The sequence below is a fragment of the Theropithecus gelada genome, chromosome 20 (assembly GCF_003255815.1).
Source record: "Theropithecus gelada isolate Dixy chromosome 20, Tgel_1.0, whole genome shotgun sequence".
In the NCBI taxonomy this organism is placed as follows: Eukaryota; Metazoa; Chordata; class Mammalia; order Primates; family Cercopithecidae; genus Theropithecus; species Theropithecus gelada.
This window is the reverse complement of record NC_037688.1, coordinates 23,982,369-24,126,547: the sequence shown is the minus strand read 5'-3', so window position 1 is coordinate 24,126,547 and position 144,179 is coordinate 23,982,369.

Genomic DNA, 144,179 nt, shown 5'->3' with positions numbered 1-144,179 from the left:
CACAGAAGCCTTCTCAGGGGAACAACCCCTGAGCCAGAGTCTGCAAGCTGAATAGCTTTTTCCCAGCAGAAGTGCCTTGTAAAGAGAGGAAAGCCTGCGTGTAAACGTCTGGAGTGGTGACAGTGGACAGTGTCGCAGGGAAGGGCACATTGGCCGGCATGACTAGTGGGTGGAGGGGTGCAGGGTGGAGGTGAGCTTGGGGAGGCTGAGAAGGTGAGATCATAAGACGCCCGGTATGTTGGGTCAGAAACTTGGGTTTTATCCTGAAAGCAAGAGGAGCTTTAGGAGGACTTGAGGATGGGGAGGGCATGGTATTAAGTGCTCAGAACCCACCTGTGGCAGTTGTTAAGAGGGTGGATGAGGGTGGGCTTCTTTAGAATGAGGCCTGTGGGGTGCTCTTCCAGTAGTAGCTGGTCCGGGCCTTACCCAAGGCAGGCGGAGGGTGTGGCAAAGAGGGGCTGTCTGCATCTCCTCCCTCACCCAGGGCAGCTGCTGAGAGATTACCAGCCATGAGTAAGAACACAGTGATAGTCACGATCACCATCTGCACGGGGCAAACTGGTGAGCTTCATGGAGAGAGACGTTGTGCCCTTCAGATGGCAACAAGTGGGACCCATGTCTGATGGAACAGATGTGGTTGTGCATTGGCTGTGGTGAGTGGCTTTGGGATGAACCAGGGGCAACGCTGGTGAGATTGGAGGTAGAAGAGTGGACACTGCCTCTTTGGCACCTGGGAGTTATGTGTGGTCAGATAGATGTAGGTTTGCTTCTGCCTCTGCAACTTCACTCTTCGAAAAAATTCCTTAATGTCTCCATGCCACGGTCTCCTCATCTCTCACATAGGGTTCCTAAAAGCCTCTGTCACTGGAGTTTTGGGGGGCTTCAATGCCACAATGCATGTAAAGGAAGTGCTTGGCATGCAGTCATGTCCCATGAACTCGGGATTATGGGCCATGTACCGAATCACCTCTAAAGCTTCTCATTGCTACTGCTGGCCTGGCCTTGCCCCTGGAAGCAGCCCAGCTGTTGGGCCCCCAGTTAGTGCAAGGCACAGATGTGGGAGATATTTCCCAGCAAAACCCATCACCAGTGCCTGGGCGCCTCTTGCCTCAATCTGCAGCAGCAGCAGCAGCAGCAGCAGGGTCCTGAGAAGGGCCTTGGTGAGGGTTATTTGTGCCTCCTCAGCAAAAGCCTTCCTGTTGCTGCTCTAGTTCAATGAAGATCACCCTTTGGCAGGTTTTCTGGGCTGTGCACAGGCAGTTAAGGAGCTGAAACTCCAAAGGCAATTTCTCCCCAAGGAGCTGTTTTGTGGGTGGTTCACTCTGCACCACTGCCATGGAGATGTTCCCTGCCCCAGTCCTGCACAATTCACTGAGCCCAGGGCTCACTGGGCTGCCCAGGGAGCTCCTCAACCAGGAAGGAGTGGGCCTGGCTCCGGCAGAGAGAATGGGGCAGGGTCCTGACTATATTTCCCTTCCTGCCTGCAGGGACTTGGGGGAAATTCAAGGGAGACTCAGGTCCTTGAATAGCAGTACCAAAATTGCCTCCAGAAACAGTTTCTAGGTTGGGCGTGGTGGCTCACGCCTGTAATCCCAGCACTTTGTGAGGCCAAGGTGGGCGGACCACAAGGTCAAGAGATTGAGACTATCCTGGTGAACACAGTGAAACCCCATCTCTACTAAAAATACAAAAATTATCTGGGCGTGGTTGAGTGCGCCTGTAATCCCATCTATTAGGGAGGCTGAGGCAGGAGAATGGCTTGAACCCGGGAGGCAGAGGTTGCAGTGAGCCGAGATTGTGCCACTGCACTCCAGCCTGGAGACACAGCGAGACTGTCTCAAAAAAACAAAACAAAACAAAACAAAACAAAAAAACACAAAACACTTTCTAAAAACCAGACAACCTCCCCTCTTACCTCCAAGGCAAAAGGAGATGGCAAATGCTGTTAAATGCCTTAATAAGCGGTTGCTATTGGTTCAACGATGGCTATGAAAAACTATCAATTGTTTGGATACAGGAAAATGGAGAGAAAACTTATCAGGAGCACTTTTAAAGCCCACCTTGTATCAGTGGTAGTGTTGTTAATTTGCAGCTTCCAGATCATACTGAAAGTGTTGGTTATGAAAGTTCTTTGGGGGAAAAGGTCGTTCATAAACACTCAGATTCTGAGTTAATGAATTTTCCATGGGTGTCTTACAGACCCTCCCTCCATCACTGCCTGCCCTGGGCTGTCTCAGGCTGGGGACTGGTCCAGGAGCGGTGCCCGGAGGTCCTGGCTGACTGGACTTAACCTTCTTTCTCCTTCTCTGGCCTAAGGCCTCTCTTCCTGCTTTGGAGAAATGACTCTCCATCCTGGCCGGTGCTACTGCCCTTGATGGCCACTAGGGGGAACCAAGGTTCTCGGCAAAGGGCTTCTCTCCCACAGCGTGAAACCGAAGAGGATGGTTCTGCATCAATGACTTTTCCCTCCCAGATTCTGAAAGAGGTGCTGAAACGGGAACCCAGTGACTGGCTACTGGCCTGGTAGAGGTGGAGAATATTGAAGAAGCCCCAATCTAGTTCTTAAAGCACAGTTAATTTTTTTTTTCTTTTTTTGAGAAGGGGATCTCACTTTGTCACTCTGGCTGGAGTGCAGTGGTGCAATCATAGCTTGTTGCAGCCTTAAACTCTTGGGCTCAAGTGATACTCCTGCCTCAGCCTCCTGAGTAGCTGGGACTATAGGCACACACCACCATGCTCGGATAATTTTTTAATATTTTTGTGGAGATGAGGGTCTCACCATGTTGCCCAGCCTGGTCTCAAACTCCTACGTTCAAGCAACGCTTCAGCCTCGGCCTCCCAAAGTGGTGGGATTACAGGGGAGAACCACTGCACCTGGCCACAGTCAGATGGTACACAACCGACTTTAGTGTTGTTATTATTTTTTTAAATTTGAGACAGAGTCTCACTCTATCGCCCAGTCTGGAGTGCAGTGGTGTGACCTTGGCTCACTGCAACAACCTCCCGCTGGGTTCAAGCCATTCTGGTGCCTCAGCCTTCCAAGTAACTGGGATTATAGGTGTGCGCCACCGCACCCAGCTAGTTTTTGTATTTTTGGTAGAGATGAGGTTTTGCCATGTTGGCCAGGCTGGTCTTAAACTCCTGGCCTCATGTGATCCATCCGCCTTGGCCTCCCAAAATGCTGGGAATACAGGTGTAAGCCACCGCGCCCGGCCCACAAGTGACTTTAAAATGACCATTTCCAGGAGAGCTAGAGGAGTTCCCATGCCCACCTGTGACCCCTGCCCCAGGTCCTGGCCAGCCGAGGACTATATTCTGTGGCATCCTCCTCTTCTTCCTCTTCTTTATCCTGCTCTTAATACTTCCTACACCTTCATTTTATTGAACAACTCTGATCTTCAGGGAACTGTACACTCAGTGCTGTGGGCATGGCATTGGGGGAACTGGAGGCTGATGGGGGAGAAAGAAGCACAAGAAATGGCTCCTGCGTTCAAGTGCTTTTCACTCAGTTTGGAGATGTAGGAATTTGATTCAAGTCCTTGAACATTTGCTGAGTGCCCATTTGAGAAACAGGGGAATATTGGGAAAGAAAACAGATTTGGCGACTGACTTTCAGCCTCAGCGCCATCTGGGGGGCAGTGTGACGCTATGTTACTGAAACCTGCTGGCTCTCTATTGCGTCATTTGTAAAATGGGGCCAGGCATACTAAGTGATCCACGGCCCTGTATCAAGAGTCACCAGGGGACGGAAGAGAGAGGCTTTCTTTTCTTTCCTTTTTTATTCAGAGGCAGGATCTTTCTCTGTCACCTAGGCTGGAGTACAGCGGTGCAATCACGGCTCACTGCAGCCTGGAACTCCTTGGCTCAAGCGATCCTCCCATCTCAGCCTCCTGAGTAGCTGGGACTCCAGGCAAAAGCTACCATGCCTGGCTTATTTTAATTTTAATTATTTTATAGAGATGGGGTCTCATCATGTTGCCCAGACTGGTCTTGAACTCCTGGCTTCAAGTGATCCTCCTGTCTTGGGAGAGAGGCTTTCTTAACCTCTAGGTAAGTGCCACCTCCTTTGTGAACCTCTCCAATCCCTTTCCCTGCAAGCTAAACAATAATTTCCTTGTCTGTCTTCCAAACCTTTGTTGTAGCCCAGTTAGAGCTGTCTGGAGTGCACTGCCGTATTTGTCATTGAACTGAGAACTCCATCAGAGCAGGGATGGTGGAGATGCCTGATTCCTGCCCAACTGGCTCACAGCCTGGCACTTTTCAGGGAACATCAGCAGATGCTGGGGTGAAGGGAGAGGTAGAAACAGCTTCCTTCTTTCCAGTGTGGGCCCCTTTGCTGACAGTGGTGCCATTCAGATGTGTGGGGACTCAGGGTGTGATGATATTTAGGTGGATACTGGTTGTGGTCTTGGAACTTGGGGTCACTTTGAGGGAGAGCCTGACCATCAAGCGCTTGGCCACAGGGCCTGGGCAGTAGACACATGGTGTTGAACCCTGGAATTCCGTGACAGGATGGAGAAACATTTTCCACTGGTGGCCAAATGGCACTCTAGGTGGATGGGTCCTGGGGGGATGCTATTAGGAGTCTAGGCACGGTGCTTACAGTGCTGGGTCACAGGTGAGAAAGAGATCCCTCTGGCATCTCCATCAATCCTGTCCTTTTTTTTTTTTTTTTTGAGACAGAGTTTTACTCTTGCTGCCTAGTCTGGAGTGCAATGGCGTGATCTTGGCTCACTTCAGCCTCTGCCTCCCAGGTTCAGGTAACCCTCCTGCCTCAGCCTCCGGAGTAGCTGGGATTACAGGCACTCACCACCATACCCGGCTAATTTTTTTTTTTTTTTTTGTATTTTTAGTAGAGATGGGGTTTCCCCATGTTGGCCAGCCTGGTCCCAAACTCCTGGCCTCAGGTGATCCGCTTGCCTCGGCCTCCCACAGTGCTGGGATGACAGGTGTGAGCCACCGTGCTCTGCCAATCTGTGAAGGAGGGGTTCGGTGCCATGGAGCCCTCTGGTTCTTACTCCCTTTTGAATGCAGAGCAGAGTGAGCAGGACTGGGGCGCGCCTTCGGCAGGCGACAGTGTTCATTGGCAACTTGTGCTCACTGTTTTCTTTCCGGCTTACTTTTGATAAACGATACTATTTTAACACATTCCGTAGTGATATACTGTCTCATTTAAATAAATGCATTTAAGTCAAAAAATAAAGGGAGTCTGGGCCAGGCACCGTGGCTCACGCCTATAAACCCAGCACTTTGGGAGGCCGAGGCGGGCGGACCACAAGATCAGGAGATCAAGACCATCCTGGCTAACATGGTGAAACCCCGTCTCTACTAAAAATGCATTAAAAAAAAAAAAATTAGCCGGGTGTGGTGGCGGGCACCTGTAGTCCCAGCTACTCGGGAGACTGAGGCAGGAGAATGGCATGAACCCGGGAGGTGGAGCCTGCAGTGAGCCGAGATCGTGCCACTGCACTCCGGCCTGGGCGACAGAGGGAGACTCCATTTCAAAAACAAAATAATAATAATAAAATAAATAAATAAAGGCAGTTTGTTTAAATAAAAACATTAAGTAAACAATACCACAGGTCTACTGTGAATATAGCAAAAATCCTGATGCTTGTACAAGGGGGGTTTGAGAGCACAGGCGTGGGAGGTCCTGCTCTGACTCTTCCAGCGATATGACCTTGGGCTTCTCTGCACCTCAGTTTCCCCATCTGTAAACAGGGCTAATAATACCTTCTTAGGAGGGTCGTCATGTGGAGCAGAGGAGGTAATGAATGCAAAGTGTTTAGCACAGGGGCAGGCCTACAGTAGATGCCTGAGGATTGTGCATTGTCAAAAGTGTTATTTTGCAGCAGGGGTGGATGGGGCCTGCAGAATGAGACATGCAGTCTTTACTCCACCCTGCAGAGACAGGGAGCATGGTTCCTGGGGATGGAGGGTGGGAGGAAGCAGGATCCCTGAGGAATGGTCAGGCTGGACCTGGGAACCCAGCGTACTACCTGTAGGCCAAGGGAGGAGAGTCCATCCCGCTCGCTAGGCCTGGGCAGGAAGCCAGGGGCTCTGTGCGGGGTTTCTCCTTTGGGTTGGAGAACTTTTCCACCGTGCTCTGCCAGTCCAGTTCCCCTTATTTCAAGATTTAATTCAGTGTTTCAAATGTTCCTAATAAGGTCCTGGCAATGTTATCTTTGGAGATTCCTAGACTGGAAGGCCACATTTTCTACTGAAGTTCAATATTAACACACCAGTGAGAACAGCTTCAGCTGATGAGAATTACAACTATTCTCCAACTTGCAGGCAAGAGGAGTGTGCTTGAAAAATATTAAAGAGCTTTTCCCTTCCTCCCTCCCTCCCTCCTCCCTCCCTCCCTCCCTCTCTCCCTCTTCCCTCCCTCCCTCCCTCCCCCTCCCTCCCTTCCTCCCTTCCCCTCCCTCCCTTCCTCCCTTCCTCCCTTCCTTCCTTTCTTCCTTCCTTCTTTCCTTCTTTCCTGAATTTATTGAAGGTATACTGGGTACTAGTATTGTGGCCTTTGCTAAAACCAGGAGTTCCTTCTTCTCTGGCATAGGCCGAATTTCAGTTCTTTAAACACAAGCGAAAGGCAGAAATTGCAGGACCCTGTCACTTGGATCAGCCAAAGAATTCTTCTCTTGTTCACTTGTTTCAAGTATTTACATATCATTCAGGTCACACACACACACGTCGCTTTGAGGCATCTGTCTGTGCAGATTAATCTTGTTGGCCTGTTTGCTTAGCTTTTCCATATTCAGGCGGGAGAAACCAAACAGCCAGGACACAGGTTTGGGTACATTTGCTGGGCCCTGTGACCCTGCCAGGAGCTAGCGTACCCCCGCGGAGCCGGTCTTTCCCCCTTCCCGTGGGCAGCCACTGACAGCCCGTCCACCGCAGCCTGCAGATTCCTTACAGGTCTCCCCACTCCCCAGCGATTCTCCTCTCCAAGCCTCTGTGCAGGCTGCTCCCCATTCCTGGAGCGCCATCTTTTGTCCTGTTCACTCTCTGAGATACTCCATGTCCTTCCTCCCCTGCGAAGACTTCCTGACACCTTCCGACCCTTCCCTGCTCTGAGATACTCCAGAATCCACAGTCCAGACCACACGTGCACCCAGTGGCCCTGCATCATCTGAGTTCCCACATAGCGTCAGTCCTGCCTCCCCAGTGTCGGGGCAGACTCCTGGGGACCAGGCCTTGGGCTTAGAACTGATACTTGTGGAGCTCTTCTTATGCGTGAAGCTCAATGCTTCCCATCCTTGAGCTCAAAACTACCCTGGGAGGTAGATGCTGCATTGACCCCATTTCAGGCACAAGAAATAATGAGGCATCCTTATTGGTCACACAGTAGGAAGAAATAGAATAAGGATTTGAATACGGGTGGTCTGACTCCAGGGCCCTGAAACACTCACTCCTCTCCGTTTCCCTGGCCCTTCCCTACAGCACAGGGCTAGGCCTGTGGGGGAGCTGAAGAAGGAGATGGTCCCTGGGAGCCCAGGCCTGCCCAGGTGATGGATGGAGTACAGAAAGGTGCCTGGTGGGCGTTAAGCAAGATTAGCCATGCCTAGACTGGAGCTGCAGCTGCTGCATGATATTGCTGGGGTCTCTGTGCAAAGCCCCCTCTGATTTCCTGAACGCTCACTTCTGTCCTTGGAATGCTGTCGCTCCGGTGCTTTTAATTCAAAGCATTTACTTATTTTGCATTGCTTTGCTCCCTAAAGGATTTGAGGCAACCTGCAAGAAAACATTCAATAAAGTCATAATAAAATATAAATAAGAACAACAAGGGAAGGCGCTGTTCACATCACGACACTCGTTTCTTGCATCTGACCGCCCTTCGTGGACCAGGCTTATCCTCCCTTCTCCGATCCTAACATTCAGAGAGGTCTCGCCTGTCACATGTTTTAAGTAAAAACACACAGTGCTTTGCGACTTCTGGAGTTTAAATGTGAAGATGCGAGGCTTCTCTCAGGCTGCCGTGTGCATATATGATCAGAAGATTTGCTTCCCAATCAAAGCCGCTAATTTGAACGGCACAGGTCACTGTCAGCCTGCTCTGATCCTCTCATCTCCCCTTCTTGATCAGCCTCCTTATGCTGCCCTCTTGTCATAACCCGGTGCTTTCCAGGCATGATGAGAATGTTATAAAAGGGGCAATGTCTCAGCTCGCCCGGATGGAGCAGTGGCAGATGCTGTGAGAGTCAAGGGTGCCCGACTTCCTGGACTGCGCAGTCAAGGGGGCGCCGGTCCACCCCAGGTTCCTGCAGATACTGCAGAACGATCTGCTGCTTCAATGCACTTTCCTCGCCTCCAGGACGTATTGTTACGGTGTTGAATCCGTGAGCCCAAGGTCAGGTGGAGCCAGGGAATGTATTTGTGAGGAGGCTGAGTTGTGTTTGCTGGGACGGCATGGGGCTTGGAGCCACGAGGGAAGCTGGCACGTGTGAGGTTGAAAGACAGCACGGTGGTGGCCCCGGGGATGCTTTTCCTCATTCTTCCTGGATCAGTTCACTAAATGATCAGCAGCCCTCTTCCAGGAGGCCATGTGCCTAGGATATATGACTATGTCTATGTTGGGGCTTGAGATTACACACCAGCAGGCTCTGGTTCTCAGACATAAGAAAACCATTTTGATAGCCATGTTCCCTGTCATTCCATGGAGAACGTGGAAAACTGGGTTGGAAAATTCTAAGGGAGGAGTCTTGGAAAAGGTCGAGATCGAATCCCAGCTTTGCTCTTGGCTGGCTCTGCGGCCCTGGACAGGTAGCTGCCCCCTGAGCATCCGGAGCAGGACTCATGATACTTGCCAGGCAGAGATATTTGAGGATGAACAGAGAGGAGGTTTGCAAAAGGCCTGGTACCACTAGGAGCCTTGCACATGTTGGTCCCATTTCTTCTTGCTTGGAAGGTGGGGGTCTTCTTTTTTTCGTCTGTACTGCTGTAACAAAATGCCTTGGACTGGGTAAGTTATAAGCAGCAGAACTCTATTTTCTCACAGTTCTGGAGGCTGGGGGCCGAAAGTCAAGGCATCTGCAGATCAGGCGTTTGGCGAGGCCTCGGTCTCTGCTTCCAACCTGGTGCCCCGTTGCTGCATCCTCCAGAGGACATGAATGCTGTCCCCTCCTATACAGTGGAAGGGTCAAAGAGGTGGAAAGGGAGGGAGCTCTCTGAAGCCTTTTTTATAATGCCGCTGGTGCCATTCATGAGAACTCTGCCCTCATGGCTTAATTCCCTCCTACAGGCTCCACCTCTTAATGTTACCATATTGGTGATTAACTTTCAACATGTGCACTATAGGGGTCCTTCAGACCACAGCAGATCTGGGTAAGATGATCTTTGAGGAGTCCTGGTTTTTCAGGGCTGTAGGGCATGGACGGCACTAAGCTTGGTATGCTTTGGGGAGTCTGCATTGAAGAGGTTCCTGTCCTTCAGGAGCCCAGCTTTTACGGGAATGGACAGACATATAAGTAGGTGATTACGACAATGGAACTGTGACTAGGGAAGTGCTGGGCCCGGGGGAGTCTGAGAGGATGCACTGGAACAGCCTGGGGATGGAGGGTGGCAGAGGTGGTTAAAGACAGGTGGGAGTCAGCCAGGTGAAGCGGACAGCGGAGCGGGCATCCCAGGGACCTGAAATGGCCTGAGCAAAAGCTGGGAGGAGTGAGGCTGCTCAGTATAGTGTGGAATGCAAGGATTTCTGTGGTTCTGGAGCAGGACATGTTCTGAATCAGATATTTGCAGATAAGGGCAAAGTCATGTAGGGGCCTTGGACCAAACCAAGGGGCTTGGGCCCTGACTCTCCTGAAGTTCTTTTCTGTCCCAACCAGTCCAGCCCTATCCAATCTTAGGTCAGGGCTATGGGTTAGGAGACCCAGAAGATTTAAAATGTGAGTCTTTAATGGCTGGTGGGGCTGCTCATTGTCGTAATCCACAGATGGGCTCCTATCATGCCCCACACCCAAGACCCTTCCATGGCTCCACACTGCCATCCTGATATAGTTCAGGATGGTCTTCAAAGTCTTGTGTGATCTGATCATGCTCCACCCCTAGGCCTCACCTCTCTTCACTCCCCTTCCAAACCTCTCTTCCCTCTCACCTCACTCATGTTCTCCTCTCCCCACTCCCCTTTGCTTGATTCACTTCCTCTCATCCTTTGGGGCTCTGTTCAGGCTTTGCTTCCTCCAGGAAGTCCTCCCTGATTCCCTCTGGGTCCCATGGTCCCTGTGCCTCCCCTTCTTAGCACATTTCACACTAGACAAACTGGCTCCCTGGCTAGGCTGTCAGTAACCCAGGGGCAGGGGCAGCGGCGGGAGCAAGTCTTTCCTTTTTCCTCTGTACTCTGGACGCTGACAGTGTCTGCCACTTAGTAGGTGCTCATTCATCACTTCTGCATGAATCAGTGATTAAGCGAATCACTGAAGGCCTTTTATTTCCTCCTGACAATCTGTTCACTTCCCAGACCCCTGCTGGGAGACCTGCACACACCCATTGCTACTTTAGAGACCCTGGAACTAAGATTTTACTGCTTAGCTTCATCACGTATTTTTACTCTATGTGTCCCTGTTTCTGGCCTTTCTATTCCACCACCCGGTGCACAAAAGAACTCCATTTTTCTATATTTCTGAGCCCACCCACTCTGTTTCTGATGCTCAAGACCCTCGGATTTATCAAAAGGAGGACTTTTAATCTTCATGGGCACAGCCATTTCAGAAACGTGTTTCAAAGCTGCTTGAAAGCGAGAGGCTGCAGCTTTGATGTCTCTTTTAGCTTCTCTGCAGGGGACAGGCTGGCTCACTCAGATCACCAGGAGCCTGAGGATGGGGAGAGAATGCCCTGTGGGATTCTGAAAAGGCATGGAGGGCAGTGGGTCCGTCCGCTGGAACTGGAGGTGACAAGGTGACGCCCCCGCACCCAGGCTCCCTCCCCTGCCTGCCTTGGCCAGCAGGGTCTCCCCGCGGGAGTGAATGTTGTGGTTTCTGCATAGACCCCATCTTCGAGGCCTTAGCACCCATTCCCCAGCTGCTGGGAATACCTTCATCCTTCACTGGAAATAGACCTTGGATGAAGAAAACGGCCTCACGCAAGGTGAAGTCTTTTCTCATAGCTGATGACTGGCTGATGGAGTAGGGCAGTTACGAAGGCTTGGGCCCCATGTCCTCAATTTCAGACAACTCTGAGGGATCAGCTTGGCTACAGAGCTCTCTTGGGATCAGCTGAAGCCTTCAGCACCACCACATTGCAGTCAGCTTTGCCCAGCCCCACTGGCCTCCCTCCTTTTCAGGGTACATCTCCCGGGACCAGGCAGCGGCAATGAACATTCTACACGAGGCTCTCCATCCCTGCCCTAGTTCCTGCAGGGCCTGGGGTGCATTTCCATTGCAGCCTGGGGCGCAGGCTGAGCCCTTCCTCAAGACCACCACTAGTAGGAGTCCCCAGAGTCCTGGGATTTTGCCTGAGAAAGGAATACACACAAGAAACAGTAACCAAAGGGAAGTGAGACAGGCTTGGGCAGGTATGGGACGGGCATCTGGTACAGGCTGGATTTGGGAGGCAGCATGACTGCCAGGCCTAAAGGAAGCTTCCTACATCCCATTGATGAATCCAGGATGGCCACATCTGCGGAACGGGCCCCAAAAGCCACATGAATGAGTATGGCCAACCCGCCTCTTATCATTCACGCCTGGACATAGGGAGCACAGGAGAGTGAGCCTTGTATGACACAGAGTGTATTAGTCCGTTCTCGTGTGGCTATAAAGAACTACCTGAGACTGGGTAGTTTATAAGGAAAGAGGTTTAATTGGCTCACAGTTCTGCAGGCTGTACAGGAGGCATGACTGGGGAGGCCTCCGGACACTTACAGCCATGGCAGAAGGGTGAAGGGGAAACAAGCACTTTCCTCAGATGGTGGAGCAGGAGAGAGAGAGAGAAGGGGAAGTGCTACACACTTTTAAACAACCAGATCCCATGAGAACTCACTCACTCACTCACTATCACAAGAACAGCAAGGGGAAAATCCACTCCTATGATCCAATCACCTCCCATCAGCTCTCTACCCCAACACTGGGAATTACAAGTTTTTTTTTTTTTTTTTGAGATGGAGTCTCGCTCTGTCACTTATGCTGGAGTGCAGTGGTGCAATCTCACTGCAACCTCCGCCTCCTGAGTTCAAGCGATTCTCGTGCCTTAGCCTTCCAAGCAGCTGAGATTACAGGTGTGTGCAATCATGCCAGGCTAATTTTTTGTATTTTTGGTAGAGACGGAGTTTCACCATGTTGGCCAGGTGGGTCTTGAACTTCTGACTTCACGTGGTCCTCCTGCCTTGGCTTCCCAAAGTGCAGGGATTACAGGCGTGAGCCACCATGCCCGGCCGGAAACTACAATTTGACATGAGATTTGGGTGGGAACACAGAGCCAAACCATATTACAGAGTGACCCTTCTGCTGGCAACATCTCAGGGTTGACCACTCAGATGTCCATGCCCTCCTTCCCTGGGGGAGTGACTGTGAGGGCATGGAGGTGAGTAGAGGGCAGAAACATGGGGAGTGGGGCTCTTCCCAGCACATGCCCTTGACTCTGCAGCTGAAAGTGAGCCTCCTCTCTCTACTGCCATACCTGGCTGACCAGCAGCGGGGCAGAGGAAGGGCCACCTGTTATCCAACTTGGAGACCCTCCACTGGGGTCATCCTTTCCCCACCCAGCCAGGGCAGAGCCTGGCAAGTTTGTGGCACCTGGTAGAAGGGAGGGTGATGGACATGTGCCAGCTTTGCCTGCCCATTAGCATCACACTGGGCTTTGCACATGCAGTGCCTGCACCCTCTCCACAGTGCTGTGGGAGGTGCTGATCATGCCTGATTTACAGATGAAGAAATGAGGGACAGAGGGTTAGAATAACACGCCCAGTGTCACAGGGGGTGCAGGGCAGAGCCAGAGTTAAAGCCCAGACCCCTGACTTGCAGCCCTGCTCTTTCCTTCACACATCTCAGCAGATTCGAAATTCAACAGTTGCCAAATGGGGAGTCAGGACCCAAACCTCAGGAGAGGGTCTCTCAGTCTCCGTTTGCATGCTAATGAGCATCACAGACATTTGCCGAGGGTCTAAAATGTGCTCCATGCTGCGTTTGGTGCATCGCTCCTGTCTCATCTTCACTGCAATCTGCTGTGAGGGGTGTGTGATGACCGCCTTCATTTTAGGAACGAGCAAATTCTCCCTCCTGCAGTTCTCTCCCACCCTGGTCTGGGATCCCCATGGAGCTTGGAGCCCCACCCTCCCAGCCCCTGGGGACCCCGTAGCCAGCGAGGAGAGGCAGAACCACACGCTGGGATTTCTGGCGAGATCCAGGGAGATGAAGTTGGAGCTTTCTGGAGACGGCGATTCATTCATTATTGATCCACATTTCCAGGCAGTCAGCTCCTGCTCAGGGCTGGGCTGTTTCCCATCGTTTTCTCCTGGTGGGAATCTGGGAGTGGTGCCAGGGGCTGAGCAAAAGAGGGAAGCGGGGTACTTGGAGCCACCACTGGCTGTGTGGGTTCGTTTCTGGAGCCAGTAACTGGGGACTCCTGATCTCTGCCGGGTGCCCCTGTGAGTTGCTCCCAGGGAGAGTCAGCAGCACTTTCTGTCTGTTTCTTTGTAGCATAGCTTGGTGTGGCATCCTCTGGAGACCTCTGAACTGCATTATGTGTCTGACCTGAGGGCTAGCAAACATCAAAGACACCCCCAAATGAACATCCTTGTCATGGTCGAGTGGAAAGTGGACAGCCTCCAGGATCAGGTGGTCCTGGCTCCAACCCTGGCTCTGCCCCTTGCAAGCTGTGTGACTTTGGGGAGTCACTGCATCTCTCTGGGCCTTACTTTAGTCGCCTGGTAAAAATGGAGGTACTCCAACTTGGGCACAGAAGTCACTGTGAGGCTCATGTGAAACAGTGTGTAGAGGAGGACTTAGCGTGGTGCCTGAGACAGAGCAGATTTTCAACAACGGATTTCCTACCTTCAGGAAAGGGCCACACCCACAGACCCTGCTGTGTGGTGAGCTCTTGCTGACTTCCGATGGCAACTGCATCCCTGAGCCTGATGGCTTTTCTGGAACCATGGAAGGCCCTCTTATCACCTTTCCCAGCCTTACAGGGGAGCGTCCCCAACCAGTGACTGTGGTGTATAAATTCCTCAGTTCCCTCTCTTCAATAATGCCGTAATTCTGAGGTAGGTTTTGTACCATTTCCAGAGTTTCCTGAAATCATCTGTATTAGTTTTCTGTAGCTGCTATAACATATTATGACAAACATAGTGACTCAAAACAACACAAATTTACTACCTTGAAGTTGTTGACGTCAGAAGTCTAAAATAGGCTTAAAATAGGCTTTTTTTTTTTTTTTTTTTGAGACAGAGTCTTGCTCTGTCACCCAGACTGACTGGAGTGCAGTGGCGTGATCTCAGCTCACTGCAATACCTGCTTCCTGGTTCAAGTGATTCTTTTGCCTCAGCCTCCCAAGAAGCTGGGATTATAGGCACACACCACCACATCCAGCTAATTTTTGTATTTTTGGTAGAGACAGTGTTTTGCCATGTTGGCCAGGCTGGTCTCCAACTCCTGGCCTCAAGTGAGCCGCCCTCGTCGGCCTCCCAGTATGCTGGGATTACTGGTGTGAGCCACGGCGCCCGGCCCTGAAATAGGTCTTTTGGGAGGCTCCAGGGCAGAATCCATTTCCTTGCCTTCTTTAGCTTTTGAGGCTGCCTTCATTCCTTGGCTTGTGGCCTCTACTTCCATCTTCAAAGCCAGCAATGGCCATTGAGTCTTTCTCACATCACAGCACTGGAATTCTTCTTCTTCCACATGGAAGGAGCCTTGTGATTAGCTTGGTCCTATCTGTTATAATGCAGGATAATTTCCCCATCTCGAGATCAGCTGATTAGCAAACTTCATTTCATCTTCAGTCTTAGTTTCCCTTTGCCGTGTAATGTAATATATTCACAGGTCTTGGGGATTCACAGCTCTCTCTGGGGACTTTGCTCTGCCTACTGCATCATCCACATGGTTTAACAGCTCACCTTTGTGGCTGCCTCCCCTTTCACCATGTCCCTTCCCCAGTTCCCTGCTGGTAGTTCCTGAATCTCCCAAGTGAACTCCTTGTACTTGGATCATTGTCTCAGGGTCTTCTGGGGGGAATCAAAACCAATGTGTTCAGCAAACCTTTAAAATTAAAGACACAGTGCAAAGGTAAAGTCAACCTGGGTTGCAGAGACTCAAGACTGAAAGTGATGAGTTTTGGTGACGTGGTGTAGAGGAAGATGAGTTTGGCAATGCAGTTGGGGGCAGATGTGGTGGCCATGCCTGTAATCTTGGTGCTTAGGGAGGCCGAGGCGGGAGAATCACTCAAGGCCAGAAGTTGGATGCCAGCCTGGGCAATATAGCAAGACCCCCATCTCTATAAAAAGTAAAAAATTAACCGGTGTGGTGGTGAGCATTTGTAGTCCCAACTTGAGAGGCTCACTTGAGCTCAGGAGTCTGAGGTTACAGTGAACTATGATGATACCACTGCACTCTAGCCTGGGTGACAGAGCGAGACCCTGGACATGGCCTCTGCTGGTGTCCTGTGGGCTGTGAGCAGCCTCTCCATCTTGCAGATGGATGCAACAAGGTGGAGGCAACAGCTAATCTCCATTCCTATGCCTCTCTCTACCCCCAGGACTCTCTGCCTCTGCCAGGTAACAGGTGGCACTGCACAAATGAATGACTCATTCTCTTCACTTAGCAAATTTCAATTTTAAGTAATTGCTTGAATCAAAGTTATTTATTGGATCTTTCAGAATTAAAACTGGTTTTGATTAGTCTCCATCACTATTAACATGGAAAATATGCTTCCCATTGGGTGGGGATTTTCCTCAATCATGGCCTGGTTGCCAATGAACACAGTTTTAGTCATCACTGAACTTGGAGCACGCCATTCTGAACCTTCCCATCAGGACCTCTCCTTTTCTGTCTTCAAAAGACTTTTTCATGATTACAGCCCTTGCTATGGCCAGGCACCCAGCGGACACTCAATAGCTGATTAGAAAATTCCTTCTGGCCGTTTAAAAATAAAATCTAGAGTGTGCATAAGAGCATCAAGTCAAAAATAGCAACTCTCATATATCCACTGAAAAACGTTAAAATTTATCATATTTGTCCTGAACGGCTCAGATATTATGTGACTACAGTGCTCCATCGCCCATGACAAAATTCAGGATACAACAGATAAATTTCAGGTCTCCATCTCTCTCTAAATCCTAATTCCCTTCCTTTCTTCCCAGTGGTATCCTCTATAATGAGTTGGGTGTATTCTGTTCTTCTAAAAATAAAAACCTTTCACATATCCATAGGAGATAATAGTATCCCTATGTGTATTTTAACTTTCATAAATGGTATTATGCTATTTATATCATTCTGCAACTCACTTTATTTCAATGAACAATGTGATTTTTAGGCCTGTGTCCAAACTGACCATTTTGGTTCATTTCTTTTAACTGCTTTGTTTCATATATATTAAAAAAAAATCTGTACTATTCATGGACATGTAGTTTACTTCCAATTTCTTTCTGCTGCAGAAAGCAATGTTGCAATGTCATCCTTACACATAGGTCCTTATGCATACGTGTGCAGGGGTCTGTAGGAAAGACTCCTTCCAGGGAAAGCACCAGATCATGGCCGGGTGATATTATTTTCAGCTTCAGTGGAAGCGACTATTCAACGTGGCTGTGTCAATTACACCCCAAACAGCAGTCTGTGAGAATCATGTTTTCCCTACATCATCACCAGCACTTAATATGTCTGACTTTTTCACTCTTGCCAGCCTGAGGACACGCCATGGCCAGCTTTCAAACCAGGTAAGTCGCTGAAAGGCTCACTGCTTTTTTCCTCTTAATCCTGAAGACAGAAAACACAGCACCTATTTTACATGTCAGGTTCTGTTACCAAGTCTCCCCTCATCTGCTTATGGGTAGGGGACTGGCTGGCTGGGAGGGCACTAGGCAAGAGTTAGGTGTCAGTGTGAGATGTGGTGGGTTGGGATACAGGAGACGGTGAGGGTAGGTGAGGAGAAGCGAAGAGGGGAGGGGGAGGCCAGGATGAAGGCCTGGGGACAGGGCTGGGCTTGCGTTTGATGCCACAGCACCACAAATTCTGAACTGGGAAGGTAGTGCAGTGATACTGGAGGGACTTGGTTGGAGTGGCCACCGGTTCTGAAGTGGGGCAGACGCCTGGGCTGGTTTGGCTCTGCAGGCCAGGAGCAAGGTAGATAATGAGTAAAGGTGGGTGAAGAGAAGGTGAGCCTTCAGGTGTACCCTGTTGGTTGTGGCTGGAGCAGAGGCAATGGGGGTGGTTTGTGTGGGGCTTCAGAAAAACTAGACACGTGTACTTGATGGTGGATGGGTGTGGCTCATCAATATGAAGGGAGAACCCTTAAATGAGGACTCCCTGATGGGACTGACACCCTCCATCCTCCACCCTTGCTGGGGACTCCTGGGCCTGGAGCAGCCATGGAGGGGCCAGACACCAGGCCACAGTGTCTAGTGTTGGAGGCCTCGGTAAAATCAAGGGTTCTAGATACCTCTCAAGAAGAGGCATAGGTTGCCCCAGTGACTGTTTCAGGGGTGCTATGGTTTGAATGTTTGCCCCCTTCAAAACTCATGTTGAAACTTAATCCCCCATGTGGCAGCATTGAGAGATGGGGTCTTTAAGAGGTCGGGTCACGGAGCATCTGCCTTCAGGTATAGATTAATGCCACTGGTGGATTAATGTGTTATCATGGGAGTGGGACTGGTGGCTTTATAAGAAGAGAGACCTAAGCTGGCATGTCCAGCCCCCTTGCAATGTGATATTCTGCACTGCCTCAGGATTCTGAAGAGGGTCCCCACCAGCAAGAAGGCTCTCAACAGATGTACCTCCTCAACCTTGGACTTTCCAGCCTCCAGAACTGTAAGAAACAAATTCCTTTTTATAAATGACCAAGTCTCAGGTATTCAGTTGTAGCAACAGAGAATGGACTAAGACAAGGGGAAACTTTCAGGTAGAAGATCTTCCTATTTGAGAGGAGAGCTTTGGGATCTTCCGTCTGACCCTGTTTCTGTCTGCAGTGAGTTGGGGGACAGGATTGGGTGAGAGCAGACTGGGGTGAAGGGCAGTGCTGCATAATAACCAGCCACATCACTCCTGCAATAGGAAGTCTCACGCTATACCCACTTTCTCTCCCTTCCTCCCTGGTGGCTCTAGTCTAGCCCCTGGTTTAATCCCAAGGTTGGGGCTAGGGGAGGTTGGCTGCATACACGATGATGGTGACATGTTTCCTTTGCTCAAGAGCTGGTTAAGCTCTTAAAAATGAGCATGGATTCAGCAGGCAGAAAATAGGGAAGAAGGTGTTCTGGGCAGAGGGAACAGTATGTGCAATACAAGGAGGTGTGAGAGAGTTTGGCATATTGAGAGAATAGCGCGTAGTTTGTATGCCAGAAATGTACATGGTAGCAGAGGATTGAGGGTTGGGGGAAGCAATGATCAATGGGGCTAGATGAGTAGTCAGTTAGAGGACAACTTAGGCACGGCCTTATCAGCCATAATGAGTTTGATTTTTATTCTGAAAACAATAGGAAGCCTCTAAAAGTCGTTAAGCAGAAGAAGATGCAATTCGATTAGCAGTTTCAACAGAGATTGGAAAAGGAGAGAACTGTTTACTGATGATGATAATTACTTGGCTAATATTACTTCAGCACTTAAATTTTGCCCAAGTGATTTACATACATTATCTTAATGTTACAACCTGTCTTATAAGAAAGGTGTACCAGTCAGCTATTTGCACAATAATGCTGTATAACAAACAACCACATAATTCCTACAACAGTCAGCATTAACTTCTAGCTCACATACCTGTAGACTGCCTGGGGCAGCTCTGCTTCTGGGTATAGGTCAGTAGGTCTGCTGAGGTCTCTGTTCAACACATCTCATCCTGGGGCCCTGCTGGGGGGGCAGTGGCTCCTCAGGGTATGTCCTCTTTGTGGCAATCATAAAAGCCTGAAAAGGCAAGCCCAAGCCCATAAAGCACATTTCAAGCTTCTGCTGGTATCATGTCCGCTAATATTCCCTTGGCCAAAGCAAGTTACATGACCCACCGTGAGTCCATGGCAACGATGGGAGAGGCCCACTAAGAGGTGGAGCCAATAGTTCAATCATCCACAAAGGTGTTCATTATTATCTCCATTTACAGAGGAGAGCAAAAGAGAGGATGACTTGCTTGAGGTTGTGCAATGTGCTAGGATTTGCTCCTGGGTGTCTCTGCTTCTTGAGATTCTTGGCTTTTGCCCTGCTGTTTTGTAGAGTTGCATCTTGGCTATTGGGCCATTCCCTAGGCATAGGCTTACCCTGCTGCCATCCCTGCCAGTGAGGAAAGCCTTTTCTTCTGCCAAACAGTCTCCTAATCCTCTCTAATGAGGGTGCTGGACGGCCTGGGATAAAAGGCTCTCGTGGGCTGCCATCAGGAGGTTAAACTCACCCCAGACCTGGGTCCCCAAACCAGTCCCACTCACTGTCTGGAGCTGAGGCCCTGGACACCACCCCACCTGAGCACTTCCTCCTGGGAATGAATTAGGCCATTGATCCTAGGTGGGTGGGAGCCCCGCATGAGGCTGTTCAGAGGAGCAGTGCTGGGACCATGCTGTTTAAGAAATGCTTGGCTAGTCAGCTGCTGTGGCTCTTCCTCAAAACCACCATGAGTCAACCAGTTGAGAGGGGATTTTTTTTTTTTTTCATAGCCATGGGATGTTGGAGTATTTTGAAAAGAGCAAGCCCTCATATTTATGACAAGCCTCACTGAGGTGGAACAGTTCATTTTATAGATGTCTGCCTTTGAGATATTATTTACTTAGTTAAAAAACAGTCACAACAAATGCTGGGTGCAGTCCTGGTTTTGTCCCTTGCAAGTTTTAGATGGACCAGCTTAGAGGTCTTGGAACATGAGGATGTAGAAGAGAACTGGACTCATGGTGATGAGTTTTGAATGGGGCTATGATGTGGCTGGGGGAAGCAACTCTGGACAGTAGCCATCAGAAGTGAGTCTGGGATCACCCGGGAGTCTTAGGAGCACCCAGGGATGGGGTGGGGTAGGAGGGACTTTACCCCACCCATTCTACAAGCCCTGCATTGGGAGGAACTGTTCCCATCCTCTGGGTGATGTCAGAGGCCATTTTGGTTTGCAGGTTTTTGTTTTCAAAACACACCGTAGAGTCATCCTGAAGAACAGATTTCTGTTTAACATGAGGCTGGGGAAATGGATCTTGTTTATTAAAACATACACATGCAGCAAAACCTGCTTGACTTTGTATAACCAGAATCAGCCTGGAGGCAAGGGTGAACCAGGGGAGATTTTATTTTATTTGTAGAAGGAAACAGGTTTTCTACCTGTTACGTGGCTTCAGGGGCCGATATCCTAAAGAATAACTGAGTCCCAGGAGAGGAGGATGCTGTCTAGGAGGGCAAAGGAGGAAGAGGAAGGAAACTGAGGAGTGTGGAGCCTCCACTCCATTCCTGACGCTTAGACCCTCCCATTCTCCAAGGGCAAGCCCCCAGGCGTGCTGTTCTCTGTGCCTGGCACTTTGCAGGTGCTCTGTAAACAGACGAATGAATGATCTAATTCAATTCCCCAGCAGCCTTCTCTAGTAGGTATGAATATACCCCTTTGGTAAAATCCTTGATTTTCTCCTGCCATCTCAGCCTCCCAGGTGCATCCCAGGTGCATCTGTTTACATGCTTGCAGCCAATCCCCTGATTTCTCTGGCTTCTTGGCTTCACCTGCTATTGTAAGACCTTCAGGCCTCACCTGGGGGTTTCTGGAGTCCCCAGAGAACCCCAGGGGAGCCTCCATTTGCCCTCTCATGGCATCCTCCATCTTCTCCTGCTCCTACTCCCCTGGTTGGTGTCCATGGGTTGCAACATCCTGGGGGGTCACCCAGGAATGTGGTGGCCGCACTTGGAGCTCTCAGCAAGTGTTTACCCAGGTGCTCACTGTAAAGACCCCAGCCTCCGATTCTTATATGCACCCTAACAATGCCATGTAACATGCAGAAGTCAGAATGCCTTGTTGCTGTTTGGTGTTAGGATTTGTCACCTGAGTTCGGGTCCAGGCTGAGCCTAGGGTTCCCACTGGGGAACTCCTTCAGCAGGAAGGAAGGCAGGCTCCAAACGTGCTGTCTGGTTCATTCAGGGTCGGTAGGTGTTAGTTTTCCCTCTCCCTTCCCTTCTCCTTTCTTAATTGGACTTCATTGTTCTGGGAGGCTGGAAGCTGAGCACCCTCAAGATGAGGCTGGAAGTTTCTCCAGCCAGGAGGGTCCCAAGAATGGGAGACCTGTGCTGAGCCTGCAGGTGGAGGCCAAGAGGCCCTGCCTTAGAGAGAAGGTGGGCTGTAGGCGCCTGAAGCCAGGCATGGACTGAGTTCCCAGGGACCGGACCAGCCAGTCTGTCCGGGCTCTCCTGCCTCTTCCTCTCAGGCAGGAGGTGAGATGGCCTGAGACCAGAGGAGCAGCTACAGACAGAAGACATATGAATGAATGAATGAGTGAATGAATGAATGGGCCTCAAGGCAGGGAGGAAGCAAGGAAACAGAAATTCACCAGAGGCCCCTGCATCTGAGCTCCAGCTCCCATTCTAGGACCTGCCTGCTCCTCCGTTGCAACCTCTGACGCTCCATAAATGGTTCAGGGTTTGGTGGTGAGTCTATTTCTGAGCCCTGTACTGTCCACCCTCATTGCGGCCTCCCACATTGCTGGATGTGCTGCCTGAGCCCTTAGGCCCAGTGTAAACTTGACCTGGTCTCAGCAAGCCCGTGTCAGCTGAGTGGGATGGCTGAGTCTCCCATTCCTCCCCTCTTCTCTGCAAGGCAGCAGCTTCCTCCTGTCCCATGGTCCTTCCTTGGGATGTCCTTGGGATCCCCTTGCCCTCCAGTTTGAAAAACACTCGTGGCATCGTCTTCAAAGTTTCCACACGCCAGTGGCAGCAGCCTCTGTGCTGAACCAAGGCAAGAGTTCAATGTCCATTTCAGAAACATCGTATTAGAAACTTTATATCATGTTTGCCTCTTCTGCTTATCTGTGAACAAATTTTCTGTATTTTGACAGTGAATTTCTCTGTGCATTTAAAGAAATTACCAACTCAAGCAAAAATATATAGAAGAGAAATTAAATTTCACTGATTTCTGTCATCGGAGCAATGCCTCAGATTCCTCATTCAGTCTGGAAAGACATGGAATCTTGATTTCCCACGGAACTGGGTCAACGTGCTATAAATGTCAGAACAGTTCTCATCACCTGCAAGTTCGTGTCAGGTGTCATAGCTAAACAGCTGTCACATCAGCCCCAGTGCCCTGAGTTCATGATGATGATTCTGATAGTTAATGATGTCCTCATGACCAGGGAGGTGCTATTCCCACTTTACAAATGACAAAACTGAGGCTCAGAGAGGTTTAGCAACTGGTCGGAGTGAATTTGAGGTTGAGCTTAAGTCTCTTTGTTTTAATAATAACAGCAAGGTGTTTTCTAGCCTTTTAATTTATGTAGCACCTACCTCCGCTCTACCTGTTCCAGTCAGTATTGCAGTATAACAAATTGCAGCCACACACGGCAGCTTCAAATAATAATTTAATTTGGCTCCTAAATTCTGTGGTTAGGAATTCTTCAGAAGAACAGCAGGGATCACTGGTCTCTGCTCTGTGATGTCTGGGGTTCAGAATCACCTGGAGGCTCATTCATTCATTCATTCATTCATTCACATGTCTGATATCTGAGCTGGGGTTCCTGGAAGGCTACAGCTACCAACAGCACCATGTGCCCATGGCTTCTCCATGTGACTTGGTTGACTCCCAGTCAAGCAGTCTCTGGAGCAGTTGAACCTTTTATAGGGTAGCTCTGAGCTCCAACAAGTTGGGTATTCTGGAGATAAGGCGAAAGAAAGTTGCATAGCCTTTAACGATCCAGTCTTGGAAGTCACATGGTGTCACTTCAGCTATATTCTATTGCTGAGGCAGTCACATGCCAACTTAGATCCAAGGCAAGGTGATGTAGACCCCACCCCTTGCTGGGGGGAGGTCAGGGCCACATTGTAGAAGAGAATTTGAGAGACGGGAATACAGTCATGGTTGTTGGGAAGCGCAATCTGCCACTCTATTAAGACCTACATTTTGAGAATGAACAAATCCACTGCCCATAAATAGGTTCTGTAAATGGGCTGCACATTATCAATATAAATACAGCCCTTGTAACATAGTCCTATCAGGGGATAGAAAGGGTGGAATACTCCAATATTAATTGTCCTTTCTGACAGCAGGTCAGGCTTTCACACAGAGCTCAGAGGAATACAGAATAGTCATGCTCAAGCAGTGTCTTCCAGCATGGGTCTTTTGATCTTGGCTCTTGGGGCAACGTTCCCATGAGACTATGGCTCCTGTGGTCACTTGGAAAGGAATTTTGAATTATGTTTCTGGTCTTCCCTGCCCTAAGGCTCCTTGGTAGCCTGTCCCCATGGGTTCCTGTCTTCATCAGGCCAGCCTGGTGTAGGTCTGAAGCACGCAGTCCCCTCTGGCTCCTCTCTGCAGGACAGCGAGTGGGGCGGAGGGACTCTGGATTGGTTGGCTCTTTGACTTGACCAGCACTGGCCTTGTCTTATTGTATCTGTGATGCTGAAAGGATATCTGTCCGCTTTGCTGCCTTGAACAAATGCTTCCTCCTGTCACTGCAGCCTTGGGAAGGTCCATATTCCAGGAGGGAGGCTAGTGTGGAGGAGGGAAGGAAAGACTGCTCCATTTCATTAGAAAGGGTCTTCCTTCCTTCTTCTTTTCCTTTCAAATTGTTTCCCAAGTGTCCTGATTCAAGTCCAGAAGAGACAGGAAGGTATTTCCCTATCAGATCAGATAAAGCGGGGAGAAATGGATCAGTTTGGTCATTTTTCACTTGTTGGTGCCAAGTGTCTATTTGAAAACTCCTACACCCAGTCGGGATATTACTCTTCCTTGCCTCCATACTGGGAAGGCAGTCCCTGGAGTGGGAGTTGAGAAGGCAGTGGTTTCATTGCAAGCCACTGCTGCATCCACATCCTGTCCACATCCACGGAGAACTTCCTCCCCTGCCCCAGCTTCCTCTGCTTTCATGGATCTGGGTGGGGGCTTTGCTCATTTCAGTCCAAGCTACTCTCTGTCCAATCCACTGGGGGTGGGGGTGGTGATGGGGCAAGAACAGGGTGCTGCCCCAGCCCCCAGTCCTCTCCCATCTAAGGGACAACTGGTAGGCAATACCAGTGAGGTGACAAGTCCTGTGATGCAGGGGAACTCAGGGGGACCCAGAGGAGGGGCACTGACCTTGCCTCTGACGGTAGTTCAGAAGAGGGACAGCCTTAGCGGGAAGGAGCTTTGAGGGCTTCGAGGTGAAGAAGGTGGTGAAACACAGCAAGGTGTATCTGTGTGAGCTGCTCTCATCCCTGCTAGGGAGACAGCTTTTACCCTGTGGTGTCTGCCTGTCTGGTGTGCTCTAAGGAGAGCTGGGCCTTCCCAGTTGGCTTCTCTGCTTTATTTATGAAAAACAAGATGGAAAAGAGGGGCAGAAGTGGAGGGAGAGAGGTAAAATATGTGTGCGTAGGGAGGTAATGACAGGATTTGGCATGGTTAGGGGGTATCAGGGAACCAGGGAGAGAGCTGAGCGTCAGGAATTATGAAGTCCTGAGCAGCTCCAGGGTTGGAGAGAATGGGAGGAGAGCAGAAAGGGGATGTTAGGAAACATCAGAGCAGGGGCAGTTATGATTATGAACCTCTTAAGGGTCTGTGAGAGGTGCAAGTAAAGATTTGAATTCCCTCAAAATCAGTTTTTGCTCACAAGAGTTTTGCTGCGGGAGTTCAGCGTGGCTGCAGGAGAGGATGAGCTGTGCAGCAGGTACAAGTGGAGGCTGGAAAAAACCCACACATACAGGACCCAGTGGGGCCATTTGATGAGTCTGAGTTTCAGCAGGAAGGCAGCGGGGAGCCACTCATGGGTCAAGTGGGACAGTGATGTGAGCCTTCAGGTCCGAGGCTCCTCTGGTTGCAGCACGGATGTTGGATTAAATCGAGGGGCTGGAGACAGGAGGCCTGGGAGGAGACTGAGGCAACATTCTGCTAGGATGAGGAATCCTGATTTATGACCCTGGGGAAGGGAGGTGAGAATGGCCAAGGGAGAGACAGGGAGCTGAATGGGCAGGATGGTTGAGAGGAGGAGGGGGAGATGGAGAGGAAGAAGCTAGGGAGGCCACCTGGGTCTAGATGGATTATCAAGAAGATTAAGCGAGGCCAGGCACAGTGGCTCACGTCTTTAATCCCATCACTGTGGGAGGCTGAGATGGGTGGGTCACTTGAGGCCAGGAGTTGGGGACCAGCATGGTGAAACCTTGTCTCTATTAAAAATACAAAAATTAGCCCGGCATGGTGGTACATGTCTATAGTTCCAGCTACTTGGGCAACTGAAGCAGGAAAATCGGTGGAACCTGGGAGACGGAGGTTGCAGTGAGCCGAGACGGCGCCATTGCACTCCAGCCTGGGCAACAGAGTGAAACTCTGTCTGGAAAAAAAATAATAAAGAAATAAAAATAAAAGTAAAAATAAAATGAAAAGAAAAGAAAAATGAGAACTACATTTCCTAACTAGTAGGGAGTGGTGACTAACCAGGATGAGTGTGTGTCTAATTGTGGAGCTTTGTCCCCATCATGAGGCATGAGCTCCCCAAGGGCAGGCACTGTATCTACCTTGTCCCTTTCTCTGTGCTCCACGTGAGGCAGGGGCTCAGTAAGTATTTTTTTTTTAATTGGAATTTCATTAACTGTATATCGCAAGTTGGGCAGAGCTGACATATTTGTCATTTTCAGTCTTTCCGTGCATAAACTGGTATGTTTTTCCACTTGTTGAGTTTTCATGTAGCCTTTCACAAGGTTTTATGGTTCTTATCATATAGGACAGGTATCTTTTTACTACATTTATTTCAAAATGTTTTAAAGTTTTTGTACTATTCTAAGTGGATTGTTTTTTTCATTTCAAATTCTACTTGATTGTGTCTAGCATAGAGCTAGACCATTGCTTTTTGGTTTGTTTTTCTTGTTTTATTTTGTTAAAAATTGATATATAATAGATGTGCATATTTTCAGGGTACGTGTGAAAATTTGATACTTTTGTATCATCAAATTAGGATAATTGGGATATCCATTTCCTTAAATATTCATCTTTAGGCTAGGAACATTTGAACTGTTCTCTTCTAGTTATTTTGAAATGTACAATCAATTAATTCTAGCCATAGTCACCCTACTGATCTACTGTATATTTGTACCCATTAATCAGTGTCTCTTCATTCCCCTCCCCTGCTATATTTCTTGGCCTCTGATAACCAACAGTCTACTCTCTATGTTCATGAGATCCACTCTGTAGCTCCCACATATGAGTGAGGACATGCAGTATTTGTCTGTCTGTGCTTGGCCTATTTCACTTACCATCATGACCTTCAGTTCCATTCACATTGCAGCAAAAGACATGATTTTGTTCTTTTTATGACTGAATAACATCCCATGGTGTATATATATACCACATTTTATTCATCCATCCATCCATCCATCCATCCATCCATCCATCCGTCCGTCCATCCATCCATCCATCGAAGGACACTTAGGTTGATTCCAAATTTTGGCTATTGTGAATGCACTGCAATTATCACGGGAATGCAGCTATCGCTTCAGTGGATTGATTTCCTTTCTTTTGGATGTCTACCCAGTAGTGGAATTGTTGGATCTTACGGTAGTACTATTTTGGTATTTCTTGAATGAAAGAACAAATGAATGAGTAAGAGCCCTGGACATTTCCTTTGCTGCCCTCTGCCTGCCTTGGCTAGAAGATGGTGCTTTTCCCAGACAGAGCCGTCATCCTGGGGAGAGGGGATTGGTCCACCAAAACTTGCTTCCAGGATCCATTTTCCCATCGGACAAACTTCGTGGCTCAGAATGTTGGCAGGAGTGTAATCCATTTGAGTGTCTGTTCCCTTAGTAAAAGCAGTGAAGGGAGCTGCTGGCTGGTCTGGGAGGCAGTGTGTAGGTTTGTGTGTGCACCTGTATGCATACATCCTGCAAGTGGATGGACAGGAAGGCAGGCTCTCCTTGGCTTATCCAGATAAAAGACTCACAGGTTTGAGTATTTTGGCTCCTTAGAGCCTCACATTTTGGGGTCCTGAGGGGAGATGGGCCCCTGCATGGTAGATTTGGGGGGCCTTTGGTCAGGGTCAGCCACACCAATAACTCCTCCCTAGAGCTGGCTTCACCTCCTGGCAGAACGTGGGCGGCCTCTCTCTGGCTTCATCAGGCCAGGGCAGGAAATTCTCTGCTTGAAGACAGCACAGGGTCATTCGCCTCATTTCTGAGGTCCTGTTCACTCCAAGAAAGCTGTGTTTGGGGGCTTGGGTCACAGAAACTTCCCGCTCTGTGAAGTGGGCAGCTGAGCCTCATGGCAGCTTTGGTGGCATTTAGACAACCCCTGGTACATCACTTCTGACCCTCCCTGCAGCCTCTCTCCCACCCCTGGTCACCGCCTTATTTTGGAAATGGTTAGCACAGGGTTTCTCCACCTCAGCTCATCTTGGACCAGATCATTCTTTGTTTTGGAGGTTGTCTTGCACATTGCAGGATGTTTCACAGCACCCTGGCCCCTAATCACTAAATGCCAACAGACACCTCCGCCACCCCCAGTTGTGACAAACAAAAATGTCTCCAGACATTGCTAAATATCCCCTGGGGAGTAAAACTGCTCCCAGTTGAGAACCACTGGGTCAGAGGGATAAAGAGACTTCCGGGTGTGGTGTCTGCTCCCTGGGTGGTCCCACATGCTGTGTCCTGCAAGATGTCAACAGGAGTCCAAAGAACAGGCTGTGAGCTGTGAGCTGTGTTTCTGTTCAATTGCAGCATGAGAAATGGGTTGGTTCACGAGCTCAGTCTCTTTTTCTTGTCTTGAGGGCTACTGGCCCATGGTCTCTTCTTTGTTCCTCCCACCAACCCACAGGCACCAGGCAGCTTCCCAGAGAAGACACAAGCCTCAGCAACAGGATGGGCCCTGGGAAGACTTCCTGCTGGGGACCCATGCTGGCAACCCAAGTCAGACAGGCAGGCCTGGGGGAGGAGCTGTTTTCTCGCTCTGGGCTGGTTCTGGGGCAGCTGGTCTCCATTATGGACCCGGTGCCTTCTGGCATCTGTGCCTCCTGGTACCTGCATCCCGTGTGGTCTCCTCTGCACTGAATCAGGGCTGGTCTGCGTGAGCAACAGGGTGGTAGCAGGAGTGATGCGTGAAATCGGACACTAGGCCAGAAAGGGCAATGCGGCATCTGCTTCCTCCTCTCAGATTGCTTGCTTGGGGGTGGGAGCATGCCAGACTCCCTTAGGGAGAAGCCACGCGATGGGGATACCCAGAAAGCCCTGTGGAGAGGCCCGCATGGCAGGGAACTGAGGCCTCGCACCAATGGCCAGCACTGACCTGACAAGCATGGGAATGAACCACCCTGGAAGTGGACCCTCGAGCCACAGTGAAGCCTTCAGATGACTGCAGGTCTGGATTTCATCCTGGGGGCAGCCTCACGAGAGACTTTAAGCCAGGGCTCCTAGCTAAGTCACTTCTGCGTTCATGACCCACAAATTGTGAGAGATAATCAATGTTTACTGTTGTGTGAAGCCACTAAGTTTTGGGGCAGGAATTTGATATGAAGCATTGAGTACTGAATTCAACCGCCATCTTCACAATGTCCAAAGGGCGCTTGGAACTGCTTGCTACCTGGGAAAGACTTCCCTGCTATGCGGAAGTCCTCAACTCCCTAATGGTTCCTGTGTAACACCATCAAATATCCCCCATCCCACACCATCATCGCAATGTCCAAAGGGCCCTTGGAACTCAGGTTCTGATGAAGACAATGGAAAGATTAATTAGTAACCACTGAACCCACATGAGCACCTGGGGACTGAGTACGGTGAATATATCCTTTGGTTCTGAGGTTTGCCCCTTGTCACCCCACTTTTTTATTTTTTTATTTTTTTGAGATGGAGTCTTGCTGTGTCGCCCAGGCTGGAGTGCAATGGCACAATCTCGGCACGCTGCAACCTCTGCCTCCCGGGTTCAAGCAATTCTCCTGTCTTAGCCTCCAGAGTAGCTGGGACTACAGGTGCCCGCCACCACGCCTGGCTAATTTTTGTATTTTTAGTAGAGACGGGATTTCACCGTATTAGTCAGGCTGGTCTTGAACTCCTGACCTCAGGTGATCTGCTTGCCTTGGCCTCCCAAAGTGCTGGGATTATAGGTGTGAGCTACCGCGCCTAGATATTGTCACCCCTGTGAAGGACCTGGTGCTGAGGCTGAGGGAGAGATTTCTTTTGCTTTCTCATACCACTTTCCTGCCCTTACCTCCTAGATGTGCAGAGAGCCTGGAAATGTAACCTGCACTGCTGTCTTAGGAGTCAGGCTGGGGCCACATGTGGGCTCACAGAGAAATCTACACTCAGCCAGAAAGGGCGTTGCAGCATTTACTTCCTCCTCTTAGATGGCTTGCTTGGGGGTGGGGGCATGCCAGACTCCCTTAGGGGGAAGCCACATGGTAGGGATACCCAGGCAGCCCAGTGGAGAGGCCCACATGGCAGGGAACTGAGGCCTCGCACCAATGGCCAGCACTGACCTGCCAAGTGTGAGAATGAGGCACCCTGGAAGTGGACCCTCGAGCCCCTTTGGAGCCTTCAGATGACTGCAGGTCCGGATTTCATCCTGAGGGCATGTAATTAGTGTGATTTTGAGCATTTTTATATGCTTATTGATCACTTGCATATCATCTTTGGAGAAATGTTAACTGAAGTCCCTTGTTCATTTTAAAATCAAGTTATTTTAATTTTTGTTGTTGAGTCATAGAAGAAAAGCTCTGGTGACTGTATTTTGAATTATTTGGGGTCAGTGGAGACAGGAAATGTCTCAGAGTGAAGGGTCAGTCATGGGGATGAGAGGGATGGAAGGGCAGGTACTGGAAGCACAGTGGAGGCATGGAGGGAGGGGTGCTGTGCTGAGTGTTGGTGGGCGGAGCCTTGGATGGAGTCAAGCTGTTGGGTGCCCTCCATTTCCCACACATGGGTGTACTGCGAGGCTAACTTCCCTGAATCTGGCCCTTTTAGGCCAAGTACAGGCAGGGCATTCTCAGTCTCTTCATCTGCAATTTGTTGATGGAAAATCCCTCAAGTACAGAACCTCTGGCAACAGCATTCTTATAGATTTGGCTACTGCTGTTCCTAATTGGTTACTGCAATTGTGAGTGCACACTTTGGAAATTGCCTACTGGCTGTTTTGTCAGGGGGATGGCTTCACTCCTCTGCATCTCTGTGCTGTTTCTTTCTGTTCCATCCGCATGATCATTGTTCTGTGTTCTAATAACGAGAGGCATTTTCATAAGCTCCCTCTTCTCTTTCTCTCTGACAGGGAAAAATAACTTCAGAGTTGCTTGCTACCTGGAAAAGAGCTCCCTGCTACGCAGAAGTCCTTGATTCCCTGATGGTTCCCAGGTAACACCATTAAATATCCCTCATCCCACGGCATCTGCGGGTTGACAGTATAACTTTTCATGCTCATTACACACAGTGAAGTGAGTGATGCTGGGATGTTGGGAACAGCAGGGTTAGAAGGAGAGGCACAGATAGGAAGTCAGGATTTGATTGGGTCTTCCACTCTCCACTCACCATGTTGTGGGCAGGACTAGAGTGACTGGTCTTGCTAGCGATGCAAGGAAGCCAAAGTTGAGCTTCTGTGCCTTCCTCTACTTCCCATTGCCTGCCAGGGGTGATGCTCCCGGGAGCACACATTTCTTATTTCACCTGCTAGTTTAGAAACCTTCCGTGGCTGCCCTTGGCCACTCCTTAGCCAGGAATATTCACACCTTTCTCCACCTGACCCTAGCTCTCCTTCCCAGCGGCATCTCCCCTCATGGCCCTGAGGTTCTGCGGTATGGACAGACTACGTGTTGCCTGAGCCTATACCGTGCTTACCCACCGCAGCACCTTTGCTCAGCATCGGCTCGGTCCTTACCCTGAGACATCCCACATGCCCCCGACACCCTCTCCACACCCACCCTGCAGCCACCTGCTGCTGTCCCCATGCCACCCTCCCCATACCCCCCATAAGGCCCACACCCACCCACACCCTCAGCCCTTCACCCTCTGGCCTTTGGCCCTTTGGCTCTGTGCCCCTCTCTAATTCCCATTTGCTCAATTGGTTACTGAATTTTCAAAAAATTTCCTTAAGAGACCAAAAAGTAATTGAAAATGTTTTACTATTTGCATTATGGGAGGCTTTCTCAAGTGCAGTCCCAGGCAGGAGACTCTCACCTGGGTCTAAGGATAGTTCAGGGATTTCTCTCCTTCTCTTTAAAATTGTAGTAAGAAAAAATCCAAAACACGTAACAGAAAATTTACTCTTTTAATCACTGTTAAGTGTATGGTTCAGTAGGGTTAAGTATATTCACATTGTTATACAGGAAATCTCCAGAACTTTTTAGTCTTGGAAAACTGAAACGCTATACTCATTAAACAAGAACTCCCCACTTCCTCCTTCTACTCAGTCCCTGGCATCCACCATTCCACTCTCTGTTTCTATGAGTTTGGCTATCTTAGATTCGTCATATAAATGGTATCAGGTAATATTTGTTGTGCGTCTGGCTTATTTCACTTAACATAATACCCTCAAGGTTCACCCATGGTGTAGCATGTGATAGGATTTCCTTCCTTTTTAAGAATGAATACTATTCCGTTGTATGTGTATATACCACATTTTGTTTACCCATTCTTCTGTCAATGGACATTTGAATTGCTTCTACCTTTTGGCTATTGTGAATAGTGCTGCTATGAACGTGGGTGTGCAAATATCTCTTTGAGAGCCTGCTTTCAATTTTTGGACGTATATCCAGAAATGGAACTGCTGGGACATATGGTAGTTTTATTTTAATTTTTTGACAAACCAACATACTGTTTTCCATAGTGGTTGCACCATTTTACAATCCTACCAACAATGCACAGGGGTTCCAATTGATCTATGTCCTTGTCAGCACTACTTATTTGCTGTTTGTTTTTCTTTTGTAGCCATCCTAAGGGATATGAAGTGATATTTCATTGTGGTTTTGATATGCATTTCTGTAATAATTACTGTGATTTTGAGCATTTTATATGCTTATTCATCATTTGTATATCATCTTTGGAGAAATGTTACCTGAAGTCCCTTGTTCATTTTAAAATCAAGTTATTTTATCTTTTGTTGCTGAGTCATATAATTTTTTCACATAAGATGCCGGTAGGGTTGGTTTCTGTTGAGACTTCTCTTCCTGACTTGCATTTTGCTATGCCCTTACATGGCATTTTCTCTGTCTGCATGGGGTGGGGGGAGAGAGAGAGAGAGGCAGAGAGAGATTGAGGTGGGGGGATAGCCTGTTGTCTTTTCCTCTTCTTATAAGGACACCAGTCCTATTAGACTAAGGCCCTAATTTAACCTTATTTACTTCTTTAGAGGCCTGATATGGTTTGGCTGTGTCCCCACCCAAATCTCATCTTGAACTGTAGCTCCCATAATCCCAACATGTTGTGGGAGGGACCCGGTGGGCGATAATTGAATCATGGGGGTGGTTCCCCCCATATTCTTCTCGTGGTAGTGAATAAATCTCACGAGATCTGATGGGCTTACAAGGAGTTTCCCTTTTCATCTGGCTCTCATTCTCTCTAGTTTGCTGCCACGTAAGATGTGTCTTTCACCTTTCGCCTTCCTCCATGATTGTGAGGCCTCCCCAGCCAAGTGGAACTGTGAGTCCATTAAACCTCTTTTTCTTTATAAACTGCCCAATCTTGGGTGTGTCTTTATCAGCAGGGTGAAAACAGACTAATACAAGGCCCTATCTCCAGACATAATCATATTTGGAATTAGGGCCTTTACATATGAATTTGGGGGGGGGGTGGGCACAATTCAGTCCATAATATTAAAACTCCAATTTTATTCTTTTGCATGTGGATATCCAGTTTACCCAACACCATTTGTTGAAGAGACTGCCCCTTTGAGTGGTCTTGGTACCCTTAACAAAGATTGTTTAACCATATATGTGAGGGGTTATTTCTTATCTCTTTATTCTGTTCCATTAGTCTATATATCTGTCTTTATGCCAGTACCACGCTGTTTTGATTACTTATTAGCTCTCTAATAAGCTTTGAAGTTAGGAAGTGTGAGATCTCCAACTTTACTCTTTTTTTTTTTTTCCCCCCAAGATTATTTTGGCTATCCAGGGTTCTTGAGAGTCCACATGAATTTTATATTCTTTAAAATGCCATTGCGATTTTGATAAGGATGGGGTTGAGTCTTCTCTAACATCGCAATTAAAAGAACTAGAGAAGCAAGAGCAAACACATTCCAAACCTAGCAGAAGGCAAGAAATAACTAAGATCAGAGCAGAACTGAAGGAGATAGAGACACAAAAAAACCCTCCAAAAAATCAATGAATCCAGGAGTTGGTTTTTTGAAAAGATCAACAAAATTGACAGACCACTAGCGAGTCTTCAAATCACTTTGGGTAGTTTTGACATCATAATAATACTGAGTCTTTCAATCCACTAACATGGGATGTCTTTATATTTCATATGGCTTCATGCTGCTGTCTGGTGTCCTTTCTTTCAAGTTGAGGAACTCCCTTTAGCCTTTTTTCCAGGACAGGTCTAATGGTAATGAATGCCCCCAGTTTTTGTTTATCTGGGACAGTCTTAATTTCTCTTTTTTTATAATTTCAATTTTTATTTTAGATTCAGGGGGTACATGTGCAGGTTTGTGACATGGGTATATTTCATGATGCTGAGGTTTGGGGTATGACTGATTCTGTCACCCGGGTGGTGAGCATAGTACCCAACAGGTAGTTTTTCAGCCCTTGCCCCGCACCCTCCCTCCCTGCTCTAGTAGCCCCCAGTATCTACTCTTCTCATCTTTATGGCCATGTGTACCTAGTGCTTAGCTCCAACTTGTAAGTGAGAACACGCAGTATTTGGTTTTCTGTTCCTGTGTTAATTCCCTTCGAATAAGATCCTCCAGCTGCATCTGTATTTCTGGAAAGGACAAGATTTTGTTCCTTTTAATGGCTATGTGGTATTCTATGGTATATATGTATCGTATTTTCTTTTAAAAAATTTTTTAAATGAATTTTTTATTTCAATAGGTTTTTGAGGAACAGGTAGCATTTGGTTACATGAGTAAGTTCTTTAGCGTGTACCCCATTTTCTTTATCTAATCCACCATTAGATATCTAGAGGATTATCTAATCCACCATTATAGTTTGAGGTCTTACATTCAAATCTTTAATCCATTTTGAGTTAATTTTTGTATATGGTGAAAGGTGGGCACCTAGGTTGATTCCATGTTGTTTCTATTGTGAATAGTGCTGCAATAAGCATGTAAGTGCATGTGTCTTTTCGGTAGAACTATTTGTGTTCCTTTGGATGTACATTCAGTAATGGGGTTGCTGGATCAAATGGTAGATCTGTTTTAAATTCTTTCAGAAATCTCCAAACTGCTTTCCACAGTGGCTGAACTAATTTATATTCCCACTAACATTGTATAAAGTGTCCCCTTTTATCTGCAGCCTTGACATGATCATATCTTTAATAATAGCCATTCTGATGGGTGTGAGATAGTATCTTATTATGGTTTTGATTTGCATTTCTCTGATAATCATAAGAGATGATGAGCATTTGTCAGTGACGTTGAGCAATTTTTCTTATGTTTGTTTGCTGCTTGTATGTTTTCTTTTGAGAAGTGTCTGTTCATGTCCTTTGCCTACTTTCTAATGGGATTATTAGTTTTTTGCTTATTGAATTTTTTAAATTCCTTATAGATTCTGCAAATTAGACCTTTGTCAGATGCGTAGCTTATGAATATTGTCTCCCATTCTGTAGGTTGTCTATTTCCTCTGTAAGTAGTTTCTTTTGCTGTGCAGAAGCTCTTTAGTTTGATTAGGTCTCACTTGTCAATTTTTGTTTTTGTTGCAATTGCTTTTGAAGGCTTATTCATAAATTCTTTCCCAAGGCTGATGTCCAGAATGGCATTTTCTAGATTTTCTTCTAGGAGTCTTATAGTTTGAGGTCTTACATTCAAATCTTTAATCCATTTTGAGCTAATTTTTATATATGGTGAAAGGCAGGGATCCAGTTTCATTTTTCTGCATGTGGCTAGTCAGCTATCCTAGCACTATTTATTGAATAGGGAGTCCTTTCTCCATTGCTTATTTTTTATCACTTTTGTCAAAGATCAAATGGCTGTAGGTGTGTGGTTTTATTTCTAGGTTCTTTATTCTGGTCCATTGGTCTATGTGTCTGTTTTTATACCAGTGCCATGTGGTTTTGGTTACTGTAGCCTTATAGTATAGTTTGAAGTCAGGTAATCTGATGCCTCTGGCTTTGTTCTTTCTGCTTAGGATTGCTTTGGCTACTTGGGCTCCTTTTTGGTTCCATATGAATTTTACAATAGTTTTTCTAATTCTGTGAAAAATGGCATTAGTAATTTGATAGGAATAGCATTGAATCTGTAGATTGCTTTGGGCAGTATGGCCATTTTAATAATATTATTTCTCCCACTCCATGAGCCTGGAATGTTTTCTCATTTGTTTGTGTCATCTGTGATTTCTTTCAGCAGTGTTTGATAGTTCTTCTTGTAGGGATCTTTCACCTCCTTGGTTCGATGTATTTCTAGGTATTTTTTTGTATGGCTATTGTAAATGGAACTGCATTCTTGATTTCACTCTCAGTTTGAATGTTATTAGTGTATAGAAATGCTACTTATTTTTATGTATTGATTTCCCATTCTGAAATTTTACTGAAGTTGTTGATCAGTTCTAGGAGACTGTCAGCAGAGTCTTTAGAGTTTTCTATATACAGAATCATATCATCAGCAAGGATAAATAATTTAACTTCTTCTTTTCCTATATGGATGCCTTCTATTTTTTTTTCTCCTGCCCGATTGCTCTAGCTAGGCTTTCCAGTACTATGTTGAACAGGAATAGTGAGAATGGGCATCCTTATCTTGTTCCTATTCTCAAGGGAAATGTTTCCAGCTTTTGCCTGTTCAGTATGATGTTTGTTGGTCGTAGATGGCTCTTACTATTTTGAGGTATGTTCCTTTGATACCTAGTTTGTTGAAGGTTTTTATCAACAAACTAGGCAGCAAACTAGGGATTTTATTGAAAGCTTTTTTCCACATCTATTGAGATGATCATATGGTTTTCATTTTTAATTTTGTTTATGTTGTGAATCACATTTTTTTTTTTTTTTTTTTTGAGACAGAGTCTCGCTCTGTCGCCCAGGCTGGAGTGCAGTGGCACGATCTCGGCTCACTGCAAGCTCCGCCTCCCGGGTTCACGCCATTCTCCTGCCTCAGCCCCCCGAGTAGCTGGGACTACAGGCGCCCGCCGCTTCGCCTGGCTAATTTTTTGCATTTTTAGTAGAGACGGGGTTTCACCATGTTAGCCAGGATGGTCTCGATCTCCTGACCTCGTGATCCGCCCGCCTCGGCCTCCCAAAGTGCTGGGATTACAGGCGTGAGCCACCGCGCCCGGCCGTGAATCACATTTATTGATTTGAATATGTTGAACCAACTGTTGGTTCAAAGGTTGGTTCAAAGGCTGATTCAAAGGCTTTATTCCTTGGATGCAATATATGCAATATATATATGCACTATATGAATCCCAGGAATAAAGCCTAGTTGATTGTGGTGAGTAAACTTTTTGATGTGCTGCTGGATTTGATTTGTTAGTATTTTGTTGGGGATTTTTGCATCTATCTTCATCAGGGATATTCGCCTATAGTTTTCTTTGTTCACTGTGTCTTTGCCAGGTTTTGATATCAGGGTGATGCTGGCCTTGGAGAATGAGTTGGGGAGGAGTCCCTCCTCCTTGATTTTTTGGGATAGTTTCGGTAACATTAATATCAGGTCTTCTTTTTATGTCTGGCAGAATTTGACTGTGAATACGTCTGGTTCGGGACTTATTTCAGTTGGTAAGTTTAAAAAATTATTATAAAACGGGTTGAACTTTGGACCTTGATATTGGTCTGTTCAGGGTTTCCATTTCTTCCTGATTCAATCTTGGGAGATCGTGCAGTCTTACAGTGGTTGACCTTACAGTATTTTCCATGTGCAGAAGAGAAGAATGTCCATTATGTGGTTGATGGGTGGAGTATTCTTTAGATGTCTATTAAGTACAATTGGTCAAGTGTCAAATTTAAGTCTTGAATTTCTTTGTTAGTTTTCTGCCTCAGTGGTCTGTCTAACATGGTCAATAGGCTGTTGAAATTTCTCACTATTATTGTGTGGCCATTTAAGTCTTTTTGTAGGTCTAGCAGTAATTTTTTTTTAAATGAATCTGAGGGCTGCAGTGTTGGGTGTGTGTATATTTAGGACAGTTATGTCTTCTGGTTGAACTGAGCCCTTTATCAACATGCAATGCCCCTTCTTGGTTTTTCTTTTTTTACTATTATTGGCTTAAAGTCTATCTTATATAAAAATAGCAACCCCTGCTTTTTAAAAATTTTCCATTTGTATGATAGATCTTTCTCTGATCCTTTACTTTGAACCTATAGGTGTCATTACATGTGAGGTGGGTCTCTTGAAGACAGTACACAGATGGGTCTTTTTTTAAATCCAGCTTTCCACTCTGTGCCTTTTAAGTGGAAGCATTTAAGCCATTTACATTCAAGGTTAATATTGATATGTGAAGTTTTGATCATATTGTGAGTTGTTAGTTGGTTGCTTTGTAGTTTCTATTGTGTGGTTGCTTTGTAGGGTCTGTGGGGGTATATACTTAAGTGTGTTTTTATGGTAGCACAAAAACATTTCATTTCTGTATTTAGAACTCCCTTAAGGATCTCTTGTAAGGCTGGTCTAATGGTAATGAATTACCTTAGCACTTTCTTGTCTGCAAAGGATTTTATTTCTCCTTCACTTGTGAGGCTAAGTTTGGCAGGATATGAAATTCTTGGTTGAAATTTCTTTTGTTTAAGAATACTTAAAACAGGCCCCCAATCTCTCCTGGCTTGTAAGGTTTCTGCTGAAAAGTCTGCTGTTAGCCTGATAGGGTTCTCTTTGTATGTGATCTGATCTTTTTCCTTAGTTGCCTTTAAGATTTTTTATTTAGCCTTGACCTTGGACAGCCTAGTGATATATGCCTTGGTGATGTTTGCTTTGTATCATATCTCACATGTGTTCTTTGGATTTCTTGTATCTGGATATCCACCTCTCTAGCAAGACTGGGGAAATTTTCTTCAGTTATTCCCTGAAATGATTTTTCCATATTGTTTACTTTTTCTCCTTCTCTCTCAGGAATGCCAGTAATTTATAGATTTGATGGCTTTACATAATCTTATAGTTCTCAACGACTTTTGACATTCTGTTTTCCTTATTTTTGTCTGGCTGAGTTAGTTCAAAAGACTGGTCTTCAAGCTCTGAAATTCTTTCTTCTGCTTGGTCTATTCTATTGATAAAGTTTTCAATTGTATTTTCAAATTCTTTACATGAGTTTTTCAATTCTAGAACCTTTGATTTCTTTTTAAACCGTTTAAATCTTCCTTCATTTCCTGGATTGTTCTAGAAGTTATTTGTGTTGATTTTCAACCATGTCTTGGATCTCATTGAGCTTCCTTGCAATTCATGCTTTAAATTCTTTATCTGTCATTTCTGAGTTTCCATTTTGGTTAGGAACCATTGCTGGAGAGCTAGTGTGATGGTGGCGTCACTACATTCAGATTTTTTATAGTGCTAGAATTCTAGTACTGGCTCCTTCTCATCTGAAGGCATTGGCACTTCTAATTTTTATGATTATTTTCATCTGGATAGAATTTTTTTCTTTCTTTCCTTAAAATTTATTTTTTCTTTTCCCTTTTCCACCTCCCTAGGGGGTGTGACTGTAGAGAATGTTGAGTAGGGTCTTTTGGCTTTGCTTCTATAACCTTAAGCACTTCTGTTAGCAGGTTTTGTATTGGGCTGTGTGGTTTGACTTAGAAGTCAGTAGATGGAGCTTGTGGGTAAGAGCTAGCTGTGGCCAGTGCAGCTAGGTATATACCTGATCCTTGTTTACTGTGAGAAGCTCTCTGTTGCCTTAGGTAATGGGCTGATTTATGGAGTGCACAATGGCCTGAGCTCCCTGCTCAGGCCTGGAGGTTGGGGCCAAGATGACGAGTGCCAGACCAGGCAGGTCCATCTACAGGTCTCCAAGTAGCAAGCACAAGCACACGTCCTGAGGGAAAATCCAGTGAGTGCCCACCAAGCACCCCGAGGTATGACTAGACGTGCATCTGGGAAACTTCCTCAACCCCTATTCTCTGTATGGGAAGGGGAACAGCCTACACTTCTAATCCAGGAGAGTGGGTGCCCAGATGCCTGGAAATCTGCCTTGGCATGGAGGGGAGAAGGCCCTGCTCTACCAGTCTCTGCACAGGAAGGGTGGGGCAGTTTAGGCTGCTGGTCCATGTGACTGAGTGCGCTGAATGTCTGGGTGTGGAGTGGAGAGGGCCTTGTGCAGGAAGGTGGGGCAGCTCAGATTGCTAATCCAGATCAACAGATTCTCTGAATGCTTGCAGATCTGACTGGGTTTGGAGCATAGAGGGTCAAGCTGTACCACAATCTCTGTATAGGAAATGTGGGGCAACTTGGGCTGCTGAGCCAGGTGAACGAGTGCTCTGAATGTCTGGAGATCTGCCTGGTCGTGGAGCAGAGAGGGCCTCCTGTACCAGGATCTCTGCACAGGAAGGATGGGGTAACTCAGGCTGCTAGTCTGTGGGAGCAGATGCTCTGAACACCTGGAGATCTGCCTGGGTGTGGAGAACAGAGGGTCCCAGTGCACCACAGTCCATTCCCAAGAAGGGTGGGACAGCTCAGGCTGCTAGTCCAGGCAAGTGGGTGCTCTTAATGCCTGGAGCTCTACCAGGAGGTAGAGCAGAGAGGGCCCCGCTGCACCATGATCCCAGGGAGCAGGCTGGGGCACCCAGAAGTGACACATGCAGACTGGTTCCACATTGCCAAGCTGGCCCTGGCTGCAATTCTCATCACCCAGAAGAAATCATGCTGTAGCAGCCCTCCTCCTTCCCCAGGTCTGCAATGGGGAAAAGTACAATTCCAGTGCTTACTGTTGAGGTGCTTTCCACAGTTCTGGCCATGAAGGCCTGTACCCTGGTCCAGAGCAAGTGCTCCAGTCTCTGGCCTGAGACTAAAATGCCTGCGCAGCCACACTGCCAGGTTGCCAAAGAGTAACTGACTTTGTATACACTCATATTAAAAATGGCACCCTGCTCTCAGTTCCAGGTCTGGGACAATACCTGCAGCTTTTCCTGGTGCCTTTCTCTCTCAGCATCTCCAAGCCTCTCCCTGAGTTGGCTCTAGGGCTTGGGAGAAACAAAGTGCTTTCCCTTGGCTTGGACTGCTGTGTTCCCCCAAGGAAAAGCAAATCACAAAAGGAGGCTCTCTGCCCTACTCATGCACTGGGGCTTTACTCACTTTTGTCATTGAGACACCATCACAGGGGCTGTTTGCCCACATTCTCGTCCCCAGGATCTAGAGTGTCCTTCATGATTCCAGTGGATTCCCAGTTTTTTTCTTGAATTAAAGCTCACCGAGTTGATCTTTATGTAATATTTTGCTATTTCCAAGTTTTTAAAGCACATTGAAAGTCTCTAATCCACCATCTTGAAAAGGCAAAACAGAACAGAACTGTCTTTCATTTTTGAAGGATAGTTTTTCCAGTTTTAGTATTCTTGATTGATAGCTTTTTTCTTTCAGCACTCTGAGTACATCATTCCACTGCCTTATGGCTAAAAGGTTTTTGCTGAGAAACCTGCTGATAATCTTATAGAAGGCCCTTTGTCTGTGATGAAGCACTTTTACTGTTTTCAAGGCTTTCCCTTTGTCTTTTGACAGTTTGATTATAATGTATCACAGTTTGGGCCTCTTTGATTTTATACCAGTTAGAATTCATTGAACTTGGACTTGTATTTTCATTTCTTTCCTCTCATTTGGGAAGTTTTTGGCCATTTCCTCAAATATAGTCTCTGTCCCTTTCTCTCCTACTTCTAGGATTTCCATAGTGTATAAATGGGTCTGCTTGATGATGTCCCAGAAGTCCCTTAGGGCCTTTTCAGTTTTCTTAATTTTTTTTCTTTGCGCTCCTCTGACTTGATTCAAATGAACTGTCTTCAAATTTGCTAGTTCTTTCTTCTGCCTAAGTCTGCTTTGAAAACTGTAGTGAAGTTTTCAACTTAGTTATTGTATTTTTTAGCTCTAGAATTTCTGTTTCTTTCCTTTAGTTTCTTTCTGTTGACATTCTCATTTGACTCATCCACCATTTTCTTGATTTCACTTAGTTGTCTATCTGTGTTCTCTTTTAGCTCATTAAGCATCTTTAACACAGTTGTTTTGAATTATTTGTCAGAAAGTTCAGCAATTTGCATTTCTTTAGGGTTGGTTACTGGAGTTTTATTTTGTTCATTTGATGGGGCCATGCTTACCCATTTATTTGTATGCCTCGTGATTTTTTGTTGAGATTTTGGCATTTGAAAAAACAACCACCTCTCCCAGTCTTTATGGATTGGCCTCGTGCAGGGGGAGGCTTTTACCAGTCAGCCTGGCAAAAGGTTCCGGGACGTCTCAAATCTTTTCTGGGGATGTGCCTTCTCTGGCCTCGTGCATGCCTTTTTAACTGTCTCAAATTCCCTAGTCTGTTTCTTCTCAAGAGACACAATCTCTTGCTCCTCCTGCTGTCTTCCTGTGGAACTGCATAATCTCCGCAGCTGCAAGAACTTGCCTGTTTTCAGTGGCTTCTGTGCTGCCATTCCTGTCTGTGCTCTGAGTCAGGCAAGACAGAAATCAGTCTCTCAGGCAGCCCCCAGACAAGCCAGAACATTGGATGCACAAGTCAGTGTTTGGTTTTCAACCCGAGGGAGTAGTTCTGGTATGGGAGGTTTTCTCATGGTTGTGCCACATTACACTGGGCCCAGGAGTCTCTTACCAAATCCTTTACCACTTTGTGACATCATAAAATAATGGCAATATTTTTCTTAAGTCAAAAGTCAACCAAATATGTGCTGCTTCAGCAGCTGGATTGTAACCTCTAAAGAAGGGGTTTCCAATGATATCAAGGGAGGAAGAAGGAAATAGCAATTCTTTTCCAACTCCAGCTCCGTCTTTGTTTCAGTCTCTGCACAAGGCACTTTACTCACGTGGTCTTTTTTACATCTTGTAAAGCAGGTGGTGTTATCCCCATCGTGCAGATGAGGAGCCTGAGGGCTGGGGAGGGTATGTGACTTTCTATGTTCTGAGCAGTAGAAGCTGGATTTGAACCCAGGTCTACCTAACAGCAAAGTTGGTAAAATACCTGAAACTGGGTAATTTACAAAGAAAAGACATTTAATTGGCTTATGGTTCTGCAGACTCTACAGGAAGCATAGTGGCTTCTGCTTTTGGGGAGGCCTCAGGAAGCTTCTAATCATGGCAGAAGGCAAAGGGGGAGCACGCGTCCTACATAGCAGGGGCAGGAGCAAGAGAGAGAGACAGTGAAGGGGGAGGTGCCACACACTTAAACAATCAGATCTCATGAGAACTCACTTACTATCATGAGAACTGCACCAAGAGGGTGGTGCTACACCATTCATGAGAAACCCACCACCATGATGTGGTCCCCTCCCACCAGAGCCCGCCTCCAGCACAGGGGATTACAATTTGATGTGAGCTTTGGGCAAGGACACGGATCCAAACCATATCAGTCTTTTTTCCATGACACTGAGCAAAAGGACTCCATCTTGGTCCTATGTGTCCCTCACTCACCCCCAATGTGCTCAGCAGAGTTCAGCAAGCGTTTATTGCATAAATGAGGCTGGAGATGCAACTAAGGAGACATAGAGGAAACCGGCCTTGCCCTACCCCCTGCCCTGCTTCCTTGCCTGTATGTCTGTTGACTTTTGCTTTCCCTTGGTTTATGCTCTAGGGGCCTGGGGGGTTTCTGAGCCTGGGCAAAACTCACTGAGGAAGGGGAAATAAATCTGCTCACTAGGTCACACAGCACATTTAAATGCATTAGGCAAAACCTCTCCCTTTCTCAAGACACTTCCATATACGGAAAGTTATTGTAATGTACTGATTTTCTTAGCATGAGGCTCTTTACTGCCATCTTCTGGAAATTTATGACAAGATACACATTTATGATTATGATGGATAACAGGCAGTACTTTGCACCCTAGGTGTGGCACTCTCGTGCCACTTCTCTGTGGTGGCCATTCAGGGAGATGAATCTGGAACCTTCTGAAGCCTAGGAGAAGAGGTTTAGGGATTCTTTTTTTCTGTTTGGATTTGTTACCCTGGTCCTGCCCATTGTAAATCTCTGGGCTTCTTTGTATTCACTACGCCAGCCCATACCTGATCTTGCCCTGGGGCCTGGAAGGAGTCTTGTTTAAATGAAGGCATTGCAGGAGTGAAGGCTTAACATCCCATGAACTCCTTTAGTTTGCCACCTCAGTTTCCTTGCTGGGCTGACAGCTGACAGCTCTGCCACCTGACCTAGCTTTGACCAGCCCTAGGACCTTGACGATTGGAGGGTGCTATTAGCTGGGTTATTGCTGGGATAAACTTGACCACTGGACCACACTGGCTGGGAACCTTTGGATGTCTTCTTTTGGACTGTTAGTCATTCTCCTTTGGGGCTTACAAGGTTCACTCACTCAGTCACTCACGAATTCAATTCATGAGTTCAGCAGGTAATGACTAAGTCCCCACATCATGCCAGTACTGTGCTAGGCACTGGGGGATCAATGGTGAGAAAAACAAGCAAACAAGCACATGGGATGCAGCAGACACCTCTGGCATCCTGCTCATCACATTCCTCGGCTGGCTCTGATTTCAGTGCCAGCGACAGTGGCTGGTGGCCGATTCCCTGACAGCTCAGAAAGCTTGCCTTGCTCTTACAGCATCCACTTCATGTATGGGCCAGACGCCTGTTGGTTTTCTGCCTCAGGGTCTTCTTCAGCGTTGTGGGAACCCTCTTAGCCCGTGCAAGCCTGGCAGTGTGAAGGCACGAGTTAAAATGTACCCAGGATTTGTTTTAATCAGTATGGTCAGACACGCAGGCAGGGAAATGATTGTCATAAAGGAAGAAGTTTAAACTAAGTACTCTGGACACTTAGAGTACCACACACTGCTGCCTGGAACACGTGGGAAGCACCAGGGTTGGTCAGGAGGCAGAAGAGGGAGAGGGGAGAGCAAGGCTCAGAGCCTTTGTTGAGGATTTCTTGGGAAGGTGTGGGCAAGGCAGGGTAGGTAGACTGAGTTAGCTTAGGATGGGTAGTGTGAATAATTGTGGAGGGCTCTGGGCTTTCAAGATCGTTCCTAGTTGTCTGGTTCCTGGCCGTGTGGTGATTTAGGGCAGGGGGAATATTGACTTGGCAGTTGGACGTTTGGGGGTGTGAGCTCTGGAACAATTGCTTTGTACATCAAAGGTGCAGTCACAGGGGAGTCCTTTGCTGTCTCTAGGAATTAGCTAGCTCTGGGAGGGGCAGTCTCTCCAGGATCAAGGCCCCAGATGCCAGAGCATCAGGAATACAGAGAATAAGAAAATACAGTCACTACAGGGCATGAATCTTGCCCAGGGCAGCTCTCAGCCAATGAGGAGCCGGTAGATGAATGCTCCAGGCTCTTGGTCTTTAGGGGACTGATTCTGGGGCCTTCAAGCTGCTTGTCAGGAGGTCCCAGCTGCACTGAGCCTCTGTTGCCCACAGCACTGATGACGCAACACAACTTTTTATGATCTTGTTCCTCCCTATGCCATTCTCCCTCAATCCTTCACTCCTGCTGCCTGGGAATCTCTCCCAAATAAACTACCTGCACCCCAGTCTTATCACAGGCTGTGCTCTCTGGGAACCCCACATAAGCCACCTGACCCCTGCTGCCTTAGAGCTTTACACTAGGCTTGGGAAAAGCTTCCTGGAGAAGAAGCCATGTTTCTTGCCGCTGAAGAAAGACTCATTGTGTCATGGGTGAAAGGGGTGGGGGGAGAGCAGTCGAGGCAGAACGAGCCACACATGCAAAAGGCCTGAGGCTGGCGGGAGGAGCATGGCCTGTTCTAGGAAGGCATCAGGGGCTCCCCTGACCCCCGTCCCCACAGATCCAAGTTCCCAGCATGCCTTGCACCAGGTCCAGCCATTTACAAAGAAAGAGGGAGTCCATCTGAATGTTGACACATTCGGCGGCTCAGGTAATGTGTTTATTTTTATTTTTGAGACAGAGTCTTGCTTTATCACCCAGGCTGGAACGCAGTAGCACCATGTTGGCTCACTGCAACCTCCGCCTACTGGATTGAAGCAATTCTCATACCTAAGCCTCCAAGAAAGCTGGGACTACAGGCATGCACCACCACGTCCGGCTAATTTTTGTATTTTTAGTAGAGATGAGGTTTCACCAATTTGGCCAGGCTGGTCTCGAACTCCTGGCCTCAAGCAATCTGCCTGTCATGGATTGGACTGTGAGCCACCAAGCCCAGCCTCAGGTAATGTGTTTTAATAAGCAGCTGTTTGGCGTCCTTCTCCAGGGTAGTGGTAATGGCAGGAAACAATCAGACTGATGGGGTGTGTGTGAATGGTACCCTTCCTGCCTTTCTCCATCCCAAGGTTTTATCAAGATCCATCCCTCTCTTGGTCCTGGGGTTGTGGGGCCTGACCGGCACACAGGAATCTTTGTCTGGTTTCCACACCACTCATTCACAAAGGGGAAACTGAATCCTGTGTTAATCTTTCCACCTCAAAGATGATTCCAGGTGAGTGTGGGAGCTCAGCCTCAGAGAGGCCCCTCTCCTGGCTCTGGTTCCCTTCCCTCCCCTGTGGGCTGCCCACTGAACTGGGCCTCTGGGCTCAACTTGGCAGCCTGCAGGCCACCAGGGGGAGGTGGGTAGAGATCTGGATAGGTTTACAACAGCTTGACTGGAAAACTTGGGGATTTCAGATCTCAGTTAAGAGGAAGGCTCTGGAATGCAGACCCTAGCCCTCTTGTGTTTGGGGCCAGGCACAATAATCAGGAGTTCAGTGAAGTTTCTGTCCTTGCATCTCTTCCAAGGGTGGGGCTTGAGAGAAGGGAGGGCCAGAGCTGAATCTGAAGCCACAGTGAGTCACTGTGCCACGGGCATCTTCCGAGGCTTGGAGAAGTCACCTAGAAAGGCATAGGCTCCATGCCGCATTCTTCTCCAGAACCTGCTTACCTCTACCCTGGTGGACTCATCCCCAGGCCAGCAGAGATAGCGAGGCCTGGGTGCATGGGATGGGGTGGAGCGGGCAGAACTCCTCTCCTTCCATTCGGCTGCCCAAACCTTGGCCTGGGCAGCTCCCTGTGTGTGAGCCCAGTCTGGGGCTCCCTGCCTCACTGCCTCATCCTGATGCCAGGCTCTGGAAAGGAGCTGGGGGACTTCTAATAAGGCTTCCTAGACCCTTCACACAAAATGGAGGCAGACGCGCTCCAGCACTGTCTTGTCTTAGAAGAAAATTTTCTCTTTATGTCCCCTCTCATTCCTTTTCTCCCCTTTTCTCCTTTGCAATCAAGGCTGCCTGGGTTAAAATCCTAGCTTCCCCTCTACCTGTGTGGTTTTGGGCGAGTTCCTTAATCTCTCTCTGTGTCTCAGTTACCTCGCCCAGGAGGGGATAGTAATAGGTCTGATGTGAGGACTAAGGCCTGGGAAGTGCTTAGATCCGGGGCAGCCAGAATGGGGAGGTGTAAGCTGTTATGAGGGTGGGCAGTGCAGGCGGCGGGGGCTCTCCTTTTGGAATCCTAAATTTCACACTGAAAAAGGACATGCCCTCTGCTGCCTGAGTTTGAACTAAAGTCCGACGAGGAGAGGGGTCACAGTGGAATTCAGAATTACACATTTAGGGGAAGATAAAGTGTCTGTCCTCTTTAGGCGGTGGGGTGACAGCAGCGGGAATCCTGCTGTCCCCTTTTAAACACATACAGACGGGGTACCTTGTTTGCCCAGGCCTGAACCCCGGGGCCGCCCAAGGCGCAGGCAACCTTCTGCTCCAGGAGGGCGCGGAGACGCGGCCGCTGCGCGCAGGACTTCCTTAGCCGCCAGGGGGCACTGTGGCCACGCGGCCGCCGCCGGCCTCCCCGCGAACCCGGACCGGCGCGGCGCTGGTGGTTCAGCGAGGCCACCCCTAGCCCAGCCAGGGCGGCCCACTCGCAGGCCCCGCGGGGAGCACCCGGTCTCCTGCAGAGCGTGGGAACCCGGCTGAGATCCGCCGCCCCTCTGGCCTCAGTTTGTGCTTCTGCAAAGTGGCACCGCCTGCCACCCGCGTGGCCGCTCCTCAGCTCCAGGCCTTCAGGTTTCTCTTGTCAGTCATGGGGCCCTGCACTCGGTGCTCCACTCAGCCAGATCCCAGCGGAGATCCCTCTGATCTCAGCCTCGGAGGACGCTGCTTCCCCCCATCCCTGCTTCATTTTCTCCCCTTTCCCTCCCTCCGTTTTTCCTTCCTTCCACCCTCTCCTTTCTCTCTTCCTTTCCCTGTCCTCTCCTCTACTTCTCCTCCCTCCCTCCCGTCCTCCCTTCCTTCTTTTCTTCCTTTCTTCCTCCCTTCCTTTCTTTCTCCCTTCCTTTCTTTCTCCCTCCCTCCCTCCCTCCCTCCTTCCTTCCTTCTTGGGGACCTACCTCCCGCCTCCCTCTCTCTCTCCTTCCCCTCCCTCCTCCTCTCCCTCCCTCCCTCCCTCCCTCTCTTCTTCCCTCCCTCCCTCCTTCTTTCCTTCCTTCCGTTCTTCCTGGGGTTCTCCTTCCCCCCCTCCCTCCCCTCCTTCCCTGTTTCCCTCCTTTCCTCTTCTCTCCCTCCCTCTCTCTTCCCTTTCCTCCCTCTCTATCTCCCCTCCCTGTCTCCCCTCCCTGTCTCCCCTCCCTCCCTGTCTCCCCTCCCTCTCTCCCCTCCCTCCCTGTCTCCCCTCCCTCCCTCTCTCTTCCCTTTCCTCCCTCTCTCTTCCCTCCCTCCCTGACTCCCCTCCCTCCCTCTCTCTAGCTGCTGGTTCAGCAGAGGACTCCAGGTTTGATTCCGGGTCTCTCCTCCTCAGAGGGGATCTGCTTTCCTGTGCGCTGCAGCGTCCATCCTGCTGCCCCCAGCCCCTCCCTCCCTCCAGGCACCTTAGACTTGATTGTTGGAACCTTGAACTCATCTTGGGCCGCAGTCCGCAAGTTGAACAAGCTTGTTCTAGTGTGCTGTCAAGAATGAGAGGGTCATTTCCAGCTGGAGGGTGACAGATCACACAGAAATTTGGGCCTCTCCATAACCTGAGTCCTGAGCAGGGAGTACCCTCTGGAAATACCAGCTAACACCATGTCTCCATGAAACTGACCAAGGAGTGAAAATCATTTCTTTCTGAAAGGCACGCTACACATTCATCCTTTTAAAGGCAGTGATAAAACATGGAAAGGGTCTAAAAGTGATGCATCTCTCCTCATCCTCGACCCCAGCCTCCCAGTTCCTCTTCCTGCAGGCAGCAGTTGGTGCGAACTTCCTACATAGCTTTCCAGATACTCTGTGCAGAGAAAAACGTGTCGGTCCACATGCCTCCTTTAGAAAATATAGCACCGTAGACAGGCTGCTCTATACCTTGCTTTTGACTTAAAATATATTTTAAAAATATATCCTAGAGACTGTTCAATATCACAATATGAGGTTGATCTATCTCCAGCTGAGTGGTGAAGAGGATATCTCTGTATTTTTAGTAGAGATGGGGTTTCACCATATTGTCCAGGCTGGCCTTGAACTCCTGACCTCAGGTGATCTGCCTGCCTCAGGCTCCCAGAGTGCTGGGATTACAGGCGCGAGCCACCGCGCCCCGCAGTTTACTTTAATTTTTAAAAATCATGATTTAAACAGGAAATATGGTGCCCTGTAGTGCTAGTTGCAAATGTAAGCTTTGGAGACCATCCTGTATGCTGGCTTCCCCACTTGCCAGCTGTGTGTCTTTGAACAAGCCGGTTTTCAACCTCTCTGGGCCTCTGCCTAACCCATCTGTAAAATAGGGGTCATGTGTCTAATCACTTGTAAGGTTGTTAGCGGGTCAGATGAGGTAATAGATACAAAGACACTTGGAGCAGTGCCTGGCATGTGAGGAAGATGATGGCAGTATTAGAAATAACAGCAGTTAAATCCTCCAAGTACTCACCACGGGCCAGACACGGGAAGCATATGGCTTCATTCGGGCCTCCAGTAACCTGTTCCATCTTTCTTCCAACTTTAATCAAGCTCTCCCATGTACCTGGGACTGTTCAATATGTTCTATGCCTCTCTATGAAAGGGGCTACTATATTTTCTCCATTTTAGAGAAAAAGAAACTGAGCCTCAGAGAGGTTAAGTAACTTGCATAAGGTCACCTATGCTCATAGAAGTCCAATGTATTGTGTGTCTCATTCCAGACCTGGAGATTATGTCTTGTGCACGCGCTGTGGCTTACGAGACGGCCTGCTCCTGCACTCTGTCCTTCCCCTGTGCTGTTCCCTGTCCTCCTTTCCCTGCTTCCCTCTTCCCCCTGCACCCTTCTTTCTCTCCTCTTCCTCATCTCTTCCCCCTCCTCCTTCCCTCCTTTTCCTTTTCTTCTCTTCTCCCTCTCCTCTTCCGCTGCGTTGCTCCCTTCTAACTCTCATTCCTTCTGTCCCCCTCCCCTTGGCCAGAGTCCAGACTCAAGGGCTCATATCTGGTTGCCTTCTGGGGGTCACAAACGGAAGTACAAGAGCAGCTGCCCTTCCCCTCAAAGGGCTGAACTACCCAGGCCCTGCCAGCCCAGCCCAGCAGGGCAGTGAGGGGGTGTGTGTGTGTGGATCAACCTGCATATATATCAGCGTATGTGAGACCTGTGTGTCTGCAATTGTGCCCAGTTCCTCCATGGGTGTGCATGGTTGTGTGTGCGGTTTTGTGTGTATGTGGGTAACAGGTGCCAAAGTCCTGACCTGCCTCAGCCAAGGCCCTGCCTGTGCACTGTGGGAGCGACTTTCAGTATCTGTGCCCCACCCTGACCACCCCCGATGGGGCTGACCAGCCAGGTCCTGGCCACCCAGTTGTCTGGAGTCTGAGGAAACTGGGCTCAGTCTCAGGCCTCAGGCTAGAATCACGCAGACCTGCATTTCCCACTGGTTCAGTTCCTTCTTGAAGATTTCTGAGCTTGTTGGGCTTATCCAGAAATGGGCTGGTAACATCTGCTCAACAGGACCCTTGCAGGGGTCCTAGGAGAGAAGGTGTGTAGGAGGGTATGTGGCTTGTGGTTTCTGCCTGGCCCCACCTTGCAAGGATCCAGATGCAGGGAACAAACCACAGCACTGTGGTCTCAGAGGTCTCTGCCTGCTCAGACCCACGGTCCACGCCCGGCTGTGACGTGGACACATCTGCTCCCCCACAGTCCAGGAAAACCGGTCCCTAAGCTGGGCGAATTCTTCCTGTGGGGATCAGAGCCAGTGAGCATGCCTGGACAGCATGTGGGTTGGGGTGTGAGTGCTCAGGGTCAGCCCCATAGAGCCTGGAACAAATGCCCCGATCTTTCTGGAGCGTTTCCTGATGGGGTTTGTGAGGAATGTCTGCTGGGAGGTGAGTGGGGGTCCTGGGAGCCTGCTGGCCCCGAGGCTGAGCTGTCACTGCTGGGCTCTCCAGTGGCGGCCGCCAGGGCAGTTCCTGGCCGGCCCACTGCATGCACATCTGGATGCAATTGTCTGCAGCTGCCGGGGTGAGGCGTAGGCTGCGGTCAGGGATGGATGCTACACTTGGGGAGACCTCACGGGGTGGGGGTGGGGTCTGATCGCTCAGAGACTGAGCCGCCTACTCAGAGCAGGGAAGGAAGACCAAGGAGAATGAAAAGAAAGGAAGATAGATGGGGCAGTGGTGATGGTGGCCAGGAATATCTTTTTGTTCTGAAGATCATTCTGGCTTTTCCCAACAAATCACAAAATTCAAACGGGGAAGCTGTTTTAACTCTAGTCACACCCATGTCTAAATCAAGCGAACATACCACACACACATGTTTTTGTTTCTAAACTCATCAAAGGAACTTCGGGCCTGTACAGGGTCCTAAAAATACATACTGAAAACTGCTCGTGTTCCAGCCTCTCTTCTGCTTTTTTGTTTTGTTTTTTTTTGTTTTGTTTTCGTGACTGAAAAATTTCCGGCAATTTTTGACATCCCTTGCTCTGACCTCAAGCAGCAAGAGGCTTTATCTGATAGTGTCAGAGTATTCAAATTCACTGAGGGCTGGGGGGTCCTGCAGGGGAGAGGGCAGGGAGTCTGTGGGGTGAAATGGATCGTTCTCTGGTTACAGAGGATGGCAGAACCATCCAATTCCACCGCCTCTTTTGTTTTTTTCTTTGAGACGGTGTCTCTCTCTGTCATTCAGGCTGGAGGGCAGTGGTGGGATCTTGGCTCACTGCAACCTCCGCCTCCTGGGTTCAAATGATTTTCCTGTCTAGCTTCCGGAGTAACTGGGATTACAGACACCTGCAACCACACCTGGCTAATTTTTGTATTTTTAGTAGAGACGGGGTTTGACCATGTTGGCCAGGCTAGTCTCAAATTCTGACCTCAAGTGATCCACTGGCCTTGGCCTCCCTAAGTGCTGGGATTACAGGTGTGAGACACTGTGCCCAGCCCCACGTCATCTTATAGCTGGAGAAAATGAGCCCAGATAGGACTGGTGACCTGCCTCAAGATACTCAGCCAAGATTCACCCCGAAGTGATCCAGTGCAGAGGGCTCTGGGCTTAGCTGTGTCCAGTAGGTTGTGTTACAACCTCCACAACTTACTTCCACGTCAGGAACATGTCTGATTTGGGATGGAGCCACATCCTTGAGGAACTTGGAGGCGTTAGAGTGGGAGGTACCCTGTGGGGCTGGCAGAGAGCAGGCTGGCTCAGCGCTCCAGGACAGGGCCTTCCAACGTCCTTTCCTGCTATGTGTTGTTGGGGATAACTCACCTGGCCCCTTAGCTCCCCATTTGGAAATAATAGTAGTAACGATATTAATATTTGTCCTTGAATGAGCACTTACTATGTGCGCTTCTCTCATTTCATCCCAGCTGACCTCACAACCCTTTCAGGTGGGTACAGCTATATTAGCTTGACTCTGCAGACAAAGCATCTGAGGCTCAGGCAGGTTAAGTGGCTTGTCTAAGACAGGGAGGCTGTGGTTGAACCCAGTCTTCTACCCTTCTCACTGACTGCTGTGCCCCCTGCCCCACATGCTTGAGGGGAAGGCTCATGGAGACCTTGGATGGACGAGATGAAAAGGGCTGTGCTCCCTGTTCCAACAACCAGTGGGGCCTGGTAGTGACAGGGGCACAGATGGCCCTGGGTAGGAATCCCCTCTCTTTGTGCTTCCTCCAGAAGTCTTCCCTTCTCCCCTGGAGTCCCGTGGCCTCTGCAGCTGGCCTGGCCCCTCATGCTTTCCGGAGCCCATCAGAGTTCTGGAGCCTTGCAGTGTGGGTACTTTAGTGCCCAGTCAGGAAGCAGCGAGGCCCACGGGCAACCTTATCCCGTGTTCTGCCATCCCCTACCGTGGCCTGGACCGCCAGCCGCTCATGTCTCTGCCAGGGCAAAATTAGGATGCGTAGCTCCTGCAGAGAGGGCGGATTTAACCAAAGCTCCCGCCGGCTGTCCTGCCCGGGCTCTTCCAAGTGGCTGACAGGAGGTCGAGGAGAGAGAACCCATGGTCAGTGTCCACGACATTCTGGACGACAAGGACATCGTCTCTGGGCTGGCTGCTTGCTCCCCCATACTGGGAGGAGCTGGAGGCCGGCAGGCACCATGCTGTCCTCCAGGCTGGCTCAGAGTGAGCGCTTCATAAATGTCATTGACTGAGTGAGTGGGGAAGGTGGGGGGACTTCAGGAACAGTCTTCCCCGGATGGGCAGCTTTGTGGGAGCTGTGAGGATTGCCCTGTGCCCACTAATTGGGACTGCTTCCTGCTGGTGACAGCTGGCATCTTTCTGGTTTATTATACTAGGTTTTTGGGAAATGTTCCCTTCCCTGGGCTGGACATTTCTCTATTATAGATAAGATAAGGGGAATCAAGTTGGAGAAGGTTATGTGACAGTAATTGGAGGACGCTCAGCCCCTCTACGGAGCAGCCGGGTGGTTTCTGCAGTACGTTTTGTTCCATGGCACTTGATAAACAGCAATTGGAGTCATTTGCAGGTTTGCTTTCTGTGTGGCAGGGTAGAGTGGCCCATGGGGTGGGATTCTGGGCTTTGGTTGTGGTGAGGAGGTGACACTTGTGGGTGGAATGCTGGGGCTGGTGAGGGTGGAACCCTTCTGCCCAGTGAATCCCAGGCCACTGGTTTCTCCCCTAGCACCCCTTGATGCCCAGCTCCAGAGTGCTGGGCAGGGCTGGGCTGGGCATGTGGCATTGGCAGTGAACTTGTGCCGGGCTGCGTTTTGGCTCCAGGTTCCTTACTCTGTTTATAATGGGAAGCATAGAGGTGGGGCCATCCCACCTCTGTTCTAGGACCACAGACTCCCCCAAATCACTCCCTCATACTACTGCCCCTGGTCTCTTCCTCTCTGGTGTGGCAGGGAAGCAGGGCAGTCTAGCCTGGTTCCACAAGGTGTCATGTCAGGAATCTGGGGACATCGTGGACTTAGGACAGGCATGAGAAAGGGGCCTGGGGCTTAAGAGTTTAGTACCAGAGGCTAAAGAAGTCTGGAGCCCCTTGAAGGATATCCCAGCTCAATAGACACCAAGTTTTTATCTGTTTCTCCTTTAATGAGATGCTTGTTCACCAGGCAAATGTTTGCACCAAAGGCATTGAAGCAAGAAATGAGGGGTGTGGAGGATATTCTGGTTTGCCCTTCCGGATCATTCTCCATGCCACTGTGTGCCGGGAGCTGCAGGGCATTGTCTGCAACACGAGGGCTCTCATCCTCTGGCCTCTGGGTCAGTTTCATGGGTGGGAGGCGGCAGCAGGAGGTTTCTTCCCTGCCCCTTCCTGCTGAACTGTGGGTTAACAGTGGCTCCTGAGACAGCTCCAGCTCCCTCCAAGGTCCCTATTCCCCCCCCAACTCTGGAGGCTGACGGGTGGAAACTACGTTTGGCTGTTGGAGCTCCACCTCCCTTGCGGGTTTGCCTTAAGCCTTCTGTAAACACTCTTCAGTGGGATGAATAGTGGCCTCCAGAAGGTATGCCTACATTCTAAGCCCCAGAACCTGTGAATGTGACCTTATTTGGCCAAAGAATCTTTGCATTTGTAATTAAGTTTAGAGATCTGAAGATGAGATCATCCTGGATTATCTAAGTGGGCCCTAAGTTATAAGGCAAATGTCCGTGTAAGAGACAGATGAGAAGACACAGAGACACAGGGGAGGCCACCATGTGAAGACAGAGGAGAGACCGGAGGGAGGGAGCCAGAGGCCACAGAACTCCTGGAGCCGCCTGAAACTGGAAAAGGCGAGGAGGGACTCCCCCCTGGAGGCTTCCAGGTGATCAGGGTCCTGCCCCACACGTGGGTTTCGGACATCCGGCCTCTAGAACTGTGAGATCATACGTTTCCGTTGTTTTAAGCCACCAAGTGTGTGGTGATTTGTTGTGACATATCCAGAAACAGATACAGGCAGGTCCTTCCATTGAACTCTCCCCAGTCACCCTGTCCAGGTGTGCCAGGAGCCAGGCTGAGGGGGAAGGGCACCATCCAGAGGACATTTGAGGGCTGGGGAGTGCCCAGCACCATGCATCCAAGTCCCCAGGGGAGGGCCCTGAGCACAGACCCAGGGATTTTGTGGTGAAAACAGCAACCATAACAGCTGAGGCAGGTGCTGGCAGGTTCTGTCCTCATCCCCTAGGCCCACCTGATGCTACCTGCAGCTGCTGTGGAAAGTTCCAGAACACTGATGACTTCCCACCCAGGGCACCCACTCTCTCAGGTAGGGTGTCCTCTACCTGTTAGAGCAGCTCTGCCCATGCAGTGGGGAAGGCAGCGGGGAAGGCTGAGGGTACTGGGGGTCACTGTCCCAGGAGCCGGCAATCCTTCGCAGTTGGGAGTGTCCCTCCATGGGGCAGTTCTGAGGTTTGTGTGACACTGTGTCTTGAACATCCTAGCAGGAGTGAGCCCAGTCGCTCACTGTTATGGCTTGTATCAGGAACACCCCCCACCCCATTAGCTTTCTTCACTTCCTTGATCACCTCCTCGCTCCCTCACCATATTCTGGCATCGCCTCTCAGTTAACTACTTGCACCAAATCTTTGTCTCAGGGGCTGCTTTTGATGAAACTGAAACTAAATCAAGAGCTTGCAATGCCCATGCATTCACAAAGCACCCCCTTCCCGTGCATTTACAAGGCACCCCCTTCCCATGCATTCACAAGGTATCCCCTTCTCATGCATTTACAAGGCACCCCCTTCCCGTGCATTCACAAGGTATCCCCTTCCATGCAATTGTGTGCCACTTTCTTTAACAGCCCATGGGGTTAGTACTTCTGTGATTTCCATTTTGCAGAGGGGGGTACCCAGACACTCCAAGACCAAGTGACTTGCCCAAAGTCACAAACCAGGGTCCCAACCCAGATGGAGTCTGATTTCAGAGCTGGCTTTCACTATGACCTTGTCCCAGGACAGGCTGGTAAGTGTTCAGAGGGGAGGAGTGGGTCTCCCATTTATGAGCATTTATGGTGCGTGAGTGCTGTGCTAGGTACTTTGTGAATAGCAAGTCACTAAATCCTCTCAAAACGCTCTGAGGTGGAACTGGCATTGTTCCTATTGAAAAGATGAGAAAACAGACACTTCTAGAGCTTAAGAAACTTGTTCCTGGCCACCCAACTAGTACGTAGATGCCAGAGCTGGGATCTGGGCTCAGATCCTTCTGCTTCTACCTGCTGGCCCCTTTCAGAAGTCAAGGCTATCTTCTTCAAGCTCAGGGACTGGTCATTGAACATTTATTTTAAGCTCAATCAGGCGACTGCATCTCATGAGAACACATAGCCACAGAGTTCTGCCTAGTTGGTAGAAAGGTCTTGCATGGTTTGACTTGAAATCTTAACCCCTGTGCACATGCAGAATTCCCATGGGTGAGTCCTGAGAGCAGGTGTCTCAAAGAGACTGACAGTTAACCCCAGGGTTGCTGAAACCCGGACATTGAGTGGGGTCTTTCATCAGCAAGTCTCCGAACTGGGTGGCAAATGCTCAGCCCTTTAAAAGCTGGCCAGACGGAGCATTCAATCTAGTCCCCATGTGGACTGCTTTCACTCTTCCCCTGCGTCCACACCTTTTCTAGAATCTTCTATACTGCTTTTTGCCATCCCTGTCCTGCTCTCTGGACTCAAGTACATCTCCATGTCATCCCTCTGCTCTGTGCAGAGGGCAGGGCAAGGACTTTTATCTGCATACTACAGAAGGAAACCAAGGACTGTAGGGGTATCCTTGTCCGTGGCGGCAGCTGAGGGTGGTGCAGCTCTTCCTGGTCTCCGTGCACATGGCTCATGCATACTTTCCTCCTCCTGCAGGAGGTGAGACTCTGCCATGCTAGAGAAATGCTCAGAGAGATGGCATCAGGCTGGGGCTGGGGAGCCTGGAGACCCATTTGGGGTGAGCAGGAGACGTGTAAGGTCAAGTGACTAATCCTGCGATTTCTCCAATATCAAATGCACATTCTGTGGAAATAGATGTGCTTGACGGCAGCATCAGAAGGGAATCGATGTGCAGGGAGCTGGGATTAGATCATGCTAAGCTGAGGATTTTATAGTCTGTTTTTCTTCTACGAGAGTCAACAATAGGTCAGGGTTGTTTCATCTTCCTGAATAAACAAGCAGGTGGGTTGCAGGAACAGCAGCCACGGCCCAACTGTGAGTGTGTGTATGTGTGCTTGTGTTGGGGAAGGTGTATGTGCACATGTAGGTGGACGGGCACGTATGTATGTCTGTGTGTAAGTCTGTGTAAAGGTATGTGCAAATGTGTGAACACTTATGTGTGTGTTGTGTGCATGTGTGTGCCCAGGCATGTGTGTCTGTGTGCTTGTGAGTGGTTTTGGGTGTGTGCATCAACATGTGTGTGTTTACAGGTGTACATGTACGTGTGTGTGCACATGTGTATCTAAGTGAGTGTGTGTATGCATATACCTGTGTAAGTGGGTGTGTTTCTGTGTGTGCGGGTGTAAATATGCATGGGAAAGGGTGTATATGTGCATATATAAGTGTGTGTGTGCAGAAAAGAGAGAGAGAATGAAGCTAGAATCCAGGTTATTTTCAAGACTCTTAGAATAAATGCTTGAGGTGATGGATACCCCATTTACCCTGATGTGATTATTATGCACTGGATGCCTGTATCAAAATATCTCATGTAACTTATAAATATATACAACTACTATGTACCCACAGGAATTAAAAATAAAAAAAATAACAAAGAGGCTGTTAGAGGCTGGGCATGGCAGCTCATGCCTGTAATCCTAAACAGCACTTTGGGAGGCTGAGGTAGGCGGATTGCTTGAGGTCAGGAATTTGAGACCAGCCTGGCCAACATGGTGATGGTGAAACCCCATCTCTACTAAAAATACAAAAATTAGCCAGGCATGGTGGTGCATGCCTGTAATCCCAGCTACTTGGGAGACTGAGCAGGAGAATCACTTGAACCTGGGAGGCGGAGGTTGCAGTGAGCTGAAATGATGTCACTGCACTCCAGTCTGGGTGACAGAGCAAGACTTCATCTCAAAAAAAAAAAAAAAAAAAAAAAGACTGCTAGAAAACATGCTATAGCCCTTAGAGATACACGGGCCTCCAGAAGAGCCATAGAATGGTGTTAAGGAATCCCCAGGCCCATGGCCCTGACCATAAGTGGGTGACTGGGTAGCTCATCTCGTGAACACTCCATTCTCTCGCCTCTGCTGGCACAGTCATGGTGTGGGGCTCTTGGGGCCAGTGTGGATGGACAGCCTTCGAGTTCCTCAGGGCCTGGATGCAAATTCTAGCTCTTCCTTCTCTCTGTGGGGTCTTGTGGTAAATTAGCATCCTCCCCAAGCTTCTGTTTCCTGCCCCGTGAAATGACGTAATGAGAAACCCCCACAGGTTGTTGGGAGACCCAGAGGAGACCTGGGTAGGAGAATGCTCTGGCACTTGAGCACTGGGGGCTTCCATCCCTCCTTCCCTGCTCTAGCTGGGGTGGGGTGGCTGCTGGGGCTGCCCATGGAGGTTGGGCCCTGTAGAGTGTCAGTGTGAAGACAACTCGGGGGCACATCAGCTCTTCTACCCAGTCAGGCTATGGCCTGGACCCCACAGGGCCCAGATGTGTCCATGAATATCACTGAGAGTGCACTTCTAGTAGGATGAGCCATTAGAAACAGAACCTTCTTCAAACAGCCATCTTGATGTGGGTCCCGGGGACGGGTGGCTGTTGAGAGGTCTGGCAGGGCTGAGACTGTCTCACAGGCCATGCAAAGCTGCTTAGTGACCCTCTATTCTGGTGCTGGGGCCAAAGCCAGGACTCTGGAGCCAGAGAAACCAGGTTCAACTCTTGGCTTGGCCACTTCCCAGCTGTGTGGCCTGGGGCAAGCTGCTTGACCTTTCTGGGCCCTGGTTCCTCACCTGCAAATGCTCACTGCCTTGCTAACCTGCCTGGCTCAGGGGAAGCTGCTTCAGAGAGAGCCTTAAGGACTCTGTATTCATTTCCTATGGCTGCTGTGGCTTAAAACAGCACGGACTTCTTATCTTACAGATCTGGAGGTCAGAAGTCTGACATGGGCCTCCCCGTCCTAAAATTGCATTAGTCGGCTGCGCTCTTTTCTGGAAGTTCTGGGGGAACAGTGGTTTCCTAGTTTTCCCAGCTGCTGTAGGCCGTCCATTCTCCTTGACTTCGGATCCCTTCTCTTTTCAAAGTGTATCAGCACTACCTCCGGTTCTTCCATCACATCGCCTTTTCTGATGCTGGCCTTCCTGCCTCCTTCTTTTAAGGATGCTTGTGATCACATGGGACCCACATGGACAATCTCAGATAATCTGTCATCTGGAGATCCTTAACTTTTTTTTTTTTTTGAATCTCACTCTGTCTACCAGGCTGAAGTGCAGTGGCGTGATCTCGGCTCACTGCAACCTCCGCCTCCTGAGTTAAAGCAATTCTTCTCCCTCAGCCTCCCGTGTAGCTGGGATTACAGGTGCCCGCCACCATGCCCAGCTAATTTTTGTATTTTTAGCAGAGACGGGGGTTTGTCATATTGACCAGGGTGGTCTTGAACTCCTGACCTAAGGTGATCCACCCACCTCAGCCTCCGAAAGTGCTGGGATTACAGGTGTGAGTCACTGCGCTAGGCTGAGATCCTTAACTTAATCACATTGCAGAGCTGCTTTTTACCATGTAAGGTCACCATGTTCAGCTGTTCTTGTATTGCTATAAAGAAATACCTGAGACTGGGTAATGTATAAGAAAAGAAGTTTAATTGGCTCATTGTTCTATAGACTGTACAGGAAGCATGGTGCTGACCTCTGCTTCAGGGGAGGCCTCAGAAAGCTTACAATCATGGAAAAGGTGAAGGGGCGGGGGCAGGAGCAAGTTGGGGGTGGTGGTGGTGGCAGGGAGGTGCCACATACTTTTTTTTTTTTACTTCGAGATGGAGTCTCACTCTGTCACCCAGGTTGGAGTGCAGTAGTGCAATCTCGGCTCACTGCAACCTCCATCTTCCAGGTTCAAGCAATTCTCCTGCCTCAACCTCCCGAGTAGCTGGGACTACAGGCATGTGCCACCATGCCTGGCTAATTTTTGTACTTTTGGTAGAGATGGGGTTTTGCCATGTTGGCCAGGCTGGTCTGGAACTCCTGACCTCAGGTGATCTACCCATCTCGACTTCCCAAAGTGCTGGGATTACGGGCGTGAGACACTGGGTCCAGCTGGTGCCACATACTTTTAAATGACCAGATCTGATGAGAGCTCACTCACTATAGCAAGGACAGCGTCAAGCCATGAGGGGTCCACTCCCATGATCCAGTCACCTCCCACCACGTCCCACCTCCAACATTGGGGATTACAGTTAACATGAGATTTGGGAAGAGACAAATATGCAAACTGTATCAGTCACATCCACGGGTTCCTGGCATGAAGATGTCTTTAGGAGGCCACTACTCCTCACTACCCCAGTGTCTCCAAAATGAGAAGATGCTTTGTAATTGGCAGGGAGGAGAAAGGTGTCCCCAGCGTCCCAGCAGAGCAACTCTCCAGTCATCACCCACTGTCTCAGTCATTCCACAAACATCTATTGAGTGCCAGCTGTATGCCAGACTGACCCTTGCCCTCAGGAAGTTTATGCACTGGTTAGGGAGGCAGATAACAAACATGAAATACTAAACATTAAAAAAATAATATAGCAGGTGCTGACAAGTTCTTTGGAGAAAAGTCAAGTAAAGCAAAAGGAGGGCAAGAGCTGTGGTGAGGGCTGCCTGGGATAGGGTGGGTCTGGAAGCCTCTTGGGAAGGTGATGTTTGGGCAGGGCCTGGTATTAAGCAAGGGAAGGAGCCAGCCAACTGGAAGGGCATGACCAGTGTGGATTGAATTGTGTCCCCCATAAAGATATGCTTAAGTCCTAACTCCCGGGCCTGTGAACGTGATCTATTAGAAATAGGGTCTTCAGCCAGGTGCAGTGACTCATGCCTGTAGTCCCAAGTAATCAGGAGGCTGAGGCTTGAAAATCACTTGATCCCAGGAGCTTGAGGCTGCAGTGAGCCGAGATCACGCCACTGCACTTCAGCTTGGGTGAGAGAGCCAGATTCTGACTCTAAAGAAAAATAAAATTAAAAAAAAGAGACAAGTTCTTTGCAGCTATAATTAAGATATAAGGTGATAGGAGGATGCCTAAATCCAATCATTAATAAAGCCTGGAGCTGGTCTTCCTGCTGTAGGGCAAACAGTTCATCTGGGGTTGCCAAAATGATCAGCACAGCCTCTTCCCATCCTTGTTGATAAAAAATAAAATAAACAGGAGCAGCTGCCCTTTCTTGTTCATTCATTGCCTGGCATGTTGCAAGCATTGTCTCATTTATTCTCACACAGCTCTGGGAGGTGGTTATTGTTAGTGTTCCATCTCACAGATGAGAAAACTGAGGGTTGAAGACTAAATGATGACAACTGCCTACACACACTCAGCGATTGAATTTTGAGACTCAAACCCAAATCTCTTTGCATCCAAGGGCACACCCTTAACTGGAGCAGCTGGAGGTCAGGGACCATCCTTTTTTTTTTTTTTTTTCCTCTAACGTCTCCATGCATCTAGCAAAATGCCTGGCACATCACAGTCAGCTAAAACATATTGATTTTTTTCTTCTGTTAATGATCTCTTAAGTCTTGACAAGAGAGTTCAGTTCAATCAGAACTTTTGACAAATCCCAAACCAATTTTCCATACTACGTTGATTTATTTATTCTGTAAACATTTGTGGAAAGTCCCTGAGCACCTGGAACATGCTGCAGGCTTAGTGTCTTGGTTCTATCCTGAGTAGATGAATTATAGCTACAGTTTTGAAAAGCAATTATTTTCATTGATAATTGGATAAAATACCTTAAGTATTCTGTGGGTAACCTCAAGGGAGCCAACTAGCGGCAGCTGGAAACCTGGTCTCCTGATTGGAAGGCACAGGTTGATCCCTGTTCACCTGTGGCCTTGGAGCCTTTGGCTCTGCAGGGCTTTTGGGCAACTGGGATCTCCCAAGTGTTGCCTACCCTCCCGCTGGGTGAAAACATGCACCTCCTGGCCTCTAGAATGTGCCATTGGTCCTGGTCTTTCTTGAGGTTTGGTCCCAGAAGCCTTTCTTCCAAATACTTTGCAGAGCTGTTCTCTCTCTCTCCGTTTTTTTTTTTTTTTTTTTTTTTTTTTTTGCCTTTTGCCATTGTCATTGCTGTTGACAAGTCCCAAGAGCAATTTGGGATGGCCATGTTTTGGTGTCTTCAGTGACCTCAGTCCCCTGGGAGAAGTTATTCCCCTGCATCTCAGCTGATGGTTGGGAAATGGATGGTTTGTCTGTGTCAGGAGGTGTGGGCAGAAAATACATGGTTGTTGGTGCGGAGTGCTGAGAGACGGGGTAGAAGAGTTTCACTGAAGTAGCTAAAGAGAAGACACGTTGACTAAAATGACGGCTATCATTATTGCCCATCTGCTTGGCATGTATGCAAAAATAATAATAACATTGAAACAACTACTTGATAATGCCCGGGCTGCAGAGTCTCTCCCCATACAGTGATACAGAAACAGTGCAGATTGCTCCAAAGAGCAATTTAGCACCATGCATTGAGCTTTAAACAAGCTCCTATCGTTAGATCCAGCAATTGCTTTTCTAGGATGAAAGTCAGTTAAATCACAGATGTGAAAAGATTTATGTTGAGGTTATTTATCACTGGATATAGTAGCAAAACTTTGGAAAGACTCCTAGTGTCCAACCATTGGGAAGGGCTTAAATAACTTCTGTCTATCCATTCGTTCAATGGAATGTGTATGCAGCCATTTAAAATGGTGCTCGTGTGTGTTTTTGCTGCCATGGAAACATAATAATCATGGTAATAGTGTTTATAATGTGCCAGACACTGCTCTAAGACTTCACAAGGAATAACTCAGTTATTCCTCCTAGCAACCTTGTGGTGCAGATGCAATATTAGAATAATCCCCACATTACAGATGGAGAAGCAGCAGCCAGTAAGGCAGTGAGCCAGGACTTATGGCCCACGTGGCAGTGAGTGTTCCCTAACTGTTCACCACTCTGCCTCTCACTGTGACCACAGAGATGGAAAAATCAAAGACATGAAACTGCATGTCCAGCTTATCCCAGTTTTGCTGGGAAAGATGTTTATTATGCTTGGAAGAAAGACTAGAGAGGAAAGCATCTACGCTGTTGGTAGCTCTAAGTGGTAGGATTAGGGGTAGTTCTCTTCTATTTTTGGATTTTCTAAATTTTTTTTACAACAATTGCTGTATTACCTTTATAATAAAAATAGAGAAAGTGAGAAGGGGGGGTCTTACCTTTATAATACAAATAGAGAAAGTGAGAAGGCGGGGCCTTAGAGTTGCTGAGATGTTGAACTTCACTGTCTACTAGCTGTGTGACCTTGGGAGAGTTACTTTATCTCTCTGAACTACACTTACTCAGCTGGTAATTGTGAACCACCTAGGTTTTAGGATTGTTGTGAGGATAAGAAACTGTACAGGGATGGTCCTGAGCATGTTTGTGGTTAGGTCTATTTCTTGCCTTTCCCTGACTCTGGTCTGTAGGACAGTGGGATGGGATGATTCCCAGAGGCTCCTATGTCAGCTGGCTTCCAGCTGGGCTCAGCCAGTGGGAAGCACTCTTAGGAGATTGCCGGGTAGGAGGAAGAGAGGAGCCAGTGTTCTCCTCCTCCTCTCTCTGCCTGCAGTGGGTTCTCAGGCAGTGGTTGTATCTCCTCTGTGGTTTTGTGTTTTCAGCTCCTGCCATAGAAGTGCCCTCAGGTTCCAGCCTCCATTGTGTGATCTCAGCTCTGGGCTCCAGTAACTCCACTTCTTCCCCCTGTGCCTCCAGCCTAGAGGTGGGAGTCTCCTGCTCTTTCCAACGTTTGGATGGCATTGCTGTCCCCTGGTACTCATCCATTACTTGTTCAATTAGTCTGGGTTCTCCAAAGAAACAGAACCAATAGGAGATACACACACACATATGTGCGCACACACATGCATACGTAGAGTTGGCTCACACAATTATGGATGCTGAGAAGACCCAGGATCTGTGGTTGTCAAACTATCAAACAAGAGAGCTTGTGGTGTATTCCCTGGTTGAGTCCCAAGGCTTGAGAACCAGGATTACTAATGGTGTCAGTTACAGCCTGAGTCCAAGTCTGGAGGCAGGAGGCTGGTGTTCCAGCTAGAAAAAATTAGGCAGAGACAGCAAATTCTCCCTCATGCCACCTTTTTGTTCTAGTCAGGCCTTCAATGGATTGGATGGGAACTACCCACATGGGGGAGGGCAATTTGCTTTACCCAGCCTATGGATTCAAGTGCTAAACTCATCCAGAAACACCCTCACAGACACACCCAGAATAACATGTAACCAAATATCTGGGCACCCTGTGGCTCAGTCAAGTTGGCACAAAATTAGCTATTTTATTTGTATAACCAGTTCTCTGCATTAATTCAATTAAAGTGATTTCTGTTTCCCTGGTTGGGCCTTGACTGATACAGAGATGAAAACAGGTTTGCTTTTGATCTTGGTATTCAGCTTTGAATGGCTGAACAGCCAAATGCCTAGTTCAGTGTCATTTCTGGGATTTGTAAGGTTGTGAGTCATCAATGATTGAGTGAACATTTATATAACAATAAGTAATGATACGAGATGGTATATTTTTGGATTTATTGTTACCATCTAAATATCCACTTTCAAATGTAGGTAAGCTTTCTGAAAGTATTGTAGAGTGATTTTTTTGGGGGGGGATGGGGTAGAAACAGCGTCTTGCCATGTTGCCCAAGCTGGTCCTCAACTCCTGGCCTCAGTGATCCTCCCACTTCAGCCTCCAAAACTGCTGGGATTTCAGGTGTGAGCCACCGTGCCCAGCCGATTTTTTTTTAATTTTATCAATTGTTGGAAGTATAAATTGTTGTGAGAGTCAAGTGTTGCCATAATTAATTTTGATTATGAGAGTTAATTCGATTTACTAAATCATCTTAATTTTTTCAATTGACAAATAGGGAGACAGAGTTACAATTAATATAAATATTGAGAGTATTAGCTAGATAGCTTTAGGAAGAATATTATTTCCTTTCTGAGCCAAGCAATGCTTATAAAATTTAAATCATAATACAGAACAGAATAATAGAAATTAGATTATATCACAATTACAATGTTTGTAGAACCTGCATTCATAATATTCAACAAAATAAACTTTAATAACTGCTTTTAATTTTTAGTTATATAATTCTATCTAGGAATTCTATCTAGGTCATGAGGATTTCAAGAAAATATTATGGATTTTTTTATATACTGAAAGAATTAGAAATGGAATGTCACCTTTGCTACCTCAAAATAGGAGGAAAAATTCTGAAGTTACGTATGATGTTCATGATAAAACTGATCCAGATGTAACATAAGAATATAGGTATAAGGAAAAAAAGAAAATCCTAGAGAAAGATGAAGCAAGCCTCAAATATCTTGCTTTTCTCCTGACTTCAGTAGAGAGAGAGAGCATTTATTTAACATCACAAATTTGGCCAGGTACAGTGGCTCATGCCTGTAATCCCAGCACTTTGGGAGGCCAAGAGGGGCGGATCACTTGAGATCAGGAGTTCGAGACCAACCTGGCCAGCATGGTGAAACCCTATCTCTGCTAAAAATACAAAAATTAGCCAGATGTGGTGATGGGTGCCAGTAGTCCAGCTACTCTGGAGGCTGAGGCAGGAGAACCACTTGAACCCAGGAGGTGGAGACTGCAGTAAGCCAAGATTGCGCCACTGCACTCCAGGCTGGGCAACAGAGTGAAACTCCGCCTCAAAAAAAAAAAAAAAAAAATAAAGAAAAGAAAAGAAAAGAAAAAACCACCACCACCACCACCACCAAAAAACAAACACAAATTTAGCTAAGAGGCTATGGGGCCACCCAGCCACTGACAGTTCTGAGAAATTTTTGTTTCTGCCCGAAGACATTGAATATTCAAAATGTGACTACTGAAATGTAAATAAAAAATGTTCAGATTAAGGAATTTCTAAAATGAAATGACAGCATTGTTCCTGTCTAGATTTGTGATTCCCTCCAGTCCCATCTGTGCTTCCTTTTAGTTTGAAAGCATCCCCAGAGAGAGCTCTCTCCCTCGCCCCTCCCTGTCCCTGCCTTTGCTGGGTGAGGATCCTCTGGATCTGGAAGCAGCATCAGAATCTGAGCATCCCGAGTTGCTTAGCAGCAGCTGGAAGAGATATTAGACCCCAGCACGGACCAAGGCCTTCTGAGGCTTGGACAAATGCTTCCAAAACAAACTGTGAAGTCTTTATTTATTGGATGACTTTATTTGGTGCTTCCTAAGTGCCAAATATCTCACTATACATCTTTCCCCCATTATCTAATCTAACCACCCAGCAATCCACGAGATCATCCCTCTCTGCATTCCCATTTTACAAATGAGAAAACAGGCTCACACAGGCAAAGTAATTTGCCCCAGGCTGTCTGGCCTGTTGGTGGCAGAACCGAGACTTGAACCCTGGCCCTTCTGACTGCAGAACACATCCACTTAACCACCCTAGTAGCATGCCTTCTCCCAGAATGTTCCAGATCGTGCAACCCAGTGTTGCCATTTTGCTGATAGAGAAAAGGAGAGGCATAATTTCAAGGTTCCCACCCAGAAGGTCAGTGGCATTGTTGGTTTGAATTTCAAGTCTGAGCCTGGGGCATGCAGACCAAAGCCAAGTGCAGGGGAACAATATCTGCTTTGTGCAGTCTCCATCCCTGGAAGCATCAGGCATGGGGTCCACTGGGATAGATCCTGCAGGCTTTAGAGAGCTCTCCACTAGGGAAATAGTTAGAGAAAAACAATCCATTTGGTGCCAGCTGGAGAGGAAAACGCTGGTTGCTTTTTAATTTACCTTGTGAAATAGCTGCTGCTGGGAGCGAGCTATGGCCACCAGATCACGCGGCTAAGAGCCAGGCACTTTGGCACTGGATCCCTCCTCTGGATAACACGGGGTGTTTCAGAACACTGTCTGGATGTTTCCTGTTGACACAACTTTGCAAAACTCTCTGAGCATCCTCATCAAGCACATTCAGGAGCCGGGGCTTTTTGCTTCAAGGCATGTTAATTACTCGGTGAACTGGCAGTGGGAGAGGCAGGGCGGGGCTGAGGGGACATCAGCAGTTTAGCTGGAATGAAGTGGCCCAGATGTTGTTGCCGCCCCCTGCCGTGCTCTGATATGTCCGGCAAACATTCCAGGGCCAGTGCTGTCCAATGGAAACATAATATGAGCCATGTATGTAATTCTGAATTTTTTAGCAGCCACCTTAAAAAAGAGAAGGAAACTGGTAGAATTCATTTAGGCCGGGCGCGGTGGCTCAAGCCTGTAATCCCAGCACTTTGGGAGGCCGAGGCGGGTGGATCACAAGGTCAGGAGATCGAGACTATCCTGGCTAACATGGTGAAACCCCGTCTCTACTAAAAATACAAAAACCTAGCCGGGCGCGGTAGCGGGCGCCTGTAGTCCCAGCTACTTGGGAGGCTGAGGCGGGAGAATGGCGTGAACCCGGGGGGCGGAGCTTGCAGTGAGCCGAGATCGCGCCACTGTACTCCAGCCTGGGAGACACAGTGAGACTCCGTCTCAAAAAAAAAAAAAAAAAAAAAAAAAAAAAATATTTCATTTCACGTAATATATTCAAAATACTATCATTTCAACATCTAATCAGTATAAAAACTTTTTTTTTTTTTTTTTTTTTTGAGATGGGATCTTGCTCTGTCACCAGGCTGGAGGGCAGTGGCGTGATCTCGGCTCACTGCAGCCTTCACCTCCTGGGCTCAAGTGATCCTCCCACCTCAGCCTCCTGAATAGCTGGGACTACAGGCTCAAGCCACCACACCCTCTATTTTTTAAGTTTTTAAATTTTTTGTAGAGACAGAGTCTCACTATGTTACCCAGGCTGGTCTCAAACTCCTGGCCTCAAGTAATCCTCCTGCCTTGGTCTTCCAAAGTGCTGGGATTACAGGCATGAACCACTGTGCCTGACCTGTAAAGCTATTAATGAGTATTTTATATTCTTTTTATGGCACTCAGTCTTGGACATCCAGTGTGCATTTTATACCTACAGCATGTTTCCGTGTGGACTAGCCACTTTTCACGTGCTCAGTGCTACAGGCGGTATTGCTTCTCTGCCTGTGGTGCAGCTCTTGCCATCCCTCTCTGCTGCTCAAAGACCTTCTGTGGCTCCCGACTTGCCCAACCTGTTGAAGTCAGTCATATACTGCAGTGATTTGTGTTTCTGACTTCCTCTCTCTCCACCGCCAAGAAAGGTGGGTACCTTTAAGGAAGAAAAAAATAAAGAGTTTTTATTATGGTGTCTGTTAGGGGCATTTATTGTGCATCTACTGTGGGTGCAAAGGGAAGGCTTCCCGGCTTTGCCCTCAGAAGTTTTGCTGAAAAATCAACTCACAAAAAGGCAGATTACTAAGAGAAAAGGCATACAAATGTATGACTACGGTGCACACAGCGAGAATGCCAGTGATTGCTCAGTGGGATACAGATGCTTATATGCCCTGCTTTCTTAGGGGAAAGGGAGATGGGGAAGTGTGGGTGATTTTAGGGGGATAGTAAATGATTTTTAGGAGAATTCAATGGGCTTGAAGAACATACAATAGTCTGGGGCAAAATTGGTTGGGTCAGCAGAGCAAACAAGGGTTTGTGACCAAAGTCTGTCCAGGTGTGTTGACAGACTTTGGTCTTCCTTTCTGCGACATGGGTTCAGTTAGTGAAATTTCAGCGAAGGGGTCAGAGGTCATTGTTTTCTTCTTTGGGCAAAGAAGGGAGCTTCAGCCCTTGCTTTGGGAGAGGTAGAGAATTTAGAGACAGGAAGGCTGGCAAGGAAAAACAATTGCTGTTCTTCGTGGTTCCGTCCTGTCTTTATGCAGATCAGGAAAAGTCTGTTCTAGCATCTGCCTCTTCTAGCAAAAGTCTCGTCTAGCATCTGAAGGCCTTCTAAGGGCCTTCACTACAAAACACTCTTTATCCCAGGGAGCAATGTTTTGGGGTGAAATTCTTCACACTCCTTTACTACTACATCCTAGTTTTAAGTTCCTTGAGCTGAATTAATTGTATTTTCCACAATAAATCTTACTGGTACACATGCCTGCATAAGGCATTGTGTTAGGTGCTTTATGTAGTTTTCGTATTTTTTTGTCCAGGTTGGAGTGGAGTGGCATGATCTTGGCTCACTGCAATCCTGGGTTCAAGCTGGGATTATAGGTGTGTGCCACCATAGCGAGCAAATTTTTCTTTTTTCTTTTCTTTTTTTTTTTTTTTTTTTAAGCAGAGATAAGTTTTCACCATGTTGGTCAGGCTGGTCTTGAACACCTGACCTCAAGTGATCTGCCCACCTTGGCCTCCCAAAGTGCTGGGATTACAGGTGTTAGCCACCACACCTGGCAGCTTTATGTCATTTTCTAACTAAATTATCAGTACAACTCCACGAGTAGGTATTTAATTTCCATTTTACAGAAGGAAAATGGAGGCTCAGAGAGCTGAAGTTGAATCCAGATCTGCAGGACTCTAAGTTGCTCTTTTAGCGACGTTGTGCTGAGCCCAGACAGGATTGGGTTCTCAGAAAACATGTATTTTTTTTTTTTTTTTTTTTTTGAGACGGAGTCTCGCGCTGTCACCCAGGCTGGAGTGCAGTGGCCAGATCTCGGCTCACTGCAAGCTCCGCCTCCCGGGTTCACGCCATTCTCCTGCCTCAGCCTCCGGAGTAGCTGGGACTACAGGCGCCCGCCACCTCGCCCGGCTAGTTTTTTTTTTTTTTTTTTTTGTATTTTTTAGTAGAGACGGGGTTTCACCATGTTAGCCAGGATGGTCTCGATCTCCTGACCTCGTGATCCGCCCGTCTCGGCCTCCCAAAGTGCTGGGATTACAGGCTTGAGCCACTGCGCCCGGCAGAAAACATGTATTAACTGTGCTGACTGAGACAACAGTTTCTTGCCTCTTTCTTGGTATAAACAGCAGACACGTGGAGGCGGCAGAAGGGGCTGGGATGTCTACCGACTTGTGTGTCTGTCTTGGTCATCAGGATGCAATATCAGCTTGGGCCCAGGAGTGCTGACAGCAGCCTCTTTGGGAACTGGGTCGAGCACAACCAGTGCTCTCAGCAGCCAGGCAACAAATTGCAAAGCCTTAGTCTGTGCCTGATAAATGCCCGTGGGTTTCCCCTCCTCTCCCGGCATCAGGCTGATAACTGGCGCTCTGCCCCTCTGGCTTCCCGAGACACTGCTATTTACGTGATGCATGATTCACGCTCATTTATTGCCAGAGAGTACGATGCTTTGCCTTGGTACTTTATTGAGAGCACAATAAAAATAAAGATGAGCTACTAATAAAATGTCAAAAGAAAATGTCAATTAGTATTACCAAAAAGAAAAAAAAGAGAGAGGCTGATGTTATTGTACATCCTCTCAGTGAATTCCCTCTAATTAGTCAAATAAATATGCAGTCCTCCCACTCGGGTGTGTGTTTGTTTGCTTTGAAACATTGTAATTACATCCCCCGCTTTGGAAACTTCTGGGAACCGGAACCTCCACACATGGGCTTTAGCTAGGACGACGTGAGCCAGCACTTTGGTTGGGATGAAACTCCATGCCTGTGTAAGTTACTGGGCTAAGCATTCAGACGCAGGCTGTGGCTCACCCTGCCCTCACTCAAACTCCCACTGTGGCTCCCTAAGGCTGTGACATCAACACCAATTCCACTTTATACAATGCAAAGGGAACTGGGCAGGGAGAGGTGAGGTCTGCATGATCTTGACACAGCCTCTAACCTCTCCATGCCTCTGTTTCCTCTCTGATGAAACAAGGCAGATCTAGCTGCTCCCAGCCACAAGGCAATCATGATTTCCATGGCCAACAACTGGCTCTCCCCATCCCTCCAACTTTTCCATATCTCCCTCTTCCTGCAAGAAAACATTAGAACTTCAGTTGATATTTAGTTTATATTGACTTCTTCTATTTTTGTGTATTGTGTATATTTGATGTATATAAATCTATGCTAGGAATGGAGTAGAACACGTATATGACTAATGAATACATAGGTTGGTGATGTCTCCTGAAAAAATCTGTGTTATTAAGGCCAGGTGTGGTGGTTCATGCCTGTAATCCCAGCACTTTGGGAGGCAGAGGTGGGTAGATCATTTGAGGTCAGGAGTTCGAAACCAGCCTGGTCTCTACTAAAAATACAAAAATTAGCTGAATGTGGTGGCACACACCTGTAATCCCAGTTCTTCAGGAGGCTGAGGCAGGAGAACCGCTTGAACCTGGAAGGTGGAGGTGGCAGTGAGCCGAGATCTCGCCACTGCAACTCCAACCTGGGTGAAAGAGCGAGACCCTGTCTCAGGGAGAAAAAAAAAAATCTGTGTGATTTTTTTTTAAAAAAAGGAAACAAGTAGTTTACAGAACAAGGGATATATATATATATAAAAATTTATATTTATATATATTTATATTTATTTATATATATATAATTATTATTTTTTGAGATGGAGTTTCGCTCTTCTTGCCCAGGCTGGAGTGCAGTGGCGCAATCTCGGCTCACTGCAACCTCTGTCTCCCAGGTTCAAGCAATTCTCCTGCCTCAGACTCCTGAGTAACTGGCATTACAGGCACCCACCATCACGCCCGGCTAATTTTTTATTTTTAGTAGAGACGGGGTTTCACCATATCGGTTGGGCTGGTCTGGAACTCCTGACCTCAGGTGATCCACCTGCCTTGGCCTCCCAAAGTGTGCTGGGATTACAGGCGTGAGCCACTGTGCCCGGCCACAAGGACAATATAGACGAAGTAAGATGATTTATAAACTGCATTCTCTACAAACTGAAGGGGGCAAATATAATGGATTCCAAAGCTCCACGAAGTAGGAATTCTTATCCTGTGAACAGTTCAGGAGGCAGCTTTGAAGAGGTGAGGTCTTGCTCAAGGTCCCACAGTGAGGGTGGGTTGGTGTCCAGGTGTGAGTCCAATGCTCGTGAACGTTCCACTGTGTCAGACCCCTTGCCATCTGCAGTCTGATCTTCAGCACTCATGCCTTATCCTGCGAGTCAGCTTGCCAATTTTCCCTGTATCTTGTTGCTGGCCTAGGACAGATTTGCTCATTTAAGATGCCATTGACCTTATCTAATAAAAAGAATCAGGATCCAAGGAGTCTGTTTAATTCATTATTAAAGATCATTTCCTGTTATTATCTTCCCTATAGCAAAATTAGCTGTTAACTCTCCTGTTAGCATAACCCAGCCAGTATTACTAGGAAATTAGGAAAAAAATCAGTTTAATGATATGTGCGCTGAGCCCAGGGAATTCCCCATCTTTGGCGCATATTAACATTATGCCTTAGAAGTCGAGGAAATGTTCTGTTAAGTGGAAAAAGAGTTGCAGAAATTTTACTTTTAAAAGTCAAGTAAAAAGTTACTTTTTTTTTTCCCAAGTCAAATTAATTTTTGTCTCAGGGCAAGAAAAAGTAAATTAAAAATCACACGCTGCCGCTTCCTCGCAGGCCCCGTTTCCTCCTGGGTTTCTGTCCCTCTTGGCTAGGGTTTTGGGTTTCTCTGGCCCAGTTTGGGCCTCAGAGGACACCAGGCTTCAAGGGTTTCTGCTCCCGGGAACCTCTGGCCATGGCGGGGTGGGGCAGCCTGCCCGTCTTCCACCTGTCTTCCCTTTCAGGTCCTTCCCTTACTCCTGGGCAGTTGTTGGGGGTGAGAAGAGAGCAAGGACTGAGACCCCGATGATTCAGGGAGGTCCCCTGTTGCATGATGTGGAGTGTGGTTGACCCCAGGATAAGGGGTTGCTGGGACGCTGATCACCTGTCCCTCCACTGGGCATTAACACATGGGCTGACCAGGGGCTGGTGGGGGACTTTAGCAGCCTCCACCAGACTCCCACAAAGGGCAGAAATAGTGCTGGTGTGACCATAAGTGAGGTGTCCAGTTCTGAGTGGGTACCCAGGAAGTGAGGAGCTCTGGACCAAAGGAGCAGGCAGTGAGCAGATGTTTCATGGTCGGGGAACACAGCGCTTTAGAGCCCTGTGCTCACGTGTCTGAACGCATAGGGGTGCCTGGGTGTATGTGGGAGGGGACACAGCAGCCTGGCGTGGTCAATGAGTCATTGGGCTTGGAGTCCACAGACTTGTGTTGGAATCCTAGCTCCATGTGGCCTCAAGAAAAATCACAAAACTGCTTTGGGCCTCCATATTTTCAGCTGGAGGAGAGACATTCGCCAATCTTTGCAGGTTGTTGTTTTATACACTGCATTCTCTACATAATGAAGGGTACAAATATGTGGTGAAGGTGGCAGGTGATAACGTTTCTGGAGGCTTCACCAGCATGGAACTCTGAGATCTCAGAACAGGCTAAGGGGACAGTGCTTGGTCAAGATCACAGGAAAGGGGAGGCTCTCGCAGAGTCCCTTCTGTGTGCCTGAAACTCCGTTAGGCTCACAACACACTTGTTACAGCCTCATGGGTTCTTGCAACTCAGGGGATCTTGGGAAACCCAGTCAGGTGACTAACTCATCCCAGTTTGTCCAGAATTTTCCTGATTGTATTAATATTAATAATTAATAATAATTAATAGCACCGTAAATACTGTGGCCTGGGAAACTTCCCATTTCTTGGCAAAGTGGTGACTTTGCTGGTCACCCTACAAATCTTTCTCGTTTTGAAGACCAGAGTGAGGGCAGAGACTATCTGGCCCAGAGTTATACAGTTAGGGACCCCCGACCTGTTTTTGATGTGAACCATGCTTTCTGGGCAAAGATAGAATCCGGCTCACCTCCCACCAGCTCAAGCAGGATCCACAAGCCACATACATGCATCCAAAGAGATGAAGTTTCCTTGGGCTCATTTCACCTGTTGGTATCTGACTTACAATTGTTCTCTGTTAACTCCATTATCTTTAATTTGCAAGAATGCAGCCAACAGGAAACTCTGGACACTTTCTCTTTAATGAAACACAATTTGATTACAAATCATCGGAGTCCCCTGGCAGACAGCCGTTTTTGGAGGATTTTAGCCTGCTGTGGTCACACCAGCATGATTTCTGCCATTTGTGGGAGTCCAGTGGGGGCTGCTGAAATCCCCTACCAGGGGAGGTGGCCACTAGTCTCCCGTCAGCCCACGTGTTAATGCTAGCTGTTGAAAACACCCTCCCTCGTGGCCCTGTGGATGAGGGGTGGTCTTTCTGGGTCCTTGGACACAGTGTGTCAGAGATGCCTTCTAGATTCACTGTATCATTTTGATTCAATGTGCAAGGTTTATTTTTTCTGTTATCTACCAACAGACATTATCGTGGCCAATGTCCAGCCGACCAGATATGGGGTGATCAATTGTTTGAAGGTGAAAGGTAAGAGCCATGAAGCCGACTTATAAGAACATCTGTGTTTACTGGGACATTGGAGCCTCAGCTCATGGATATATATGGTGACTTGGGCAGCATTGGCCTTATAGGGCTGAAAGGCAACGCCCTGGGGCAGTATCCTTAATGCGGCAATTGACTAGACACAGTGAGACCAGGTCACACTGTTCCTGGGAGGGGAGTGGCATGATCGTGGCTCACTGCAGCCTCAACCTCCTCCCCAGGCTCAGGTGATTCTCCCACCTTAGCCTCCCTAGGACCACCACGCCCAGCTAATTTTCGTATTTTTTTTTTTTTTTTTTTTTTTTTTGAGACGGAGTCTCGCTCTTTTGCCCAGACTGGAGTGCAGTGGCGCCATGTCCTGCTCACTGCAAGCTCCGCCTCCTGGGTTCACGCCATTCTCCTGCCTCAGCCTCCCGAGTAGCTGGGACTACAGGCGCCCGCCACCTCGCCCGGCTAATTTTTTTGTATTTTTAGTGGAGATGGGGTTTCACCATGTTTCTCAGGCTGATTTCAAACTCCTGGCCTCAAGCAATGCGCCTGCCTCGGCCTGCCAGCATGTTGGGGTTACAGGCGTGATCTGGTTCTCTCTGATTGAGGGTCTGTCTGGGCTCAGGAGGAGGGTCTTGTCTGCACAAGAAGATGGATGAAACTTTCTCAGTTCCTTCCTGACACCAGCAAGAAGAAGCAGAGTGTAGCATAAGTTTAGATGAAGTTTCCTTGGGCTCATTTCACCTGTTGGTATCTGACTTACAATTGTTCTCTGTTAACTTCATTATCTTTAATTTGCAAGAGTGCAGTCAACAGGAAACTTTGGATGCGGAGCACTGCTCAAAAAGGACAGTTTCTAGTCCTCACCACACCATGAAGTGGCTGTATGATCTTGGGCAAGTCATTTCTCTTCTTTGGTCCACTCAGTGTCTCCATTTGACATACTGGAGAACTGAATTTATCTATCTCTAGGATCTTTCCCTTTCACCTCATTACATGGTTTTCTAAGTACCGTCTCTTTATTTTTTACTCACACACCATCTCACCTCTGCCTTCCAGCTAGAACGCGTGTTCCTGAGGCCAAGCATCTTCCCTGAATGCTGGCTAGTAAGTGCCCCACACATGCGGGATCAAAGCCTGTGGTTGCAGAGCAGTAAAATTAGCGTTACCTGCGGGTGGGGGTGAGGGGTTTCACCCCATCCTCCAACTTCTTAGAGGAGGAAATATTTTAGTGGTTGGAAACAACCCAGATGTACACAAAAGGGCACGAAAACAACGGCTTAAATTCTACATGCACTTGGCACTGCAAAGATCAGAAAACTCCCATCAAGATAGATTATAAGAAGAAAAAAAGCATGAGCACTTTGCTTTAATTTAACTCAAGATGACACCTCCATCATCCCTTGGTCTGTAGTCCCGCTAGGGTCCCTGCTCCCGTTTGCACATGCGTGGTGTGTGTTCACATGGACTCTTCTACAACTTTGCATCTCTGGATTCACTCATTGGTTCCACACATTCAGCTATAGCTGTTTGTGACTTCTCTCCTCCTGCAATAGTTTGAAAAAAGTGTCAGAGCATGGCTCCTTTATCTTGCTGTGTTGGTTCATTTTTTTTTTTTTGATGGAGTCTTGCTGTGTTGTCCAGGCTAGAGTGCAGTGGCACAATCTCGGCTCACTGCAACCTCTGCCTCCTGGGTTCAAGTGATTCTTCTGTCTCAGCCTCCCAAGTGACTGGGATTACAGGCATGTACCACCACGCCTGGCTCATTTTTAAAATTTTTGGTAGACAGGGTTTACCAGGTTGGCCAGGCTAGTCTCGAACTCCCGACCTCAAGTGATCGGACCACTTTGGCCTCCCAAAGTGCTGGATTACAGGCATGAGCCACAGTGCCTGGCCATTGCTGTGATTGGTTCTAAGAGTCTTTCTGCCCTTCTTTCTCTTTTCCTGCTATGCTAACCCTCACAGGACTCAAATTTCTTGGGAAAGTTGCACAGGAATCATCTACTTTGCAGGGTTAGATATCAGCCTTGCCTTGAAAGGCTGAGCATCATAAACAGTAACACACAGTCTGTTTTCTCTCCCACACTCCCACACCTCATACTGAATATTTAAGAGATATTGAGCTTTGGGGAAAAGAAGCCAGGAGATGTTGGGGAGGAGGTGTTCCTTGATATGAGAAAGCCCATTTCCAGAGAATCAGAAGACTTGAATTCAATTCTGCTGTCAGGGGCTGTGGGGAAGTCACTTTATCATCTGGGACTCAGTTTCCCCATATGAAAAATTAAGTCATGAAAATAAGTAAACCATAAAGTCCATTTTAAACTCCAAAATAGAAAGACCCTCTCTCTCCTTTTCTAAGACCTTACTTAGGGTGAGGTTCCATCAAGGTTCTTTATAACGTACCCCTTTTATTTATTTGAGATAGAATCTTGCCCTTGTTGCCCAAACTGGAGTGTTGTGGCACCACCTTAGCTCACCACAACCTTGAACTCCTGGGCTCAAGCGACCCTCCCACCTTAGCCTCCAGAATAGCTGGGACTATGGGCATGCAACATGCCCAGCTATTTCTTTGTCTATAAAGATGGGGGTCTCCTTATGTTGCCCCGGCTGGTCTCAAACTTCTGGCCTCAACGGATCCTCCTGCCTTGGCCTCCCAAAGTGCTGGGATTATAGGCATGACCCAACAGTCCTAGTCATGCCCTCCATTTAATCCTCAGAACAGCCCTTTGAGGGCATGTTATTAGCCTCATTTTACAAGTGGGGCAACCAAGGTTCGGAGAGGTTAATGGACCTGCCCAGTGAAAAAATTTATGAAGCCAGAGACCAAATCCAGATTTTTCTAACTGCAGCACCCATGTCTCTAACTCTAGAGATTGTTCTAACTCTACCCTCTCAAATATGATGAGACTTTGGTGTTACTCTCAGGAAAACTGCTGATAAAATGTTGCTTGATTTCCCTGCCCCCATTTGCACAAGGGGTTCCATGTCATGGAGAACTTTCCTTTCAAAGAATTTCCAAAGGACAAGTGATGCATTATGTCTTCCATTTTTGGCAACTTCACACAATAACCTTAACAGCCTCTTGGCTTCCATCTCCCAGGGATGGCATTTCAAGTATGCCTGGTCATGGAGTGCCTGTGGTTTAAAATTTTAATGGAAGACCCTTACCCCCCATCTGTCTTTATTCGCTGTTGCCCTGTCCCTGGCTTCCTGGTGGTCACTGAGCTCTGCAGGCCCCCCTTCCCCCAGCCCGTCTCCTCCTGCCATTGAGAGGGGCTGTTCTCCTTCCCGAGCGGCAAGTCCCTGATTCTTTTAGCACGGCCAATGGGCTCCATTGGGGCTTTCAAGCTTGCTGGCAATTAGGATGTCAGTAGCTGGGAAAATCAAGCTTAATATTTGATGACATTACAAAGTCAGTCTGTTCTATTTTCGTCCCAGATAGAGTGAAAAAGCAGAGTTCTCACCAGGAGACTCTCCCAGAAAAGTGGGAGACAGTTGTGTCTGGGAGCCACAGCAGGTTGGCGGGGAGTACTGGGCAGGGGTCAGCATGTGGATGCTCTGGTTTTGGCTTGACAGCCAACTAGCAGTTGACCTTGGGCAAGTCATTCTCTCTCTGAGCTTTGACTTCCTCCTCCACAAATAAACGATCTCTCAGGCTACAAGTACCCTGATTTAGGAATGATGTGATCTTAAACACAACATCGACTTGGGGAGGTGTTTCTATGCTGCGTGCAAACTTTAGGAAGGGCTAGAGTGTTTTGAGGGGTGGGGGCAGAAAAGCAAGGAAGTGCCCTGGAGACCAGGTGAAGAAGACTGAAAAATGGGACTAGCTCTGTTTGTAGAACATACGAAAGGTTCAGGATACCCAGTCACTGTGCCAGGATTCCAGGGTGGATCCCAAGACTTTGGGGACCCAGAGGAGAAGACAGGTGTTGGTGATGTGGGCAAAGTCAGTCTTCAGTTCCTGTGAATCTCTGGTCTGATGCTCAAGGGAGGTGCTGGGTTCAGTTGTCACCACCAGACTCATGCCTGTCCTGTTCTTTCTGCATCTGCACATGTGCCCACACAGGGTGTGCAATAAGACCATACAGCTCCATGCTCTGATCCTGCGTATGTGGAGTCTGGAGTTTACTGTGTGTCAAGCACAGTACACAGTGCTTGCACTTACATGCCTTTCCATCTTTATCACAATACTAGGAAGTCAGTGCTACTCTCAACCCTATTTTGCAGTTACAGAAACTGAGGCCAGAGAAGCCAAATGGCTTTCCCAAGACCACACAACTGGTCAAGGGTAAGCTTGTACTTAACCCTATCTCACCCTAATCCATACCCATTTGCTTTCAACAAATTCTGAATCCTCTGCCTTGTAGACTAAGTCAATTGGGCTGAGACCTGTTCCTGAATATGGCTTTCTTTTAATGCATCTACAGGATCACTTTTCTCTGATCTAGAGTCTGGACCACCTCGGGGGACAAAGCAGAGCTGTTAGGGAGGTGTGGACAGGAGCAGGAATGATGTCAGGTTACCACCTGCTTGCAGGACGGTTGCTGGGTGGCCGTGGACTGACACAGCTCTTCTGCCATTCTCAGTTGTAGTTGTCAAGAATCACTTTGGACTGTGCTGGGAATGCAGTATCTTCTAATAAGGAGGAGTTGGCTGGAACAGCCTGGGCTCTGTACCTGTTCCTCAGATGTCCTTCGGTGCTTTAGCCCAGTGTCTCATAGATCTCCCAGGTATAAAACCCAGGGTGGGCTTCTTTCTGGGGTCCCTTGGCTGCAGTACAAGTGGGGTATGCACATGTACTAAAAATACAAAAATTAACCAGGCATGGTGGTGGGTGCCTATAATCCCAGCTACTAGGGACATGGAGGCAGGAGAATTGCTTAACTCTGGGAGGCAGAGGTTGAAGTGAACCAAGATTGTGCCACTGCACTCCAGCCTGGGCAACAGAGCAAGACTCCCTCTCAAAAAAAAAAAAAAAAGCCAGAAAACCCCTGCAAAACATGGACATAATCTTTTTCATTTTTTCTGGGTGGTAAAGATTAAAAAGTTAGAAAATGCCAAGCTAGTGAGAGGTGTGTATGAGTGTGATATTGGTGGTAGCGTAAATTGTTATAACTCTCTTGGGGGGAATTTGGCAATATCTAACCAATATCCTGCCAATATCTTTCTTACTCGTAAGTCAAAACTGTGATTGTTAAATCCACAAATGATAATGCTTTTCCACGTTATGTTGAAGTTTCTTAAATAGTATTTTATAGAATAAGTTTTCCTAAGACATCATTGAAGAGGTTTTCCAGGAGCATAGTTTGAAAAATACTGACAGGTATAATGTAAGAAGTAGTTAGAATATATCTGGGAGCTACCAACACTATTCAGGTCTAGCTACAGTGATGTTTGCTGCCCCTCTTAGGAAGAGAAACCTTTCACAAACCTCCACCTTCATTTTCTCCTCTTGCAAATGCTTTTTGTTCAGGAGCGTAAACGCCAGGGCTGCAAAAGTGATTCCAAACCCAAGAGAACTCCCTGGGGATAGGCTGTTCTCTCTGTAGCTGGGACAAGGAGATGGCAGGCCCTTCTCTTCCCAAGAACCTCCCTGGTGTGCAACCAGAGGCCAGAAACTTACCTTGCAGCATTAATTAGGAGAGATGCAACATTTGGAGACAATCTGTTCAAGAAACCCTGCACAGGACATGTTTTCATCCTGGACTCTGGGGCTGATATGTGCCAGTGGCTTGACTCCACGTGCCTCGATGGAATTCTCTGGCAGAACCTCTCCAAAATGTGTGGAAAAATCTGTTTCTCTGGGTTCTCCTTCTTTGCTTCAAGGTGAAACAGGCGACTTCCTTCACTGTCTTTCTCTGGGAGCACGATGAGCACTAATTACCCGCTCACTGCCAAGCTGGCACCCTGCATGAGCTGTCAGGAGCCTCCAGTCCCTTCCTGAAGCATGCAGGTAAGTGAACACAAGCAGGAGAGGAACCAGTGAGCATGGCAGGGCCACGGATGGTGTCTGCTGGACCAGCCTCCTGTTTCTTCCTTTGCTGCTCCAAGTCCCCTGCAGGACTAGCTGGAGTCCCCCCATCTGCCCCGGCAACTGCTGTCCAGGGACCTGATGGCTCACTAAGGAGGCTCATGTCTTCTACCGAGGACAGTGGCCTTCCACCTTGGCTGCTCATTAAAACCATACTTAAAAAAAAAAATCGCTGTCACCAATGCCTGGATCTCACCCCCCATGAATTCTGATTTAATCAAGGTGCTTACAAAGCTCCTGTGTGATTTTAATGTGTACCCATATCTTGATTATGGGATGACCACATACACCGGGATACTTTTGAGAGTGTGTTCGGGCACTATTAACCATTATTTTGGGACAGTGTGTATAACTGGTACTGTCCTAGGCAGCCTGGGATGCATGGCTACCCAGCTCTAACCCTGAGAGATCCCTGAGAATTGTCTCCCAAGGACGTGATCATAGCTGAGTTTTTTTTCCCTTTGTGGATGAAAACATTGACACTTTTACATCGTTGCAGATAACTATAGGGGGTGTGTCATGAATTTGATCTTGAGTGCTATTATATTTCCAACAGCCACACTTCCCACTTCAGGTACCTCCTCTTTCCCCTCTTGAGAAGTGAAGAGGGATGCCCGCTCCGGTAATTCTCAGCCTTTGCTATTTTTGTAGCCCTGGAGAAACTCACACCTGAAAGACACCTTAGCAGTCACCTGGCTCCATCTTCCCTGCAATGCAACCATCCCTCATGCAGCATCTTGGGCAAGGATGAGCAGAGAGCACTGGATTTGGACTCAGAAAGCCTTTCTAAGCCTCAGTTTCCTCATCAGTAAAATGTGGGTTATACTACCAGCCTCAAAATGTTGCAGTAGGGATTATATGAGACCCTCTTCCAGCACATCTCGGGAGGAACACACAAAGCTAGGAGGACCAATGATCCGCAGACAGCAGAGTACATACTTGTCCCTCCTCAATGGGGAGACATACCTCTTCCACGGGCAACCATTCACTCTGCTAATAGCATGTCTTTAATGGATGACAATCTCTTAGTCCTCTTAGAAATGACAGATGGTAAGTCCTACATTGTTTAGGAAGAACAGGATGACTATATCACACTTATACAACAGTTGGAATAAATGGAGTTCGTTATAAATATTAATCATCTTTTTACATAAGCTTGTTCCTTGAGAAGTGACGTAAGAAATTGAGAGCATGCCTGCCTATTCCACAGGTGGAAAGATCGAGGTGCCATGTGGTCTAAAATCTCCCAGCAGGTACTTCTACAAAAAGGGTGTCTTAGTCTGTTCTGACTGTTATAACAACGTACCATAAACTAGGTAGCTAGAAATTTATTTCTCACAGTTCTGGAGGCTGGGAAGTCTAAGATCAAGGTGTGGGCAGATTTAGTGTCTGGTGAGGGCTCCGTTCCTGGTTCATAGACGGTGTCTGCTTGCTGTGTTCTCACATGGTGAAGGGGGAAGGCAGCTCTTTGGGGCTTTTTTTATGAGACAGAGTCTCACTCTCTCACCCAGGCTGGAGTGCAGTGGCGAGATATCAGCTCACTGCAACCTCCACCTCCCAGGTTCCAGTGATTCTCCTGCCTCAGCCTCCTGAGTAGCTGGGATTACAGGCACCTGCCACCAGTCCTGGCTAATTTTTGTACTTTTAGTAGAGACAGGGTTTCACCAGGTTGGCCAGTCTGGTCTTGAACTCCTGACCTCAGGTGATCCGCCTGCCTCGGCCTCCCAAAATGTTGGGATTACAGGTGACCGTGCCTTGCCTGGGGCTTCTTTTATATGGGCACTAATCTCATTCATGAGGACTTGGCCTTTGACCTGATCAACTCCAGACAACCCCACCTCCCACTACCATCACACTGAAGACTAGTTTTCAACATATGAATTTTGGGGGGCACAAAAACATTCAGACCATAGTGGGGGAACAGCATGACATTTATTGAGAATTGTAGTGTCTGGCATTTCCACTTAACTTTATTTCATTACGACCTTTCAACAACCCTACAGGGCAGTTATCTCTGCATGTTGGTTGAGGAAATAGGCTCAGAGAGGTTGTGTAACTTGCCTAAGACCACCCAGCACGGTGGCTAGCTGGGCTGTGAATCTGACCCTGCCTGACTTCAAAGTTTAACCCCAGATCCCATCGGAGGGGATCATGCCTTTCAGGTCATGAGCATAATATCCAAATCTCTAGAATTTTCAGACAATCACCGGTTTGGTCATATCCTTTTACATCTCCACCCTAGTAAAGACATTTCAAGGAGATTTTGTGGCCTAAACATTTGGGTCAATGGCTTTTTAAGGTGATGCCTTCCACCTTGGCTCTTACCTTTCTTCCACAAGCATTTATTGGCTGCTGAATTCTGTGGTCTACACCAGGGTGACAATGATGTCTGCAACATGGCCCCTGTCCTCAAAGAGCTTCCAGTCTAGTAGGAGAGTCTGTCTAGGAGGCAGGAAATACACTGTAGAGTGAGAAATGTTCTAATAAAGTGGGTAATGGTGGGCAGAGTGCAGGATTTGAAGGCTCACAGGCCCACAGCAAGGAGTATTCAACATTACACAGCAGATCAGGGAAGACAGCTTGGAGGAGGTAGTTTTTGAATCTGGGTTTGGAATAAGGTTCAGGTGGATAAGGAGAGAAGGAACAGAGAAGAAGATGTGCAAAAGCATGAAGTGTAGAAAGAGGCTTTGGGCTTGAGAAAGGCAAGTCACGTGGTACAGGGCAATGCTGAGCTTCAAGGGCTGGTGGGAGTCAGCTCCTAGTCTGCTGGGACTCTGTTCTCACTACGATGGGCTCAGCCCACATGTTGGTTCTCCTGCTGCAATTCACACTCAGCATGCAAAGCTGGTGCAAGGCCCCATTGCCTTGTCTCTTCAAATTAGGCTAGAAAGGTGAAATGACTTCATTACTGTTGTCTTGCTGGTTGCCTCTTCTCTGAGGATCCCTCCTGCTGCATTCGTCTTGCTAGATTACCCGAAAAAGACAGCTTTTGCCCCCGCTGATGGGCCTCCCGGATCATTTTTTCTGCCATTCAACAGCGACTCTGCCACGTTTTATTCTCCAGCAGACTTTTGCTATCTTCTAATAATTTTCTTCTAAAAAAGTTCACATTCATTAAAAAGGCTATGTCTGGAAATATATTATATATGTGTTTCTTTGGAAAAATAGGCCATCTTTAAATTATTATGCTGTTGATGTAAGCTGGATTTTATTAGCATTTCACCTGTGGTTTGGTGACAGACACAAGCTGGCTTGAAAACTGTTGAAACGGGATTCTTTGTTGATTAATTTGTTTTTCTTTCTCATGGTTCTGACACTTAGGAGATATTTAAATTGTATTTTACAACTTTGTGCAAAACCAGTCTGAGTGTTAGAGAGCTGTGTGGGCAGAATTTAGATGTTTTTAATGACGCAGTTGCGGAAGTCACATTTGAAATTCACAGAATTGGGCTGGGCGAGGTGGCTCACGCCTGTAATCCTAGCACTTTGGGAGGCTGAGGTGGGTGGATCACCTGAGGTCAGGAGTTCAGGACCAGCCTGGCCAACATGATGAAACCCCATCTCTACAAAAAATACAAAAATTAGCTGGGTGTGGTGGCAAATGCCTGTAATCCCAGCTACTTGGGAGGCTGACGGGGGAGGATCACTTGAACCCGGGAGGTGGAGGTTGCAGTGAACTGAGATCATGCCACTGCACTCCAGCCTGGGCAACAGAGGGAGACTCTGTCTAAGAAAAAAAAAAAAAAAAAAGAAGAAATTCACAGAATCAAACACACCTGGAGGTGGAAGGACATCAGTGGTCCAGAGGTCCAATGCCTTGGTTAATGGCTGTTAGTGACAGACTGTTGCCATTGCTGATATATGGTAGATCAACTTCTGCTTGGATCTCTCCAGTGACAGGAAACTCACTACCTTAACATCAGCCCTGAATTATCCCTAGTGAGGAGTGTTAAATGGTGTCACACAGTAGGTATCAAAGCCTCCATGTGCTTCAGTTTGAGCTCCAGAGTTAAGATGGCACAGCTCTTGGCCATGGTACCCAGGAGGCTGTTGGTTGTACCAGAGAGAACACATATTCACATGCAGAGGAAGGTGGCCTGGCCTGAAGCTACCTGACAGTGACTAGGAGGTCCCTGAAGCCTGCCTTAAGCAATACATGTGCAAATGCTCAGGATCCAGGGGTCCAGGAACAAGAAACAGACATCCCAGTGTGGGGTTTGTCCCAAGAAATATGCAGTGCACGCAGGGATGGGCAGATAGAGCATCTTGGGGGGCATCTCCCCAGCTATCCTGGTTAAGGTCATTGCCAGTCCTCAGAATGGAAAAGCCGGAGATTGGAAATCACTGAGTTCCCTGGATCACTCCTTCAACAAATATTTGCCTGTAAGTTCTAGAGAGTAAATTACAGCAAAGTGTTCTCACAGAACGTGGCCTCGGTCAAACGTTTTTGCTGTTATCTTAAAGTCGGGAGTTTAAACTGCTCTCGGGAGGTATTACAGATGCATTCCTGGATGAACGGGACTAGGAATTTGGTTGGGGTCCAGAGTCCTGGCTCCTGGGAAGACCATAAGAGATAAAGAGCTGTGTTCTCCTCAGGGTCCCCCAGAGCTGCCTGGGATGCTTATTAATCAAGTGGAGATTCAGAGGGGCTGGGATGGGGTTTGGCTTCTGCAGTTTTAACAGGTTCCCCGGGAGACCCAGGTTTGACAAAGGCTGCCCTTCAGAGCACTGTCTTCACAAGGCACGTTTGTCCTAGGTGTGCTGCATGTCACAAAAGCACTGTGAAAGAGGAAAAGAACTGCACCCATGTGACACGTGTGTGGAGGAGCCGGGAGCTGTGCTGGCCATTGTGGGATGACTCCATCCTGTAAGTTGGTTGTGTTGCATCCGCTGGTCCTCTGTCCCTTCTCTGGTTTACAGAGAATGGTAGCGTCTGAGAATCCTCTTCTAAAGGGCTTAACTCCCTGCCAGGAGTCACTGGAAATAAATGCAACACCTCTTCCCACACTGGTCTGCTCTCCACTGGGACAAATCTCTTGTCTTGCCCACTGCTTCCACACTCTGTGAACAAATGCTAGGAGCAGCTAAGAACATTCATTCATTCCTTGCACCTAACAACCCAATCCACCCATTTTCTATGTAGTGCAGCCTCTGTCTGCTTCTGGCTATGGGTCAGACAGCTGTGACCTCCATTGTGCAGAACGTGGGCATCAGACAGAGCTTTAATTAGCAAGCAATGTGTCGTGCTTCCACGGAGCCCAGAGATGCTATGAATGAAGCTGGCTCTAAAGATATTGCGGATGAGATGTGCCTTTCTCACTTTACCTTTCACCTGTCTTTCGGAGAGCAGTACAGAAGCCCTCAGCTGTGGTGGGAGCTGCAGGTGCTGACCTGTGGGCTGGTGCTTCCTGCAGCAGCTGTGGCCAAGGGTGATGCCGCAGGGAATCCCACTGCAGCTTTGCACCCAGCCTTCCCCTTTGCTTCCCTGGGAACCTGAGTGCAACATTCCCAGTGAACATTTAAGAATCTCTTCTAGCCTCTCCTGACTTGCATCTTGACCCCGCATTAGCTAGTAAACTTGAGCACGTGGCTTCACCCTTCTGAGCCTCAGTGTCCCCTCCACCAGGCCAGGCTGGCCCACCTCCCAGAGCCTCTGTGGAGGAAGGGTCTTTCTGCTCCCTCTTCCTTGTCTCAAAGCAGTTTGTGCATCTTATTTCCTGCCAGTGAGGACAGGGCAAGATTTTATGTATATCTGGGATTCTTCACTGCACCTCGCTCAGGTCCTGGCATTGTAGAAGAAACCAGTGATCCACAGGAGAGCTCAAACCCACAAAGACCCAATGAATTAACTTCCAGGTGGGGATAGGAGTCGGGGTGGGGATAGGGTGGTGAGGTCAGGCCTGTGTTCACACCTGTCTGAACTGACTTTTATGCTGGACCATCCGGTCTTGTGTCAAAATTAGCTGGGTTTGGTCCTCTTGCCTGTAATCCCAGCACTTTGGGAGGCCGAGGTAGGAGGATCACTCGAGCCTAGGAGTTCGAGATCAGTCTAGGTAACGTAGCAAAACCCCATCTCTATCAAAAATGCTAATACAAAAATTATCCGAGTGTGGTGGTGTGCACCTGTAGTCCCAGTTACTGGGGAGGCTGAGGTGAGAGGATGGCTTGAGACCGGGAGGTGGAGGTTGCAGTGAACTGAAATCAGGCCACTGCACTCCAGCCTGGGCAACAGAGCCAGACCCTGTCTCAAAAAAAAAGAAACACCCACCAAAACCAAAATAATGAATAGTTTCCTTCTCAGCTCTTGGTCCCCCTCCGTGGTGCTATCTTGGAATCTTAGGCCCCACTGGCTACCTGCACCTTCCAGGCTACCTGGAATCTAATGAATGTTTTTATCCTGAGGACTTAGCTTTTCCCAGTTTTGAGCAAATACAATTAAAACCAACTGGGTAATAACACAACAATGACCAGGGCCTTCAAAGACGCTCAGGGAACCAACTTGATGTTTTAACCAATATTCTAATTTTGTTGTAATGAGCCCAACTTGCTGGTTGGATTAAAATGCTATTTCCTGATGCTGCATAAATGCAGTATTTATGCAACTGAGCCCAAATAAAATTACCTTTTATGTTTTCATCAAATGGGGAACTAGCTGCTGAGGACAGTTGAAATGTAATTTATGATTATGTAAATTAAAGCTAGCTTCAGGACACTAATATGTAGATAAATGAAACTTTCATTCTTGTGAATCAAGATGCCATTAACCTTGAAAACTATATATAATTGTCACAAATATTCCTTAAAAAATAAAAAAAAGGGAACATCTCCAGTTTTGGGGTTCCCTCTTTATGAGTCATGGGCCAGGTTGTCTGAAAGTTCAGTCCTGAGCATGGAGGTTTAAGTTTTTTTTTTTTTTTAATTCTGTTGATGTCTTTGTACTGCCCAGTTGGGGTGGTTGGGACTCTGTGTTGAACCCAAACAAATGGTATTGGTGCTTTTCGTCTGGGTCCCTTCTTGCGTTTATTTCTTTGTAGAGAAATGATTTCTTTTTTTTTTTTTTTGAGACGGAGTCTCGCTCTGTCGCCCAGGCTGGAGTGCAGTGGCCGGATCTCAGCTCACTGCAAGCTCCGCCTCCCGGGTTTACGCCATTCTCCTGCCTCAGCCTCCGGAGTAGCTGGGACTACAGGCGCCCGCCACCTCGCCCGGCTAGTTTTTTTTTGTATTTTTCAGTAGAGACGGGGTTTCACCGTGTTAGCCAGGATGGTCTCGATCTCCTGACCTCGTGATCCACCCGTCTCGGCCTCCCAAAGTGCTGGGATTACAGGCTTGAGCCACCGCGCCGGGCGAGAAATGATTTCTCCAGCACTTTCTTGCCAATGTCTGTTGTTGAGACAAGTCTGATGCACAGGTGTGGGTTAGGCGATCACATTAAAGCTCTGACTCTCTCACTAAGTGGATATAGAGCCTTACATGTAGCCTGGCCTCTTCTGGGCCTCAGTTCTTTCATCTGTGAAGTGAGGATGCTAAGACATGTTATGCTAGTTAGGATTCTTTAGCTGTAAGCGGCAGATTCTGACTGTAGTTAACTTAAGCTAAAAAGGAATTTGTTGGGAGGAGATAGGTGGGAGAACTCACAAAAACAACAACAAAAAAGTGAAGCAATTTCCCTGAAAGGGCAAAGCCACAGCACCTCCGGGAACTTAGCCAGCAGACCTCAGGCTGCCCCCTGTTGAGATGAAGGGGCTAAATGGTTTGTTTGTTTTAATTATTGGGTTGCACCGTTCAAGATAGAAATTCCTGGGATGGTGAATCTGATCAGCCTCATTTGGGCCAAGTGTCCACCTCCTGCCTAGGAGAGGGGAGTCTTTGACCTGTAGCCCCCTCGAAGCTACATGCAGGGGGTGAGGAATGAATGACACAGGCAAAAGCAGCAGCTGCTTCACAGCATCTTCTTACCCATCATCGGTGTCCACGCGCACAACTGGGAAGTGACTGACAGAGCCAGCTGGGAAGTGACAGAGGCAGGACTTGAATTCAGAGCTTCTGCTCCACCCTTTAGGCTCTTCCATCCACAATCCATGATTATGTAGAGATCTGAAATCTTCAAAGACCCAGTAAACTAACTTCCAGGTGGAGATAACAGTTGGGATGAGGTTGGGGTGGTGGGATCAGGCCTCTGTGCATTCCTGTTTGAGTTGATTTTTACATGGGATTAAAATCATGTAATCATGGGATAATCATGTAATAATGTAATCATGGGATTACATTGTTTTGACTTGTGTCAAAATAATGAACAGCTTCCTTCAGCTCACTGTAGCTACTCCAGAAGGAAGTGGATGGGGTAGGGGATCCAGAGACCAGAGCTTAGGGCAGGGCAGGTTAAGACTCAGGATCCCAGCAGAGCCAGAGAGAAGAACAGAGGAGCTGGCTGGAGAACATCCAGGGCCCTGGCTGTGCCCTCGGCTACTGACCTTGGGTGGGCTTCACCTCTGCTGCAGGGTGGCCGGGGCCCGGTCTCACTGTGTGGCTAAGTGGGTCCAGTTGTGCTGGTGGAGAGTAGGGCACCAGGATGCTCGTTCTGCCTCCAGCACAGCACCTGGCTCAGCGCTGCTCAACTTCGGCTGCACCTAAGAGTCATTTGGGGAGCTTTTAAGACATCTTCATGCCTGGATGTCCTCATAGACCAACAGAATCAGGATAACTGAAAGCTCCCAGGTGATTCTCTATAGCCAGGGCTGAGAACTCTGTCTCTGGCTGCCATAGTGCAGCTGTAAACACGGCTGAGAAACTCAGGTTGCTCAAGACTTCCTTTCCTGGTGTTGACAGAGTCCTGCATCTTAACCTGATTACCCAGGTGATATGGCTAGGCTTCGTGTCCCCACCCAAATCTCGTCTTGAATTGTAATCCTCATAATCCCCATGTGTCAAGGGAGAGGCCAGGTGGAGGTAATTGAATCCTGGTGGCGGTTTCCCTTATGCTGTTCTTGTGATAGTGAGTGAGTTCTCACGAGATCTGACGGTTTTATAAGGAGCTCTTACCCCTTCACCCAGCTATCTCCCCACTGCCGCCTTGTGAGGAAGGTGCTTTGCTTCCCCTTCCACCATGATTGTGAATTTCCTGAGGCCTCCCCAGCCATGCTGAACTGTGAGTCAATTAAGCCTCTTTCCTTTATAAATTACTCAGTCTCAGGCAGTTCTTTATAGCAGTATGAAAATGAATTAATACACCAGGCATAAGTGTAGAGTACATAAATCCCAGGTACAGGGGCCCAGCCAGCCTGGGGGCAGAACACAGGACTCCCTGCCTCTAAGGACTTTTTTTTTTTTCTTTTTTTAAGATGAAGTCTCGCTCTGACGCCCAGGCTGGAGTGGGTGGTGCAATCTCAGCTCACTGCAAGCTCCGCCTCCCAGGTTCAAGCAATTCTCCCACCTCAGCCACCTGAGTAGCTGGGATTAACAGGCACCCTCCACCACGCCCAGCTAATTTTTGCATTTTTAGTAGAGACAGGATTTCACGATGTTGACCAGGCTGGTCTCGAACTCCTGACCTTAGGTGATCCCCCCCGCCTTGGCCTCCCAAAGTGCTGGGTTTAAAGGTGTTAGCCACTGTGCTCAGCTCCAACCTGGGCCATTCTTGAACCATGACAACCTCGGTCTCCTAGCTAAGAGGTCACCATCTATTGGGCCCTTAGTTAGGGCAGGGCAATGAAGGGGTGAGGAGTGGTGGGAGAGGTAGAGGAAAGAAGGTAGGTTGGAAGGGCCTGGAGGGAGGGAACTCATGTTTAAAAACCATCACCATAAATTGGTGATAGCAGAACATTAAACCAAGTGTAGGCCCTGGGTGACAAGCCCAGATCAGTCCCATGCCAGTGAAGCTGGCCCTGCCAGTTACTTTGGAGTTTCACAGGCTTCCATGACGTGTAAGGCGGAGGGAGTCATGTCCAGATGCCAAGGCAGGAGAAATCACTGAGCAGCTAGATTGGTTACCTCCGGGGTAGAACCCCAGCCAGGGTCATGCAAAAGCGGGGTATATCACTGTGCAGTGGAGTTGGGAGCCGGGCAGCAGGATGTTTCAGACCATGTCCAGGGGATGAGTTCTGTGGGAGGAACAGGATCCAGGCTAGAATAGGTGGGGAAAGGATCTCAGGTCCAGGTACAGCAGGCCGAGCCTCACAGCAGGTCTCTAGTCTCTCAGGGAAGTGGTGTGAAAGGTGGGGAAACTGAGGTGGGAATGAGAGGCGAGAGGTCTGGGCATGCTAGGAGAGAGGGAGGAGCAGGGGGTGATGTGACCCACAGTCGTGGGGCTGGCACGAGTGCCCCTGCTGGGTGGCACTGAAGGGACATTGTGCTCCATGCCCCTCACACTGGTGTAGGACAAGCCTCAGAGATGCCCCATCCAGGAGGATCAGTCCTTGGTTAAGGAACACCCAGGCTGGTGGGGGGCAGTGTGAATTCCCAGGCAGCTCCAGGTCCCCACCCTGGCTGCTGAGGGCAGCCCTCTGCTGGGGGAGACGCAGGTGCTGGCTGTTGGAAGCAAAAGCACAAAAGCAGGGGCTCGGGAAATGGTGACTGTGGTGAGGGGCTGGGCCAGGGAACTGACAGCATGTGCTAAGGTGTGGCACTGAAGGGAGCTGGTCAAAGCCGTCACCTCTCTTTGGACTTCAGTTTCTACTGGTTTCCTGCCCTTGCTTCCCTCCCTTATTCCTTCAAAGTCAGACAGAGCCCAGCCGAGCACCTCTTACTCCTCCTGCTGCAGATATCGGCGTCACCTCTCATGGTCTTGCCAAGAAGACCCTTCTCCAAAACCTTATTTTGTCTGAGTCTCACATCTGTTGACTTGTCCCTTCTCCCTCGGTGCCCATGGGTCACCTGTTCTGCCTGCCTGCCTGCCTGCCTAGGGAGGGAAGCTCAGCATAGAGGCTCCCAGGAAGAAAGGTGCTGGGGTTTGGCGGGAGGGAGGTTGTAGGTGGATCCCAGTTAGTGTATCATGCATTTAGTTTGGGTCCCTAGCACCCTCCCCAGCTGCCTCTGCTGATGTCACCCAGCCTGGTCCCAGACATGATGTTGCGATGGTGGTCACTGTAGGTTCACAGGCCACACAGAAACCTTGATACAGCATCTTTGCCTGATCTTTCTGATTCCCTTTTCTCTCTACCCTACTGGTTTTCTTGGGAAACTTCCTACAAAATCACTTCGATCTAAATCCTCATCTCAGGGTCTGCTTCTGGGGAACCCGACCTAAGACGCACACTGCTCCTGTGAGATGGGTATTGTCATCCCCAGTATACAGATTACGAAATGAAAGCTCAGAGAAGGAAAGGCCCATATGCAAGGTTGTACAGCCATTAAGTGGCAGAGAGGGGCTTCTACCAGGTCTGTGAAATCCCAAACCCAGTCCCCACTTATTACACCATTTGTTCAAGGGGCTTGCAACCAGACATCCTCCACTGATGCTCATTCCCCTTGGCTGTGTCCAGAACTTTGTGGCACTGCGCTCTCTCCTTCCCAGCCCTACAGCTTTGGAAATCAGCTGGGGACAGGTGTAGACCACCCCACCTACCTCTTCTTAATCAAAGCTTCCAGGCCCAGAGCCCTGTCTTTGCTCAGCACAAAGCACAATGATCTCATTGCAATGCCAGCTCCATTATTCCAGACGCGGGGGACAGGTCTAGGTGCCCCTTGAGCCTTGTCTCTTTTATTTTGGTCATAAGACAGTTAAGCAATGGGTTCTGTGGAAACCATGAAACAAGGCTGAATGTCAGCATCAATGGAAAGCGTTTCCATCCTTTTATCCAAGGGGAGACAGAGCAGAGGCCACACGCTGTGCAGAAAGAAGGTTCTGTGTTCTCAAAGGGCTCCCACAGCCCTGCCCCACAATGGCTGGGGAATGGCATGGGGCCCATGACAGCCTGTCACCCCCAAACAGCTCCTTTTCGTTCCTCAGTGTGGCACCTTGGCAGACGAAACTGCATCAACCTGCTCATAATTGTAAATGCCACCCAGTAGCCTTCCCGGCTGTGACTGCCTTAAAGACATAGATAAAAAAAGGGAACCAAATGCTGTTTTGCGTTCAGAGTAAACACACCTGTTTCCTAAAAACTTTTTTTAACTTTACACACTGAAAAGTAGGACATTTGTGGGATATTTTGGTTACGCTTTGCAGCCAAACTTCAGAACCAGATTTCTTAAAGCTGGCTTCTCAAGCAGGGCTCCTTGGGCAGGGGTGGGGTGGGGTGGGCTTTGGGTCAAGGGGTGCTCAGACCTGTTTTCCGCTGCTTCCACCTCCACCCCCAATAATGTTAATTGTTCAGACAAACTGAACATGTGCTTTGATGGAAATAGCAAGTACAATGGGTGCAGTGAGGAGGGAGGGGACCCCAGCACAGGGGTGGGAAGGGAGAAGGCACATGACCGTGCACCCCAGCCTGGGTGCCTCACCTCTCTTTGTATAAAGAAACACACTGGACTGGACTTGCTCCTTGAACCACATCCATGAGCGGCTAGGAGGAAAAGGGGAGGTTGATGGAGCTTAGGACTGCCCTCAGTCACTGGCACAAAACCTGTGAGACCCACTTAGTAGAAGGTGGTTGGATCCAATTACAGGGTGATATGGCAACCTGGAGTGAGAACAAGAACCGGATGCGGAAGTGGGTCCTGTCACCATCACTCCCAGGGACTCATCTCGGGGATTTGCATTTCCTATCCTTGTTACTTTAGGCTCTGCTGAACTGAAGTCCTGGTTCCCAGGGAATACAGCAAGGGTTCCCCTAAAATCACAGCCTTTGCCTGGCCACACTGGGCTCCTCTGTGCTGGTGCACCAGCAGCCAGAGAACGGAGTTAAAATACTGGCGGGGTATTGATTACATATCACAATGGTTATCCCACGGAAGTAGAGTTGCTACACAGCTGGGGCAGGAAAGAGCATGTCTAGAATTCAGGGGATGACCTGGGGCCTCTCTTGGTGCCTGCAATCCTGGAGATAGCCATGAACAAGCAGTGACAGGTATGGTACCAGTACATGGTACCTGGAACTCAGACCCTTTAGGAATGGAGTGGGAAGAGCCTGAACTAATAGAAGAACTGCCCAGAGGGATTCTAGAAACGGTGGCAGAGGATTGTATTAGCTTTTTAGGGCTGCCATAACAAATTACCATAGACCAGGTTGCTTAAACAACAGACACATTGTTTATAGTTCTGGAAGCTAGAAGTCCAAGATCAAGGTGTTGGCAAGGTTGGTTTCTTCTAAAGGCTTGTCGATGGCCATCTTGTCTCTGTGTCTTCACATGGTCTTTCCTCTGTGCCTGTACGTGTCCAAAAGGACTCTTATAAAGACATCAGTCATATTGGATTAGGGACCACCCTAATTGAGCTCATTTTACTTAGATAGTTTCTTTCGTGGCTCTGTCTCCAGATAGTCACATTCTGAGCTACTGGGGGTTAGGACTTCAACATATGAATTTTTTGGGGGATACAATATAGCCTATAACAAGGAGGTTGATTATACATGTATGTATATATATTTGAGAGGGACTCTCACTCTGTCGCCCAGGCAGGAGTCTAATGGTGCAATCTGGGCTTACTGCAACCTCTGCCTCTTGGGTTCAAGCAATTCTCCTGCCTCAGCCTTACTAGTAGCTGGGATTACAGGTGCCTGCCACCACACCTGGGTAATTTTTGTATTTTAGTAGAGATGGGGTTTCACTATGTTGGTCAGGGTGATTTCAAACTCTTGACCTCAGGTGATCCACCCACCTCGTCCTCCCAAAGTGCTGGGATTACAGGTGTGAGCCACTGCGCCCAACTGATGATGAATATTAATGATAATCTCAGGACCAACTGTCCCAGCAAGAACTGTTCTAAATTTGTTTGAATTACCGTGGACTCCAGCCTGGGTGCCTCGCCTTTCTTTGCATAAAGAACCACACTGGACCAGGTGTAGCAGCTCACACATGTAATCCTAACACTTAGGGAGGCTGAGGCAGGAGGATTACTTGAGCCTGGGAGTTCAAGACCAGCCTGGGCAACATAGTGAGACCCTGGTTACAAAAAATCAGAAAAAAAAAAAAAAAAAAAGAGCTAGGCTCAGTGGCCGGTCAGGATGAGGTGGGAGGATTCCCCCCGTTCTAAATTTCTTTGCTTGCTTATTTATGTATACAAGAAACTGGAACCTGTTGTCACATTGAAAATCCAGTGACAGAAGAGAGTGAGCTTAATTTGGAGCATGGTTGGATCTGAGTGGCACAAGGGCTGGGCTGTGGCAGCTACTCCCAGTGCAGTGCCGGTCTTCCACTGGTGCTCACAGTTCTCACGCACGTAGATGGCTTCCAACGGCAGGCACCTGTGACTTCCCTTCCCAGGGCCTTCTGGGGCTTGCTCAGCTGGTGCTCAGGGCAGGCAGGAAGTGCTGGGGAGTTGCGTGAGGCCCCTAGGAGCAGCCCTCAGCCAGCAACGGATGAGAGTTAGGGAATAGATCATTAGCTTCCTCATCCTCAGCAAGGATGAAAGGGGGATTCCACAGTGTCTTCCAGAGGTCACCAGAAGGATTGGGCCCAGGAGCCCAGAGTGTGCCCTACTTATTAACATTCTCTACACGGGCTTTCTCTCCTTCCTGTCGACTTTCCCACTCCCCATCTGGGGCTTCTTGGGATCATTTCTCAAATAAACGACTTGCATTTAAATCCTTGTGCCAAGGTCTGCTTCTAGACAAGAAGAGGAATAGGCTAGGCACAGTGGCTCATGCCTGTAATCCCAGTACTTTGGGAGGCTGAGGTAGGAGGATTGCCTGAAGCCTGGAGTTCAAGACCAGCCTGGGAAACAAAGTGAGACCCCATCTTTACAAAAAAAAAAAAAAATTAGCTAGATGCTGTGGCATGTGTCTGTAATCCTAGCTTCTCAGGATGCTGAGGCAGGAGGATTGCTGAGGCCAGGAGTTCGAGACAAGCCTGGTCAACATAGCGAGACCCTGTCTCTCCCAAAAAAAAAAAAAAAAAGTAACTGTATTTGAGTGCCTACTATTGGCAAAAATTTGTGCCAGGCTGTTCACATCCTCACTTCTTTAAATCCTGTGAAGATGACTTTGTCATTCCCATTTTACCACATCAGGAAACTAAAGCTAAACAGACTTGCTGAGAACCCAGCATCCTGCCAGCAACTGATGGAGCCTGGATTTGTTTTTGATGATAGGGCAATCCCCAGTTCCCTGAGGACAGGCTGCTGATGTCCTGGACATGAGTGCAAGTTTCAGACTTAGCAGTTATGTGGACAAGTGGCTTCTCCTCTCTGGGCCTTGGTTTCCCCATCTGTGAAATGCAAAGATAGAGCTATAACATCTCAGAAAGCCCTTCTGACTCTTGAAGTCAGGATGAGAATCCATAGGTGATAGCACTCCTGGGCCCCGTCCTTCCCTTCACCTCCTGCCACACAGCCAGGTCTGGTCTCCCTGTGTTCTTCCAAACAAGGCCTTGGAGGCCATTGGAGGGTTGACCTCAGCTGATCTCCTGCTCAGGTTTATTGACAGATGTTTAAGGGTTAGATGGATTTTCTCCCTGCAATAAGACAGAAAACATAATTCTCCAAATGTCAGTTGACTCTCTAGGAAAAGCACATATTTTGGCTGCTCTGAAATGTCATGGAGGGAAGTGAAAGTTATTGGAATTCATTGATGAAAGTAATCTTTCCCCATGTACTTTCCACGAATGCTATATAACTCTTTCTAGCAGGCAATTTCTATAGATTTAATGAAGAGAATGAGGCAGGTAAGATGGAGGATGGCAGCAGATTAATGGTTGCTTGAAAGATTATGTGCAGATGGCAGTGGATGACGGATGGTAGGAAGTTGGCATAGATAGACTTTCTAGGCACCAGGCACTGCACTAGATACAAAACACATATGCCTTGAAGGAATCATCTCCGTTTCTGAGATGAGGAATTTTAGATTCAGAGAGACTAAGCCATCAGAACAAGGTCACACGGCAAGGTGGTGACAGAGTCAGGAGTTAGACCGTGGTCCAGTCATAAGGAGCAAAGGCTTTGGAGCCAAGAGGACGTGGATTTGAATTTGTTGCCCACTGACGTGTCATTGTGGGATCCTTGGCATGTTGTTTGGCCTCTTTGCATCTGAGTTTCTTCATCTTAAATGTGGGATAACGCCATTCTTGGTACGGGCGTATGGCTGTTGACACACTTTCAGGCATCAGTGCTCAGGATCTCACTGCAACATTATGCTGGCTACTAGAGAGCCCGTCCCCTCCAGGGTCTGTCCCCTCTTAACCTTCTCACCCCACTCCCCTGCCCTCTAGGAAGGTAATTCTGGCTGCCTGGTGTTTCCCTGTGAGTTATTGACACCCGGAAGCTAATGTTCCACCTTATCCTTGCCCATTAGTCTCCTATCTCTTTGGCATTTGCAGCTACAGAAGTATATGCAGGTAGCTCCCACCGGATTCTGGTTTTTCTTTGTAATTTTCCCATGTTTTCCATCTTTTAGGCATCTTTGGTTGTTTCTGGAGTGGTCAGTGATATCTGCTTGTCTCAGCACTTGAGGCTCCCGGGTCTTCACTCCCGCACAAGTTATCCAGCCCCGCCACTCACATGGGACCTCCACTCTCTCTGTTGAGGTTATTGTCAAGACCACACCCCATCCTCACTCTGGCTTGGGGACCTGAGTTCTAGTTGAAGAGTGTTTGAAGGTTACTGACAACCATTGCTTCATCTATCTGCTATGGTGCCTGAGAGCTCACCATTAGGAAGTCACTTGTTTGGTTACAGGTAAGGTGTCTTCCGTTAAAATGCAGCACTGGGTGGAAACCAAGTTCTATGAGCCCTCCATGCCCTAGTAAGAGATGCTGCTAAGTAATGGGCTATAGAGTGGGTAAGGTGCTGGGTCATTCTGATATTCTCCTTAGTGAGTGAGGAACTGTTCTCATAGCCTCAATCCTAAAATTTTCCCATTGTTGCTGGCTGGGCTGATGCTGCCTTTAATGTCGGCCATCAAGACACTCTGAAGTGTACAAACTTGATTTTCTCCCACCTATCTGAGGTGAGATGAGGAAGAATTTTAGAATTTTATCAGAAGCTTCAAGCTGTGGACTTAGGCTTGGGCGGGGGGAGGGAATCCAGAAAAACCCAATGAGAGTCTATCAAAGGCTAGAAGGAACTCGTTTTTCTGAATGCTGATTCCTTAACCAACCTCTCATCCCTGATTGGTCTGGATGATATGACCAGATGGGGGGCTCTTTTGGGTGCAAATATGGGGGCTCAGTATTAGGAGCCATATGCGTAGAGGATGCAGCTAAAGGGAAAAATAAAATCAAACAGCCCCAATCTCAGAAGACTCTGAGCCTCTCCCCACCCCCATTCTTTTGTAATAATGATTACACTTATCATATGCCAGACAATGTTCTAAGTGATTTATGTATATTAACTTAATGGATCTGCAAAATAACTATGAAATAAATCTTGCCGTTCTGCAGATGAGAAAACTGAGGCACAGACAGAGCAGGTGGGTAACTTTCTTGAGGTCTATTAAGTTGCAGAGCCAGAGTTTGAACCCAGGTGTCCCTGCTCCGTGGGCTGTGCACTTAACCATTGTATATTACTGCCTCTCGTATAAGAGAGATTTGCTTCCATGCTGACCCGCAAGGACCTCCATGCTAAGCACATATGTCCCAGTTTTCAGCTAGGGAAACATTTTCTCTGTAGCCTCTGGCTCCACCCTGCATACTGCCCTCACACTGGTGTCTACCTACTACAGTCTTTGGAGAATTACCTCTGGCTCTTGCGAGGTAACGCCACACAGAGGAAGGCAGGGCCCTGGTGTTGGACAGATCTGCACGAATTTCCTAACTTCCAACAGCTTCATTTCTTTGGGAAAATTACCTCTGCTTCTTAAGCTCTCAGTTTCCTCAACCGTAAGATGATCACACTCTTTTATAATGATAAACTGAGAGTAGTGACGTGAAGGAAGGGTACAAAGCTGTGACACATTATACTGAGGGTTATAATTTGATATCTGGTATTAGGGTAGGGTAGATCCAGGGATAGCGTTCCTGGAGAAGTGATGTACCAAACTGAGACATAAATTTAAAAATGTAATGCTTCATTGTGGTGAAAAACTCGAAGACTACAAAAATTCACACAATAAAAAGTCAATGTTGACTGTGTGCAGTGGCTTATGCCTGTGAGGCAAAAGGATGGCTTGAGGTCAGGAGTTTGAGACTAGCCTGGGCAACATAGCAAGTCTCCGTCTCTACCAAAAAAAAAAAAAAAAAAAAAAAAAATTACTGGGCATGGTAGCTTGTACCTTTAGTTCTAGCTACTTGAAAGGCTAAGGTGGGAGGATTGCTTGAGCCCACAAGGCATTTGAGGTTGCAGTGAGCTGTGATTGTACCGCTGCACTCCAACCTGGGTGACAGAGCAAGACCCTGTCTCTAAAATAAGTTTTTAATTTTAATTTTTTTTTTTGAGACAGGGTCTCACTCGCGCCCAGGCTGGAGTGCAGAGGTACAATCTTGGCTCACTGCAACCTCTGCCTCCTGGGTTCAAACGATTCTCCTTCCTCAGCCTCCCAAGTAGCTGGAACTGCAGGTATGCGCCACCATATCTGGCTAATTTTTGTGTTTTTAGTAGAGACAAGGTTTCATTATGTTGGCCAGGCTGATCTCAAACTCCTGACCTCAAGTGATCTGCCTGTCTTAGCCTTCCAAAGTGCTGGTATTACAGGCGTAAGCCACTATGCCCAACCAATTTTTTAAAAAAAATATGAGTGGAAAAAGCCTACAGGGGAAAAAGAAACAAACAAACAAACAAAAAACCCAAATGAAAAAAACCATCAATGTCAGCAACATAGTTTTTGAATGTCCTTAGATCCCTCAGAAACCAGATGAAGCAATTACAGAACAGGTACATGGACAACATTTATAACAAAGTTAGCTACTAAGGTATCTTCACAAATTCCAAAACACGGTGGGGGAAAAAAAAATCACTGACAGCCACACGATCTGCATGGTATTAGCAACTGTGTGAGCAGAAGCAGCAGGAAGAAATGGAGTCTTCGATAAACCTGAGGGCAGGGAAATCGCAAATTAGCCAATATTGACTGCAGATGGCAGACAAATTAGAGAATCCAGCCAATCCTGGGAGAGATTTTCTCCAACCCATAGAGGGAGCATGCAAGGGAAGCCCTAGTGGGCTCTTAAAACTGGTGGCCCAAGATCCCCTTCCAGGCGAGGCTCCCACACGCAAGAGAAACTGCTGACTGTGGAATCAAAACTGAGCCACACAGGGACGCTAGAGACAAAGATAAAGTCCAGATAAGAGTGGGAGGAGAGGCTGGGTGCGGTGACTCATGCCTGCGGTCCCAGCACTTTGGGAGGCCTAGGGGAGTGAATCACGAGGTCAGGAGCTTGAGAACAGCCTGGCCAACATGGTGAAACCCCATCTCTACTAAAAATACAAAAATTAGCCGGGTGGTGGTGGGCGCCTGTAGTCCCAACTACTCGGGAGGCTGAGACAGGAGAATCGTTTGAACCCAGGAGGTGGAGGTTGCAGTGAGCTGAGATTGTGCCACTGCACTCCAACCTGGGCGACAGAGTGAGACTGTCTCAAAAAAAAAAAAAAAAAAAAAAAGGAGAAAACAGGGCCAGGAAATCTCTGAGAGCAAGCCACATATTTTTGACCAGACAAAAACAACAGAAGAAGGAGCCCTGTGAAGTCTGTGTTTCTAACTTCTGAACAATGCCTCCTAGAAGTTCAGGAAAATTAGTTTTACATGAAAATGAGCCACAGGAAAGAATCAAGACCAAAGCCAATCCAAAGTTTTTGTAAGAGAGCAAGAGAATAAGGAACAGAATAGCATTTCTGCAGACAAAGAAACAAGCCATAAAACAACAAAAGTATAACCTTCTGTTTCAAATGTATGAAATACATTGTAATACAATGTTTGAAAGAATGCCATAAATCAGAATGAGAAAAACTCAGAATCCAAGTGACAGAACTCAAGAATTACACATTAAAAAAAAAAAAAAAAAAGATTGAACTGGAAGGAACTGAAGAGAATGTCAACATTGTAAATGTCTTAATTGAAAGAGGTGAAAAGGAAAAAAAATTAAAAATGAAAGACAAATGAAAATAGGAAAAAGAAATCAAGAGAAAGAGGCAAATATTAAAGATAAGCAAAGAATATCCAACATGTAGACAATAGGAGTCCCGGAAGAAGAAAATCAAAGTAAAAAAAAAAAAAAACAGAATAAATACCAAAACTATAAAACAAAACTTTCCTGAAATAAAATGATTTTAAAACTCCATATTGAAAGAGTATACTCTAGTCCTGAGATATGGAAATAAAACAACTCCAAGATGTATCCCAGTAAAATTACTGAACCATAAAGAAAAAAATAAAGCACTGTAGGCATCTAGGCCCAAAGAACCAGTGATTTTAAAGGGTAACAAAATGAGATTGTCATGACAGTTTTAGAAAGTGATGCTTCATTACATAAGAAAAAGAAGTAACTTATTAAATATACTTGAGGAAAAAATGTGTAAGTCAAGGATTTTATGCCCATCAACACTGACATTCAAGTACAAAAGGGAACAGACTTACCTGTATGCAGGAACTCAAGAAATACAGTTCTTTTGAGTCTTTAAAGAGAAATCCATTGGCAAATGAACTTCAGATTACCCAAACGACTAGAAAGACAACATAAGGACTAGTGGTAAGCATTAAATATATATTGAGATGGAATTTCACTCTTGTTGCCCAGGATGGAGTGCAATGGTGTGATCTTGGCTCATCACAACCTCCACCTACTGGGTTCAAGCAATTCTCCTGCCTCAACCCCCTGAGTAGCTGGGATTACAGACATGTGTCACCATGCCTGGCTAATTTTGTATTTTTAGTAGAGATGGAGTTTCTCCATGTTGGTCAGACTGGTCTTGAACTCCTGACCTCAGGTGATCTGCTTGCCTTGGCCTCCCAAAGTGCTGGGACTACAGGTGTGAGCCTCTGCACCCTGCCAATTTTTTTTTTTTTTTTCTTAAAGGGATGGAGAATAGTCTGTAGTTGCCAAATGCTCTGACCATGTAAATATATAAAAATGAGAGAAGAAGATCAAATGCAAAAACAATTTCTTTTTGACTTTCAGAAATCATATTGGTGGTGGCTGTATTAATGTTGTTATACCAAAATTGTTATGTATGTAATGTGGGATGAAGCAAATGAATAATTATGAGATATTAAAATTCTATCATCTCTTATGTTTTGAGAACCGTTATTCTTCGTGTGGAAGAAAGAAGATATGGATGTAATATAGAAGTGATTATACAGCAAGTCCACAGTTTTGAATTTAAATGAGAAGTGTCAGGCAGTATGTATTCATATTATGGACATCTGTTCATATTATTTTACTTAGATTTAGCTCATTCTTTCTATTGGCTGAAGAATATATAATTTTACACAATTGACTCAAGAAAAAAATATATTCTCCCCATTTTCACTATTTACAAATCATGTGGCACTGCATTTCTGAGTATAGGAGGGAATATTTTTGAATGAGAAAGTCTTAGAAATAAAATGCAGGGTCAAGGACTAAGTTCTTCAATAGATATCAGATAATTGCATTCCAAAAGAGTTGCATCAATTTCAACTTCCGCTATGAATGGACAAGAGGACGATATTTCTACACTCTCACCAACCTGTTTTCAGTCCTATAGGGAAAATGCGCCTTTGGTATATATTTTTTTAATTACTAAAGAGATTGAGAATCTTTGAACAAACGTATAGGCTATTTCTTCTTTTGTGAATTGCCTACTTGAAATTTGATCCTTTAAAGTTGAGGGCTTTTCATTGTTTATTAGGCATTTTCAATATATTATAGCTATTTATCCTTTTCCAATTGTAAATATATTGCCTTTATCTGGCGTAGATAGATACGTGGAGTAGGTTTCTTTCAACATGGAGTAGGTTTAAGGATTTTTTTTTTTTTTTGACAGGGTTGCTGGAGTGCAGTGGCACAATCTCGGCTCACTGCATCCTCTGCCTTTGGGATCAAGCAATCCTCCCACCTCAGCCTCCTGGGTAGCTGGGACTACAGGCGCATGCAACCATGCCTGGGGAATTTTTGTATTTTTCGTGGAGATGGGATTTTGCCATGTTGCCCAGGCTGGTAGAGGGTTTAAGTTTTTATGTAGCCGGATGTGTCAATTCCTGTCCCCCTTTTAATAGCTTCTGGGTTTTCTGTGACATTTAAAAACAATCTTTAAAGAAAGAAAAAGGCAAAAAAGGCCTTCCTTACCTCAAGTCTTAATAATTCTACATTTCTTTGTAGTGATTTTACAGCTATACTTTTAAGCCACTGAAATTTTGTTTTTATGTGTGGAGTGAGATAGTAATCTATGATACGTATGTTTGTATCATCTCTTTCCAAACTATTTTTTCAGTATGTTTTATTAAATAGTCTGTTTATTTCCTATTGATGTGAAAAGTCATTTTCCACTCACTGAATTTTCATAATAGGCGCTTTTTGTACTTCCTTCTCTTACACTGATTTATGTTTGTGTATTTGCTGGTACCATACTCTCTTTGTTTTCATTAAAGATGAGGGGCAAGAAATATTTGGGAATACTTATATATATATATTTCTTTCCTATCACATATGTTAGTGGGCTGAGAGGCATTTAATAGCCCTCAGCAAAGCAGACCTAGCAGCAGCTGCCTTGTCAATTCCAGGTCCCCATCCAGCTGCTCCTTCTGACTTCCTGCTTGGCCTCCTGGGTCCACTATGTCTCCGTGTCTTAGTTATTCCTCTATGGGCTATGAAATAGCCTGAAGGGTGTTGCTGTATCCTAACCCCATCCTTACTAAATCTTTTTAATTATTTTAGGTTAATATATATTTCAGTATCTGAAACTTGCTCTCAAGTTCCCTTCTGTATTTTTTTTACTCATCTTTACTATTCTTGCACATTTGTTTTCCAAGTGACCTTAATGATCAATTTATTCAGCTAAAGTAATAACCATTAGGATTCCGATTGAAATAGCATCATACTCATGAATTAATTTGGGGAAGAGTAAAGAAATACACAGTGTGTGTCTTCACATCCAAGAATATAATCTCTCATTTTAGGTCTTTTGAAAATGCCTTTTAGTACATTTTCATAGAAAGCACTTGTATTTGTCTTGTGAAACGTATTTTTAGATGCGTTATAATTGCTGTGGATATTCTGAATGTGCTTCTGCTTTCCACTATATTTTTTCCCCACATGTTTTACAACTAGTTTTTGCATATATAAAATTAAGCGATCCTATTTAAAAATATTTACCCCCAGAAGGCAGGAGGGAGAGTCCATTCCTGTGGAGGGCTTGGGAGATGGGGCAGCTGAGGTGAGGGAGCAACTGTGTTGGAAAGGTCACAAGTGATTTTCTGCTGCTCTCTCACATCTGAAGGCTGGCTCTGTGACAAAGCGAGCCTTGTTGCAAGATTAGTTGTTACCTTGCTTGAGCCTTGGGTACCAGGAAGTTAGCATGTCAGCTCGTGCAGTGACCTTCTAGAATCTCCAGGCACCTGTGAGATTTGCTTTAAAATGCCATAGCTCCCTTTCCAAAGCCCCCCTCCCATCGGCTCAGAGATGGGTTATCTGGGGGATTGCTGGAGGCTCAGAACAATCAGTGTCTATATGCATCACACATGCAACATTTAATGTGTACTATATACTCTCTTTTGATAAAACTTCCAAATATACTTTGTGGTGGGAGAGCTTAGATAGCTCCCATACCATTAGATATTTTCAGGGGTTCTTAGAGAATTTACTGATTATCTATACCATGTTGTTAATTCCCTGTGGAAGTTGGTGCAAAATTGCACTGATGCGGGTGGGATAAGACTGTGGGTAAAAGAAGCCATGGGTCAGGATTTTTCAGGCCTATATGCGTCCCGCCTCTGGCTTTGGGGTAGACTCAGCACCCAGGGGGACTGAAGTCACAGAGCCTTCACAATTAATATGAGAGACTGTCTAACAAGTTGTACAATTTGGTTTAATGGGATGCCTGATGAGTGACACATGGTGGTTTGTCGACTAAAAATATCTTGAAGACCTTTGCGCAAGCCAAGGGAGACCTCTTTCACGTCATGTCTCGCGAGCAGCTGCACCCTGCCTTGGGTACACGTAATTGCTGAAACTGATTTGGCAGGGCTGGAAGTGTTGATGCTGTCTTATTAATTTGTTCCGTAAATCAACACATGCACTTGACAACCTTTAAAAATCTTTATCATCATGCATTTATTCTTTGTATTGTGAGGGAGGCTTTATTGACTTTTGATCCAAAGCAACTCATATTCATTAAACAAATACTTGGGGGTCAGCAGGTACCGAAGATGTAGGGCCCGGGACCCGTCCACAAGGAGCTCATGGTCTAATGGGGAAATAGACATATCAGCAAAAAAAGAAAAAGCAATTTCATGTGATCAGGGCAGAGAGTTAGGCATTGATGTAGTGTTGCCAAAAGGATAGATTCATTTATTCAAAAAAGACTAAAGCTGGGTACGGTGGCTCACCCTTGTAATCTCAGCACTTTGGGAGTTGAGATGGGAGGATTGCTTGAGCCTAGGAGTTCGACACCATCCTGGTCAACATGGTGAGACCCTGTCCCTACAAAAAATAATTGCACACCAGGGCCCGTTGGGGCATGGGGGACAAAGGGAGGGAGAGCATTAGGACAAATACCTCATGCATGCAGGGCTTAAAACCTAGATGATGGGTTGACAGGTGCAACAAACCACCATGGCACATGTATACCTATGCAACAAACCTGTACGTTCTGCACATGTATCCAAGAACTTAAAAAAAAAAAAAGCCAGATGTGGTGGTACATGCCTGTGATCTCAGCTACTTGGGAGGCTGAGGTGAGAGGATCACTTGAGCCCAGGAGGTCAAGGGTGCGGTGAGCCATGATCATGCCACTGCACTCCAGCCTGAAAGAGTGAGACTGTCTCAGAAAGAAAAATTAAAAGACGAAGACCTGCTAAGATAGAGGCATGACCTCTGCACATACAGATAAACAGGGCATGGTGACTGTATCAGTGAACTCAATATAGGAGCCAGAAACAGACACAGAAACAGATTATAAATAGGTACAAGTGGTGGCAATCTGAGAGGGTATGGTGGGGCAGGTCAGAGCAGGGAGAGTTCATTTCAGGTCTGGGAGGGAGGACTTTACCTATGAGGTCTTGAAAGATGGGCCAGTGTTTGTATCCCGGATAAGTGGAGAAGAGCATTCAAAGTGGTAGGAATAGTATGTGCAAAGGCCCTGGGGTAGGGCAGGGAGACAGATTGTTCAGGACCAGGAAGCAGCATGGCATGGACTGAGCATGGTGGGACGAGGCTGTGGTGAGAGGGAAGGCCAGAGAATCAGGTGGAGGTCACATCATGGATGGTTGTGAATGGCCAGCCAAGGAGACTGTCACTATCCCAAAACCTCATCCACAGTCCAGTCCTGGTTTTTCTTTTCCTCTGCTTTCTCCCTTTAGAAATGCCAGTCGTGATTGTCAGCACACTATAAAACACAATGCAAAGTCTCAAGCTTGAGAATGCTATACACATGAAATAATAAGACTTGAATTAAGCTTGATTGCCTGTTTTTGCATTTTTCGGCTTATGTATCTGTTCTGTCATATTTTAGTGTAGGCAACATCTACTATTTAACATGTAATGGTTAAGAGAGCAGCAGTGACCAGTGGAAATGGAACATAATTATGTCACTTACCCAAAAAAGACTCCTTGCTGCTCCTGGAACTTGGAGGTTTCCTGGAGGAAGAGCAGTTACCTGCACCAGAAGACCTTTCTGTTAAATCTACCCCTCTGGGAAAGAGGTGAGGATATAAAGTACCTCAAAGATTCTTTCCAGAATTTGTTAACCTGAGCTCTTACCCCACCAAAGGAGAGGGAGAGGCAATCAGGCTGAGGTTCACATTTGATCACAATTCAATGTCAGTACAGTCTCTCAAAGGAGATGGGTTGCCAGCCCCATCTTATGTTTGGGTAAATTAAACTGTACCCTCTAAAGGGTGGCCCATGGTCCATGGCCAGCAGTGTTAGCATCACATGGGAGCTTGCTGGAAACGCAGAATACCAGGCCCCACTTTAGTCTTAGGCAGTCAGAATCTGCATACTAACAAGATTCCCCACCCCTCCAGCGCCCCCTGTGATTCTGTGCTTAATAAAGTCAGAGAAGCATTGGCCGCTGGAAGATCCAGGTCAATCTGACTTCAAAGTTTCTCTTCTTTCTGTGACCCAGTGTTAGCTCTACTTTTGGCTACTGTGTCTATTCCTAAATATGTGGGACAATTTTGGCCAGGAATAATGTTTAAGTCCTTAGAGAGTGCATATTTCTACTTCCGGTGTGAGTTCTGGGTTTTGTATGCTCATTATGCTTTGAGATTGATCAGAATGGAAATATAGCCCATGAGAGTCCCAAATTTCTAAGGCTATGAGAAAGTCTTCATGGAAAATGGAGTAGGAAATTCTTCATTATAACAGGTTTTCAGGTGGTCCCTTATTAAATTCTGATATTAAAAGAGAAGCACCTCTATTTTACCAAGGCAACTAGGCAATGTTTGCTAGCATTGCAAAGTATTTTCTACTTTAACTACTGGGTGTGTTTATTCATTCATTAGTTCATTCATTTCACAAACATTTGTGCTATGTCCTGAAGGAGTAAGACAGGGTCACCATCCTCAAGGAGGATCTGGAAGAGGAGACAAATAATTACAACTCAAATTAACATGTGACAAATTACAACACTTCTGTGTCATGAACTTTATGCTGATCCAACTTTCAAACATTTTTTTCAGTACATGGATTATGTATCATGTGAGTGTCACAACTTTTTGTTTGAAGGTGTTGTCACATTAGTTATATTCTAGTTATCAATGAAGTGCTAGAGGATAGGGGCATAGTGCAGAGGAAGGGGTAGTTCTGTTGGGGACGGGGTGATGGAGGAGATGATGTTCATTCATTCATTCATTTGACAGATATTCATTGAGTCACATGCAAAGCTCAGTTCTAGGAGGATGAGGACATTGGGAAATAGGAATGAATAAGACATCTTGGTTCCTACTCTTGGTCTCCTGGGAGAGATGTTGTTAAACATATAATCACACAACAAATCAACTAATTTCATTTGTGCTACATGTTTGAGAAGTGCAAGGTTCTATGAGAGTATGTGATGGGAGAGGTGACCCAGCCAGAAGCATTAAGATAATGCTCCCTGGAGGCTCTGACTCGTGAGCTGAAACTTGAAGGAAGAATACTGAAGGAAGGTACCTTCCAGGTAGCAGGAACAGCCAGCGCAAAGGCAACGGGGGCACAAAGAAACTTAGTGCTTTCCTCCAAATGAAAGCTCAATGTAGTTGGAAGAACAAGGGCCATTCTGGATGTTAGATGTCATCCTTGCTCAGCATTTGTTTAAATAATAAGGTTTCTCTTGACCTTATGAGATGAGACAAAATAGAATGATGCCTGGCCCAAGAGACCATTTGCCAATTATTTAATCACAGGGGTTGGCCTCAGTTTCTCCATCAGCCCAGTGGGGATTCCTGCCCCAGCTGCTTATTTCCAAGACATTGTGGATGAAAAAGTGCTTAGAAACGTAATACAAATGCTACCATATCATATGGTTCCCCCAACCCCCTTACCTCAGGGGAACATCTGCGGGTGAAGTGAGGTACAGTGAGTATGTTTGCTTTTGGCTTCCATGTTGAGAGATGGTGGTTAATTAAAAAGACTCAAGTTTTTCTTCTTAGGCACACAATAGCTTTTGGGGAAATGGCTGACTGTCCACAGCTGCATGTAAATTGCCCAACCGGAAGCAGCAGACAAAAAACTGATTATGACAGAGAGGCACTGGGCTTTTAGTACTGAGCTTCCAGATGCTGTTAGCAAGTGGGAACAAAAGTGACATTGGTGAGTTGCCTGTAGAGAGGTCTCTTCACACCTCATTGAAACCCATGGGCAGCACACTAGGGATGAGCTTGGATGGGGTGAGGTTCAGGGCTGGGAACGGGCTGTTCCAACCACAGATCCAGACAATCTCCAGCATTGCGGAGGCATTGGGACAGCGTTATTCTCAGAGCGGGGTTAGGTGGGAGCCAAAGGCAGACAGTGTCTGAATCAAGGTTGAACTTGGAACATGAGCCATTGAGGTATGTGATGGGTTGAATTATGTCCCCCTAAAAAGATATGCTGAAGTTCTAACCCTCATACTTCAGAGAGTGACCTTATTTGGAATTAGGATCTCTACAGGGTAATCAAGTTAAAATGAGGTCATTGGGGTGGGCCCTCATCCAATATGACTGGTGTTCTTATAAAAGGAGTAATTTGAACACAGAGACAGACGTGTGCAGAGGTCATGTGAGTGATGCATCTACAAGCCAGAGATGGCCAAGTATTGCTGGCAAACCCCAGATCCTTCTTAGAATTGTTAGAAAAAGCATGGCCCTGCCAACACCTTGATTTTGGACTTCCAGCCTCCAGAATGGTGAGACCATCCATTTCTGTTGTCTTAAGCCACTTTGTTACAGCAGCCCTGGGCAATGAATACAACCTCTCCAATGATACAAAGCATCATGTTTTAGATACAGATGGGGTGAGGCGATTATCCTCCCAGTGCCCTTGCCAATCATTCACATATTTACTATATGCTGATTACTCCAGTCTGCATATGTGCCCACTCTGAGTCCTGCAAAAAGGAAATAACCCAGAGGTGAGTAAAAGAAGATGCTTTGTAGTGTAACCTGTACTTCTTCCCCTAAGTTGGCTTTGGAATAAAACAATTACCTTCTTTATACCAGACCTTGCTCTTGTTAATTGGACCTGCAAGTGGCAAGCGACTGAATCTGCACTTGAGTTACACAAGAAAAGCAGACCCAGACTGGATCTCAGCTCTGCTCCTCAAAACTGTGTGGTCCAGGGCACGCAACTTCCCCAAGTCTCAGAGTTCCTATCTGTAAAATGAGGATTATAACACCTCCCTCCTTGGTTGTTGTGGTGACTGAGAACATTCATGTGAAGTAATTAGCACTGGTCAACTATAAGAAGTGCTAAAAATCTATGATCGACGTTGATGATGATGATGATGATGATCCTGTCCAGCAGCTGTTTCTTTCGGATCCAGGCATTTCATGGCTTGAAGATCCTAAGTTGTGGCACGGACTTTAACTCCTAGAACTGAAACCGTAGGGGGTGAAGAGTGGGCAAAGCTTCACCCCCTACGTGCCCTTGGCACACTCCCGTCTTCTTCTTGCCTGGATCAAGAGACTGGTTGGCATTTGCTGACTTTAAGCTTTTCCTCATCTCTGTGAAAAAACAAAACAAAACAAACTTGGGACCCAAATTTACTATATTAAAGGGGAAGTTAAGCTTGGGGACTGAGTCACCAATATTATCTTGCTTTTGTTCTTAAACCCATAGTTGTAATTTCACAATCGCATGTCAGCCTCATTTCCTCTACTCCCTCTTTTTATATGTTTATCATATATAAAATTACTAAGTGGGAGACAATGTGAAATTGACTTTTTCTCTACTCCTTTTCACATGTAAAATGTAGATTTATGGGTGGGATGGGCTTAGCAGAGCCTCACAAGAATGTAACCATCTGCCTCACTGTATATCCTCCCTCCCTTTGTTCCCCCTCCTGCCTGTCTTCCCCCTTTAAAGACTGACTTTCCCAAAAGCCCCTTTAGAAAAAGCAGAGATCACAGATGCTCCTGCGATTTGTGGGTTTTTCCAGGGTGCACCCTTGGATAAATAAACCGTGAATCGATTGAGACCTGCTGCAGTCCGTTTTTGGTTTACACCTTTATACTCTGGACCCTGCTAGGGATCTCTGTCTCATAATTCCCATCTCCCTTGTCCCATCCAAACTCACAGTCTTTCGTTATGGTTAATCAAAAGGGGTGCCTAAGCTAGGACAGCAATCTGATTTTAAAAAACGTTCTTCAAAGATATGAATAAATGGTAACTCGTAATATTTTCTGGGATTTTATCATTTTTTAAAAATAGAATTTCTTAACTTCGAGGAAGCTCTGTGTGATGGGGTGAAGGTGGGAAATATTTCCGTGGTCTGTTTCACTCACGTCCGTGTGAAGAGACCACCAAACAGGCTTTGTGTGAGCAATAAAGCTATTTATTTCACCTGGGAGCAGGCGGGCTAAGTCCGAAAAGAGGGAAGGGAGATAGGGATGGGGCCGTTTTATAGGATTTGGGTAGGTAAAGGAAAACTACAGTTAAAGGGGGTTGTTCTCTGGTGGGCAGGGGTGGGGGTCACAATGTGCTCAGCGTGGGAGCTTTTGAGCCAGGATGAGCCAGGAGAAGGAATTTCACAAGGTAAAGTCATCAGTTAAGGCAGAAACAGGCCATTTTCACTTCTTTTGTGGTGGAATATTGTCAGCGAAGGCAGGAACCAACCATTTGGATGTGTACCTGCAGGTCACAGGGGATATGATGGCTTAGCTTGGGCTCAGAGGCCTGACAATCTGGATTTGGGGTACAGTGCCCCTTCCTGCTAAGTGGGCCCCAGAAAATAAACGCTAATATGTCAGCAATGTAATACTGTATTTCTGGAAGGTTGCCACTATGGCGTCTCCCACGCCGAGCCACTGGTTTGGCATAGTTTCCCAGCTTCTTTGCAGGGTAGGAGGACTGCTTGAATTTACCACATCAACTTGGCTCGCTAACTCGATATTCCCAGAGTTCGACTTATTACCACTCCAGGGACGTTGTTCCTTCTTTTTCTTTCTTTTACCATTACTATTCTAACTTTAAATAAGGCAAACCCCAAACGGGACCCATGACTGGAAAACGTGGGAAACATTAGTTTAGTTATTGTCTCAAACCAGCAATAAAAGAGAATTCCTCCCAGGGTGAACTCTGGATTTGGCCCTGATCTTCCCAGACTCTGACTTTTCATCTGCGGTTCCCTCCACCTGGAATGTCCCTTCATGACCTTCTGCTCCTCATCAACTTCTAATCTTTTAGGGTCCTGCTCCCCCGAATCGTCCTCTCAGAAGCCCTCTGTGACACTCCGTGTCCCTACTAGGTGCTTGTCGCCTTGTGGTGTTCGTGTATCTGTCTCTCCCTGCAGATCACGAGATTCTTGCGAAAAGGGACTGAGCCAATCCAAACGCCCTGGCCCACAGTTGGAATTATTAGTCACTGATGCACGAGAGGATACATGGGTGGAAAGAGGCAGGGAGAGCTGGATGAATAATAGATTATTAAAGCATCTCCACCCTGCTTCAGTTGGGGCTGGAATTTACCTACAGGTTTGTGTTACCTTTTAACGCTCAACACCTGTGGGTTCTGGGCTCCTCACAGCCAGCATGAATTACACAGACAGATAAATACATTAGATCAAGCTTGTCTTACCCGCAGACTGCAGGCCATATGTGGCCCAAGACAGCTTTGAATGTGGCCCAGCAAAAGTTCATAAACTTCCTTAAAACATAGATTTGTTTGCGATTATTATTATTTTTTTAGCTCATCAGCTATCATTAGTGTTAGTATATTTGATGTATGACCGAAGACAATTCTTCTTCCTCCAATGTGACCCAGGGAACCCAAAAGATTGGACACCCCTGCATTAGATAGACAGACAGAGAGGGAGGCAATGCAATTAAACAACTTCTACTAAGGTATGAACAACTAATAGTCCATAACCTTCCCTGACCTGATGTATTCCATTAATTGAATCGATAAATTCCAAAGGAGATGGAATTGGGGGACAGGCCTCTGGGAACTATTTTTGGGGGCTACTTTGGGGGACAACATCCCTTGGTCCTGCCTCTGTCAGGAGTTCAGAACTTGCTGCCCTCCAAGTGTCCCTGCTCTGGGTCTGGATGGCTCACACCTCGGTGGTCCCCTCTCTCCTCTCTACCCTGTCCTCTTAGTTGGATATGACTCTTTTTCTGGTTCAACCAGGATGAGTCTCTGCAGGACCTCCCGGCTGGCAGGTGCTTGGATATGGCTGCAGCAGAGGACTGGGGAGCCCAGTGGAACATCCCGAGCTCACACAGGGCTGGAGAAAGGACATGGGCTCCTCCTAGTCAGATGCCTGGTCCTGGTTGCTGGCTGGATGTTTGGAATGTGTTGCTCTGTTGCCACTTAGTGTGTGGCAGCTTTCAGACTGAGTCTTCTGTGCAGTCTTATTTTATGTTTTCTTTTTTGGTCTCACTCTGTCACCCAGGCTGGAGTGCAGTGACGTGAATTCAGCTCACTGCAGCCTTAACCTTCCAGGCTCAAGCAATCCTCCCACCTCAGCCTCTTGAGTTGCTGGGACTATAGTTGTGTGCTAACAGACCTGGTTAATTTTTTATTTTTTGTAGAAACAAGATCTCACTATGTTGCCCCGGCTGGTCTCATACTCCCGAGCTCAAGAGATCTTCCTGCCCCGGCCTCCCAAAGTGCTGGGATTACAGTCTTGAGCCACTATACTCAGCCTTTGTGTTCTTGCTTTCTTTATCCATTCAAGATGAGCTATGATTGAGGCTGAAGAGTAAGGTGAATTTGCTCTATTGTCTGAGAAGAGAGCTGACCAGCAACAGGTTTTTATAAAATCCACAGTTCTTAAAGGAGAGAGCTCTATGATTCAGAAGTCCTGAAGATCAATGCTATACAAAACATTCATCTGCCATTGTCTGAAGGACAGGTGGGAGTGCTGGTGGCCTTTCTTCAGGGCTCACTACATTTGGAGACAGCCCTCACCTTCTATGTATAAAGAACCTCCACGGAAAACTGAAGGCTAGATTACTCTGACTCCCAGACTTGGAGGATTTTCATTCACATTAGAGAAACAGAGACAACCTTCTAGGCATAAAAATACTTGGAAACTTGACAACATTTGGTCAGGCCATCACTTCCCTTCTCCAGGTCTCAGTTTTCTTATCTGTAGAATTGTTACAATTATACCGTTGTACTTATCACGGAGCTATAAGGAGCCAATGAGTTCATAAAAATTGTAAAATGTTAAATGCTAAGGTTTGATGGTCATTACTATGAACATAACACAAACCATTTATGTCAGGACACAGGAAATCTGCAAAGTGACCTGGGGAATTAATGGGGCCAATGACATTTATCCCCCGACATCTATCTCTCCACAATTGCCTGTCTCAGAGTCTATGGGATGATGTCATAAGGAGGGGACAGGTAGTAGAACTGAAATTAGCTTCTATTGATGGTTTTAGCACTTCTGGCAGGGAGCATTCATGCGGGTTGCTCAGGGGTGTTGTTAGAATATGAAGCCCCTAAGTCTTGTGAGGCGGTCGTTCCCAGTGTTCAAGGCCTTACAGGATCTTCTCAGCAGCCCCCACCCTCCACTTCCCACCTTTGTAGTCTCATCTTTCTCTTCTCTAGCCTCACCCATCTGCTGCATTGAGGTTAAGTCTTCATCTTTCCAGTAACCCGTCTACCCGGGTCCTGTCTCCACATCCTGGATCATACTTTGTTTTTTTTTTTTTTTCAGAGTGTAACAAGTTTTGCTAAGTGCGAGGTTTTATCACAGTCAGAGGACCCAGGAAGTCCTGAACTCTGATCCCTAACAATCTTCTCTTCTCTGATGTCCAGGGGAGAAGTCTTTGCCTAGGACAATAAAAAATAAAGAGCAAAACAGTTATGTAGTTAATGGGAGATTTAACCCTAAAAATGAAAGCAGGCTGGGAGTGGTGGTTCACACTTACAGCTTGTGCTCCCAGCACTTTGGGAGGCCAAGGCGGGCAGATCCCCTGAGGTCAGGAGTTCGAGACCAGCCTGGCCAAGATGGTGAAACTCCATCTCTACAAAAATACAAAAATTAGCCGGGCATGATGGTGGTTGCCTGTAATCCTAGCTACTGGGGAGGCTGAGGCAGGAGAATCACTTGAACCCGGAAGATGGAGATTGCAGTGAGCCGCGATGGCACCATTGCACTCCAGCCTGGGGCAACAGAGCAAGACTCCATCTCAAAAACAAAACAAAACAAAACAAAAAAAACAAAAAGCCCCCCAAAAACGAAACTAAAGCAGGTTTCCAGTTCACCAGGCTAGACACTGTGAAGGACATTGGATAATTTAAGTTGACCCCAGGGACCTCAGATTAGTCTGCTCCATCCGTGTGACTTAAGAGGAGACCCAGGCCTCAGCAGGGCCACCTTGTTGAAAAAGAAGACTGCACCCAGGATCCCTGGAAGAGAAGGTATGAGAGCCTCAGGACAGGAGAGAGGGCCCCATTCCTGGAGGGGGCTGTCCCAGGCTGCCTGCCCCAGCTGTGTGTCTGGGATGGCGCTTGAGTCTGCTACCTTGATGGAGAAGGGAGAATGAGGAAAAGAGACAAGCACGCTCTTCTCCAAGTCTTCTACTCTGTTTTCATGGATGAAGAGACAGGAGAGACCATATTCATATGGGTGTGATGTCACTTCCAGCCCAGCGAAACACTCTTCCTGCCCTGTAACAATTTTTTAGTTCCAAAAGTAAGTTTTAAATTAAGAGTAAGAAGAGATCTAACAAATCACTCATATAAAAAAATGGATAAATACAATAAACATGATACAAATTCAGAAAAACAAGATAATTTTATTATTTTCTTGACACATCTCTCATATTTTTCTCCTAGAATCTTTGGTTTTATACTGTCATTGCCTCTTCATATGACAACAAATTTATAATGATTTTTCCATAGAGAGAAGGATAATTCAGTTCTTCCTCTAGCATGATAGATTGAAATATATTTATGATGGATTTTTTAGAACGGTTTCTTTTAGCTTTGCTACTCTTTATTGGTTATATGCACATTTTTAGGAATGTTTTCAAATTTAGAAAAGCATCTGTCAAATTTCTTTCACATAGAATCTCTTACAGTTTCAGGGCATTTGAAATTGCTTATGCAGTGCTAATCTTTTAAAAAATTTTTAAAAGATAAAATTCACATACCATAAAATTCACCCTTTTAAAGTGTATAATTCACAAACTTGTGCAGCCATTACCACTATCTAATTCCAGAATGTTTTCATCACCCCAAAAAGAAACCCTGTATGCATTAACAGTCACTTCCCATTCCCCTGGCCCCAGTCCCTAGTAACTACAATCCCCCTTTGCATCTCTGTGGATTTGCCTATTCTGGACATTTTGTATAAATGGAATCATACAATATGTGGTCTTTTGTGTCTGGTTTCTTTCACTTAGCGCAATGATTTCAAGGTTCATCCTTGTAAAATTTCACTCATTCATATAAATGAATAAATCAGTACTTCTTTCATTTACATGGCTAAGTGTGATTCCATTGCATTAATATATCACCTTTTGTTGATCTATTCATACGTTAATGGGCATTTGGGTTGTTCCATATTTTGGCTATTATGAATAATGCTGCTATGAACATTTGTGTATCTCTTTTTTTGTGTGTGGACATATGTTTTCTTCTCCTCTGGGTACGTATGTAGGAGTGGAATTGCTGGACCATACAGTAACTCTGTGTTTAACTTTTTGACCATGAGCCTTTCTTAGACATGATGGGCAAGGATCCCTCTTTTCCTTGAAGGCAGGTTAAGTTTGGGGTTGGAGGTGTGGTGGGCTGCAGGAGGGAATGTTGCATACACAATAGAGGACTTGCAAAGCCCACTTCTTCCTTCTTTGATTGCCTAGATCAATGGAGGCCTGGCATTAGGGGCATATTAGGAAAAATAAACAGATTTATGGGTTGCATTTTAAAAGGTAGAAAATGAAAGTAATTTGATTTAGTCTCATGAGAAAAAATGCTTACGATCATTTTGGTTACTTAGTATAGTGTAGTGCTGTCTGGATTGGCATCTCAGCTCCACTGCTAAGTAGCTGTGGGCCTTGCCTATGTTACCTAACCTCTCTGTGTTTTGGTGTCATCATCCAAATGGGAAATACTAACACTGGCCCTTTCCCTGTGAAGCTGTTGTGAGGCCCAAACATGATAATGCATGTAACACACTTAACAGGGTCTCTGGCAAACACTTGGCCTGTGATAAACACTAGCAATTTAATTGGCCTTCTGTAGGAATGGAAACATGTCAATGAGGATATCTCCATAGTCTTCGGCCACTAAAGGGTTAATTTCTAGGGCATGTTTCAGAAGTAGCAGGCAAGAAATGGCACACAAATGTATGAGCCTAATTCAGTTTGCAGCCTAGACATCACAGAGCCTGGCCAGAGCTGGTAGACAGCAAGTGTGGCTTGGCATAAACCTCAATAAATATTTGAAGGTTCCTGGTCAATTTGTCCCTGCAATGCAGTGTGCAGGGTGTGAGGAGCTTTTGTAAGGAAATGCTGGCTGCAGTTGTGAAATCCTCCCATGTAGTTAGAAGCCTGGTTTTAGCTTCCTCTGAGGTCTCTGTCTTCAGAAGTTTCCGTGCAAATTAAGATTTACCAAAGTAGGTTGCACTCAGAGAAAAGAAATTGGGTTATCTATCATCTGTACCCAATTTCTTTTGCCGAAAATCCTACCAATTTTTACCTGAGAAAAAAATAACATTTTTTTTTTTTCCTTTCTAGAAAGTAGAATGTATGAATCATTTGGAGGGCAGAGAAAGAGTAGCAAAGTCCTGTAAATTTGCTCTATCATCTATCTGTCTGTCTGTCTGTCTGTCTATCTATCTATCTATCTATCTATCTATCTATCTATCTATCAATCATTTTTATCTTCTTATTCAATATATGGCCTCTTCTGTTTTCTATTCATTCATTCAACTAACATCTCCTCTACTCACTCTCCAATGTTTACCAACACTTATTGTATGCCAGGCATTGTTCAGGAAGACGGAATAAGATAAATAGGAAACACTTAGGAAAGCAAGAAATTGCAACATAATATATAAGAAATACAAAATGGAACTCTGAAAAATGTGTGTGTGTGTGTGTGTGTGTGTGTTTTTTGAGACAGTTTCACTCTTGTCGCCCAGGCTGGAATGCAATGGCATGATCTGGGCTCATTGCAACCTCCATGTCCTGGGTTCAAGTGATTCTCCTGCCTCAGCCTCCTGGGTAGCTGGGATTACAGGTGCCTGCCACCACACCGGGCTAATTTTTGTATTTTTAGTAGAGTCGGGGTTTTACCATGTTGGCAGGCTGGTCTTGAACTCCTGACCTCAGGTGATCTGCCTGCCTTGGCCTCCCAAAGTTCTGGGATTATAGGCATGAGTCACTGTGCCTGGTCAGAACTCTGAAAAATGTTGTAGAAAAATCCACAGATGAGGTGATGTTTGGGTTTCAAGGATGAATAGAAGTTTAACGATAGAAAATATGGAGAAGGTGATACCAGGTGGGGAAACTTGGTTTTTGGAGATAACAGAGGCATCCTCCGGGAGGCTGGGCAGAGGGTGTGAGGCAGGGATTCCTGGGAGATGAGGTTGGCTCAGCTATGTCTTGAATTCTATGCTAAGACATTTGGATTTTACCCTACAATCTTGTTAAACTAGGGAAGTCGTTTAAGCAGGTGAGTGATTACATTTACAAAAGATCATCTGGCAGTGAGTGTGGAGGATGAGATGATGGGGCTGGTGGAGGGAAGAGATGGGGATTAAAAGTCTCTTTTAATCATTAAGCCTCTAATCAATAAGCAATCCACTGTGTTCCATGAGCTTTTAGTCAGATAATCTAGGCCATGGCCCAGGATTGACGTCATGTAAAACACATGGGAGTATACCTTATTTGTTTATGCTGCCTGGTGAATTTTATTTTATTATATTTCATTCCTATTGCACTCAAGGACCCTGGGCTGTTGATTTTTTTTTTCTCTAGGGCCTCTTGCCCCATCATACACACATTCAAACACTTGAAACACATGTCATAGAGACAGCCATTAGAATGTGACTTGATTTAATGTGGCTTCAAATACAAAAACAGGTAATACCATGTTTTATTTACACTCTACAGTAAAAATATAACTCTGTTCCTTGTGACTGGTAGGTCTAAGAAGTGAATGCTACTTATTTAGCAGTTACTCTGGTGAAAGGCAACAGGTCCCTGGCTGGGGGAATGATTAACGGAATACATTTTTGGTAGTGTATTGCGGTCCTTCTTCAAGGGGACCCAACTTTTCCTTCATTCAAGGGGTTCTGGGTCTATAAACTGGCTCAAGTCTGGGAGGTGACTGAGGGACTATGATTCTCTGTTTTTATAATTCAAGTTAGACTTGTTCACTTAACCTGGAAGTTTCTGCTTCTATGGAACAAGGATTTAGTGGACTTCCTATTTCACATCTAGGAGCACTTCTAGAGCTATTCTGGTTGTTGCTTTGCCTCTGCTGTTCATTATGGTAATTACGCCCACCTGGCATAATTTTTTTTTCACTTTTGTGTGTTGCCAGTTGGCCTCTGCCACATCAGACGCCAATTATAGATCCTCCTCAAGTGGAGTTATCTGGATGTAACTGCATTGTAAGATGAAGATCATACTGAATGCGTACCACTTTTTTTCCATTGTAAAGCCCAAAAATCCTAAGCTGAACCATTGTAAACTGGGGACCATCTGTATTCCTACTGCATTTAAGTTTTCTAATTGAGTGGCTGTGGTTCCCACTGAAAGGTCTTAGAGAGAGGAGCGGTCATAGAGCTCTTCAAGAATGCTGGGCTCACCTTACAAGTTGATTTAACAAAGTGTTGGGGAAAGGTATGTCTTCTGGATCCTCCCAGTGTGGGTGGGTGAATAGGTTTTAAGTAGGCCATCCCCCATTAGAGGGGTCGCTGTATGGAGAGGGGATTGGTCCTGTGAGGGGCCCCATGCATGGGCATAAATCTGCCTCTAAGGATGAAGCACGTGGGTCCCCATCAGTGAACCTGGCCCTCTCCCTGTCAATCTGGGGAGATTAGCACACAAGAGATGCAGGCCTGGAAGCATTCATGAGCTTCTTCATAGCTAGATCCAATATCTTCCAAGAGTAGCCATCCTCTTTTGTTGAGTTTCCACACATAACTTTCTGGCCACATATTGGATTTCCTTGGTCCCTTGGTAGTGAGACTGAGGCTCTCTGAGAGCAGGCGTGAGTGTTCTGGTGGTAGGGACAATCTATTTCCTAGTAAACTCAATGTTGTGGGAGTTGGGCTCGTGTGAAGACCCTAATGGGATCTGGTGACCTCGGGGTACATGGATAAACACGAGTGTCTGTAGCCCTGCACAGCTGCAGGTTCATTCCCTGAACCCAGTAGCTGGTGGGCTTCTCTGTACCTCTCTGTACCTCGTGCCATCAGGCAGGTTTTGTTAATGGCCATCAGTTTAGTTGACTGCCTGGGCTGATATTTCTGTTCCCAAGGTAAGAGATAGCATTTACCCTTCAGATAAGGGCATCATTAGGAGGCTTTGGTAAATCAAAACCAAACTTATATGTTTGATCCTGGTGAAGAGATAAAATGGGCTTGTTTATGCTCGCTTTTCCCAAATACAATAAATACAATCGTTGACTTGATTTAGGGCTTTTTTTTTTTTTTTTTAAGCTGAAATCCACAATTGAGTTAATTTCATAAACTGAGAGTTGAAAACCTTCAAACTGACAATGCAGGTGTGCCTTCTACTAATTGGCAGTCCGGGGTGGATGCAGGCCAGTGGGGGTCCCTAGGCTGCATCACCCAGGGGAGGAGGGACTCTGTTTTATATAATTCTGAATACCCCCACTTTCAGCCCAGAGCCTAGGTTCTTGGGCACACTCAGTGAGGGTGACTCCAGTGACTCACTTTCCCAACACTCCAGGTCACCTGCACACTGAGCCATCTGGTAGCTTTGGTTGCCAAGGTTTTCACCTGGGCACATGTCCCTCTAGAAGGGCACAGCTGCAGGAGCACCCTGGAAGGAGGAAGTCCACTGCTTGGGTGAGCATCCAGCACAGTCGCTCGAGATGCTTCAAACGCTCAGAGCCACTCAGGACTGGGAAGAGATAGATGCGCATAATTTGCCATGGAGGGAAACAAATCTTCCCAAGGGTGCCTATTGATTTCTTCCTCCATTCTGGAAGATGTGTGTGGCCTTCCAAGAATTCAATGTCATCAATAGGCCTGGCAGAAACTTAGCTTTTCCCTGAATTTTGGAAGGTTATATCTGCCATCCACACCATATGATGCCACATTTAGGTCTCTGCAGCCCCCTAAACCTAGTTCCTTCATGTTAGTATTGCATTTTAACAGTGATGTTAGCTGATTTTGTTGAACACTTAATATGAGAGGAGTATTATTCTAATCACTTTATGTGCCCTACGAGACAGGTGTTGTTATCCCCATTTTACAGATAAGGAAAAAGACACCCAGAGAGGTTAAGCAACTTGCCCAAATAATAATTGACACAGAGCACTTCCTGAATATCAGATACTTTCCATTTTCCATGTACTGGATTATTCGCATTATCTTTATTTAGTCTTTCATAATATAGACACTATTATTATTTATGGTTTTATTTATAAGGAAACTCAGGTGTAAACAGGTTAAGTAACTTGTTCAAGGTCACAGTGATGATGTATGGCAGGCTTGGACAGTCCGTTGGGGTTGGCTATCTTAAAATCATGCTCTCCTGCTTCTCAGGATATATTTTGATAGGATAACTTGATTATTTGCAGGCTTAGATATGTTGCTGAATTTTTCTCCTTCAAAGCCTAGATGAACTGCCTAAAATGATTATTATGCTATGTTCATAATTTATTTCCATTTCTGAAGCCAGTCTGCAGAAACTTAAAATATATCAGACTGAGCACTAAATGAGATTTCTACAACCTTTTTGGAATGTAATCTGCAATATCTATTAAAACAAATAACACACTTGTCTTTGTTGTTCAGCGGTCTCTCTTTTGGGACATTCTTCTACAGAAACACAGGCACTAGGAAGATTAGTTGTATGATTAAGGAAGTTCTTGCAGCATTGTTTTTTTTTTTTTTTTTTTTTTTTGAGACGGAGTCTGGCTCTGTCACCCAGGCTGGAGTGCAGTGGCCGGATCTCAGCTCACTGCAAGCTCCGCCTCCCGGGTTCACGCCATTCTCCTGCCTGAGCCTCCCGAGTAGCTGGGACTACAGGCGCCTGCCACCTCGCCCGGCTAAGTTTTTGTATTTTTAGTAGAGACGGGGTTTCACTGTGTTAGCCAGGATGGTCTCGATCTCCTGACCTCGTGATCCGCCCGTCTCGGCCTCCCAAAGTGCTGGGATTACAGGCTTGAGCCACCGCGCCTGGCCGCAGCATTGTTTATAATGACAAAAAGTGGGGAGAGTCTGACAGTTTATCACCAGTGTGTGTGTGTGTGTGTGTGTGTGTGTGTTGGAGACAAACAGATTGACAAATTGTAGTTGGTCCATACAATGGAATGTTGTGCAGCTATGACCTACATTTTCTGATCTGGAATATAGTTAGGTGACAGGAGNACTATCTCGGCCAGGCATGGTGGCTCACGTCTATAATCGTAGCACTGTAGGAGGCTGAGGTGGGCGGATCACGAGGTCAGGAGATCGAGACCATCCTGGCTAACACAGTGAAACCCCGTCTCGGCCTCCCAAAGTGCTGGGATTACAGGCTTGAGCCACCGCGCCTGGCCGCAGCATTGTTTATAATGACAAAAAGTGGGGAGAGTCTGACAGTTTATCACCAGTGTGTGTGTGTGTGTGTGTGTGTGTGTTGGAGACAAACAGATTGACAAATTGTAGTTGGTCCATACAATGGAATGTTGTGCAGCTATGACCTACATTTTCTGATCTGGAATATAGTTAGGTGACAGGAGCAAGGAGCAGAAACACATGGATAGGAAACTCTCATTAAAAACAAACAGGCTGGGCGTGGTGGCTCCTGCCTGTAATCCCAGCACTTTGGGATGCAGAGGTAGGTGGATCACTTGAGATTGGGAGTTTGAGACTAGCCTGGCCAACATGGTGAAACCCCGTCTGTACTAAAAATACAAAAAATTAGCCGAGTCTGGTGACGGGTGCCTGTAATCCCAGCTACTTGGGAGGCTGAGGCAGGAGAGTTGCTTGAACCCAGGAGGTGGAGGTTGCAGGGAGCCAAATCCCAGCACTTTGGGAGGCAGAGGCAGGTGGATCACCTGAGATTGGGAGTTTCAGACTAGCCTGACCAACACGGTGAAACCCCGTCTCTACTAAAAGTACAGAAAGTTAGCCGAGTGTGGCGACAGACGCCTGTAATCCCAGCTACTTGGGAGGCTGAGGCAGGAGAGTTGCTTGAACCCAGGAGGCGGAGTTTGCAGGGAGCCAAGATGGTGCTATTGCCCTCCAGCCTGGGCGATGGAGCGAGTCTCTGTCTCAGAAAACAAAACAAAACAAAACAAAAAACAACAAACAAACCAACACGTGCCACACCTGTAGATATGATTTACGATGCTCTGAGTCTTAGGAGCAGTAGAGGAGTGTGGAAAGACATGCACCAGGCTGTTAACCTTCATTATCTGGGAGCTGAGGGTAATACAAGGGGAAGAATGACATTGGGGGCCACTGTTAATTTTCTGTGCTACTTTAAAGGTAGTGGTGAAACACATTTAAAACACATTTAAAAGGTAGCGGTGAAACACATTACAAAACTAAAATATGAAGTGTAATTTACATAATGAATGCTTAGCTCAGGATGGGCATGCACAGTCATACCTTGTCTGTATGGTTTGATCAGTCTTGACAAATGCTTACCCCTGTCAATATATAGGACGTGTCCATCATCTTGGAAAGCTGATTCGTGCCCCTGCCAGGCAATCCCTGCCACCCGCTGTCTCACCAACAACCACTATTCTCACTTTCACCATAGGTTAACTTTTCCTGTTCTAGAAATTCCTAAAAATGGAACCATACAGTGTTTACTCTTCTGTTTGTAGCTTCTTCTGCCCAATACAATGTTTTTGATATACATCCACATTGCTGATTTATCAGTAGTTCGTTCCTTTTTTATTGCTGAGTAGTATTCTTTTGTAGAAATATATCACAACTTGTTTTTCCATTATCCTGTTAATGGACATTTGGTTTGTTTCCAGTTTTTGACTTATGTGGCTACTGGCCACAAGTGGATGGAGCACTTTGGGAAAATTTGCCATGTTTATGATAGTGAGTTTTTCTGTCCATGAACATGAGAAATTATTTCTCCATTTATTTATGTCTTTAACTTCTTTCACTGAAGTTTTCTTTACAGTTCTTGCACATTTTTAAAAATTTATCCCTATTTCATGTTTTTCATACTATAATTATAATTTCTATTTTTTTGTGGCTAGTGTATGAGAATACAATTTATTATTGTGTATTGAGCCTTGTAGCTGTGCTAGGTTTCAGCTTTTTACTTTTCAGTTCTTTTTTTGGTAGCTTCTTTAGGATTGTCTATATATGTTTATGTTACCTGAAAATAAATATAATTTGCTTCTATTTCCCCCCCAACCTTGCATACCTTTTATTTTTTTTTCTTGCTTGGATGTGCTAGTAGGACATCTAGTAAAGTGCTTAAGTGGTGAGAGTAGGAATCCTGGCTGTGTTCTTGAGCTCAGGGAGAAAGTATTCACTCGTTCACCATTAAATATGACGATAACTTTTCTAGTAAGTTTTCTATTGATAACCTGTATTCAGTTGAAAAAAGTTCATTTCTAGTCTAAGTTTGCTGAGATTCTTTACCATAAATAAGTATTGGATTGTGTCAAACAATTTTTGTGTATCTATTGAGACATGTATAAATGTTTGTCTTTAATCTGTTAATATTCTGATTTATATTGACTGATATTTGTAATCCTGGAATAAACTTTGTCATGATATATTACCTTTTAAAAATTATATGTAAATTTTAAAGTATTCAATTTCCTAACATTAAATATTTTTGTGTCTATGTCATGAGGAATATGGGTTGGAGTTTTCTTTTCTTCTAAAGTCTTTGGTATGATTTTGATATCATAGTAGCACTGGCCCTATAAAATGTGTTTGAAAGTGTTTTCTGTTTTCCAAAAGAGTTTGTGAATAATTGGCATTATTTTTTTCTTACATGTTTTACCCAATTCAATAGTGAAGCTATCTGGACCAAGAGGGGTTTTCTTTTGTGTGTGTAGGGGAAAGTTTTCGATAATAAATTAAATTCTTAATTTAGATATATGGCTGTTTATATTTTCTATTTCTTCTTGTATAAGTTTTGGTAATTTGTATTTTTCAAGAAATTTGTCAATTTCATTAAGTCATTAAATTTAGCAACGTACGTTTGTTTAGAATACTTCTGGTCCTTTTAATGCTTGTCATGTATGTCTTCTCTTTCATTCCTGGTATTGTTAAATTTATGTTGTTAAATGGTATACATTTTCTCATCCTTTTATTGTCATTTTTTCTTTATATTTAAAGTGAATCTCTTGTAAACATCATATAAGTGGATTTTACTTAAAAATATCCAGTCCGACAATCTCTGCATTTCCATTTAACATAATTATTTGTATGATTGGACTTAAACCCACCATCTTCCTATTTGTTTTCCATTTGTCACCTTTGTTGTTTGTTCACTTTTCTCATCCTTTCCCGTGTGTACACTTTTTTGCTAGTGTTATATCACTTACAAAATTATCACTTGTTGAATGATTTAAGAACCTTCGCTGGGCGCGGTGGCTCACACCTGTAATCCCAGCACTTTGGGAGGCCGAGGCGGGTGGATCACGTGGTCAGGAGATCGAGACCATCCTGGCTAACGTGGTGAAATCCCGTCTCTACTAAAAATACAAAAAATTAGCCGGGCGTGGTGGCGGGTGCCTGTAGTCCCAGCTACTCAAGAGGCTGAGGCAGGAGAATGGCGTGAACCCAGGAGGCGGAGCTTGCAGTGAGCCGAGATGGCGCCACTGCCTGAGCAACAGAGAGAGACTCCGTCTCAAAAAAAAAAAAGACCTTCTAGTAGTATATTTCCGTATAACTCTCTGATTCTTTATTCTACTTTTAAAAATACATTTTGCTTTTACATATGTTATATTCCCTGCAATAGACTGTTAGTTTTTTTAAGCAGTAAATTGCCTTTTAGAGAAATTAAGAGATACGAAAAAGGTCTTTTATATTTGCCACATCATGTTCGTAATTCTTTCATGTAGATCTGAGAGTTCATCTGATGTCATTTTCCTTCTGCTTGTATAACTTCCTAAAGAAATTGTTTTTCTTTCTAGAGCCAGGGCAATGTGGAGCTCACCTGTGGCTCCTTCTAGGTGATATCCATTGGACTGTCAATGAAAGTCTTGGGATTGTATTGGAAAGGGGGATCTTTTATTTATGTATTTATTTTTAACTGACAAGTAAAAATTGTGTATATTTATGGTGTACTACATGACATCTTGATATATGTATATATGTATACAAGATGAATGGCTAAATCAATCTCCTTAACATATGTGTTACCTCACATATTGATCAGTTATTGTGTTGAGAACACTTAAAATTTACTCTCAGTAATTTTCAAATATGAAATATATTGTTATTAATTCTAGTCACCAAAATGTAAGGACATCAAGCTCTCTTGAACTTATTTCTGCTGTCTAACTAAAATTTTGTGTCCTTTGATCACCGTCTCCCTAATTTCCTCATCCCATAGTCCCTGGTAACCACTATTTTACTCTGTTTCTTTGAGGTTGACATTCTTGCACTCCACGTATAAGTAAAATCATGTGGTATTTGTCTTTCCATAACTGGCTTATTTTACTTAACATAATGTCCTCTAGGTTCATGCATGTTGTCACAAATAACAGGATTTACTTCTTTTTAAAGGCTGTGTAGTATTCCATTGTGTATATATACCACAATTTCTTTATTCATTCGTTCATTGATGGACCCTTAGATTGATTCTATATCTTGGTTATTGTGAATAATGTTGCAATCAACACTGTAGTGCAGATATCCCTTTAACATACTAAATTCACATGCTTTAGATATATACCCAGAAGAAAGATTGCTGAGTCATATGGTAGTGGTGTTTTTAATTTTTTGAGAAAACTCAATAGTGTTCTCCATAATGGCTGTACCGTTCTACATTCCCACCAACAATGTACCATGGTTCCTTTTTCCTGATCTTGCCGATGCTTACTATCTTTTGTCTTTTTGATAATAGCTATCTTAATCGGTATAAAGTGATATCTCAATGGAGTGCCAATTTGCATGGGAAAGGGGCTCTTCGAGCTTGAACCATCTTCATGCCACCCACATTTCTGGGTCCTAGGATGCTGGTGGGCCCTGCTTCACCAGGGGACTGGCACCCTCAGATTGGTGAAGAAAGAATTTCTTTGACCAGGAATCTCCCTGATGACTGACTGTTTTGCCTCCTTCTCAACCACAGCTCTGAGGCTTCTGGGAAATTATTTTTAGGAAGCAAAAACCAGGCAGATGGGAGCCACCAATTTGATCATTGGGAATGGCTTCCTCAAATTCTTAGTTTAGAATATTGGGCAGTCACACACTAGAAATAGCTCTTAGAGATTTCCCATGCTGGGTCTCTGGTTTTTTTAAAATGGTACATGCAGTCCTTAAATCTGGGCTCATAAGTTCAGCTGAACTCTTTCCAATGCAATAGACTGCTTCTTGGCAGGGTTAAAAAAAAGTAGGCCTCTATCAAAACAGAGGTTCTCTGTGGAAAACGTAGGGTGCAGTGACGAGAAACAATTGCAGCAGAATGACTTTTTGCTGCAGAAATAGAAAAGAAGAACCACAATTAGAGACTGTGTTACCACCCACCCAGCCCTGCAGCAGGCAACAGTGAATTTTGCCAGATGAGAAATCTTAAACAGGGGGTTTTGGGGATGTCCAAACTGTAGTGTCTCAACATGACATTTTGTTTGCTTGGAGAGATGGCTGTGGTGGTTTGGTAAGTTTTCAAGATAAAGCAACACTTAGATGATCACATTCTCAAGTCATGACTAAGAAGATTCAGGCTGTCTAAATAAAAGGAATCAGTCCTATTAAGTGGCCTTCAAATGTAATTAAGTTGCCAAGTCAGTAATTTCCTATATGTGGACACCTCATGCATGACTAACACCTTTGTTCTCCAATCAAAACACACTAAGAAAAAGAAGAAAACAAACACAAAACAAGAGGGATATTTCAAAATGCACCCCTAAGAATTTAGCCTTGAACTCTGCATGCTTTATTACAAACTTGTACCTAAGTCAGATATTGCTGAGAAAGTCACCCATTTCATTTCACAAGGTTGGCCAAATGCTAATCTTGCAAAGGCAGCAGGCTGTGCCCACTCGTGAACTGCGATGGGAGAGTCAGGTAAAATGACTAAAGAATCAACTTGAGATGTAGAGGAACAAGGATTTGACCATGGGCTGTCTGGCTTTGGGCCTGCACTGTTCTAGGCCCTACCACTGGTAACAAGGTTTCTTGCCATAGGAACAGTTGGTGGATATTGATTTTCTTGCAGTCACGGAGCCAGCAGCCAGAGCTGGGGAGTGGTGTGTGCATGTTCCCTCTGCTGTTCAGGCTAAGGCAACCGTGAGGTGAAGCATGGGCGAAATAAGTTATCCTGTGGCCATGGCTCTGAGATAATGATAAACAGAGGTGAGAGGCAGCCCCCAGTCCAGTGGGCTCCAAGAGGCTAGAATGGCCTCTTCCCAGTGCCAACCTCCCCCAGAAGACAGCCAAGCTGGTGGGTTTGATTTAGGCAGGAGGTGAAACTAAGGGCCAGGCTGTTTACAGAGCTAGTCTCATGAAAGGAGTTAGATATTGGCAGAAATTTCAAATTCTGACTGCAGGACTGAGCTATTTATGTTGAAAACATTTGAATGACTTTCTCCCCCCTCTCTTCTTCCACAATGTAAGATGGGCACACTTCCAGGCTTGCCTCCGCACCCAGCCAGCCTCCAAAAGCTGCCTGGTGTTCTCTCTGCCTAAACTGCAAAGAGCCCGACTGAATAAATGCCCCGGCAGAACTCCCTGAGCGCTCAAGTTTAATATGCACTTGACCTCTTTGTCTTTCAGAAATGAAATTTATTGAGTTTGGATTCCAGCGCCCCCGGCCCCCACTAACATCTAATTAACCAGACCACACTTTGACATCAAAAGTGCAGGAGAAAATGAGGAGATGTATTATGATGTTCTCTCTGCAGGAGCCCCAGGGGAGGGGCTGGGGAGCTGAGCCAGGGGTCTTTTGAAGTATCTGAGTTGGTGGTCTGTGGTTCTGCCAGAATGCAAGATAAGCAGGTCGTCTGCCTTTGCTGCTTTCCTTTTATTTCCAACAAAGAGAGATTATCTTCCTTTTGTTGTCGCTTACTCTTCTTGGCCTGAATTTCCCAGGCTCTGAATCTGAGTTCTTAGGCTGCACCAAGAGACAAGGGGGCAGCCAAATATGGCATTCCCACCCACCCCAGTATTCTCCTACAACCTTGCTACTTTGCCTGGATCCCAACCATGAAAACCACTCCTTTATCATCAGGGTACTGTGGCTGGAGAGTGCCATGAAAATACATCATCAGAGACAGGGTAATACATTAATAATCCATGAGAAGTGGAATCATGGCCCGCTGGAATAGAGTTTGAGAACTACTTATTTAATCTAATTTCCTGATTTTAGGAGGAAGCTGCAAAGATAGAAGGATAGAGGAGACGAAGGCAAAATTGGACATTTCTCTAAAGCAACTAAGAATGACTGCAGAAGCCTTCTTTTCTATACTCCGACTCTTGGGTGGATGCTTCTCATGGTTTATCCTTGAGAAATGGGGTTTGTTACTGGAATGGGGCAGAATTGCTCTTCTGGGACATGTTGGAACTTCAGCTGCAGGAGATCATGGGGACAGTGCTGGGCAGGCCTGGGCAAGCACTGCAGGATTAACCTAGGTAAAGGAGTGACAAGTTGACCAAATGCAGTGGCCAGAGGTTTGCGAGCATCTTGCATTTAATTTTTAAGTTGTAGTGCTTCCCAAGAAAGCTCCATCTGGCAGGTAGAATAAAGCAGGAACGGGGTTTGGAATATGAACATATGAACGTAAGGCCATGATTGTTTTGGAGATTTAAATGAGATAATACCCACACATCACTTAACCCAGTGGCTAGCATACAGTATGCGCTCAATAAAGGGTATTGATTACTTGTTGTTATTATCAGATAATGTGGATGGGCAAAAGGAGACGTTTCAGAACCTGGGTCAGAGGAACAGAGAGGGAAGAATGGAGATGAAGGCAAAGCAAAGGGCAGCAAGGACTCAGAGAAGGCAGAGATGACCGTGGGTGAACACCAAAGCATGGGCTTATGGAGTCTCAAGTCCTGTCTGTCCTGGGAAGAAAGGGAAGAGGCATAGGGATATGTGGCCTGTTGTTTGCCTCCAGCAAGCTCCACGTGGCCAGAGACCATTTCTGATTTGTTTATGGTTCTAGTGAGGGCATAGAGCACAGTGTGGGACACACAGCAAGAGCTGGTATCCTGCACATATCCTCTAACACTCATCATGTTAAGGCCGCTTGACCTGCTTTCCATTGCTAGTTTCTACCTTTCTCTGCTTGAGGAATTTCTCAGGTTGCTGAAATCTATTAAATACTTCGTCCCCCTGAGTGGAGGACAAGAAGTAGGAGAATTACACCACTGGGAAAGCAGTCTTCTACCATCAACTGAGTTTGTCAATACCCCAGCTCCTTCTCAGCTCTGGAGACATAAGTCTAAAGCCCTGGCTATACACTTCCTCTCAGACCATAGGCGGACTTGATAACACACTCCTTGTTGGCTGCCTTCTCTTCCTTGACTTTTCTTCTCCTCTCCAGGTGTTTTCTTTGCCTCCCAAATAAACTGCTGGCACTTGAATTCTTATCTGAGGATCTGCTTATGGGGGAACCCAAAGTAAGTCTGTGCTCCATAGTTGGTGGTTGAATGAATGAATGAATAAATGCATGAAGTGGGCCTACTCAATGTTTGCAGCTTTGCCCTTCTCACTTGTCACTTCATTCCAGAAGTTTCTGGTGCACGGGTAGCAAATATGGCATCCACAGACTCAGAAAGACACTCCCAGGTGTCCCAGGAACCCCCAACTTTGTCCCCAGCCCTTGCTCTTTTTTGTGTGTTACTTCTTTTTTTCCAGCATGATCAAGAGGAAAAGAAGAATTTTTCTGCTGTAAAGCCCCCATCCTTGGGCATTCTGCTTCGCGATCCATACTTGCATCAAGGAGGACCCTCCCTTCTCTCCTATTTTTTTCAGAGCCTGCTTCTCTTCATCACTCATTCTTAATGTTTCTTTAATGGAATCAGTCAAGAAACACACCAGACCATTGTAGCTTTATTGCCAAAAAAGGCTGAAAAGATGGGATAACAGTATCTGTCATGCAAAACAAAAACAGCCACATGCAGAGAGATGACCAAAGTGGACAGATAGAATCTGGGTGTCCAGGGAATCCAAGCTGCTGCTGAGGCCTTCCTCAGAGAAATTTGTTAAACAATCTCCAAGTCTTGTACAATTAGATGACAACATTTATTTGCAAATAGGAAGGGTGATGGTGACAGCCCTATAATTTATGTCTTCAATAAGTGGCTCATGCCCAGCTTCAGAATGGATCCATTGCCATTCAGTCTTGCCCCCGGTTTTCACATTTCTGCATTTATATTGGGGATGTAAGTGACAAAACAGAGCATGTGACAGGCCAAGTTGTTGTCGGCTTCATTCTCAGATTGCCAATAGTGCTGCTGTTTGATAAGATAATTACTTCATCTCGTGCATGTTTCTTCTCTAATGGCAAATTGTGCAATACTGGGACTGTCTCTGGAGCATTTCTCCTCATGTACTTGCAGAGGGAAGGAGTAGGTAGTTATTGCTTTGTTACTTGAGGTTGGAAATTTCCCATTTTGGCAGGGAAGATTCTAAAATCTCTTCACTGACAGAAACCTCTAAGTTCCTTTTATTCATTTCATATTCAAATGGTCAAATTATTTCCCTAGCATTGTCGTCTAACATCGCCTTTCTATTGGAGGGAACATAAAATTTATTGTCCAAACGAGAATCTTTTTGAGGATGAGGGAACATTATTAATAATTATCCCAGGTTGTGTAAACTTGGCAAGTTGGGACCTATAAGCATGCTACCTTCTGTGCTTGTAAACTCCTAGGGATGGGGAACTTCTTTAACCTGACGAAGTATATATGTCAAAAACCGATCAACATCTCATGCTTAATGGGTAAAAGCACATTTTTCTTAAGAAGGTTGTCTATTCTTTCTTTTTCTTTTCAATATGATATTGAAGGTCTTAGCCATGGTCTCATTCACAGTGAGAAAATATGAAACAGGAGGTATAAGGATTGGAAAGAAGAAGCAAAACTGCCATTTTCATGGACAATTATGATTGCCGATATAGAAAACCTGAGAGACTCTAAAGATAATTAGCTTAATAATAGAGTTCATTGTTTGTTGGATATCAATATACAAAATAAGTTATGTTCTGTACACAAGAAGACATTAAAACACTACAATAGCAGCAAAAACCTAACGTGCTTACAGATAAATGTAATAAAAGCTGTGTATGACTTTTATGAAAGAAAATTATAACACTTAAAGAAAATCTAAATAGATATACCATGTTCAAGGATATGTTGATTCAATATTGAAAAGATGTTGGTCCTTCCCAAGTTAGTTTACAAGTTCAATATGATTCAATATTGAAAACATGTTGGTCCTTACTAAGTTAGCTTATAAGTTCAATACAATTCCAATAAAAATTTTAACAAAGTATGTGTGGAACTTTATAGACTTATTCTAAATTGGATCTGGAATAACCAAGGGCTAAGAATATCGAGGGCACTTTTGAAGTAGTATAATGTGGGGATTCACTCTGTCAGGCACCAAGACTTGTTATACAGCTATGCTAATTAAGAAGGTATATTTTTGTGGTGCTAGACAAATAGATGAATAGAACAGAAAAGAGAAGCCAGGCACACACCTACACAAACCTCCTAGTGACAGAGATGACAGCAGATCAACAAATGGCATAGGAACATTTAATTATCCATACGGAAATAATCAGATTGCTAACTCATACACAAAAATAAATTCCGGGTAAATTAAACTCCTAAAAACAAAAAGCAAAGCTTTATAACCTTTAGATGAAAATGTATAAGGTATTCTCATGACCTCAGTATAGGAAAAAAATATATTACCTTGGGTGTACTTAATTGGATTAATTATAATCTTTGGTTTGGGCATACTTTCACCATTTTTCCTGGCTTGTACTTGTTATAATTAGCCATTGTTAGTAATGCAATAAGTGCCTATGAACCCATCGCCTAAAACAAAAACCAGGGCCTTGAGACAGTAACCTGCTTCTAAAAGGATGGCCTCCCTACCTGGTCTCTTTGGTTCCACATCACATTCTGAATCATTTTCTTTTCATATAGTTTTATTCCAAATAAGTTTTCGTAAAAGTATATGTTTTTAATTTAGTTGTTTTTAACTTTATAAAAAGGGTATCAAACTATTCTTAATCTTCTGGGAATTTCTTTATTCAGTTTGTATTATACTACTAAGTTTTCTTTCCATATTATCGTGTCTCACTGTAGTTAATTTGTCTGACTGTTTTGTAATAGTCCATGTGTGAATATAGCACAGTTTGTTTGTCTGCTCTTCCAGTGATGAGCACTTGGTTGTTTCTAGGATGTTTACTTTTATGAACTATACTGTTATGAGCATTTTGTATACTCTTCCGTTGTACACATGTAAGAGTTTATCTTGGGTATTCTTAAGGATAGTGAAATATTTGTTAATAAGATAAAAAAAAGCATTGATTATTGGCAAGTTTGACTTTATTAAAATTAAGAACTTTTGTTCTTCAATAGATACTTTAAAGAAAGTAAAAAGATAAGTTATAAACTGGAGGCATATATTTGCAATATGCACAGCCTAACAAGGATTCATTTCAAAAATATAACTTTTATGAATCAAAAAGAAAATTACAAACAACCAAATTAAAATAGGTAAGAGACATGGATCAACATTTTGAGCATAAGGTCAATAAATACACAAAGAATTTAGCATAATCAGAAATCTGGAAAATGCAAATTAAGGCCCAATGAGATACTATTTTCATTCGTTCAATTGCAAAAGTTAAAAGTATAAAAATACATAGTACTAAAGAAGATCTGGGTCCACAGTATCTCTGACACATTGCCTTACTGGCATAATGATCAATAATTTTACTAATGAACATTTATTTTCAACCTGTTATGAAAAGATATCATTGAAAGTGTAGCACCAATAAGACTGGGAGGAGAAACTTGGAATCACATTGCCAACAAAGGATCCAGGCCAGAATATGGAAAAATCAGCCACAAACCAACTGGAAGAAGACAAACATCATGGAAAAGTAGGCAAAAGATATGAATGGGCAAGAACAGAAATGGCTGAGAAACAAATACTGCTCAAACTCACGAGTAATCAGGAAAAATGAAAATAAAAACTATAAGAAGATTGTATTTCAAGACTAGCAAAAAAGAAAAGAAAAACAACGGTACCAAATATAATTGAGAATTTGGTACTACAGAGCTATCCTACATTGCTGTTGTAAGGGTAAATTATTAAAACCAATTGGGAGAAACATTTTCAAATTTCCAGAAAAATTGAACATGCATAAACATCTTTAGATATGAACCCTAGGGCAACTGTTACATGAATTCACAGACATGTGCACGAAGGTTCATGACCACAGTTTGTAATAGCCTCAAATTGAAACAACCTAGATGCTCATCAATAGGAGAATGAATAAATTAGCTGAGTAATAGTCATAATGGAAAACTCTAGAGCAGAGGTTGCCAAACCTTTTCTGTAAATATAATTACAAAGATTTTAGGCTTTTCAGGCCATACAGTCTGCCATAGCCACTCAACTCCACCATTGTAGCAGGAAAACAGCCATAGACTAAATACTTAAATGAATGTGCATGGATGTGTTCCAATAATTTTATTTACAAAAACAAGTGGCCAGTTGGATTTGGGCCAGGGGCCAACTTCCACTCTGCAGAAATGAGAATGAATCCACTAGAGTGACTTATGTCAACATTGATGAATCCCACCAATAGGAAGGCGAGTGAAAAAATAAGTTGCAGATGAAATTATATGTATGATATTTGTTGTGGACTGAATGTTTTCATTTTTCTCAAGTTTACATGTTGAAATATCACTCTGCAATGTGATGGTATGAGGAGGTGGGACCTTTGGGAAGTAATCAGGATTAGATGAGCTGGTGAGGGTAGAGTGCTTATGAATAGGCTTAGTGCCCTTAAAAGAGTCATGAGAGAATATGCTTTTTTGCTCTTTTCCTACCATGTGAGGATACACAAAGAAATCAGCAGTATGCAACCCAGAACAGGGACCTCACCAGAACCTGACCATTCTGGCATTCTGATTTTGGACTTCCAGCCTCCAGGACTGTGAGAAATAAATTTCTGTTGTTTATAAGCCACCGAGTCTATGACAATACTGTTTACATAAAGTTTTAAAAACATGCATAAAAATTTACCAAATATTGCTTGAGGCATAAATGTATAAATAAAGTAAAATATAAAGAAATGTATGAGGATGATACACACTCAGTTCAGGATAGAAGTTACATCTTGGAGGTGAAGGCAAGGTTGAAGATACAACTGGGGCGGGGGATCTGGGGACTTCAACTATATTTGTAAAATGTTCTTCCTCCTTTCTTCTCTTTCTCCCTTTCTCTCTCCCCTTCCCTTCCCTTCCCTTCCCTTCCCTTCCCTTCCCTTCCCTTCCCTTCCCTTCCCTTCCCTTCCCTTCCTCTCTCCTCTCTCCCCTCTCCCCTCTCCCCTCTCCACTTTCCCCTTTCCACTTTCCCCTTTCCTTTCCTTTCCTGAAGCAGAGCTGTCACTCAGTGACATTCTCTGTCACTCAGGCTGGAAGCAGTGGCATGATCATAGCTCCCTGCAGCCTTGAACTCTTGGGCTCAAATAATCTTCCTGTCTCAGCTCCCTGAGTAGCTGGGATTGCAGGTGCGCACCACCATGCCTGGCCAGGTTTGATTTCTTAAGCAGTTGAGTAGGTACATGAGTGATTGTTGTAGTGTTTCCTTATATTTTTTTGTGTATCTTAAATATTGCATAATGTAGTTTAAAATAACACAAAATAAAAGAGATTCCCGTAGAGGAGATGGTTTCCATGTCATTTTATGGAATGAAATGTCCAAACTCCATGTGTCCACTTAAATCCCTTCCCTGTCCAAACTCATGAAACCCAGCTCAGGGTTCCCAGGGATTAGAGTCTCCTCATCACATGATCCTTCTTTTTTTTGTCTACTTTGCTCTGACAAGATCAGGAGGTAAGAAGCAGATGGAACTTTCTGTGAATGTTTTCTGTTATAACTTCCTGGGACCTCATTCTCCCATTTGTTCACACGAGTGTCGGCTGGGTGTAACTGTTTGGGAAGCCAAGACAGATTCGAGGATGACTGAAATGGAGTGGACTCCAGCCTCTCTCAGGTGAAGGAGCCGCAGCCCTGGAGGCTGTCCCCTGACTCCTCATTCACTCTCAGCACCACTATGGAGCAGATAGTGCAATGACTGGACCTCCAAGTCCTTGGACATCAGGCAAGTGGTTTGTCCTAAGGCCATGTCCTCAACTGAAAATCAGGAGTCATAGCTTCTGCTTCATGATGCTCTTTGTGAACATGAAGACCTTGCCCATAAAAAACCCAGCAACCATTCCCAACCCCAAATGTCTGAAGAGAGGAGGGTACAGCTTACATTTCCTTCAAAAATACACACTCCAATAACAAAGCACAGAGAAGATTAGTTCTTTCTTCCCTTTTAGATTACTGCAATATGCCACTGAATAACATTTAATATTTGCCCTCTTTGGATTCCTTTGCTATTGGTTCCAGAAATTGGTACTTGTAAAAGGCCACTGAAGGAAAGGAGGCATGGCAGGAAGCACAAAACTTAATCATATTTCTTTCAGAGCTTTTTGCATTGGAGAGGGTTTGCCCATTTCCTCTGCCATCACAGTTCTTTCCTTTATTTCCTCCATTGTAAATGAGATCTTTTCTTCTCTCTTCTAAATGTTTACACTTTTGTCAAAAGTCACCGCCCTCATGATTGGTCTGTATATCTAGAATTACAGAATCGCAGTGTCAGAGGAACCATTAGAGGCCACTTCATGTTGGAAGAATCTTTCCTATAGCTGTTCTGAGAGCTGAGCCTTGGTCTCTGATTGCTTCTGGGGATGAGGGCCTCACTACTTGTAGAAAAAGCAGGATTTTGAATTTATTTTTACAGACCCAGGGAGCCAGGAGTCCAACTTCATTACTAATTGGCTGGGCAACCTTGGCCAAAATTTGCCACTTTTCCATGCCTCAGTTTTCTCATTTGCAAAATGGGACTTTCTCATAATTATATTTTCCTCATAGGATTGTTATGAGGGTTAATGAAAATTTGAGCAAGTACTGAGTAGAGTCCCTTATGCATAATATGGGTCAATACAACTTAGCTATTGTGATGATCATAAATGAGTTATTTGTCCACAAGCAAGTGGCAGAGCTGTACTGGAACCCAGACCTCCAGATTTCTAGCTTATGGACACCACTTAGACCCACCCCAGTGATATGGACAGTTGTTTGCCCAGGAAGAATGAACATTGAAATAGCTGGTTGTGGTTCCATAATGAAATGCTGGTAATTAAAAGCTATAGCACTTAGCTATAGCCCCCCATGATTACTGGATTCTTATAAGTATTCTTTTGCAGAGATGGATGGGATTGTCATGTTTCCACTTTACATACGGAATCTGATTACAGGAGTGCTCAAGAGCCTGGACTGTCTCCAACAGTGGGGTGCAGGCTTTGATGAGGGTACTAATTAGGGGGACAATTTCTTGGGGAGCTTAAAAATAACACACCTAGTCCATTGACAGGGCCTTAGGATACTCTTCATTCTTAATTGCTGCTGCAAGGAGTAATGTCTGGCTTATGTTATACACACACACACACACAGACGCACGCACACACACATCTCATCCATATTTTTCTCTTTTTCTTGCCCAGTTTAAAAGGAAAAACCATAATTATTTTGCTTATGGAAGTGCTAAGGAAATTTGTCTATTATAATGGCTGAGTGCTGTATTTCTTTTGTCTGAAGGTACCCCCAGCTCCCAAGAACATGGAAGACACCTGATTAAGTGTTCTTTGAATTGAGAAACCAAAGTGCCAAGTTAGGTACTAGGTCTCCCTCTGAGATCAGATGGGACTACAAGCTTTCTCTGGGGAGGAACTTGCTTTTTTTCTCTTATTTAAAATTAATTTTTTTCTTTATAGAAGTAAATGTGTTCATTGTAAAAAAATATAGAAAATTCCTGGAAAGCATGGGTTAGAAACTGAAAATTGTCCTAAGTCTCACAACCAGAGATAATTCCTGTTCATAGTATAGGCTGCAAAAAATCTAGTTGTCTCTATAAAAGAGGTCAAGGCAGGATAATAATACTGGTAATGCCATCAGGAAGCATTCATAGCAGCAGAAACCAAGCTTTTTCCTATCCATCTTAGGTATTTTAATCTCATTTAATTCTTACAACAACGCTGCTTATATTATCTTCATTTTACAGATGAGGGGACTTGAATGCTGAAAGTTTAAGTAACTTGCCAAAGTCACAACTCTAAGTGGGAGTATGTGCTCTTAATTACCATGTCAAATTGAATATGGAACTTTGAAGCCATCCTTTCAAAACATCATGCCCTATGCATTTTACCTTATAAAACAAACACTTATGCACAAGGTGTTAACAGGCTGCTGAGTTCTGTAACTGACTGAACCCAACAGGCTGTTGAGTTCTGTAATTGTGTGAATGGTATGCACATGGCTTACACTTTGTGAACTTCTTTCTATTCCATTGACTGTCTGCACCAACAATGTACTTAAATGATCCTGTTACTGCATTGCCAGGGTTTGGTCTAGGTTCTGTTGCTCACTACACAGAAAGCCAATCACTGAGACAGGTATTGCCAGGAAAGAATGCTTTTTATTTGGGTGATGCCAACCAGGAGAATGGGAGATAAGTCTCAAATCTGTCTCCCCAGCTGACTAAAATTAGAGGTTTATATAGCAGTGAAGAAATGTAACTAAATGAAGGAAAACAGGAATTAGGTTAGGGTCAGGAAGCAATCATATTGAATGAGGGGTCTGGTCCCTCTTTGTCCATATGTGGTGATCTGGTAAGTTTCAGTTCCTTGATACTATCTGGGATGCCTGAGGATCAGTTTCCTGAGAAAGGAACTCAGATAAGACAAATTCAAGTTTGAAGCTTTAAGAGCAGGAGGGTCAATTTCTATGTTTATCCTAAAATTGTAAACACTTGTTCTATGGGTAAGTTGGGCTGGTTTTAATCCCCTGGTTTTGGATATGTAGCTATTTGATATTTTTTATTATAAAATCCCTGCAAGGTCTATATTTGCTGTTAAGGCTTTGTTTGCATTTGATCATTTCCCTAAGAAAGATTTGCAGATGTGTTGTAGTGAAGTCTGAGTTTTTGGTGTTGTTAAGCCACCACCAGTGTGGGCATCTAACAGCCAGGCAGGTGAGTGTTCTGGAGACGTAGTGAAGACATAGACAAATGTACCCAAAGGTTGAAGTCTCCAGACAGAGTTCTGGGGCCCAGACTCCCTAGGTACTGCGCTTAGTTCTTCTGTGGAAAGGACCTTTTTCTCTCATCGAGGTCTTTTGAGCTCCCTGGGCAGACCTCACACAATGGACAACTTGATGACTTCACTGTCATCTGCTATTTGCAATCCAGACCTGTGCATCCTGGGTCGTGGAGAACTTTGAGGCAGTTTTGGCACTGACTTTGTCATTTCACTAGGAGATGATTGGAAGTAAATTCATCTGGACACACTTCCCAACATTTGTTGACTTGAAGATTTTCCTTCATAGTAAGAAACTGTCTCAAAAAAAAAAACCCCTTTATGAGTTTTCAAATGACTTTAAAAAATGTTTTCACGTGATAAAGGCTAAAAATGTGACTTTTAAGCAACAAAAGGTATTACATCACATATTATTAAAACCTGAATTTTACAAACCTTTAAAATAAAATGATAAATAATATTCCTAATATAGAAACAGGCAAATTTTGACCTGTTGTCAGTTAAGAAATGACAAGTGATACTTCATGAAGTATGAAAAAGCATGATTTGCTGGCAAATAGATGAAAAATTGACATTTGCCATCATGTTTGGGTTTGGGATCAAATATAGGCTTAATATGACCCAAATTTGACCATATATTACAGCTGTAGAAATAGGTACACATTGTTTTTACGCCCTGACATTTGAGATGCCTAAAATTTTGCTTAAAATTAAAACTGTTCTTTTAAGTAAATTTAACGTTTTGTTTCCAGATGACATGAGAGGGTTTCAGGCTGCTTTTGCAAGCCTGTCTTCACTAATAACATCCCACAGGCTGCAGCTGGTCTTTATTTTTAATAAATACAATGTCAATTGGACAGATAGTTCCTCTATTTTCTCTTTACAAAATGACTGTTGAAGTTATGGAGACATCTTGATGAGTTCCTTTAGCATTTTGTTCAGATGGATGCAATTTCTAATCCTGGTGGAGATGGTCTGGGGGTGAACTGGCATCACTTTTGTGTTCCTCATGTATCCCCACATCCTATGGGGAAAAACCTGATGTTTCAGACCCACTCACTCTGCTGAGCCCTTCACAGATTCCCTTGGCCAGCCCTGGAAGGCTCTCGAACCATTCCGCTTTAAAGGGAAAACATTTCCATTGATAATTGTGTTTATTGTCTTTTAAAGAATAAAATTGAAGCAGACAGTTTTATCACCATAATGACTGAAAACCCTAGGATGTGTTTGTGAGCCCTGGGGCATGGGGTTTTGAACCCCCGATTGAAAGTTGGTCATCTGGCCGGGGGCGGTGGCTCACACTTGTAATCCCAGCAGTTTGGGAGGTCAAGGTGGGCCGATCACGAGGTCAAGAGATCAAAACCATCTTGGCCAACATGGTGAAACCCCATCTCTACTAAAAATACAAAAATTAGCTGGGCATGGGTGGCGCATGCCTGCAGTCCCAGCTACTTGGGAGGCTGAGGCAGGAGAATCGCTTAAACCTGGGAGGCGGAGGTTGCAGTGAGGTGAGATTGCACCACTGCACTCCAGCCTGGTGACAGAGCAAGACTCTCTCTCAAAAGCAAAAACAAAAAAACAAAGAAAGAAAAAGAAAGTCATCAGGGCAAATGCTCCCTCCAGCCCTTTGCTGGGTACTTGCTGCTTCACTTTGGACTCAGTGCTTCACACAGGATGCCATGGTTGGAGGCCAGATTTCTTTCATGGCTCCCATTTAGAGCGTTTTCTGAAGGGAAGGCATTAGGAATTCGGGATTGGGCTTGGGGCCTGGGTATTAGGAACCCCTGTCGATTCCTTTAGCACAGCTTCTCCTCTCTCTCTCTGGGCCTCAGTTTCCTCATCTGCAAAACAAAAGCACTGAATTATATGATGCTGAATCATAGGCTAGGATTTAGATTCTTTCTTAAGCACAAAATCCCTTTTCTTCCTGTCCCATGGCAGAACAATTTTAGGCACCAATCTGTTCCCTTGGAAAAAATTCTCTGAAGGAAGCACTCTTATGGGAGCCACAAACCTTGCTTGGAGAAGGGTTGAGAGAGGCCAGAGCACCATCCTCACTCTCATTCTCCCTTATGAATAGTGAGCTACTCTTGGGTTGTGACTTTAGTGGCACCGAGAGCTCCAGAAAATTCCCTTTACCTTGTGTCGAAGCTGTTTTTTAAATGGGTATTCCTCTCATTCCATAGGGAGGAGAGAGTGCTGTGAACTCAATTGTGTTCATAGCAATTCAGTTCATATGTTGAAGCCCTCATCCCCAGTGTGATGGTATTTGAAGACAGGCCCTTTGGAGGTAATTAGGTTTAGATGAGGCCATGAGGGTGGGGTCTTCATGATAGGATTGTTGCCTTTCTAGGAAGAGGCACAAGAGAGTTTGCTTGTTCTTTTTCCCCATGTGATGACACAGTGAGAAGGTGGTCTATAACCCAGGAAGAGGCCCCTCCTAGAAAGCAGACATACTGGCACCCTGATATTGGACTTAGAGCCTCCAGAACCGCGGGAAAGTAAATTTCTGTTGTTTAATCCATCCCATCTGTACTATTTGGTTATGACGGCCCAAGCAGGTGAAGACAGAGACAGAACTTTGAATTTTTTTTAGCAAGGATGGAGGAGGCAAAAATCAAAATAGAACTTAGCTTTTGAGACCTGCTTCCTTAGGAACTGGAGCTGGGCCAGCCCTCTGGGGTGAAGGATTCCTTAGTCCTGGAATCTTCCAGACCCAGGAAAACTGGCAACCTTCTCCATGGTTTCTTACCTGCAACTCCAGTTCTGGCTTCCAAATAGTGTGGCGCTTGAACCCAGGAGCCCTGGGCCAGAGCCTGATGATTTGTGGGAAGTCCTGGAATTCTCTAATAGGAGAATTCCTAGGAGCCAGAGTGAGGTCCTCTGCCTGAGTTTTCAGCTGAGGAAACTGAGATCTAGAGAAGAGAACTCATCCAGGGCTGCACAGAGACTTAGAGGCAGAGCCTGGGATGGAACCGAAGTCGCCTGGGCCCCAGTTCAGGCCTTTTGCACAGCCTGGGTGATGGGCACTGGGTAGGAGGTCTCCCCCAGTCTGCTCACCTCCTTCCTCCATCACTTCATCATGAAGTGTTTTGGCCTTTGTGTCATATCAAGGTAAGTAATTAAATTCCCTTGGAGTGGGAGCTGCCAAGATTGAGACATAGATGTCAGAGGGTCTTTTAGCCCAACTTCCCCGATTTTGAAAACTCTGGGATCCTGGCTGATCTAGGGCCTTCTGCTACAAATGAAGGAGAGGTGAATTTTGCCTGGCAGAGAAGTGGTCCAGGGGAAGCTCCCAGAGGAGATGGTGTTTGAGCTGGAATCAAAGGATGAGCCTTCATCAGTGCAGGGCATTAGGGGGCACAGAGGACAGCAGGGATGGGTGTGGGGGCAGCCTGGTGGGAATGGGCACTGGGAGTGAGGTAGGTGGGGCAGCAGGTACAGAAGGGTGGCTGTGCCAGGGTGGGGAAGGGCACTGCATCCCATAACAAAGACGGCGCTTTCCTTCCAGTCAACTAGCAACTACAGAAGAGTGGCTTAGAAAGATGAGTTCGCTCTGTGTCTGCCCCAAAGGAATGTCCCCGCTGGCATTTAGAAAGCAATGGGTTAATAGCTTGAGGGCTGCCTCCCCACCCTCACAAACTTCTTCACGACAGGTTGGGCCATAATTCTCTCTAATAAAATAGTATGAAGCTCAATTATGCTCCTGTTCCCATGTTCCTGGACTTCATTAAGCACAGAGGGATTAAAAACTTGTATAAATTAATCAATGTACCATAATCCTAAAAATTAGAAGATGAGTCCTTGAGGAAGTAATGTAATACGGGCTTTTTAATTAGTAGGGCCCTGGAGATTCATTGCTCTCCCCTGCAAGTCTCCTGTTTTTGAATTGTTTTATCCTTTGAAGAGGAAGGACCCGCAGACGGCAGGCCTATCGTAAGGAAGTGGTAAAAGCTGCGCCAATTCCCCAGGCTGATACCCTCCTCGGAGCCAGAGGAGAGTGACACAGCCGGCCTCCCTTTTCTCCCCCAACAAGAGATAACTCTGAAAAGAAAACTTAAAGAGAAGGATCCAGAGGGGAAATAAGCTACTTTTATTCTTCTTACTAGGCACGTGGCATTAAGAGCATAGATTTTGCAGTCAGGTAGATCTGGGTTTGAATTTTGGCGTGGCTGCTCCCTGGCTCTGTGAAGGCAGGCAGGTCATCTAGCCTCTTACAGTCTCTATTTCCTCATCTGTTCTAGGTCTTTGTGAGAACTGTCTCCTGATATCAAATGAATGCCCTACAGACGCAGAAGGCTTCCCCAGCAACCTCCTCTTTCCCCCTTTCCAATATGGGATGAATGGGCTGCCATGGACAAGTCTACTTGGGCTCACTGCCACATTCCTGCCTGCCTGGGCTTGGCAGCCTATTCCTTTCTTGACCCTTCCCTCTTCTTAGCTTATCCCCTCACTCCCAATAGCCTTGAGCTGTGCCCAGTCTTTCCATTCCGAAGAAACTGACATAGGATTTTTCTTCTTAGTCTCTTTGCAGGCTGGGATTCCTGGCTGGTGATGACCCACCCAGGCCTCGCTTGGCCACGCTGGCGTGGCTCACGTGTGTTATAGCTTGTACCCATGTTTGGCAGTTCCCGAGGTCTTGCACTGCACCCAAGAAGAATGAGGAGACACCAGGCATTGAAGGATGAGGGGGTTGGAGAAGAATTTTATTGAGCTATGAAAACGACTTTCAGCAGAGAGGGGATGCAGGGTTGGTCCCCCTACCCCAAGGTGGAAAAGTTCCCCATGTGGTTGGGTCCAGGGCCTTTTATGGACTCAGAATGGGGAGTGCGTGCTGATTGGTTTGTGAGTATGCAAAAAAGGTTAAAGCGAAGACACCACTCAAAGGCGGGCATAGCAGTAGTGTAGAAGACACAGTTAAGAAAGAGTCGGTATAAGTAAAACAGGTGAAGGGTGGGGACCAATCTGAGGAAAATGTGCCAAACAGGAAGACAAGTCCTCAATCCAGTCGGAGGATTTAACTTGTAGCTTGGCTTTCAGGCTTTAAACTGTCTTCTGCTTGGAGATGGGGCTTTACTCGGGACCCACCCCTATCTGCCTAGGCATTTGGCTGTCTCCTGAGGCTCTCAAAACCAAATATAGCTTTTCTTGACCCCACTCCCTCTTCTTCTAGCTGCAACCTGTTGCCTCTCGCTGCCTTTGCATCTTGCACTGGCCTCACCTGCTCACGCCTCAGTCCACTAGAAGTTGGCTGTTATCCTTAAGGTGACACGAGCATTTTCCTTATTAATATCTCCAGTGAGTCTTTATCTCCCTTGACCTCCTGGCGCCAGTGGACTCAGATGAGCCTTCCCTCCTGCTCAGAACCACTTCTGGCTTCCTCCTGGCTCTTTGGACACTCCTCAGACTCATTATTATTTTTCCCTTTTTTTTTAATTTATTTATTTATTTTTTTTTAGACAGAGTCTAGCTCTGTCGCTCAGGCTGGAGTGCAATGGCGAAATTTCAAC